This window comes from Squalius cephalus (assembly GCF_949319135.1).
Source record: "Squalius cephalus genome assembly, chromosome: 5".
NCBI classification, from domain to species: domain Eukaryota; kingdom Metazoa; phylum Chordata; class Actinopteri; order Cypriniformes; family Leuciscidae; genus Squalius; species Squalius cephalus.
The window spans coordinates 29,646,123-29,767,450 of NC_137126.1; the positions used below are offsets into that span (position 1 = coordinate 29,646,123).

General features: G+C 36.9%; 2 protein-coding genes across 3 annotated transcripts; one reads left to right on the top strand and one right to left on the bottom strand.

The window, feature by feature from the left end:
- Positions 1 to 3,397: 3,397 nt before the first annotated feature.
- Positions 3,398 to 78,478, top strand: arhgef28a (Rho guanine nucleotide exchange factor (GEF) 28a). 2 transcript variants are annotated; one of them, XM_079870836.1, is made up of 36 exons: positions 3,398 to 3,578; positions 8,962 to 9,008; positions 25,650 to 25,800; positions 26,552 to 27,043; positions 30,767 to 30,950; positions 31,098 to 31,287; positions 33,303 to 33,363; positions 34,562 to 34,608; positions 34,826 to 34,883; positions 41,456 to 41,556; positions 42,142 to 42,431; positions 45,958 to 46,153; positions 46,273 to 46,387; positions 48,476 to 48,562; positions 50,074 to 50,116; positions 50,797 to 50,898; positions 51,413 to 51,536; positions 52,346 to 52,481; positions 52,708 to 52,763; positions 53,024 to 53,084; positions 53,223 to 53,352; positions 53,690 to 53,808; positions 54,181 to 54,321; positions 54,426 to 54,676; positions 59,207 to 59,332; positions 59,442 to 59,559; positions 59,656 to 59,907; positions 60,032 to 60,108; positions 60,724 to 60,902; positions 61,083 to 61,174; positions 61,633 to 61,815; positions 62,501 to 62,742; positions 64,451 to 64,498; positions 66,515 to 67,030; positions 72,722 to 73,040; positions 76,839 to 78,478. In XM_079870836.1, the coding sequence occupies exons 2-36, from the start codon at positions 8,976 to 8,978 to the stop codon at positions 76,994 to 76,996; spliced, it is 5,478 nt and encodes a 1,825-aa protein (XP_079726962.1). In that variant the 5' UTR covers positions 3,398 to 3,578; positions 8,962 to 8,975; the 3' UTR covers positions 76,997 to 78,478. The 2 variants fall into 2 exon arrangements, with proteins under 2 accessions (XP_079726962.1, XP_079726963.1); XM_079870837.1 differs by lacking the exon at positions 48,476 to 48,562.
- A 34,460-nt stretch (positions 78,479 to 112,938) lies between these two features.
- On the bottom strand, positions 112,939 to 115,485 carry LOC307159330 (platelet-activating factor receptor-like). Its single transcript, XM_079872634.1, has 2 exons — positions 115,464 to 115,485; positions 112,939 to 114,057 (listed from the first exon to the last, which is right to left on the bottom strand). The coding sequence occupies exon 2, from the start codon at positions 114,044 to 114,046 to the stop codon at positions 112,985 to 112,987; it is 1,062 nt and encodes a 353-aa protein (XP_079728760.1). The 5' UTR covers positions 114,047 to 114,057; positions 115,464 to 115,485; the 3' UTR covers positions 112,939 to 112,984.
- Positions 115,486 to 121,328: the final 5,843 nt, after the last annotated feature.

The window sequence follows — 121,328 nt, forward strand, 5'->3', positions numbered from 1 at the left end:
AACATCTCTCTGCAGCTTCAGATAATTCCAAATAACTTCTGACTACGGTTAATTATCTAGGCTTAATTAACTGAGATTTGTGAGATGTTTGTCTGTATTTGTAGTATAGTTCTTTCAAACAAAGTTGTTTGAGTAAATAAATGCAAGAATGGGTTATTAAGACATGATTTGTGGAATACAATTTCCCCCTTGCTGCGTTATATATTTCAAACAAATTGTGTTGCTTCATCATTATTTATTAAAAAGATTTCCACCCTTCGTTACTTGTTATATGGGCTAAAAAAGGCTACTAGGCAATGTCTTCTCTTGTCTCAAATGGTTCCACTCAAATGGTTCCAATGGATGCATTGTGTAGTGATGTCCAGAAGGTGGCGATGTAAACTCACATTCTATTCCGTGCCTGCAATCAAAGTCCCCCTGCCTGTAGTAATAAATGTTATCCCTTAAAACTCATCTTTGATCACCAAAATTCCATATTTAAACGTTTTTTTCCTTGAAAAAAATTCTCCATGCCTTAAAATATCTTGAATGTTACTCTAGTCTACACGCTTGCCTCGTTTGAATATGCAAATTAGCCCCGCGTCCACTCACTGGCACCAGCTCAGAGATCCACTCGTTGAGGATCACATGTTGACATGATTCTGTCAACAGGCAACAAAAGTTGCCTGTTGCCTTGGCTTTTGGCTTGCTAAGTTGAGGGCATTTAATATTCAACAGTATTATTGATCTGCCTTACTTCAGGTGAACGAAGCTGCTTTGATATAATCTGTATTGTAAAAAGCTCTATTTAAATAAAGGTGACTTGACTTGACTTGATTGGTTACAAGGTAGTTTGTGACGTCAGAAACACCAGCGATTTCAACAGCAATGGTGTTGACTTATGTATTTGTACATGGTTTGTCTGACAGCATATTAAAAACACCACATAGAAATAAACAACATTATAAGCTTGATTTTCACCACTTTAATAACTGGAGCAATCTGTTTTAAAATAAATCAAAACAATTTTCAGTTGGCCTACAACAAATAGGCTGACATTTTCTATGACAAATTACTTTTTTGTTATTTTATTCTGTCTTTTTGTTTGCCTTGAAAAAAATCAAGGCATTGAATGAGAATCAAATAGCCTAACAATTGTGATTGACACAGAAATCAACCAGTGGTTCAGAGAGAAGCAGAAAAATGAACACGCTTCGGACAGACACAATTGTCCTCCTTTTATTTATTTAAGGCATACACATTTGAAGGCTTTTTAATAAATATTAGGGAGCACCACATTGTCCACCTGTATTTTGACTTATTTATGGTCAAATATTACTCAGTTACAAGTAAAAGTTGTAAAGACCAATTTTTACTTAAAGCTACAATAGGATTTTGTTTTCGCCACTAGGGGTCGCTAACCTCTTACAATAAGAAAGGTGTAGATTGATGACGCAGTGAATAAGCGGAATCATGGAACTTGTCATCATGTCGATGGATCTATAATGTTTATGGGAAATAATGTTTATGGATGAGAGAATACATTCATGTTTTTTAACATGACTGTGGTATGAAGCAGGTCACGATTCCTAATGAGACATATTCAAGTCCCGCGGATATAAAGGAATGAGGACATTTCATTCTACCGAACTACCCGCAAGTGCTGAATTAATACTCAAACTGGTCAGTTTATGTAACAAATTAAAATTGTGAGGTAACACAGCGCTGTTTCACTTGGCCTACACTATCATACTAAACTGCATTTGAGTGAGTTGAAAGTTATAATGTTATTCTATGTGTTAGTTTGTTGGCTGTATGAGACAAGCAGTAAGCTAGATCAACATTAGAATAACATACTGATCATATTCTAACATTTCATCATGTTGAGCTATGTAACATTGATTCGTTTTATGTACATTTGCTCAGCTGTCTGATAAAGTATGCAAGAGCGGCGTCTCTGTCAAGTTGAAGTTAGACGCGGACGTGGAGCTCTCTGCATCTCAAAAACGCCACGCCGATATTGATCCTCGTTTTATTTCTCCTTTTGTCCGAAAGTCTGCTTGCCATGGTCCATAATGTTTGAACGAAACAACAACAGCGTGCCACTAGACGTAACGCAGTTGTCCACGTCTGTCGCCATGGTTACTATGGCAGTACAAGCGGAAACCAGGGATAATGCGGATATTACGTAATTGACAGGCGACAAGTGACGAGGGACAGGCACTATTTAAAATTGTGAATTTCTCTGAATTTACAAATTCTTGGAAACATTTAGGATAATGTAAGAAATATATAACACTGTGCAAGTGGTTTTTGAATATTTTGATAAACAATTCTTACATATTGTACCTTTAATACATTAATTAATGTTAACAAATGAGACATTATTGTAAAGTGTTACTGTATTTCACTATTGCTTCTATTTTCAGGATCATTTAACATCTTCCAGTTTGTCACTGATCGACCACTAGGTGGTATTCTACTTGTAAATAGTTGAAGCACAGACTCTTAACCTCTGCTGGGTTTTTCTGGTAAAATTCTGTCTGTGATCCTTGGACTCAGTCCAGCCTGTTGAAGAACAGACAGGAAGGGTGGGCACACTGATTGACTTCCTCTCCATTTCCTGTTCAATTGCCAGGGGCACTTTAGGTAAACCAATCCTTTGACTTTAGGAGTGACGCTTCTTGACGTGTCTTTTTTTTAATTATTATCAATACTACCAACCAGGAAGAGTAGGTGTTAGATGATTTAGGATTTACATGTGATATCTGTTTCACAAGTGTGTTAACAGGATTTTTGTTATTTAACATAGATCATATCTGGTTTAAACAAGAGGATACTTTCAACTTGGTCTTAAAAACAGCATGTAGGCTAATAGAAGGGAACAATAATAACCTTTATGTTCTTTATCTATTTGATGCATGACACCTTTTTGCTTCACCAATTTTGTGTTTTAAAAGGCATTACAAATGTACATATATCATATGCCATGTAATTGCCAAAACATGTTAATAAGGACAAGGAGCATACTTTTAAAAACATTATTATTAATACTGTTGGCACATTTACTCATGTTTATTCATGAATAATAATGACATACAAAGCCTACTGCGTAAATTTAGTTTGTAGCCTACTATAATTATACAAAATGTGATTGTAACATTGTAACAAAAAATCTTAGGTAAACCAGCCTGAGACAATGTATGGTCCCTAAACACGTGAGTGTCCTACTGTTGCAATTTTCTCGCGGTCCTATTTGAATGTACGAGTCCTACTATGACAAAGGTTTATCTCTTTATACTGACGTTGCTTGGTTACATTTCAGCAGGGTCCAGTCAAGTGTCCTACTTAATATTCATGAGCCAACCCCTCGTCGTAGTAGGATTAGTTAATGTGCTCTTTGGTGGGCAAGGCCATCATCACACACGGCGGGTGTTGAAGAGAGTGAGCACCGGTGTTGGCGCATCCACAACCCCTGTGTCCATTCAAAACATTCGGCACTGTACAAGTGCAAGTCACGCACACGGATGTACCGGCCGTGAAAGCGTTTGAAAGCGTTACCTTGTGCAGTTGAAGAGAATACACTCGTATGGAGTGAGGTAAGAGTTCTCGCATGTCTTGTAACTTAGTTCAGGTGCGGACGCGTTTACATTAAAGCACAGGGAAGTCGTTTCCCCGCGGCTTTAAAAACAGATCTTCTTTTTTTTGCCTTCGAATAGGCTATTTATGTAAACGTTTTGGAGTTGCTGTGAAGTTTTGTCCGGAAAAAGAAGCGCCAGTGAAAGCTGTCATTGTTTGTAGTCAGTTGACTGGGAACTGGAGCGCACTGTAAAATGCTTTCAGTATTAGGCTATATCAACATCTTTGTTTACATCCATTTAACTTGTCACAATAATGTCTGCCATTTCTAATTTCTAGTTTTTAAAGCGGTGGGAAAAGGTGCAATGAATTTTTCACCACAGGTTGTAACTTTAAGTTTTCAATTCAATTGTACTTGTTTTTTAGTGTAGTTTTTTTTAAATGACCATTTTTAGGCAACAGTGTGTTTGCTATTCATATTACTGCAATTAATGACAATAGCAGTAGCAATGACTCTGTTTACATGCACAAAATGTTCTGGTGTTATATTATGATTATTGAAACGTTATGTAAATTATCTGATAGACTGCCTATATACTGATTTAGAAATCTTAATTAGACAACTGGTATATCTGTATGTATTAATAATCGAATAACCACCATAATTAGACTTTAATTTATCTGTTCGTGTCCACACAAAGATGTTTGTGAAAGGTTGTGCTAGCACTTTTTTGAAGCAAGGAGACTCAGTAGTTTTTTAAATAACATTTTACTAAAAAAAATGCAATCTCATAACAGTGGAAACTATTGGGAGATCAAGGGAGGCAGTGGATAACTAACTAGATGGTAACCCATGTTCTGCAAAACATCTTGTGATATTTAAATGCAATATTCATATCCTGTTTTTATTTGGAGCCCTGCAGTGACTCTAACCCAAACCCTACTTAGGCTATATATCTTTCCCTAACCTTTGGCAGCGTTAAATGTGGATTAGTAGGTACAATATACTTACATAAATTGTGACCCCAAGTATTGTGGCCATGTAGCAAGCAGAGCTGTCATCAAAAGTGTTTTAAGCACTTGATTGTACAATGTTGGGGCTGCAGCCATTATTATGTTTACAGAAATCTCCTTGAGGCTAGTGGATGTAGAGCCAAACTGCAGGACGCAGAGAGAAAAGGGGACAAGGGCATTGTGTCCTGGTAATCAGGAGGAGTGATTTTGACTTCCTCCTTCCCCTGTTGTATCCTGCATGAATGACATGGCCTGAGAGAGTCCCAGCCCTCACTTTCAGGCCAGAGAAAGAGAAATAGGAGGGTCTGGCATGAAAGGCACTTTGAAGTGCGCTCCTCATCAGTCTTTGTCTCTCTTCTTTGCTCTGTTGAATACTGAGCAAACAGGGGCAACAAAAGAATGCTTCACGGGCCTACAGGGTAGCTAGCGAATATCCCACAAGACTAATGTTAGTCTAGTCACATTTAGGTTGTTTAATAGAAAATCTCATTTTACATGAATTTTCCCAGTTGAGTTGAGTTAAGCTCAGTCAACAGTGTTTGTGTGGCATAATGTTGATTACCATAAATAATTTCATTTGTAGCCTAATTTTCTTAAAAATTGAGGTTATGGTGTGGCACTTGGACTTCTTGGGATTTTGGGAAGGATTTAAAAGCATAAATGTTAAGCTTGCAGTTTTGTAAATGCACTCACATTAAGGCCGGTTTCACAGACAGGCCTTAGATTAAGCCAGGATTTGGCCATAGTTCAATTAGGGCATTTAAGTAGCTTTTATAAACGTGCCTTGGAAAAAAACAACAAAAACATAACTAGTGTGCATCTTGAGACAAAACAATGGCACATATGTATTTTAAAATATGTCTGTGCAAGATGCTTTCAGTTAAAACAGCTCAAACATGCGTTTTAGTCTAGGACTTGGCTAAAGCCTCATCTGAAACTGGGGGAAATATTCGTAAAACTTATTGATATTTCAAAATAGCTTTTTTTATATTTTCAGTTTAATTTTAGTCTTAAGTTTTATTAAAAAAATGTTTATTAGTTTACAACACTGTTCTGACCTTGAAAAGTCAGATCTAAAATGCATTCACTGATTCATTCATTGGCGCTGGGAACCAAACTTTTAAAAGTTTTTGCGAACGTTTCACTCCATCACCACTTTAGTTAAATTTTGAAACCCTCATATTTTTCTTTGCCACCATTTCGACCTGATAAGGGTTGTAATTGTGATGGATTCAATATTACACAGAGTGATACAGAAGACATCTGGCATGTGTCAGTAGACTGCAGGTGGAATCTGAGCACGTCTGGCTGAAGGCAGCTTGATTTCACCCAGAGAAACTGAAGCAGACAAGGGTCACTCAGGGCACCTCTCTCTCTCTCTCTCTCTCTCTCTCTCTCTCTCTCTCTCTCTCTCTCTCTCTCTCTCTCTCTCTCTCTCTCTCTCTCTCTCTCTCTCTCTCTCTCTCTCTCTCTCTCTCTCTCTCTCTCTCTCTCTCTCTCTCTCTCTCTCTCTCTCTCTCTCTCTCTCTCTCTCTCTCTCTCCCTCTCTCTCCCTCCCTCCCTCCCCTTGTCTCTGTGTCTCTCTCTGTCTTTCTCTTGCTCACTCACTCTGTTTGTGTTTTGTCTCTCTGCTGTCTTTTGCTCTGTCTTGTTCGGTTTGTCTCTTATTTTTTAGAGATAGATAGTTTTGTGAAATCTATTTCTTGGGTGTGTGTGTGTGTGTCTATGTTTGTTTTAAAAGCAGTCTGTTTAGCTAGTACTGTGAAGTCGACCTTTAATTCAGGGTGTGGCAATTATACCATAAAAGCCCTGATAACACTCCAAACCCCTTTAATACCTTCCAGGTAAAACTGAATCTGCCAGTGCATGAGAGAGATCATGATAATACGGTATCATTGTTTTTCCTAATAAAATGAAGAAAAACACATATGAGTAACTAGTAAGCCTCAAAGACCTCATGAAGCATAATTTTACATAGTGGACTCCAGTGCACCTGTTGGATTACTGCTGTTTAGACACAGAAAAGATATTCATTCACGGCAGTGTTTAAGGCCTGACTGGTTGGAATTGTGTAACAGAAGCTCAGTCTCTATCTAATGGTTGATCAGAGTCAATGAGTCTCTGAGCTTCAGACAAAACCATTGGACAACCATCTCTGTTTCTCTCTTGGCCTTATGATTTCCTTATGTACTCATTCATTATTGAACAAATATACGACATACATTTGGGAAATGTCCTCCAGGGATGTTGGTCTCTGTCTAACTATGCAGTATGCATGGTTTCTGTCTCGCAGTGTGTTTGTGTGTGTGTATGCGTTATTGGATCAGTAGGCTGTATTGAGTTACAGGTGACGCCATCGTCCCATGAAAAGTCACCCACTAAGCCAGCGTTTGTGTGACAACAACAAACAGGAATCTTGTTTTTAAATGTCTCACACATACACTTTCCTTTGAGATTCGCACCAAATTATGTGAAGTAGAAAGTAGAAATATTGTGACCTTGACCAAACAAAAACCCTACCATTAACTCCTAAAAATAAAGACTGCTGGTAGAAACTAGTAGGGCTTGGTAGCCTCCCTGATGCTATTAGAGGAACATTGTCATAAACAATCTTATTGTTTAGTTTTTTTTATTTTGAACTTTTACTTTAGAACTACATCTGTGCATAGAAACACATGAGTCCTAAAACCTGGAAAAGAGTATTTTTGAACTTCTAGTTCCATCTTTACAAAGTCACTGGGATTTTTGAATGAGTTTTTAGTTAAATGCTTGAAATAAGGTCTGTTGTTAGCTAGGGGTGGGACAAAATATCGATAGGGCAATATATCCTTGTACTTCTCTGTGTGATACAAGAATTGATTTGCTGGTGCCAAAAATCTATATTTTAATTAATAAAAAAGGCGCTCTAAATAGATTTTCCTGCTCCTAGCGTCTTCGTGGCTTCTCGAGGTGGCGCTCAACACCTGAATGAGGGAAACGTGAACATAAGTTAACTATAAGAAAAATAGGTTTTTAATGGGATGGCGGACAGCAGTGTGAGTAAAATAATAGATGCCCCACATTTAAGTCCAAAGTCTGGACCCACTTCGGCTTTTATACCATTGATGGGACAAACAAAATCGACAAAGAGTACGCGATTCACAAGAACTGCCTGGTAAATGTAAAGTGCACAGGTTATACCACAAACATGCTAAGCCACTTGCAACGGCATCACCCTGATCTCATTGAAAAAGTTTAATTTAATTTACAGACTGAAATTTTTTGTGCTGTTTTCTAACAGTTTGGACTTGAATAAAGAGAGAAAACCTGCACTTAACCTTTTCACAGGCATTTTTTTTTCAAAGTTAGACAAATATCATGATGTATCATTAAAGGATTGTCTCGCAATATATTGATTATCGCAGAATTGCTGTATCGTGATATTATCGGTATCATGAGCCATGTATCGTATCGCATCGTGAGGTACCCATTGATGTTAGCACAAAATCAAAAAATGTTTCACGTCTGCTTTTACAGCCTTGTAGTGTTTATACTTGTGTAACTCAAACTTTGCAAATTATTCTAACTCAGATTTTTAAATGAAGATTGAATGAATTGAATGAAACTGATCTTGAAGTCACTATAGAGATTTTTAAAATATAAAAAAAATTAAAGGGATATTTAATTGAAAAATAAACTCATTCCAAGTTTCATTTTTAACATGTTCACAGCTTACTCAATGGATAAAAGAACAATTTCACCAATTTTAGTTAAAGCACGTTGACGTATCGCCTATCAGCTCAGCTCTCCAACCTGTTGACTGCTAGAGAGAACATGGCAGCAGTGCTCGGGCCGAGAGCGAGCTAGACAGAGAGAGGGCTGCGTTTTGATGGAAGCTGTGTTCTGACATTTGGAGGATCAAAAGATTAAGCCCTCTGTTGTCTGCACAGCCATGTGAACATGTCCCAATTAAAAGGCAAGGTATTTGTTCCCATCCTTCTCTGAGGATTTGGCCTAATTAAAAGAGAAGTCAGGTGACTCAATGAGTCAGCGAAATAAAATCATTGTGATTGTCCTTCTTTTTCATATTTGCTTGATTGTTTATGACTCGCCATAATGGACAGTGCAAGCAATGTCAAATACTCTTCTCTTGGCCTTTTTGTTCCTTGTGTACTTTATTCTCTTTCTCTGTGCCAGTGTTCAGTTAAATGCCACGTTTTGTTTTTGTGATGAATAGATGAACTGGTCTCTTGTGCAGCACTCACATGTGAGGGGCTGTTCTGCTCATATGTGCTTATTTCTACAGCTGTGTTTGGTTTAAGGTGCCGTTTGTGTGTGTGTGTGTGTGTGTGTGTGTGTGTGTGTGTGTGTGTCTTTGCTGCGTATTATACATGTTCTTTCTCCTTTCAGGTGCTGCTGCTATAATGGAGCTCAGCAGGGGAGAGGTGCCACTTTATGTGAGTCTGACAGAACAATTTTCATTTTATTCCATATGTCTTTCTCTCACCCTCTTATTCTCTGTTTTTCCTGATGTCCTGTTTCTTTCTTTTTAACTTAACTCTTTAAACGTTAATTTTACCCTTTCATTCCCTGATTCCTTGTTCTTTCAGGATCTGTCATATTCTTAGTCTGGGTGCCAAATGACAAAACTCATTTGCTAAAGACTTTACCTGTGCCTATGACTGTGCATGATAGATAAACTATTCTGCTCATTGTACTATGGACAGTGTTGCTCATAATCATGTTTGCATTGTGTTTAAAACATCAGAGAGAACAGGAATGAAAGTTTAACAAATTAGGCTATATGGTACAGTTTAGGCTATGTTTTTAGTTGTTCATTACCTTAGTCTTGTGAATGTGCCTTTCTATTTGAAAATAAGTACAGCTGTCATGTCTTAAAGGGATGGTTCACCCAAAAATTAACATTCTGTCATCGATGTTCATTATATCGATTTAAAAAAAAAATAAAAAAAATGTAATATCAGTTTTGATATTCCATCATTTACTCACCCTTACCTCTTTAGTAAATTATGTCAGACTGTTCATTTTTGGGTTAACTATCCCTTTAAATGATACCTTTCCCCTGATTAAAAACTCTGGGTGTCCTCCAGTAGCCTTCGTGGCTGAGACCATGAAATCAAATGGAAGTTTTTTTGCTTTTAGAATAAATATGTTAGCCTTACTGCTATTTATAAGCTAGCGTGTCCAAAACAACAACAACATTGGTTGAAGATATAAGAATTCAAAACTTAAACCAACACTAAGTAGGATTTTTTTTACCTTCAAATAATGTTTCCAAAATCATTTCAGTGGTTCATCAAGTCGTGACAGGGTGAAAGGCACTTATGCCACCGCTTTGCGGTCCTTTGTATATCCACGCTATGTAAGATTGCCAGATCGGGTCGCGTTTTTGTAGTTCTAATGAGACATAAGAAAACTTTGACTTGCTTTATGGCCGGTGCTGGATAAACAGCTAGCGTGCGCGTGCGACAGTAGGATGCGGTAGGCTAAATTATTTACGACAGCGGTAATGGACAATTCCGCTTCCAACCTGTAGGGTGACCGCAGAGGAAAAGTTCCTTGGTGTTGCTTTAATCTCTCACTTCCGCCAATATGGATCAGTGATTTTGATGACATCATGTTGCACTTTAGCTTCTCATCAGATGTTCTGTCCAATCAAATGCTTTCTAGAATCGAAAGCGTCCCGCCCCCCACTTTATAGATACTGAAGCTGCGGCTAAAATCTGTCACTTGTTCACACATTTACTATTTTTTACATGGTGAATGGCACATAGTGCACTATATACTATTTAGGGGATAGGGAACAATTCAGACAGTATAAATATGCTTTCCATTGGGGCGTATGAAGTCTGGTTTCACGTTAGTGTCACGTGAACCGCCAGAGCGCACACACAGTCTGCTCCGGTCCAGAGACATGATAGCACAGAGCGGGTCAAATGCGCGAGTCGACGCAGACCTCAAAACAAAACGGACCCATCTGAATTCTGCACAGAATGCTGTATTTCAAAGCGATATGGAGGATATTAGGAGAAGAAACAGTTAGAGATTAGGAGGAAACTGTGGCTTCATCGAGCTCAACGGCTGTGATAAACTAAACGCTATTGGCTTTTTTTTCAAAGGGGGAGGAGCTCTTTGATATGTCCCGCCCTGTCTTCCTGTTTACTTCAACGCATTGAACAATGCTGCTCGTTTCAAGGCACTTCAGTGGGTCTTTAAGGTTTATTCCCTTCATTAACTTTCTTAGATTATTCCTAAGAAAACATTACACTACTGTAACAGTCTTTTTCAACTAATTATTTACAGCTCCCTCAGCCTGAATTTCCAGTCAAGTTGCTTCAATGACATTTACATTTATGCATTTGGCAACTATACAAAGCCACTTATAGTGCAACCAAGCTGTACGTTTTATCGGTATGTGCATGTTTGGGAATCAAACCCATGACTTCGGCCCATGAAACCATAATCTTTCTTATCTACATGTCTTTTTTTCTATACTACTTTACTGAATCATTTTAGCTGACACATTTATCCAAACTGACTGGAGCAATGCTGCTTTAAAAAGTAAAAACCTTGATCACTTCTTGCAAGGTTTAAACCTCTAGCCTTTTTATTACCAGCCCAAATCATTAGCCCCAAGACTACAGGAAAGCTGTTGTGAATTCTGAAGCTTCATCATTTGCTGGCTCAGCTGTAATCACAGTGTGTGGGGTGAAAGAGGGGCACTATGTGTTAGTTGTGTAAGCTTTTTAAGGTGTGTGTGTGACTGCAATGGGGATAATGTGTTATTGTAAGGGGATATTTTGAGAGTTATAGCAGACTTGCATAGTGTCAACTCTCAAATCCCAGTACGACGCTGCACACAAACAGTCTCATTCACTCGGAACTAAAAGCAATTAGTTTATGTGAGTGTGTGTGTGTGTGTGTGTGTGTGTGTTAAATGCTTTCAGGTGTTTCTGGCCCCCTGTAGCTAAGTGGTACCTAGTGTTTGAGAGAGTGTGGTTTTTTTACTTTCAAAAATATGTGCTCTTTGATCAGCTGGTCATACCGAACAAAGGGGTTATATATGTTTCAGAAGAACTGATTTGACTGTGAGGAGCAGTGTCCTGTATTTACTCAATGTATTCACAGATTGCTTCAGTCAGAGGTCAACCAAACAGATATGGAGTGATGTGATGATATTTTCAACACACAGTTTTATTTGATGTTTGAACTGAAAGCAAAACTTTAGTAGTTGAATTGCTGCTGTTGAGTTTTTATTAACAGATCAGTTACTAAGTCACTCATGCAGCACCGGCCATAGACAGTATAAATTCTTGTTCACATAAAGATGGATGCAACTAAACAACACAAATGTATGTTTAACACCAAAAAATTGTCTAATGTCGAATATTTAATCAAGTGCACTATTGTTCAAAAGTTTGGGGTCAGTAAGATTTTGAAAATGTGTTTTGAAGATTTTGAAAATGTTTTTTGAAGTCTTTTCCACTCTCTAAGGCTCCTTTTATTTGATCATAAATTCAGTAAAAACATTAATATTGTAGAATATTATTATATTAAAATAAATTAAACAATTTAAATATGTTTTCTATTTTAATATATATATATATATATATATATATATATATATATATATATATATATATATATATATATATATATATATAATTATATATATATTATTATATATATATATATATATATATATATATTATTATATATATTATTATATATATTTTTTTTTTATGTAATTTATTCTTGTAATGGAAAGCTGAATTATCAGCAGCCATTACTCCATTCTTCAGTGTCACATGATCCTTCAGAAATTATTTTAATATGATGAAATAGCAATCTTTTGTAACATTATAAATGTTTTTACAGTCAATTTTGATAATAAAAATCTTACCAACTCTAATTTTTGGAACATTTAGCTGTAAATTAAGTAGCTGAATGACTGACTCCACAGGCATCTCCCCACAGAAACGCTTGTGTATATACTTAAAAAATATACTATACTATACTATACACTATACTATACTTCTATACTGTACTTTAAGTAGGAAATAAAAACCTTTTAGGAGTGAAAGGGCCTCCACTTTCTGACTATATTTTAATACTTAAGACTGTGACAGAATTCATAGAGATACATTGTTTCATTGTAAAATCTAGTTTTTCATGTCAAAATTTTTGCCTTTGTAGTCAAAGTCTGTCGTCGTAAAACCTGGTAGAAACTGAGCATTTTCAAGCCATGGATTCATGGCATGAGCAACTGGTTTTTAGAATAAGGTGGTTAACATTACTTCAAGGGTGTGAGTTTACTCTTGAGGAAACTGACAAACATTGTAGTCTATATGGTTTAAAGGTAGGGTAGGTAGGATTTTTATAAAAAAAAACTTTTTTTCAAATTTGTTTAAACTGTCTTTATACAATGTAAGTGCTCTGAAAAAGAGAGTATAAAAATCGAGTGACTGTAGACCTTTTAATCTGCAATAAACACAGCTCATTATTTCCATTCGGGACGAAACAATTGATTGGTTTGGGCGACTGTCACTCACTCTCGCAACCATGGCTACCTCCCCTGTTGATAGATCTGCCCATATGCGCGCGCACCCGTTTGATTTGAGGAGTGCAAGAGGCGCGGAACCTACGAAGAGTAAAATTATGGCAGAGAAAGAGCATTCAAAATTCAAAGCACCTGCATATTCAGTCAGCGAAGGCAAACAAGGCAAAACTACTTCCTCGGACCCTGGTTGCCCGCACTCTTGAACGACCTCCTCTGCTTCGCCCTCGACCCCGGACCTGTCCTCGAACCGACGAAGCGGTACTTGTCTCCAGAGTGTAGTCCTCATTAGAGCAACAATGTTTTCATCATGGAAACTCGCAAAACACCGTATATGTTATGAATCTTACACGAAATTCACCTTCATCACAGTGTAACTGATGGTAATGGAAAAACGTGTATCAATGCAACCTGTTTTTAGCTTTGCCTTATAAATATAGCTCGTTACCTATAAATATAGCTTGTTACCGAATCAAACAAAGTATATTTTAAACTTTACCAGTATCGATATTTTTAGTGATAAAGTTAGGTATTTTATTACATGTGATTCTGACATGATGTCACTGCATGCACTGCACTCCTTCCTCTCCACTCGTCTCAGGTAAATAAATGCGTCTTCCAGCTGAGCCTGAGCGTTTGGCGTCGCGCGTTCATGTGTTTTGGGGGCGTGGCTTTGGAAGGAGCTCAGAAGGGAGGGGGTGGAGTGAATGGAAATAATTAGCTGTGTTTACAACAGTCGTGAGAGGTCTACAGACACTCGATTTTTATACTCTCTTTTTCAGAGTACTTACATTTTAATTATGTATTGGACAGTTTAAACAAATTTGGAATGTTTTTTTTTTAGAAAAATCCTACCTACCCTGCCTTTAACTTCTCTGTTGCGAGTGGGTGTGGACTATTAAATGCAGTCATCATTAACATGTGTGCTCCTTCAGTAGATCTGAGTGTGTTCAGTTTGTGTGTGTGTGTGTGTGTGTGTGTGTGTGTGTGTGTGTGTGTGTGTGCGTGCTAACATGGCCCTTTGTGCCAGGGTGTGTCTGGATATTGTCGGCCCGACCCGAGTCTCACCTGGTGTGTGGAGACAGAGGAATGTTTAACGAGTCACAGTCAAGGAGAGAACGTTTCAAATCACCTGGTAAAGAAAACAACCCAGAGTGTTTTTCCAACCATATTAGAGCTGTAGCAACTTTTCATTGAAACTTTCATTTGACTTTAAATGACGGTACTAGATCTGTGACATCCATTGTTTTGTTTTTTAGAATTCATGATTTACTCACCCTCATGTTGTTCCAAACCCAAAATACACTTGTTCATGTTTGAAACACAAATGAAGATATTTGTAATAAAACCTGAGAGATTTCTGTCCCTCCACTAAAAGTCCATTCATCCAGAAATTTGTAGCTTCAAAAAGTTCTTAAAAGACGTTGTAAATTAAATCCAAATTAATCAAGCGGTTTAATCCAGGTCTTTTGGAGAGATACAGTTGCTTTATAATGAACATATTTAATTGAGACTTTTCACCTATAAACGCTGATAAGCACACATACATCGAGCACATCAAATTTGGTAAACCCAGAATGTTTTTTCCTACTGCATTAGAGCCATAGTAACTTTTCATCTATACTTTGTTTAAATTACATCGCTACAGTAGATCTATAATGTCCATGGTTTATTTTTCGACATACTTTGACACTTAAGTTAGCATGTTTTCATTTTTGCTTTTATTTGATTTTGACTAAAATGTTTTATATAAAATATAAGTAAAAAATATAAGTGTTTACAGCTAAATTACATAAGTTTCATTTAAAAGAAAAGCGTTTCATCTTTTCTTGTCTTAACTATGAATACCATATCCCATCCTACTAGAACACACTAGAGTTGGTTTGTCTAAACTGTTAGAATACAAGGGTTATATAAACGTGTCTTCTTGACTAGTTATGAATGATAAGAAGTACTTATGTTGCGCACAGCAGAGATATGGGTACATGTTTTGTTTCCCAAACATCATTACAGAGATAGTAAAGTCTGGCTCTGTGTGCAGTTTCTTCTGTGAAGTGAGGAGAGCTCTGTTGATGTTTGACTGGAACAAACAGAATTGAGGAAAATGCCTCTGTGTTTATCTGTCAGTATTTTGCCTGATAACACTGTATAAACTGCAGCTAGGGAACCACAGAGTGCTGATAGTATATGATCAAATAGAGGGAGTTTAGGTTAACCATTGCTGGGCATTTCAAACTTGTTTAATCAAATCCTTGTTTAATATCAAAACATGCAAACTCAGAGCGAGGGTTTAAACTTTTATATTGATATCGCGATGAACAGTTTGCATATTTAGGAACATATTGATGTATTCTCCTGTGTTAGCGTAGGTTTGTATATGATCTACCTTACAAATCTGATGGAATGGTGCACATTACGTTCCCAGATGAGATGTTATAAGCCAACCAAACTCACAGCATATGCAGAGACACACTCCACGATATAAGTTCGTGTGGACTGGAGCAGCAATTTACTGTGAACTGAGCCACTCTGAGACACAACCTACACTCATGTAAATAATTAAAGTGCATATATATTAAACCCGCAGCAGGGAATATATTTATTTGATTGAATCGCAGCCTGTGTGAATTCACAATAGCACTATGCTATATAGTATGTTATAGATCTTGCAACCTTAGAAAACGGTCTAATGATGCAGTTTATGGATTCTCAACTCACCACTGCCGGTATTTTGCCGGTTACTAGATGCAGGTAATTTGCAATCTAGGATTTATTTTTTAAATCGAGCACTTGAATTTAATCAATGAATTGTGACAGCCCTAATTAGAATGATTTCTGAAGGATCATGTGACACTGAAGACTGGAGTAAGGATACCAAAAAAAATAAAGCTTTACCAATGAACAATAAATTACATTTTTAAATACATTATACATATTTCAAAATATTACTGTTTTTACTGTATTTATAATCAAATAAATGTGCCCTGGTGAGCATGAGACTTTTTCAAAAAACATTAAAAAAAATCATACCCCAAACTTTTGAATGGTATAGTGTGAAGACAAGTACATTATGTGCACTGGACAATACTGATAGCAGATGCCAGCAGATGGTAGATGTTCAGCCTTTTACATCAGGTGAAGTGTTAAGTCATGTGGGTCATTTGGCTGCTGGAATGACTCCCTCAGTTTTGTCATAAAGCATATAGAACTGCGATGCTTCATTCTTGGACGTCTTTGGAAAACTGTAATCTTGTGAGTCATGTGGAGGCCTTGGGGAACTATTTGGACAATCCTCTCACGTGGCACTTTGAGTTTGGAAAGATTTCTGTGCACTGTGTTCTTCCTATTCCTGTGTACTGCTTTGGATATCAGTTGGAATCGCATGGAAGGCATTTCCTCAATGAACACACGATACTCTGTTCTGGTTAAATACTTACCTACTAAACATGGCTATGAAATTTAGCCAACATCATGTAGATGCATTGAACGGCTCAGATAAAAGCAAAATGATTTTTTTTTTGCTAATGTCGACCTAAATAAACCTGCCCACTTTTGTATAAACCATATGTAAGCAGACGTAATAGGAATTTATACTCCCCACGACTGAGTGCTGAGATCTTAATCATAATGTCATCAATATCAAACAGTTGCTAGCTGACCAAATGGCACTTATCGATCAGCTCTGACTGCGCTAGTGGCAGGCTTTAATTGACTTGTATTTGACAATCTTGTTCTAAAGTGATGGCCACTAAGTCCACTAAGCTTGTTTATCCAGAAATGTTCAGTTGAACACCTGAGATTTGATCCTATTTATCTCTCTATAATATCAAAAATATTATCAGATGTTTGCCTTATCAGATGTTGTAATTTCATATTATTAAATTTGTGAAATCCTTCATGCTATTTTTATCCTCCTTTGGATCCCACAAAGATATTCTAAGATATCACATTCTTTGAGATTCCTTCCCTGTTTTGTTTGGACAGGAACAATATGATCAAAGAAAATCCAACAGGTGATTAACTTAATAAAGACGACATTTCTAGAAATAATTTTTCAGCTCCCTAAGAAGATTATGCTTGGCACAGACTGCATATTTCATAGCTAGTCAGTAAAGCTTGAGCTATTTTGTCAGGTGGCTTGTCTTTTTGAAAGTCAGCTACATCACATATATACTGTATATGGCAGCAGCTATTTGCATTAAGTGAAAATAGCATATTTTGTTAGTGATAGCTGCTATTCACACAGTGTAAATAGAATTTATTGCTAAAGTGAAAATAGCAGCATTTTCTTAGCGATATGCTATCTAAACCAAGTAAAAATAACGAAAGATTCTATTTACACTAAAAATAGCCATATTTTCTTTGCAACAAGTGTAAATAGTAGTTAGATGCTATTTATACTTATAAATAATGGCAGATACTATTGGCACCTCTGTGTTGTTGCACATTAAACGGTATGCAATAACATAGTGTAAATGATTATATTTATTAAAATTATTAAGTGGATGCTGCCTTATTGGGACAATAAAGCCCTCCCTACACCTAACCCTAAGTGATAAACACTTTATTAAACACACGTTAGACACTTTATTTCCACTTTTCGAATATATTTTTTATTTCCACTTTTCGAACATCTTGATTTTCATTGAAAGTAAATGTCTTTCTGATCTGATATGTGATGGGGAAAAGGGAGTAGAGTGAGTTTGGTAAAAGACGGATTCGAAATCTGTTTGATGTGCGTCATCATTTTCTGCCATGCGCCTTACCCCCTACACTATTGCTACTGTTGGCAATCCAGCGTAATCCTTCCGTAATTTTGTCTGGCCCAACTAGACTTTAGTGGGAGGAGTTGGTGTAAATAGCCTCTGCCAGCAAGGTACTTGCACTTAGTGTAAATAGACACTCCATATTGAATGGTTGATGTCAATGACATAAATATTTATGGTTAACATGTAAAGGCAAAATAATGTTGATTTGTCAGTTTAACTTAATGCTGGATGTATTCTAGCGTCAGATTACAGCAGAAAATGTGATCTTAAAATATTGTTTCTGTCAGTACTGATTAGGGGTGTGTGATCTCCCCAAAATGTCATATCACGATCTTATAACAAACAATCACAATCCACGATCTGAATGGTCCCAATTTCCCAATTTTGAGTATTATCGAGAATATCCAGACTGGAACAAGCCTATGGATTTATATTTGCACGAGGTAAAAAACCCCACAGTATTGCATTAAACAATCAGTTGTCAAAATAGTCAGTAAACCCTGCGTTAAACTTTAAAACACTGGTTAGTCTTCACTGTATGAATTAAATGTAGATTGATTCTTATTAAAACTACTAAAGTTGTGATTTTGTCTTTTCTTTTGTTTAAGACCGAATGCATGGATCTAATATAATGACACACATCCGATTTCTTTCCCAACTGTTTATTCACTTAAGACACAACTGACTGTCTTTATGTAAATACTCGCCAAGACGGACATTTTGACACATATATTTGTGTATATTTGACCGTTTGGGTGCGCGCCTGAAACGCTGAGTATACTTTGCTCGTCCGTGTTCCACTCAGTCTCGCAGCGCGCATACAAGAAGCTGAGGGGGATCAGTCTCTTTCTCAGTTTAATGTGCTTTTAATAACTCTTTGAACTCTTAAAGCATGTCCCGCAGTAGACTGCATTTTACAACTGTCATGTGACATGATTTGATTGATCTGGACGTTTTGGAGGGGCAAAAGGACACCGCTTTAAAGGAAAGGAATGGTATGCGGCACAATGATCATTTTATCTGGATTATCATATTTACATTATCGTTGGAAGCCAAAATCGAAACCGTAACTAAAATTTGCTTCATCGCACAGCCCTACTGCTGTTGAATTGTTCTTCAAGTGTGTCAGCACGCATGAAAGACACATAATTTGGTCAGTCAGCACAGCCATTACTGTATTTTAACATTATTACGAGGACATAAGATTGCAATATCTACGATTTGCTTGAAAAGTAGATTGTGGACATTTCAAGATCGATTATGATCATCAGATCGCCCACCCATGTTGATTGATTGAGAGGAACAATCCCTACATAACATCGATCCTGAGTGTTTTTTATCATTTATTTAACATAAAATGTATCCATATCACAATCCATAAAACAAACTGTTAGCAAATAGTAGAGTAGGAGAGGAACTATTTCCTTATCTGCAAATCTTAACACACAGAAAAATGCTGAGACACACAAGCGGTCAGTCACAAACAGCATTCGTCCAGTAGACAGCCCACTATACAAGAGTTCAGAGGTCATAGCATGATAGTTATTTCACATTAAGTAATGACCAATATAAATGTGACATTGAGGATGCTATTTTAACGATCTAAGCTCATGGTCTAAAGCACACGGCGCAAGTTTACTTAGGGCGTGTCCGAATCCACTTTTGCTAGTTTAACGACGGAAAAGTAGTCGGCGCGCAGGCACATGCTAAAAGGATTGTCCCTATTCTCTTAATGAGTAATGGGTGTGTTTTGGGATTTACATGTGTTAAACCAATCAGAGACTCATCTCCCATTCCCTTTAAATGCCAGTTGCGCTCGTGCCATGGCAGACGTATAGCAACGTGCCAACAATGCGCCAGAACACCTCGTTTTCAGACCAGCACACCCATGGGCGCACAAATGGGTGCAAATGCATTTGCTATTTAAAAAATGAGGCGCAGGACGTAAAAATGATAACTGCGTCAGACTGAAACTAGCAAAAAACACTTGCATTGCGCTGGGTGTAAGATTTTGTTTTGTTAAAGCATGTTATACATTAATTTATTATGTGCATTTTATTTCATTCATATAAATTTATATTGAAAGGTTTTAAGACATTTGATCATATTCTGCAAAGGCTGTTGATAAACAAAACAGACATTTTTATAATTTGGAGTTTAGAATGTTAGAATTATGATCGTAAATTGTTTAATGGATGTACATTTATTATGGTGTATAATAATAACCCATCCCTGTGCCATGTAAATAATACAATACAATTATAATATGCTTTACTCATTAAATGTCACATTTATATTTGTCATTATTTAATGTCAGCTTTACTGACTAGCTGTGAAATAGCATAATCTTCTTAGGGAGCTCAAATAGTATTTCTAGAAATGTCCTCTTTATTAGAGATGATCCTGTCTGAACAAAACAGGGAATGAATTATAAGGAGTAATTTCATTTTAAAAGAAAACATGTAATTGACCGAACCTTCAGTAAATAAGTGACCATTAATATGTTCATGTTAGTTTCAAAGCTTTGGCACATAAAAAAATGTGATTTAATTTGTTAGATATAAATGTAGTTTATCAGATTAGATATTGTAATATGCAATGACATCTGAAAAGAATCAACACTGAATAGCAATGCTCACCTAAACATGCATTTGAACATGAATCCTGTTTGAACATGAGAACCCATACACACCCTTCTCAGATGGCAGTGGTTATGTCATTGGTAAGGGAACAAACACCTGCTGTCCATAGAGACCAGCAGTGTATTAGTGAGGTGTTTTTAAACAGGTGCTACAATAACATCCTCTCATCGATCCAAGGAGTGACTGCAGTAATTCAGCTTCTACTCTTTTCCTCATTAATAAGCCAGCATGACAACAAGACTAAACATAGGACAAAATGTGCACTGGCAAACTGCTCTGTTCCATCTGTTGTATACAATATTTGAAATGTAGTCATGAGGTTGAGTAAATATTGTTGATGTCTATCATTTTCTAAATCAGTATTTTGTCTTGTTTTGTCTTGCCAGTAAAAATCTATCTAAACATCCTTAAAGCAAGCATTTTCTTGAAGCAAAATTTGTAAGATGTGTGCGTGTGAGATTTATTTATTTTAGCTTTTTTTTTTTTACTCAAGTGTTGCAATGCGAAGCAGCTGTTTTTGCACTGATGCCAGACTTTTTATTCATTTCTTATCAGTAATCTTATCTCTTTGTTTGACTATTTTAGTTTCCAAATAGTATGATAAAATAATCAAGTGCCTTTCTGTTTTTAGTATTTAATTTACTGGATTTTCAAAAAATGGGAATTATTAAAATAGAAATCATTTGATATAAGATTTCCGCCATAATATTTCCAAGTAGAACTAAAACATGGGTCTGTTAGATTAAGTATTTAAGAGTTTTACTGCTATAAAAAGACAGCAGGATTGTGTTGGGGAGAGAGGAGCGCTTTGAATCTGTGCGGTTGCGAAAAGATAGGAGGAGCAGAGAGATGGAGGGAGAGAATCCCATACTAATCATTCATCCCCTTATGAAGTGCAGTGCCTGAGAAAAGAGGAAAGACCTTAACTTTCCCTCATTCCCACACCAAACCTGCTGTGTATCCCTCCTTTCTCCCTCCATCACTATTTCTGCAGGGCCCCTTAAATGACAGGAAGTGAGGGAGACGTCTGGTGAAGGAAGGCAAACAATCAAAAGGGGGCTTTATGTTGAATGGAGGGAGAAAGAGAAAAGTGCCTTGTCACACACATGCCCACGGCGAGACAGAATTTACTGTTAACCTCCCTCTTTTACTGGGTGTTTCTTTGATCCAGGGTCTGTTCAATGAAATTGAAGCGTGGAATTATGAGTAAATGTCTGTGGGCCGTGTGTGTGTTGGTAAGTGTGTGTGAATGCCTGCATTGATGATGGATGATTGTGCTTTTGGATATGTTATTTTTCGTGTGCTTGTGTTGATATACACAGTTGTTCTGTTTTCTTTCAGGATAACTTTCCATGCTTCTGGTTGTGACTCTTCATTTCTTGCAAGCACACTTGTTCTTTGTTTATTGTAATGTTGATACCATTCTTTATACATGTCAGTAGACAGTATTGCATATGAACATAACGTGTCCATTTCATAGCAATTACAAATATTATCCATTAGAATAGTTATAAATATCATGAATGTTGTATTCATATACAGTATTTTCAAACATATTTAGTCACACATGAACCATTGATCTGTTAAACATTTGGCCTTTAATATTTGTTACCTTGATAATAATTTAAAAGTTAATATAATTTGAATACATTTTCTCCTCAATGAGATCAGTCAAAACATGGGGTTGTATATTTTGATTGGAGGAGGAAAATTGAACTATTTATAGTTGATATTCACTGAAACAATAGAGCCGAGCTCTGTAATAATCTAAATATATGAGCTCATGCTTTTGATAATGAGACTGGCCTCTGATTAATCACCCTAATTACCTTGTCATCACTTATGACTCCCAATATGAAATAAACAAAAATCTGTTTATTCAAAGCCTCATGATTCCCATATTTGAACTTTATTCTAAAAACCAATACCAGTTTATTCCACCAATTAGACTTTGTACACACTTCCTAAAGAATTTTAATTCACAAAAAGCAAATGTTTCATAACCAGGCTCAATACCAGCACAGACGGTTCATTTGTCTCTCATAGAGCCAGTCTGACGGTACTGTTGATCTGCAACAGCTGCATCGGAGACAAAAAAGAAGAATTTACATAAACATTCAGTCTCTGTGTAGACTTCAGATATACTTTAAATGAAGAATTACTGTACACACACACACACGTTGGGTTTTACTGAGACTTTCAGTAGACAATGATTTTTATACTGCACAAACCAATGGTATGCAGTGGTGTTCTGAAATGAGGAGGCAAAGTTCTCACAGTTTGTTTTTTTAAATAAATCAAATGTAAAATGTTGTCCCATAATGAATGAGGCATTTATATAGCGCTTTCATATGTACTACTGCACACCCAAAGCGCTTAATCATATCTGGGGATCTCTCCTCAACCACCACCATGCTTATGCATTATGCTTAATGTTGGCACATTTTCCTGGTTAAATATTACTTTACATTGTATTAACATAGTTTTACATTTTCAAAGAAAGATCACTCAGATTTATAAGCTGTTTTCCTCATGGGGACCAAAAAATGTCTACAAGGATTTCATATTGCCATCTTTGCTGGGACATTTTGTCCCCATAACATAGGGTTTTATCAGGAACCAGGAATATATTTATAGTTGTAGTCAAAATTATTCAACCCCCATTGACTTTGAATAAAACTGCTAATCAGGTTTATTGGCAAAATTTACAGACTTTCAGCTGTTTGCAGTGAACAAATCAAGCAAAAGTAATTGAAATAGCTCAACATAACAAATGTTTCAAGTGGTTTCCCCAAATTCAACTGAAATGCAACTTTTAATGACTTCTGCTGTCTCAAAATTATTCAACCCCCTGAATAGAATCCCTCACAACATCACACATTTGCAAAACAGGTTTTGTCTCAAGTACACCTGATGCAACTAATCAAGGGCTTCATTAGTTCCACCAGGTGTGCTTGAGCTAGAACACATGAAATATCTGAACTGGCTAGGTTTGTTGAGTGTCACGTTTGATTGCATGTTAGAAATATGGCTAAGTCAAAAGAATGGTCCAAAAAGTTAAGAGAATATATCTTATCCCTTCACAAACAAGGAACATGATACAAAAAGATAGCGAAGGCACTAAATGTTCCTAGAGACACTGTTGGAAGCATAATTTGCGTGTTCAAAGTTAAAGGAACAGTGGTTACACTTCCTGGACGGTGCAGAAAAAGGAAGCTATCAACGGCTGCAACCAGATTTCTGAGAAGGGAGGTTCAGAAAAACCCTTGAGTGACTGCAAAAGACCTGCAGCAAGACTTGGTGGCAACAGGCACTGAGGTTTCAGCTTGCACAGTAAGGTGCATACTAAACGCATGCCAGAACTCCAAGATGTACACCACTACTGACCCAAAAGCACAAGAAAAGTCGGCTTCAATTTGCTCAAAATCATATAAATAAGCCACAGAAGTTTTAGGATTATTTTCGGTCGATTGTTTTATGTCTGGAGGAAGAAGAATGAAACAGAATGAGTATTCTTTTCATCTGAAAAGAACACTCTGTCTACAGTTAAGCATGGTGGTGCTCTGTGATGCTCTGGGGCTGCTTTGCATCCACTGGCACTGGAAACCTGCAGCGTGTGGAAGGCAGGATTGATTCATTTTTGTATATCAGGAAATCCTAGGAGAAAACGTAATGCTTTCAGTGAGGAAGCTGAAGCTTGGGCGTCATTGGACCTTTCCAAACAGGACAATGATCACAAGCAAACCATAAATTCCACCAAGGCTTGGTTGCAGAAGAAGTCCTGGAAGATTCTACAGCGACCATCAGTCACCTGACTTGAACCCCATAGAAAATCTCTGGTGGGATTTGAAGAAGGCGGTTGCAACACAGAAAGGCCATTGCACTGGATGAATGGGCTAAGATTCCTCAGAAAATGGTGCCAGAAGCTGGTGTCTGGTTATACATCTTGTTTGCAGCAGGTCATGACAGCAAAAGGGTGTACTAAGTACTAAAGATGCTTGCCATAAATGGGTGAATAATTTTGAGACTGCAGGACCCATTACAATTTGCATTTTCAGTTGAAAATGGGGAAACCACTTGTTTCACTATTTCAATTACTTTTGTTTGACTTGTTAATTGCAAACAGCTGAAAGTGTGTGATTTTTGTCAATAAACCTTATTTGCAATGGGGGTTGAATAATTTTGGTTACAACTGTATACATAAATAATAACTTTATTATGATTTTACAAATGTCCCCCAAATATGATTATGTTGGTACACACGCACACTCACACACTTATCCTAAAAATGCAGTATTTATAAGTAGTATAGTGTTTGTTGTTGTTGTTGTTGTTGTTGTTGTTTTACAAACATGTTCAATTAAATTTTTTTTTGCTTTCACAGTTCACTGTCTACACAAGTTTGAGGGTTTAGGACAGAAAGCTTCTGTAAAATGCCCAAAAAGGAGTGTTTTTGTTTTGTTTTCTATCTGTTAGGATTGAGCACTTGGGAACTTGTCTGGTTTTAAGGCATGCTTTTTTTGCTTTAAATTTACATCATGATTTAGCTATGTCCTTTGCTGTGGTATAACCAAATTTCTATGCAAACAACTTTCAGGAGGAACATAATGTTCAGTGAGCAAACGAAGAAGGCTGGAGATAGTGGAGAACATTTCATATCCTCCTCTTTCACCTAATGCTGCAAAATGAAATATATTGGAAGTGCAGATTGCCCTTATATGGTATCAATCTACAGTGTGCAACATTAACAAGCTAATAAAAAACAACAACAAGAATCTCTCTCTTGCTCACTGAGTGATATTCTCTCAGTCTCAATCTTTTAGTTTCATTTTCATTTTGGCTAACATGACATTTCATTGAATTTTACTGGTATGAAAAATCCACTCCATTTCCAGAGATTTGGCCTTTTAAAATATTTTTTTAACGAATCCATTATGACATGCTGTTGCAACAGAAAATATAATGTGTGGATGTAATTGTCTCTCTCTCTCTCTCTCTCTCTCTCTCTCTCTCTCTCTCTCTCTCTCTCTCTCTCTCTCTCTCTCTCTCTCTCTCTCTCTCTCTCTCTCTCTCTCTCTCTCTCTCTCTCTCTCTCTCTCTCTCTCTCAGGGTCAGGTGGAGGTCTTTGTGAAGTTGCAGGTGTCTCCATGTGTTCAGGAGGAAGCGGACTACTATGTGGTCGTTGTGGGCTCGTCCCTTCACCATGTAACTACAGCTCACAGGGCCGAGGATCACGGCTTACTTAGATTCACTGTGCCTGGTGAGACACTAAATAAATCACAGGGTGTCATACATAAACTTTTTCGTTGAATGTGTAAAGACCTATTCACACCAACAGCGATAACTACAATGGTAACTTATATATTAGTCAACACCAACACACAATAACATTCTGTTTAATCTACGCTTGTGCTGCAGTTTTGTCATCTGCCGCTTTCTAATGCTCACATTCTTTAAAGTCGGGTGGATTCTGATTTTATCATTCATCAGCTGGGACAAAATATTCTGGAAATGATCTCATTCCTCTCTGTCTTAGAATGATTATTAAAACTTTATAGTTATTGTTGTAGTTGATGTCCTTGGGGTGAAAGCCTGTAAGAGGATTTCCTGTTGACATGGAAACCAGGATATCACTGGCATGCTTGTTTGTATATGGTGAGGTGTTAAGAATTTGTTTTCTATGGAATACATTTGTTTCTATGGAAACAAAACTTAAGTTACCTGATGGTTTTAAGTGTCAGTGAAAGTAAAAAGCCAGTGGCTGATTTACAGTTCCAGTGTTGATAGCATCTTCTTTTTGTTTTGCGATGTGACCTGAATCAAGACAGTAACACAAGACAATACTGTGATGTGTAAATATTTAGCCTCTTAGTTTTTAAGAGTACCCAGAAAGGACTTTCCTTTTTCAGTAGCCTGTAACCTTTATTTACTATAATGCACCTCCAGATAAACATGTGTAGTGTAGTGTATGAGTTGTCTCACCTAACCTGTCTCCCCTTTTCTCCATGAAGGTCACAATGTTCCAGAGAAAGTATCTGTGGAGGTCTACTGCTTCACGAGGAACAGCGGAAGTACCATGAGCCCCATCTGCCATTCAGGAGAGCTCTCTCTGGAATACATACAGGATGAGGCACAAGAGGTGGCGAAGCAGCTAATAAACTTTGAACCCTTGACATCCAGCAGCCATCAGGATATCCTAAGGAAATTCTGCCCAGAGAAAAGGATTTCATCTGAGATGAATCATTTAGAACAGCTTGAGACACATTGGATTTGTGATCCAAAGGAATTATTTCCATTGGAAAGCCTAGCAGAGACAGAACAAGGGCACAATGTTTGTGAGCAGCAGATTTTCAGCCAGAGCAAAGCTTCAGGAACACCAGAGTGTGTTCCAGAGCACAGGCACACAGTGGGGCAACACAGTGCTGCTGATGAAAAAATCACACAGGCCTTGGCTAACTTGCACTTTCTGGGATGGGACAGCCTAGCTGGACAGGAGAAGCAAGGTCAGTCACTGTGTCATTCTTATCAGTTTAAGAACTGCTAACCTTTGTTTTATTCCTGACTGCACTAGATTCTGACCCGTATAGTTTTTTGTTACAAATTTCTTTTTTTCAAATTCTTCAAACAAATTAGCTTTCAGAACAAAAGAGCACCCTTAAAGCACCATAATCCAGTCTGTGATTATATCCATGTGATTTGTGTTTTGGAAACATAATCACCTTTCTGAAATGTTTAGAGCCTCTTGTGATCTTAGATATTATGGCCATATTGCCATTTAAGATAATGCTTGAATAGGTTGCATTATCCATTTGTAACTAACAGGTATAGAGCTCTGCACAGTGTTTGTTATGGTTCGTTAGTGGAAGATAGGGTTAAATTCAACAGCCCTTTAGTTACAACTGAGTAACTCTAACTAATAGTGTTTTGTATTCACTTAGAAGCTAGACTCATCAAGATGAGTGGGTTTAAGTTCCTGGGCCAATGCTCACTACCACGAATCTGTGCATAATGTAATGTAATATAGTATAATACAATACAAATACAATATAATATAAATGATCTTGCCATCAGCATGTTTAATGATTAAACTTTTTCCTGTATTGGGGATTTCCAGTTTGAGGAAACTCTATTGCGTCAGAGGAGTTTATCAGGAGGATGAGTGTTAGGAGCATGCTTCTCATGTGACAGACAGCCAATATAAACAAACACTGATATAAACTTAAATGGTGAACAATGATATGACTAATTTTACTGGCCAGATTTCAGAGCACAGTTACAGCAAAGCCATTTCTGTTTGAATGGATTATTTTTCATAAACGTTTTCTGTTTCTTTGTATTAAAAAAAAAAAATTAGTAGGTGTTACATTTTTCATCGATAATCTTTTTGTGTATTCACTTTCTTTGTGTATTTACTTTATGTTTGGCTTTCATTTTGTACATTGCTTTAATAACAGTAGGATAATTCATTCATCTGAGTTAGAAACTTAAAACTCCCTGTAAATAAGATTAAATAATTCTGATTGATCCTCACATGCATGTTGGTATAAAAACTGTTTAAAAAACTGTTCACTGCGGAACATTCGGTAATGAAAATAGCTCCATATTTTTGGATTGTATGTTGATATGTACATTGTTGTGTAAAAAAAAAAAAAATATATATATACCTGTATATTTTATTATATATATATAATAAATAAATAAATATATATATATATATATATATATATATATATATATATATATATATATATATATATATATATATATATATATATTTCTTTTTTTTCTGGAGCTCTGTTGGAGTGAGAATTGATAATATGCCCATTCCATCATGGAACATTAACTAATTTCTTGAACAGTGAGAAGGGATAAAGATTTAAAGAATGTCTGTAGTGCACATGGGGCCCCTTACATAACACTAGTGATTGTTTGTGGTAAATTGCACAGCCGAATTAGCGTTCATTTCATTGCTATGGTGTGTCAGCTTCAATTAAAGACAGCACTCTTTAGCAACATTCTCAGTTGCTACTCTCAGCGAAAGTAAAGTAACAGCAATTTATCTCACAAGCATTATTCCATTTTGAATGTATTAAAACAACCTGGACATTTTCATATTGGATATGAATATGTTTATCTAATCCTTTAAATTGATTGGATCGCATTCCACTGGGATTGTTGTTGGAAGTTTGCTGAGATAAACAGTTTTAGAAAAATTCACTTTGTAGGCTACATTTCACAATGTACAACGAACAAAACAAACATCAACAGCAATTCTTTATCTGTAACAAATAACTGGTCTGGTTTCTGCAACTTCTTGCAAAATATATAAGTATGTACTTGCAGAAATTGTAAACCAAGATCTATCATAGTGAATGTGGAGGGGGGACCTTCGAATATTGTCAAAAAGTTTGAGAACCACTAAGACGACATTAAACCTGTTAAACCTACTGCTTATTTACACAGAGCACAAAGCACAGACATGAACATGTTTTTGCTATGGACATGTTGCTTCATCTCACTGACACTTCTCTTTGAACAGTGGTTCAACTACTATACCGTCAATATGAGCAAAGAATCATAGACATCTGTTCAATCAATTACTGTGTGTGTGTGCTGTGTTTTACAAACACACCAGTCCGGTTTAGAGTCCCCTCTTTAGTTTGTCTGTCAACACCCAGTTACTTGTCCTCAGTTCCACTGAACAAGAACAAAGAAAATAATCCCACACCTTTAAAAGGCTTTATGCTCTTGATTCTTTGTATCGTGAACCTCCTGATTTTCATTCAAATGAAGATTGCGTATTGTGAGTCCATGGTGGAAATCATTCTGAATTTGTGTTTGTTGTGATAACCTGATGAGCAGGTTTTGACTCGGATCTTCACATCTTACTCTTAAATATTTGTCACACATGCTGTAGTTTAAGGGCCGGATTGGATTAAATAAGTGAATTTGTGTATTCTACCCTTCAAATCATCCAACAGGCTGATTGGACTCCTCCATGTATCGTGTTTAGCCCTTGGGCCATGTCTTCCTTAGATATTGCAGAGACCATGTGCAAAGTGCTTGCCATACCACATGTTTATGACCAGATGTGGACCGCACAGAGATTAGCTGTCCGTTTGAACTACAATCGATGTGAGAGTCCACCAGGGTATTATGGTCTATTATTTCTTAGACCAGTGGTTCTCAACCAGGGGTTCGGACTTCGGAGCCCACTAGGGGGCCTCAGGATGACATAAAAGCATTTTAATTAATAAATTATTATTAATTTATTAACATATTCTAACTTTAATCAATATTAATAATACTTAACATTTATTATTTTTATTGAAGAACATATTCTGCAATACAGAACATCATTTATGAAATCACAAAATTAATTAATTATTAATTAATTAATGTTAAATTAACATTTTTAACACAATTATATTAGTTCAATAAAAAAGATTGAAAACAAGCTGCTTTGTCATAATCACTGTAGGACTGCCAGATCTATCATAGTGAATGTGGAGGGGGGACCTTCAAATATTGTCAAAAAGTTTGAGAACCACTAAGACGGCATTAAACCTGTTATCAGGCTACTGCTAATTTACACAGAGCACAAAGCACAGACAGACTTATGTGTGTATCTGAGTGCTAATTCAAATACAGTATTTCAGAATTTTTACACTGATCTGCCAACTGGGTTTCTAATTTATAATAATTGGTACAAAATTGTCCCCAAAATTAGGCTACATTTGACAAAACCTCCATCTGGGAGCATCTAGAGATGCCAGGAATTCATAGGTAAAGTAATGTTTTTTTTTTTTATACTAGAAATGCAAAAGGCATTATTTTAGAACTACTGTAGGTTTAGCATGTAGTAATTAAAATTAGTGTCATACATACAAATAATCCAAATTTGTCTGTGATAATATACTGTGTATTCTTCAATTAAAAACTATATTTATTCAGAATAGCGCATCAAGTCAAAAACGTTAAGAACCACAACTGTACAGGGTTTTGGGATGCAGTCATACTAGTGTAGTGAAAAAGAAATGATACTATACAATGGACTAAATCTGAGTGTAGAATGAAAGAGAATTTGGTCGTGCATCACTGAAAAAAAATGAAATGCGCTCTTTACAAATTGCAGTATCATGCATACACATACTACAACTCCTTTAATGCTTGTTCACCTACATGATTTCCAAGTCTGATCACTTATCGTTCTCTGTCTCTTTCAGTTCTCCTTCCCAGGGAAACGCCTCTACATGTGGCCGTACGTTTGGGGTTCCCACACCTCAGTCACTTCCTCCTCCAGGAGTCTGAAGGTCAGAGGATGGTTTCCATAGCCGACGACGAAGGGGAGAGTCCCCTCACACTGGCTCAGAAGCATGGAGACCCAGTGCTCATCAGCGCTCTAACAGAGTGAGTCACTCCGTCCAGCCTGACACAATATACTATAATTAGATTACATCTTAAAAAGATCCATTAATGTGATGTGTCACCTCAGTCACTGATGCAGTGTACAGTGTGGGCTGAGTTTCATGTGTCCTGTGACTGTGTTATGATCAGTCCCTCGAGTAGCAGTGCATGGAGGCCAGTGTGGATGTGTCAGATATGGACTGACGGCTCTCACCAGCTCCGTATCTGTCCCGTCACCAAATCTATTAGCCTGACTGTCAAACACGGCACACAGATAGATGCACAAAGCAGCATCCAGCTGTTCAGAGAGAAGAGCAGAGAGCCGGATACACTCGCACGGGTGAGTCTGCATTTCCATATGTACACAAATTTCAAGGAAAATCTTTTTTTGCTTCCTGTCTTTTCTTGTAGAGCTATCTAAAGAATGTGGAAAGCTCATGGTTATTGTTTGTAAAAGGAAGAATTTAGACAAACACACAAACAACAGACAGGAACAGATAACTATTTTAACAAATTTTTGAGGATTATTTTCAGGTTATAAAAACTGCTAGGATAAACCTAAACAGTCTCGTTTCAATTTGATTTTCATTATTAATTGTGATCTCTAAAATCCTTGGTCATTTTTTATATCTTAGTTTTATCAAAATGGTTTTCACTAAGTTTAACAGTAAGCATTTCTGATTATTTTCTGCTTTTGCTTTTGAAGAGTTTGTTACCAGTTAAAAGTAAACTGTATTTATTGCGCCATTAAAAAATAAAGTTAAAAAATTATGGCTGTTTTTGAACCATTTCACAAACACTCCCCCCAGTCTGCCAGTCATTCAGATCAAGGGGCCAAGGGTCAGCTGACTAGCATACACTTATTAGCCCCTGCTGGTAGATGCCGTAACTACACCGTCTGGACCCCAAAATCATCTTTCTCTATTGCCCGTTATTCCAAAGAATTCCAAATTGGCTGTCTATTCTGAATAAATAAACTTTATTGAGTATAAGAACAGTTTTCTGTATTTGCTAGCTAACATGTCTTTTTAAAAATGGCGGGTGCCGGTGTTTCGTATGGCATGCATTCGACCAATCAACGTACTCCTATTCCTATTGTGCTGGGTTAGACCCTCCTCTGAAGTAGGAGCTAATTTAGTCCTCATAAAAGGCGTTCCTAAAACTAAAATTGTTCCCAGTTCCTGTAGCATGAACATGCCAAAAAGCTGGTACATCGTCCAATAGTTATGGGAAATATGAAAACGTACCTCCGGTGCAAAAGGCGGTTATTTTAATTGCACTGCAGGTAAAATAATCCCCTGTTAGAAATACACCTCTCAGCTGTCACCCCTCTCTCTACCCTCCATTTTTCATCGGCCGTCTAGAAATAAACTGCTAAGGGCAGGTTACAGGAGAATGATGTGTGAAAGAGTTTTATGATCATATTAATGACTCAAGTCATAACTTTGGAAACTTTTATTGCAGTTTACAGTATCATTTACAGGTGCTTTGAGCAGCAGACTGGTATTTCTCATATAACAACTGCAGGCAAGATCACCAGAGAGATTACAAGTGCTGCAAATCATGTTTCTCTAAACTACGTGTAATTGTACATTGTTTAAAAAGTAAATGTACATTATCGTTCAAAAGGTTTTTTGTTTTTTAAAGAAGAGGCTTAATTTATTTGATCAAAAATAGAGTAATTTTTTTTTCATAAAATAACTGTTTTCTATTATAATATATTTAAAAAAGGTAATTTTTGCCTGCGATGGCAAAACTGAATTTTGAGTATCATAACTCCAGTCTTCAGTGTCACATGATCCTTCAGAAATCATTTTGATATACTGATTTAATGCTCAGGAAACATTCCTTCTTATTATCAATGTTGAAAATAGTTGTGCTGCTTAATTTTTTTTTTTTTTTTTGTGGAAACTGTTATACGTTTTAATTGATTTAAATTAGAAACACTATGCTATTGTAACATTATAAATGTCTTTACTGTCACTTTTGATCAATTTAATACATCGTTTCTGAATAAAAGTATTAATTTCTTTTAAAAAAATCTTACTGACCCCAAACTTTTGAATGATAGTGTACATCCAGTCAAAACGAGATGTTTAAAATGCTTTGTTGCTTTTTTTGGATTTCCATCTAAAACAAGTTCAGATCGTAATTTCATACGTTTATCAACCCATAACAAAATGTGAATTTATGGTCAGACCTGAAGTGTTACAGCTATTTCTTTTACAATCAAGTCTGAATTATTCACAGTGCATTTTAATTAGAAATCCACATTTTCTTCTTGATCCAAACCTTCATTCCACTGATGTCCAACACAAATGTGATTCTGTATCAACCCTGACATGCGTGTTCCAGGTGGTGCGACTGAGCGACTCGTCTGAGGGCAGTGTGCACACCTCTGATGTATGTGATGCAGGTAAGCCAGAGCTCATTTCAATGCATTTTACCCCAATTCACAGACTTTCTGTCTGTCAACATTTTTGCCCTTGTTAGCAATAACGAACTCAATCCAACTATTAAGCTAAAAGGTTACAGTTTAAGATTTCGACTGATATTTGTGGGTTTCTGGAAATGAGATTATAAGCCGTGTGGTGAGAATTCAAACTCCACAGGATCACAGCTGGCCATAATGTTCATATTATTATTTTTCACTTTATTTTACTCCTCCTGTCTTGGGTTTATTTTATGACTAGTTTCTATATTTTGCTCTCTCCAAAGGTCTTATCACGTTTCATCCTGCTGATGTGATAAATTTTCCTCTCTTCTGGCTCTCACCCACCCTCAATCCTCCTTCTGTTATTCCACTTTTTCTTTTCTGTTTGTCTCTTGTTCCTTTCCCTCTTCTTGACCCCAGTTCTCTCTCTCTCTCTCTCTCTCTCTCTCTCTCTCTCTCTCTCTCTCTCTCTCTCTCTCTCTCTCTCTCTCTCTCTCTCTCTCTCTCTCTCTCTCTCTCTCTCTCTCTCTCTCTCTCTCTCTCTCTCTCTCTCTCTCTTACTGTCTGTCACTGTGAGTTAGGTCTGGCAGGGTTGTTGGAGTACACTGGGTGAATTTGGCTCAGTCAGGAGGACATTGTGGTAGAATGTGGGATGAGGAGCACACACACACACACACACACACACACACACACACACACACACACACACACACAGAGCAGTCTTTGTGAGGGACCTCCGGCTGGTTTCCCAAACATGTCCAGTATGAGGAGACACATTCCTCCTGGGTGGGCTGAGAGACAGAGACACTATATGTTTGGGAGGGGTAAGACAGGACAAAACGGGAGAAATAATCTGCCTACAGTTGGACTAATGAAGAAGAAATGGCATGATGTAAATGCTATAAAGAGATGCATATAGAGATTGCCAGCTTGTGTTGACAGCAGGAGCCTCAGCAGGTTTAGTCTCTGTGACCTTTTGACCTTAATGTGAAGACATTTCTTGTCACTGCTCAACATGGTGATGGGTGTCTCAAGGTTTCAAATCGAGAGTCGTGTTTGTGCTTGTTTTTGCTTCTTTAGCTTGGTTGAGATTGTGTCCATTTATGATTTACTCAAGTTTGGCAATTGTGTACACGTGAATATAAATTTTTATGTTGTATTTGTTGTTTCTGCTCCTCAGATCTGAACAGTCCCCTGAGAATTGAGGACCAAACCCTGGTGGATAGTGTGAGTGGAGTTATTTTTGTGTTTGAGTGTGTATAAATCAATTCCTGGAATCAGAACCACAATAATGGATCACTTAGTCTTCTTTAGACCTGCCATATGTGCTGTTGTGGGGGTTTTCTGTTTGCTAATACCCGTGTTCTTATTTTGTCTCTGTTTTCGTTCTTCATAACAGTTGAATTGTTGTGTGCGAGTTTGTTTTTGTTATCGTGTTTTTCAGGTCTTTGAAGAACAGCTTGTTCTCTGCCTAGATGAAGAGGACGAAGATCTAAACTCGGGTACACACATGCATCCATTCATTTACTGATATGTGTTTTATTACAAATAAATGCTGTTATTTTGATCTTTCTATTCATCAAAAATTCTGAAAAATCGTGCATCATGGTTTCCACACAAATATTAAACAGTATATTTTTCAACACTGATAATAAGAAATGTTTCTTGAGCAGCAAATCAGCATATTAGATTGATTTCCGAAAGAGATATAACTAATAATAGTTGACTATGTTTTAATGCATTTTTAATTACATAAATGCAGCATTGTAGCCTGGGAAAACCCAGACAACTTCCGGCAAATTTAGATTTGCTCTGCATGTAGTCTGGCAAAGAGCTCATTCAAGCCCATTTCCAATCCGTCGAAATCGCGGCACCAATCAGAAACGTTGGGGCGGGCTTTACACGATGACGATCGTTCTGATTGGTTTTAGGTCTATCCAATTGCGCCCAGAGGCATTTGAGCGACGTCCGTTGGTGAAGTGCAGCAACTTTTAAATGCATTATTATATTCAAATTGCAAACACATGAGGACAGTCTCCATGAAAGACCCACTGGCAGATGAACGTGCTACTACATTTCTCTCCGAAACGGTAGGAAATTAATTCGATTTAATAGAGGATTTTAACTGTGACAAGATGATTGACAGGGCAGTTTAAGTGACAGGATGCACGCGACAGATCCGTCCGATAAAGATGACGAAGTAGTATGTCCCAAAGCTTGCCTACTTTTTTGCTACACATTCAAAAGTAAATACCTTTTCTTCACAAAAAAGAGTACATACTTTTATGGCGTAGTGTAACTTAGGCGAATTGGGACGCAACATATGGCTTTACACGATGACGATCGCTCTGATTGGTTTTAGGTCTATCAAATTGCGCCCAGAGGCATTTGAGCGACGTCCGTTGGTGACGCCCCTTTGGAAATTAGTTATTAATGAAGCTTTGCCAGACCATAACTCAGTTACTACTGAGAATGGTCTGGTTTTAACCAGGCTAGCAGCATTGGTGAGCATAAGATACTTTTTCAAAAACATAAAAAATTGTACCACCCCCAAACTTGCCACTTGAAACTTGTAAAGTCAGTGTTTTGTTGCACTGGAAACAGTATTATTTAGTATTTCATAACCATTTATGGGCATGGAATCTCATAAGAGAACCCTCCACAGTAGCAGCAACTCAAATAGTGTTTCACACCGAAGATTAGTTACAATTGGTGTTAGCATGTTGCTAAGCTAACAGTGTGATACTCTAATAAACATAAAAAAATATATCAAACACAAATATTGGGTACAATAACTGATTTTAATGTCTTTATTTATAATCAACATCTCATATACCATCTTGGGTTTAATTTCTCACAGCTTGTTGCAATGCATTATGGTGCATTAGAATGCTGCCTTAGACGTTGGCCAAAAGAAGTTACTACAGTATAGCAGGCAGCATAATTAAGTTGCTGAATGTTTGGAACAGCCTTCTGCGGTATCTCGTATCTGTAAGGAGCTCACTAGGTTTTGAACAGAGCATTTAAGAATTTTAAGTGTTCTAATATGGGGAAAGGTGGATGCATGTGTCAATATCAACAAGGAACTGTGATGTTGTCAACTGTCTTTGCTTTATTTTGTGTACGTGCATGCATGAGGAGGATTATTGAATACGTAGAAGTCATGAATTTTCTTATTGGATTGATGTTAACCTGATTCACATCAGGGTTTTGTTTGGCACCATCTGTTTGGCTAAAGAAGTTGAAGAAAGAATGAATGGGAAAGTGTTTAATTTAAGAGGATTCTTTGAGGTTAGAGCAATATCATGTTCATTCAAAACAGACTTCTTGTGTTTTTGATCATACTCTCAGTGTATTACAAGTACAATTACAAAGTAGCAGGCACTGGCAACTGAACATACTCATTTTCCATCTAAATTAAATAGTGCAGGCCTTCTGTTCAGGCTTCATTGATTAGTTTGTCGTTGTTGCTCATGGGGAAAAAGTGCCTTCTGGATTTCAGGTGCTGCTTTTGCTCTTATGGATCTGCTGTCCTTGTTTTAAAATGGCAATCTATTTTTTTTAGTCTTTTAGAGGAACAAAAGGAGATTTATAGCTCAGCAAGGAGGACAGAGGATGGGGCTCTTTTCTTTTGAAACAGCATTGGCCCCTTCATCCGAACCACCCTCTCACACACACATGCACATTCACAGTTTCAACTGTAAAGTGGAGGAAGGAATGTTAACAAGCTTCGATTTTTAAACTTGCACAAAAGCTGACATTTAAAATGATGCTTTAAAATGTAGCCCATCCCACAGAACGCGTTCCTCATCCTAATACAGATGCTCTCACTGATTTCGCCCAGTTACCTTCATGTAGCAAAATGATTCCCAAACAGGCCTATGTGTACCTCAGGGATTACTTTAGTAGGTTATAGGAGTCTTTGGACAGATTTGGATTTTGTTTGGTTAAGCCTAAAAAAAAAAAAGGCTTGTTAATCTTATTTTTTTTCTTTTTAAGGAAAGAAAACTGTGTGTGTGTGAGCCTTGTCAGTTTTTGAGGAAGAAAGTTGTATGACCTGTGGATGATATTTCATACTTGCTGAGATTAGGTGATACAATTATTTAAAATTAATTACAAAATAAATAAATATTAAACATTAAAATGATTAAATATTCCAATCATTAAATTGTAGTATAGGGTCTTACTCATGATAATGGATCTAAGAATATTTATTAATTTATTCAATCATAAAATGCAGTCACATGCACATATGCAACCTATTTTCATCATCTTTTTACTGAACTATTATTCCTCCATTTCTTGTTTTAAACACAAACTCAGTCTCTCACACAGACGGTTAGCCACTAAAAACTCTGGAGGCAGAGGGAGGAGAGAGTTGGGGTTGGAGCCCAGATTTCATGAGAGACTAAAACAGTCACTCTCCACAGAAAAGAGAAGGCCGACTGGAAGCAAACTGTTTTGGAGGGCTCTATTTAAACTGAATAGACAATGCTGCTGTCATAGAAATGAAGGAATAAGAACACGGACGAGAGGATATAAGAAAAAAGGAATTAAGTCTGACATTTTTGTTTACTCACCTTTACCTATCTGGAGATCTTTCTTCTTAAGGAGGATTTTCTAAAGAGCTGCACACAGACATACATAATTATTGAGTTGCAGCGCACTCATTGTATCATGTAGAAATCCAAACTTGTGAAATGAAAGTCTTTGTTGGCTTTTAAGACGTTTGGTGGGTTGAATGAGTCTGCTGTTTGGATTACTGGAACACATGTTCCCGCTGAAGGACGGACACATACAGACACTGAGTGGTTCTCTAGCAGAGACTGAATGTCCACCACATGCAGAGAGAAATACATCTCGAGTCTCGACTCAGGCTCACACACACCTGGCTGTAATACTGCATTTTAAAAGTTCCTGGCTGGTGGTGACGTGGTATTTTAACTAGTAGACATTGGCTTTCATGTGTGGTGTTGAGTATTTTAGTGGGGTTGATTTTGTGAGTTGAATTGAGTCTGTGTCGTGTTGAGTTTGTGCTGCGAAATTAGATGCAATATGTTTGTATACTTGGGATTTGGAGGATTGAGTTTGTTGGATTTGAGGTTGATTTTGGTCTGTGTGGGTTTAGTTTTTTAGGATCAAGTTTTATTTAGCTGTGGATCAGTTTAATTTCAATGTTATATAAATTATAATTTTAATTATTTACAATTATAAGTCTGTTTTTGTTTTAATAACTTTAGTTTTCGGTAGCAATCAGCTCAGCATTTGGAGTGTTGATTTTTCTAGGAAAACAGCGAAAAAGAGAGCTAACGTTACAAGCACAGATTTCCAGGCAAAATGTCAGATGAAAAATTCTGACAAGCTCCCAGAATTGATTAAGGCAATTTACTTGTACAGCTATTAATACATTTAAGAACATGTTCTGGATTAGATTGTGGGCCACTACTCTTGGATTGTTATTGAAATGAATGAATGTGTGTTGCAACTCAGTTTGGCCCATCCTTGTGCAGTTTTTGAGACGATACATGACTCATTCCTGCCTCTAAGTTGCATTAAAAAAGGTTGTTTTGTATCATGAATTTATGAAAAATAATTATGGTGATTTTTGTTTCAAAGTGAAATTGCAGTTTGCTATATTATTTGTTTATAAAGACTTGAGGGGAGGACCGGGACCTCATGGGGTTTTATTAGCGTGTATGGTTAATGATTCCTAAACCTTGGCTGACCTTCCAGATTCCTACAGACACCTTAGTTTGAAAATCCCTCTGTCGTGCTCTCCCAGGTCCAGTTTGAGTCCTGACTCTGCCTGTAACAAAAAAAGTGGGAGTATAGAGTGTCGAGACTAAGCCCACCTTCTCCGACACGCACACAAACACACACAGACTCATCTCCTCAAGGCTTATCTGTGGAATCTGCATTATTTGGAAAGGTTTTCTCAAACTCCTGGGTAACTGCTTGGTGATTTTACTGTTTCGTGTTTCGCAAAACGGGGCAGTTGAGGAAAATTAAAAACATGGACTCTGACTCAGACTCTCCATTTAACTACTCATGGCCATCCTTCCCAAAGATGAGAATCCGGAGACGGACATCAAAAGCAGGTAACTAGAGAGTAAGGGGTGGGGGGGGGTGGTGAGAGAGAGAAAACCGGTCTATACGAATGATGTGTGCAACAAAGACACACATATACAGTGCATGAAGAAAGCACACATACACAACCAGAAGTCTTTGTTTGTCTCTCATGACTTTGAGTTTGTGTGTTTTTCTCTAAGTGATACAATTGTTTTTGGTCTATGGTTGCAGGGCAGCGTTACAGGCTTAATTCAGCCATGAGTCAGAGCTCAAATAGCTGGTACAGCTTCTAACCAGTGAGATGTTTTTGATGGGGCATTACAGTGGTCATTCCACTGGTGTTGGTCTTTCCTTTCCCCTCTCAAAAATATGTATGCTCATCCTGTGTAGTCAAAGGTATTATCCGAAAAGGGTAAAGGAAAAACTTCACTGCCAGTCACATGACAAATTAAGTGAGTCCACAGCATTCATCATTTGAAAGCAAAACTGCTTCATTCAGCTTTTGTAAAACAGGTATTGTTTTAGTTTTATAAATGCAGTAGCAGTACATCTGCTTTTGAGTTGATGGGGATTCAGCACACATGAGAACTGTTACTGTGTTTCCTGCAGATGTGTGATTCACCAAGTAATCTAAATGAGTAATGTGTGTGTGTGTATGAAGAGGAATGAAACCGAGTTGACGTCAGTATCTGGTTTTTCCGTTGTTGTTGGAATGCCTTCACATGCATCCTTCATGACGGGGTGCCCCTGCAAGTTATTGGAATCTCACTTTTGCTTAAACATATTGTACACACAGTTGATTACATGCCAACATATACACATCTTTCCCTTGAAATGTAATCTTGGTGTGTTTGTTTGACAATGTCGGTGGAAGATTTTGGCATTTAAATGGATATACTTGTGTAAGTTTGTGTTTCTGCACATACCTGTAAAGATCATTACGAATGTGCGTGAAAAAAGACTGAATGTCTGTTTCTTCTATTTTCTTCACACACTGCACCACTTTGTCTGCAGTGGGACCACAAATTCTGTGTGTGTGCCCAGAAAATTATTTATTTATTCAGATTTAGGATATTTTGATGGAAATCTCAGTTATTATTTATTTAAGCAAATAGCAGATTTGCTTAAGTAATTGCTCTTTTTTGTGTGTGTTTGAATAAAAGTGGCAGCTAAATGAATAAATGGAAATATAGATGAGGCGGTTTGATAAATGATATACAGTACCATATACTATTAAATATTAAATATACTATATTTGGTCTATTTTAATATATTTTAAAATGTAATGTATTATGGCAATGTAATGTAATGTGTTATGGCAAAGCTGAATTTTCAGCATTATTACTCCAATGTCACATGATCTGATTTGCTGCTCAATAAACTTCTTATTATTGTCAGTGTTGAAAATAGTTGAGCTACATAATATTTTTATTATTATTATTATTTCATGATTATTTGATTTGAATAAAAAGTGCAAAAGAACAGCATTTATGTGAAATAGAAATCTTTTTCAATATTTAAATGTCTTTACTGTCACTTTTGATCAATTCTATGCATCCTTGCTGAATAAAAGTGCTAATTTCTTTTTTTTAAATCTTCAAGACCCCAAACTTCTGAACGGTAGCGTAGGACTGTAATGAGAAATTTAAAGAAATAAAAATGCACAGGGAAAGATAGAGTTAACTGTGCGAAAGGAAAGTAAATGCCTCTTTAAAAAAACGAAACAGAAATTTAACGGCTGTAAAGAGACCGTGCTGTTGTGCTATTTTCTATTTTACTGGTTTCTTCTGCCATCTTGGCATTTCGATATTGTCAAAACACATGTGCACACACAATTTTCCAGAGAACAGAGCAAAGCAGAAGCATGTGAAGTGACAGCTGTTATTTACATTGTTTTTATTTGCTAACTTTTAAATATCATTGACTCTGCATTTCCATCCAGTTGTATTGACACACATGCATCAGTTTGACAGTGTGTTTTTTTTTCTTTTTTTCTTTTTGACAGAGAAGTTGTGTTCATCTCCTGGTTCCTGCCCTCCGTTTCCCCTTCACTCCTCAGGCGCTGCTGCCGTCAGGCTCACGGCCATGCTCAGAGGCTCCACTAAGGTCAGACACCACACATATCATTGCTCCTACAGATCAGATCGTTCAATATGCCAGATCCACAGACACTCCAAATCCCATCTCCTCCCTTCATTTAGTGCCTATATCTTTTGATTGATCTCTGTGAAAGTCTTGCATATTGTAGCCAGAACTGTAGCCACAACTCTTTTACTTCCACAAAATACTATTGATTTGATTTATGAGACATCAGAATTTGCATTTAAATTCTTAGATCCAGTGATAAAAGAACCATGGCTTTGAGTTTGACTATATTAAAGGGATAGTTAATCCAAAAATGAAAATTCTGTCATAATTTTTTTTGCTTACCTGTTTGATTTTATTTCTTCTGTTCAACACAAAAGAAGATATTTTTAAAAAATACAATGAAAGTCATGTGATGTTTTGGAATCTTTTTGACTTTCACTGTATGAGCAAAAAAGAATGTAAGTCGTACAGGTTTTTTTTAATAACGTGAGGGTGAGTAAATTATGACAGAATTTTTTATTTTTGTGTGAGCTACCCTTTGAAATTACTATATTGCCATTGTCCTGTTTCATTAAAATATATTTGTTTTCTCTTCTAATGTAGGACAATGACTTCAATATGAAGTACAATGTTACAGGTGTCACAGATGACAGTTCTGGGACAGATAGTGGCGTGTGGCGAATGTCAGATACAGGGGTCTTATCACCAGGGACAATAGATATGCCTCCAGCTATTAAAGATGATGACGGGCAGAGAGGACGGCATCCCGGCTCTCGTACTTTCTCTCCCACCTCACCAGCGGGACTAATGCTGGATAGACTCATGCGTGCCACACGACCAGCTGAACTGACCTATAACAGTTCAAGCTCACCGACAGAGTCATGTGACCTAAGGTAAGCATACTAACATTGATGTTTTGGTGTGTCCATCAATTAATTCAGGAGGTATTTAAAAATTTGACCCTTTACTCTATACACCATCCTTTAAAATTCTGGTGTCGGTAAGATTTTTTTTATGTTTTTGAAAGAAGAATTCGATGTTTACCAAGACTGCATTTATTTGATCAATAATACAGTAAAAACAGTCTTTTGTAGCTTTAAAAATGTTTTTACTGTCACTTTTGATCAATTCAATGCATCCTTGCTGAATAAAAGTATTAATTCCTTTAAAAAAAAAAGATTGTACCAACCCCAAACTTATAAATGGTTGTTTACATCCTCACTATACTTCTTAGTGGCTTGAAGTAGCCAAATCAGACAGATGCCAGCATGGACAGGTTGCGTAACATGAGACAACAACACAGACTACATTAAAGGCAGGTTCACTTACAGCAAGAATTAACATGATTTGTGCTGACCACGTGTGTTTTGGTCAAGGAATTCTTGGCTGCTAAGAGCATGAACCTGATAGATCTGATAGATTTCAATGTTTGGAAAACATTTTAAGGACATTTTGTTAACTTGTGTACAATAACATACATTTTACTGTTTTGGGTCACCATTTGCTTTCTGGAGCAAAACCTGCTGAGAACTAGGGCTGAGTGATAAAATGATAATTATCACAATATATTATTTTTTTTCGATAAAAGGATTACAAAAGTTAGTTGATAAAATGTTCATGCGGCAAAATCGGAATGAAACACCACTACTCATTTATACTCAAAGAACCATGCCACACACAAACCATTTATCAGCTCGGCTCAAACGGCAGCGCAGCGCGAAGCTATAGAGCTGGTAAGTCCCGCCCATCCGTAAAACCCCAAGTGGACCTCTAGGTTGAAAAATCGTCAATGCAAGTGAATGGGAGAAAATTATTATTTTCTGGTCCCGTTTGAATTGTGCCATGAATGTGAACATATGTTGTCTGTGAATTTTTTATATAATTTTTCATGTTACGAGTTTGACAGTATATGGTATGATTCTTCGGCTAGCAGTTGTGGAAAAGATATAACGAGAAAGACTACATGTCGCCTATGTGACGTCACCCCATAAAGTTGACTTACCCGTGGTTTTCGCCAACCTCAACGATTTTGTCCTCTCCCTGAAAGAAGGCGGTGAAGTGCACCAAAGACACAGCCATGTTTAGCGGGATCCGTGAGCTAGTGTCCGTGTGTGAGTGGTGGTGACGTTTCAAACGCGTCGAAAGCAGCGAAGAGTTGTAGTCCACAAAGTGCTCTCACACAAAGTCTAACCGTATCAAACTTCTACCCGCTAAATTGTAGCATTCTTCACACGAAAAATTATATAAAAAATTCACAGACAACATATGTTCACATTCATGGCACAATTCAAACGGGACCAGAAAATAATTATTTTCTCCCATTCACTTGCATTGACGATTTTTCAACCTAGAGGTCCAGTGGGGTTAGCGGAAGGGGCGGGACTTACCAGCTCTATAGCAGATGCGTTTACTCGCTGATCGGTCTCGATCACGTGCCCACTAAACAGCGCGACCAGTGAGAAGCAATTGAATTCAGTGAAGAACACAAATGTCTCTGTGATTTAAACTAGTTTAAACCAGATGAAACAGCACTGACATTCTCAACAGCAACATCAAACATAAGAAACATTGTGGCATTAACCAGTTAGAAGGCTTTTTAATCTACAAATCACCATCATTTATTATAATTTAATAATTTCACTGTAGTAACACTAACTGCATCATGGTATTGTGGCAGAAATGTGGGATATCAAATTGTATTATATTATTAATGTAGACATGTATTAAAGGATTAATGGAATATAATTACAATATTTTTGTTATTAAGCTACAGCATTTGTATTTATTACTAAATGTAGGCTACTGTTTTTAATACAAATACCATAGAAACCATATAGTTACATTTTACCATGGTAGTGAGGTGCAATATACGTGGTTTTACCTGTGGTTATCATGATCTAGATGTATGATACTATGGAAATTTATTTTAAAACTATTTAGTTTATTACAATTTTTATAGATGTTACTGTTTTTGTTAATGAACATAAATCATCCCAACTCAAGCTACTGCTACTGTCAAATGTGCATTTCTAAGAGACAAAACTGTAATATTATTAATATTGCAGTCTGCACTGCAAACTCTGCTAAAGATACATGCCATCAAAGTCAGGCAACACAAACCTGTGTCATGATTTGAAACAATATCACCCGTTAGAACATGCAGAAACTAATAAACTAATATTTCTATTAAGATTTTAAGGAAAAAATGAATGCTCTTAGCCTGGTTAAAACCAGACCATTCTCAGTAGTAACTGAGTTATGGTCTGGCAAAGCTTCATTAATAACTCATTTCCAAAGGGGCGTCACCAACGGACGTCGCTCAAATGCTTCTGGGCGCAATTGGATAGACCTAAAACCAATCAGAGAGCGATCGTCATCGTGTAAAGCCATATGCTGCGTCCCAATTCGCCTTAAGTTACACTACGCCATAAAAGTATGTACTCTTTTTGTGAAGAAAAGGTATTTACTTTTGAATGTATAGCAAAAAAGTAGGCAAGCTTTGGGACATACGTCATCTTTATCGGACGGATCTGTCGCGTGCATCCTGTCACGTAAACTGCCCTGTCAATCATCTTGTCACAGTTAAAATCCTCTATTAAATCTAATTAATTTCCTACCGTTTCGGAGAGAAATGTAGTAGCACGTTCATCTGCCAGTGGGTCTTTCATGGAGACTGTCCTCATGTGTTTGCAATTTGAATATAATAATGCATTTAAAAGTTGCTGCGCTTCACCAACGGACATCGCTCAATGGGTGCAATTGGATAGACCTAAAACCAATCAGAGCGATCGTCATTGTGTAAAGCCCGCCCCAACTTTTCTGATTGGGTGCCGCGATTTCGACGGATTAGAAATGGCCTTGAATGAGCTCTTTGCCAGACTACAAATCTAAATTTGCCGGAAGTTGTCTGGGTTTTCCCAGGCTAGAATGCTCTACCTCAGATTTGTGAAATGTTCACCTGTTTTACAAGTGTTTGTCATGTTCTGACAATAAAGAGTAGTTTAAAACCACAATTAACTGCCTGGTTTCTACAACTTTCACTCAGGAGCAAAAAAACTACCTTTAAACTTGACTGAAATCATTTTTTGCATTTATTGTGAAAATTATTGATATCAACTGATATGAACATTTTTATTGTGATAGTTTTGGGGCCATATCGCCCAGCTCTATTGCAAACTGACAAGTTACCTGGCCCTGTTTGCATTTGCCAAATAAAGCAGGAATGTAGTTTTTATGTCCAGAATCAATTTGAAAATGTTTCCATTATTCAAAAGCTTTGGGCTTGCCGTGAGATATAAGAGTTGTTGTGAGTATTTGTGCCAAACACAAAATGTATGAATTATTCACAATATGCAAGTAATGCTAGTCTTACTCATAGTGGTTGTTGAGAATTTTTAGAAGTCCAATCCTCTCTCTAAGCCCGAGTCTGGTGGCCTTGGAAATGGACAGCGAGGAGGACGATGATGATGACATTTTAATGAAGAAGCCCCTCCCCCAGCCACAGCCTGAGCTCAAAAACATCCCAGATGAGCAGATTATGTTTAGTCCCATACCTGTTCTTACCTGCATGCGTTCTCACTCCGCCTCATCTGCCTGTAACCCCACTCCTGCAAAGGTACCATTGCTATTTTCCCTTACATACAGTGAGACAGACTATACATGACGATCATGACATTTTTGAGCACTGAGATCAGCTGTGTGCAAACTGAGTGGAAATATTATTTCTTTTCTCAGGATATTGAGCAAGGCATCCGTCTGCGTTCATATTCCTACACCTCCCCTAAAATCAGCCTGCTGCCTCCACGATTCAGTAGGGATGCCCACCCTCCACCCACCAACCTCAACCAGGGTCAGATCCTCTAACATCTCACCTTCCACCTCTCACATTACCTGCATTAGTTCCCATGACATGCATGTATTTTCCAGGGTTAGCCTTTCTTAGGGACAGATGACAGGAAGTCAAGTCAAATATAAAAAGAAAAATCAGGATGCATGGGTAGATTTAGTAGATTTGGTTATACTGAGATATTTCTATCACATATCAAATTTGAAGTCATGAAAGCATCTTTTGTTTCTTCTCTTTGCTGGAAACGACTGAGCATAGTGGTCATAACATCTCTTGTATTTCCTGTCTAGTCTGTTTTAAGCATGATGAGCTTTTAAGGGATGATGGGATTTGTAACTCATTTAAAATATGATTATTTTCTTGGTTTTTATTTTTTATAGCAAGATCGGAAGACTTCTTTATATAGGACTTGTTTGATCCTGCAAGTATAAGCAGTGCATATTTATCTCAGCCCCACAGATTAAAGCATTCACACTTTGCATTGTGGAATAAATCCAAATCCAGCTGGTTTAAGTGGTTTATAGCCACACTTCAGGGTTTGTGTTCTGTTCTGTGTAGATTAATTACCGTTTGGATGTAAATGCCTTCAAAGTAAATTATATTTCATGATGATCAAGTTGGTAATTTTTCGGAATTGCACACACTCCTGATAACCATTTTATAATTTAGTTAAAAGCAATACTCAATGCAGCCATCCAGAAATGACTTTATTTTCTTTAAAGAGCCACAGCCCTGTTATGCTACAAAAGCGCTGCCAGTGTAAAAAAAGAAGAAGAAGCAAAACACAGTGCTATTACAGTCACGCTTCTGCTTCGATTATGCTCTGCCTACATATGCAGTGTGAAACAGGCCTACTTTCTTAATCTGTTTCATATACAGTATTTAGTTATGATCTCCTTGGATTAATTGTTTTATCTCTTTAAAAGGGTGTAACTACAAAATACAGCTTGTGTCTAATGCCCTCAGATGATCTGCATTCATTAACATCCACTGAGTCAGAGATTCTCCCAGTAATTACCAGCTTCTGTAGAAGTTAATGCCCCTGAGTGTCATTTGATATCATCATTGAGCCTGTTGTATTCCATTAATCTAAGACAATTTAGTAGATTATTAATGTTTATAGGAAATTTCTGATTTTTCCTTTCTGAATATGCCTTTCTGGTTATAAAATATGGACACCAAAGTAATAGCTGAATGTACTGTAATAGCATTTACACTTGCTAGAAGCATGTTTGGTAGTCACTAACAAAACTGTAGTGAACAGACACACACTACTAACAAATATACTCAAAACCAAGTTAGATGGCCATACAGCTTTTTTGGACATCAACCCTGCTGGAAAAAAATGATTTAAGATTGTAACTATTTTTGTAGAACATGGTAGCTGGTATAAACGGTTCATAAGCTGGTAAACCATCTTGGATCAGAAATCCATCTACTACCAGCTTCAGATGGTCAGGTTGGTTTTTGGAACATTGTGGTTGGTTGTCCAGCCAATGATGAGCTTGGAACCGCTAGAAACCACCTACCATGTTCCGAAATATTTAGCTGCCAGCTTAAAGGGATAGTTCACCCCAAAAAATGTTTTGCTGGTAATTTACTCATGCTCAGGCCATCAAAGATGTAGGTGACTCTTTTCTTCAGTAGAACAGTAAAGACAGTAAAAGAACAGTAAAGTAGAACAATACGATCTGTCCATGCAAGAAACTGAACATTATTTACAACATTTTTACCTTGGCAAACGGTCCTGAGCGTGAGCTTCCTGTCACATAATGACATATGCACGGGAGTGACTGCATATGTTTTTTTGAATCTCAAAGTGACGGCACCCATTGACTTCCATTATATGAATCACAGAGGACCACTTTTTCAGCTAAAAATCTTCTTTACTGTTCTGCTATAGAAGAAAAGTCACCTACTTCTTGGATAGCCTGAGGGTAAGTAAATTAACAGCAAACAGAGGATGAAATCAACTGTTTTTGGCCGTTTCAGCCATAACATTTCATAACCCTTCCATTCAAAACCAGCACACTATGTATGTGTAGAGTAGTGGCGGGCTGTAGTGAGTGTCATGTCCGCTGTGTCCTGTAGATGGCGCCCTCCCAAGCAGCAGTGGCAGCAGGTCTCTCCTACACGCCCTGTCTCTGTCTAAATCTCTGTCTCTGCTCAACCCTGTTAGTAAGTACAGCCTCGCCTGCTCGCCTTCCAGTTACGCCTGCTTGCCACACGCCACTACTAACAACATAGCACAACACTTCTGCTGCTGAAAGCGCAATGTGTCTTTGTGTGGGAGAAAGAGAACAACTGAAAAAAAAGTGTATATAATGTGTCTGGGTCAGTGTTAAAGGAGAACTCCGGTCAATTTTAACATTGAGCTCATTTTTTTGTAAATTTGGAGTGCTGTCATTACAGAGAACAACGACACAAATCGGTGTTGCCTACACCGTGTTATCCTCTTTTTAAAATTTGCACCCTGTTGACTTCAGTGGGGCAAGTTTTAAACCTGCTTTTTGCCTCTTAACATCCTTGATGTGTCATTACAAGTGCACAGCCATGTGAGTGATTCCTTTAGAGTGAACGCGGGTGAATCTGACTGCAGTAGATGTGAAAGATATGAATAAAAATGATGTTATTTCAGCCAGCGCACATACCTGTATTTTCTTCCTGTTTTCGGTTGAAGTCCACAGTAGTCGATTGTCGAGTTCACGCGCTTTTAGTACGTACGATCATGCGCGTGAACTCGACAATCGACTACTGTGGACTTCAACCGAAAATAGGATGTAAATACAGGTATGTGCGCTGGCTGAAATAACATCATTTTTATTCATATCTTGCACATCTACTGCAGTCAGATTCACCGCGTGTTGACTCTGAAGGAATCACTCACATGGCTAGACGCTTGTAATGACACATCAAGGATATTAAGAGGCTAAAAACAGGTTTAAAACTTGCCCCATTTAAGTCAACAGGGTGCAAATTTTAAAAAGAGGATAACACGGTGTAGGCAACACCGATTTTTGGTGTTGTTCTCTGTACTGACAGCACTCCAAATTTACAAAAAAATGAGCTCAATGTTAAAATTGACCAGAGTTCTCCTTTAATTTATATTATGTACGATAGTATTTATTCATATTTTAATTCGCTTTGATTTTTTTTCAGTTTTCATTTTAGTTTTAGTGATTTTATTATTATTTTTTTGTATTAGTATTCTATTTATCTTTCATTTTTTGTTTTAGTAAATTTAGTGCCTCATCTCATACTCAAACAAAAACTTTTTAAAAGAAAAAAAATTTTTAGTTCATTTTTGTTCGTTTTTTTATCTAATATTTACATTTTATTTTATTTCAACTTTATTTCTTTTACTGAAAATTATAGTTAATGGTTTTAGTTAACAAAAATTACACTGTTCTCTGTGTGTGTGTGTGTGTGTGTGTATGCGTGAGCTTTCCACTGCTTTATTGGCTTTGCTCGCTGGTTGTGGGAGCCTAATGGCAGTGCGTCTGTCTGCCTTCACCCTCAAGGGGTTTCATCATTATTTGATAAGATGTTGCTGGAAAGGAAGGATGATGTCATCAATCTTCAGTTCAGATGAATGTGTTTATAGAATCAGAGGAGAGGAGGAGAGTTCTTAAAGATATAACGTAAATGATAGAGCCAGTATATTTACATCCATATTTTCTTTTCCACAGAACATCGTGCCTGCAGCACATCAGAGCAGCCTCAAGAGAAAAGGTAACGCAGACCTCTAACCACTAGTCATCAGCCCTGATTCCTCTATTAGGTGTTAATAACTAATCAGAGAATAAAACGGTGTTGAGCAGAGCTCTCCAGTGTCCCTGACTACAAGGCTGCCAGGAGACAGAGTGCTTCCTGTTGATTTGAAGGTTGTTGCGCCTGTTTCGAGTTGTTTTTTATTTAAATGAATACAAAAAGATGTATGTAGTTGGTGAGTGAGGTACACTTTCTGCATTAAGAGCCCCTTGTCTGTGGTGTTGGATCTCATATACAATGATCATCCATATCTGTTATCTTATTTCCATGTGGTATTTTAAATTCCCTATGTCTTTCTCACTATTCTTTTTTTACAGCAAATCACAATAGTGCCCTCCAGGAGATGGTCCTCACTGCAGAACACGAAATCCAGGGGGAGGAGTTGGGTCCAGATCCAACTCCTCCCACCTTACATATACCTAAACCTACCCATCTCCACCCCCTGATCCCTAAACCCACCCCTAAACCTACCAATCGCCACCCCTTAGATGTGGATCCAACCCCGCCCCCTGGATCTTGTGGACTGCATTGAGGTGCTACTGCCCTCCAGGGGCAGTATGTGTCTGTGCATACATTAAAATGGAAATGCATGTATCTGCTATGTGTATAAAGACTCAGAGTGCTGTACTGTACCTCTATAGGGAGTTAAGGTTTCGTAGGCGCGCTCAGTCAGCTGATGATGAGACCAGTGCAGAGTTGGCCGACTCCCTCCAACACCTCACGCTCTCCGAATTCCTCAAAGAGTATGTCAATACAGATCCCCCCTAGCTACTAAACACCAAGTGCACTCTTGGCATGATCCTTTTAATAACCTAACCAGAATGCACAATCACCCACTGGCATGAAATCACGTCTAATGCTTCTTAACGTTTGTGAAATGATGCTGTCACTTCACTGTGTCGACACTAAAATATGTAATAACACTCCTTGTTTGTGAACCTAACCGTGGTCCTCGTCTCACAACTCACCTCCCACCAAGCAAAAGATTTCTAATCAGGAATGTGTGAAATGCATAGAATGTCCGCACTGCTCAGGTGGTATGTCTTCTTTTTGGCACAGAGGGTGATGACTAATTATTAATTTTTCTGTTGCCTGGAAAATAATGAATGACTGAGCCTGAAAGAAAGGCATTAATGAAACTACCTAGCTGCAACATCATGGTCTAAAAAGTAAAATCTGTGTTAATATTAAAACACCCACAGTACAGGCATGTGTCTGTGATTTTAATGCACTCCATGTAATTAATGTGTGTTCCAGGATTGAGGAGGAGGAATGGGACAAATATATCATCCCTTCCAAATCAGAGTCAGAAAAATACAAAGTCAGCCGCACTTTCAGCTTCATAAAGAGCCGAATGTATAGTACCCGCAACAAGAGCAAGGTAAACATACATGCATGTCATATATATATATATATATACCTTCGATTCAAAAGTATGTTGTCAGTAAGATTTGAATCTTTGAATAAGAAATGAATACGTTTAATCAGCAAGGATGCATTAAATTGATCAAAAGTGATAGGAAAGATATTTGTAATGTTACAAAAGATTTGTAATAATATTTCACAATATTACTGTTTTACTGTATTTAAACAAACAAAAAACACAAGGACGGTACATTTTTAATATCGTGCATATTTTCATCCTATATATTTACAAATTACAATATGTACAATTTATAATATATAAAAATGTGTGTATAAGCATTAGTCATCTAAAAACATCTCTTGACAAATAATGGTAAAGGTCACAGATAAATCTAAATATTAATCATCAATCAATATTATGAGACTTTTTTTAAACCACTACCATCTTTGTTCAAACTTTTTTCAACAATATTACTTCATACAGTGTCGGTTTTGTTTGTAAACTGAACAATTTCAGCCTGTTTTTTGCACACAATGTTCCTTTATTAGCCATTAAGGAAGGATGAAAAAAAGAGGGGGGCAAAGACTGATTGTTAAGCCCAAAAACAACCATAGGAGTCCCTTTTAATCATTAAACTTTCTTTTGGCTGTAACTGTTTTACCAGCGGCAGACTCTCCCATGGCCTTTTTTGCCATACAAGCATGTCACACTTAAACTAACTTCACAAGCAGAAATAGTGTAGAGATGAGTTTAATGTGCAGTCATCATGGCAGATGGTGATGAGGACTGTGAGTGATCTGATGGCTTTCCCTTGGTTTTTTAAGGGGAAAGGAAAAGAGAGAGAAACCAAAGACAAACAGGTCAATGGACACCAGTTCACAGCAGGATCTGTCCTGGGGTCGACACTTTGTGAGATCTGCAGCAAGCCAGCTTCTGGGAAAGAGGTCTTCCACTGTGCATGTGAGTTCATTTAAGTAGAAACAAATATTTTAAATAATCAAACTGCCATTTTTATTCATCTTAAAATATGTATTGTGCTTCTGGCAACATTGAATCATTCTATCTGTTTTGGAAAATTTCTTGGAAATCTGCCAGTTGATTCAGTAGATGGGTTCCTTTTACATTTGTTAAAGTTTGTTAACTCTTTGTCTTTGTTTGTTAACTCTTATTTGCTCTTTCATCCTAGACTGTGCAGTGAGTGTCCATAAGGGCTGTAAGGACTCATCGACGCCATGCCTGAAGGTGGACTGTGCTTGTGTTTGCACATGTTGTTTTTTTCTCTTGAACTACATGCAAGTCTGATGGATTGCCTAAGTTTAATATTTAAACCATGAGACACATTTGCCTATGTTTGGTCAAACACAAAGTGCAGAGGATCTGTAATGAGCCCCATTATTACAATACAGAATACTGGCAATCAGTGTAACATAAGAGGAAGTAATGTGAAGTTTTAAAAAACGTATATTATTAATTTATAAACGTATATTAACTCTCGTTTACAGAAGCCTCAAGACAAATATTCTGTGATGACAGTAAAAAGCAGGACAGCCTCCCTCCCTCAAAGTGAGTTTTACCAGCTGTTTAAAGCGAAAGCTTATAATATCACCCCCACTATCAATTTATTTAACGCCAAAGTTGTTTTTCATGCATTTACACTTCTGTCTTGGTTTTGCTCTCACCTTTTTTTTCTGTCACATTTAGATTTTATTGTGCGTGAAAGTTCCTCGTCCTCTCAGATACCCACCTCTGCCTCTCTTCCTGTGATGACATCACGAGACTCTACTCCTCTTCCGTGCCCTCTGTCCAGAAGTGTGCCTGCAGTCACAGAAAGGTCCCACACTCTTACTGTGTAGTAATATTCAACCAAAAACTAGCTAAATAAATGAATCGTGAAGGTTAATGACCCATATGCTGCGATGTGCTCAGTCGTAAATATTACAATTTTAAAATATTATTAAAATATTGACATTGTCCAAATATACCTGCAACATTCTAATTTCAGACATAATATGGAAGTGAATTGACTAATTTTACTTTTAGCATTCCATTTCCTTAAATAATCAATGTCTGGATGAGCCAAGACATCATAAGTACCCAAAGTTTGTGTTTGTTGAAATAAGTGAGAGTGTTTAAGGCTCTTTATAGACATTTATGAAATTTTCCATCAGGCTTAGTGAGAGCCCAGAAGCAGATAGTGACTCCCCCCCGTGGCGGAACTACATCCAATCAGAGGAGCTCCTCCAAACAATGGAGTCCTCAACATCCACTGATTCATCTCTCATTGAAGGTAAAACAGCTGGACATTTGATGAAATAACTGGTGAAATATGTCATGTTCCTACTCCAAGCTCAATAGAGTGTTAAGAGACCTTCAAAAATCTCCTATCGACCCCTTCATTTTTATTTTTTTATTCACTCTACCGGTCAGAAGTTTGGAATAAATTTTTTTTTTTTTAAGTAGAATCTTTTGCACACTTAGGCTGCATTTATTTGATCAAAAATACAGTAAGACAGTAATATTGTGAAATATTATTACAATTTAAAAGAACTGTTTTTAATAATTGTTAAAATTTAATGTATTACTGTAATGGCAAAGCTGAATTTTCGGCAGCCATTGATATTCCGTATTGAAAAACCCAATAAAGAAATTAATTCCTCAGACACTGTAGATGCCCCCCTACAGAATGAGCTGGTGATGAATGCTATGGATTTAGAGGCGGAGTCATGGAGCCTAGCAGTGGAACCCCAGTTCTGTAAGATGCAGGAAAAACGCATCGTCAAGAGACAGGATGTCATTTACGGTCAGCTGAAACAGTCTTCCTCATTAAAAACATTTTGTGCAGGCCTGTTCTGTTCATAGCTGTTCATCATTTGAAAGTGTTTTTGTGCTCTTGGTCTTTCTCAGAGTTCATGCAAACCGAGCTCCATCACGTGCAGACGCTCATGGTAATGGCGGAGGTCTTCAGGAGGGGAATGCGGGAGGAAGTCGGGCTGGATGCGGACACCATTGGTCGGATTTTCCCTTGCTTAGATGAACTGCTCCTCCTCCACCGTGACTTTCTGTCAGCAATGAGGGAACTACGGCAAAGCTGCGTCCAGCCAAACAGCAACAAGAACTACCTCATCCACAGTGTGGGTGACATTTTTCTGCAACAGGTATATAAATTGTAATAGTCTTCAATGTATTTGTGTGAGTACACAATTCAAGTTGAAAGTTTAATCGGTAACACTCTACAATTAGGTCCCATTAGTTAATGTTAGTTAACGCATTAAACAACATTTACTAATAATGAGCCAATACATTTCTTTACTGTATTAGTCAATAAAAATATAACTGTTCATTGTTAGTTCATGTTAGCTCTGGACTCCATTCAATGAAATGAACAGATACAACTTTTGATTTTAAAAATGTATTAATAAATGTTAAAATTAATATTAATATTAATTAAGACTAATAAATGCTTTAGAAATGTTTTTTTTATTGATCGTTCATGATAACCAATGTAGTTAACAAGCATTAACAAATTGAGCCTCATTGTAAAGAATACCATTTAATCAGATATTATGACAGAACCGTGACCTAGTGGTTTGCCTATTAGGGGTGGAGTTAAGCCTCCTTGGCACATTCATGAGAGAAGCAGAAATGAACAAATCCTTCTTTTGAGTCAAATATTTTCAGTTGAAATTGTACTACAAGCACACTCCAGACACGTTTTGTGAACTATGACATAACTTGATACAAAAACCAGAATACAAAATATTGTTGGAGAAACTAACTAGCTAGTCACGACTGTTTCCCAAAACCATAGTAACTTTGTTGCACATCCATTGCTTGAACCACGTCGGTCTAACAATAGAACTGCCATTAATTACTTCACGCAGGTGGTGGTAAGTAATAACTTCTAATAATTAATTGGTTTGGGATCAAATTAATGTCAGATTGCTGTAAATAACGAACATGGATTCTGAGGACTACGTCACTATTTTTTGTTGGATAGCTTTGATTCAGTCATGGTACATCATACTCCTGGGTTCACCCAGGGTACTAGTGCATATTCTCACATGTGACGATTTTTTTTCCACGAATGGCTTAACTCTAAAAACATGCAATATGTGTTCTCATTAACAAAAGATATATGTTGCAAGCTGATAGAGATAAGAAATCCAGCAACCACCTGTATCATAATTAATCATTTGATGTATCATTGCCATAATCCTTATACTCTATTGATAAGTGAAAAAGCTGTAGAGACGATAAAGACAAATAAATGAACGCGTCATTAGAGTTATGCAGCTAAACATGGTAACCCCTTTAAAAGCGCTAATGCTTATTTCACTTGAACCTTTTCTCATATCCGTAGCTTAGACAGCGTATCCTCACAGCAATTACACACAATAGACCGCTTGCTTCTGCATAAATACAATTGCTTAAATGCTGCAGCTTATAGTAAAACACGCTACAAGACTGTTAAACATAATTCTTAGGTTGAACTGTTATGATTGCTCATTTAATAAGCAAACCATGCAAAATGCACAGAGATATGGAGTAAAAGAGTGTGCCGTTATCTTAGATGTTGATTTCAGATGCTTTCTGATAGCACACTACAGACTGCTAACAACAAACTACCAGTATTTGAATGTTGACTGTTGAGCTGCAGCTCATTGGCTGCTGATCCAACAGCAACCAATCAGCTGCGCTACATAGGTGTAGATGACGATGCGATTGCTACCAAATGAGTTAAGTACCCTATCACCCAACACCATCTAGAGTTTCATGCCAGAATTTGTTATTTATATTGAATGACAGATATAGATTGTACATATGTACATATATATACAGTGCCCTCCACAATTATTGAACCCCCTGGTAAATATGATCAAAATTGGCTGTAAAAAATAAATCTGCATCGATTATCCTTGTGATCTTTCATTCAAAAAATGTGCAAAATTCTAACCTTTCATTGAAGTAAAAGAATTGAAAGTGGGGGGAAATCACATTATGAAATAAATGTTTTTCTCCAAAACATGTTGGCCACAATTATTGAAACCCCTAGAATTTTTTACGAGTAAAATATCTCTGAAGTATATTCCCATTAATATTTACCTTTTTTAGTACACCAGGGTGACTAGGAACATGAAACTGTCCAGCTATGACTTCGTGTTTCACAGGAGTTTAAATATGAGGAAACACAAAGGCCAAATCCCCTTAATCATCCATCACAATGAGTAAAACCACAGAATACAGTTCTGATGCGTAGCAAAAGATTGTTGAGCATCACAAACTAGAAAGTGGCTGTAAGACAATAGCTAAAGAATTGAAAATCCCCATTTTGACCATCAGGGCAATAATTAAGAAGTTATAACCAACTAAAGATGTTATGAATCTGCCAGGAAAAGGACGTGTGTCTATACTGTCTTAATGCACGGCGAGTATGAAAGTTTGAGTGGCCAAAGACTCTCCAAGGATCACAGATGGAGAATTGCAGAGATTAGTTGAGTCTTAGGGTCAGAAAGCCTAAAAAAAAAATTATCAAACAACCCCTACATCCCCACATGTTGTTTGGGAGGGTTTAAAAAAAAAACCTCCTCACTCATCCAAAAACAAATTCCAGCAATTTTAATTGTCAGACACGACTGGATCTTCAAACAACACAGGGTTCTGTGGTCAGATGAGACTAAAACAGAGCTTTTTGGCAGCAAACACACTAGATGGGTTTGGTGAACACAAGGATAAAAAGTACCCCATGTGTACAATTTAATATACCATTGGATCTTTAATGTTGTGGGCATATTTTTCTGCTGGAGGTCCTGGACTTCTTGTTCAGATACATGGCATTGTGGATTCTATCAAATATCAACAGATAAAAAATCAAAACCTGACGCCTTCTGCTAGAAATCTTATAATATGCCGTGGTTGGATCTTCCATCAGGACAACGATCCAAAACAAACATCAAAATCAAAACAAAAATTTGTTGTGGAGCACAAAATGAAGCTTCTGCCATGACCGTCTCAGTCCCCTGACCTGATGAGTGGGCTGAACTGAAGAGGAGAAGCACAAACATGGATCTGGGAATCTGAAGGATCTGGAGAGATTCTGTGTGGAGGAATGGTCTCTGATCTCTTGTCAGTTATTCTCCAAACTCATCAGGCATTATAGGAGAAGACTCAGAGCTGTTATCTTGGCAAAAGGAGATTGCAAAAAGTATTTAATAAAAGGGTTTCAATAATTGTGGCCAACGTGTTTTGGAGAAAAACATTTATTTCATAATGTGATTTTCCCGCCACTTTCAATTCTTTTACTTCAATGAAAGGTTAGAATTTTGCACATTTTTTGAATGAAAGATCACAAGGATAATCGATGCAGATTTATTTTTTACAGCCAATTTTGATCATATTTACCAGGGGGTTCAATAATTGTGGAGGGCACTGTATATATATATATATATATATATATATATATATATATATATATATATATATATATATATATATATACTACAGGGCCGTTGAATGCTTGAATCTGATTGGTTGTCGAACGTTCTAAGGTGTGCATTATTTTCAGGGAAACGCACAGCTAGTAGTTCCAGGCAGGTCTTGACCGCATTACAGTTCCATATCACTTCGCGTAGTCAACTGTAATAACGGAAAATAGGATACAATTCATAACAAGAAAAAACATTTAGCCGCATGCGCTTGATCTGCAATTTTCAATGTCTAGCTTCACAATCAATGGAACCATGCAGTTTTATTTTAATAAATAAAGTATATTCCTATCTATAATCAATAGAAAATTAATCTGAATATAGGCTAAATAAATGGATAGTCCTGCAGCACGGATTTTTATTGGAGATAATATAACAAATAAATAATTATTGATAGGCCTTACTTGTTAAAAGGCTTTTTTTTTTTTCATTTATTTGGCTAGTCTACTGTCATCTGTCAATAATAGAAAAAAAAGAATGAACGAATTAATTAAAACGAATTGAATTAATAAATAAATAATAATATTGACGCACATGCTTTTCTGTCTCATTATTGCAACATCTCTCTAATAACTGCATAAAGCCGAGCTGAGGACACACTTTAAGGCCGGTTATGAATGTAATTTGATGACTGATCATGCCCAAACGCGTGTTCAGCGCGTTCAGTCTGTGTTCAAAGTCGGTGTTTAAAATCTGCTCCAGTTGATGAAAACAGTCAGAGAATGTGTCAGCTAGTCGTGTGTCCCCAGCATTAGTCTGCTATCAGTGGCTCAAACCTCCGTTACCAACTCTAAAATGACGTTTTGGAATTAGCAACGGAGGCATTGGATTAGATGCGTAAGAAATTAGTCCTACGTACAAGAGCGTTTTAATGACAAAAACTTTACAAACGTCTTGAAATACATAATCTGAACAATGTTTCGAGGTGTGGTAACTGTAGTATAAGCGGAATAATTGACTTCAGGCCGTTGAATTATTAGAAAAATAATGCACACCCGAGGTGTAACGGCCACTCCGCTTTGCGTCGTGACCGCATTACCACCTCGGGTGTGCATTATTTTTCTAATAATTCAACGGCCTGTCGTCAATTATTCCTTATATATATATATATATATATATATATATATATATATATATATATATATATATATAACATAAGAAGTCATGGGAAACATCATAGGTGTGTGTATGTTTTCATCATAGTTCTCCCAGGAGAGTGCAGAGAAGATGAAGCAGGTGTATGGTGAGTTTTGCAGTCATCACACAGAAGCGGTCAGCTACTTCAAAGAGCTTCAGCAGCAGAACAAGAGATTTCAGCTCTTCATCAAAGTAAGATTCAAATGACACAATGACTAAATCAGTCACATATTGATGTATTATGGATGCTTTCGGCAGCACTGAATTTCAGTTAGTCACTCTAATATTTTTGGTTCCACAGCAACAGAGTAGCAACTCATTGGTAAAGAGGCGAGAAATCCCAGAATGCATTTTGTTAGTGACGCAGCGAATAACAAAATACCCTGTCCTCCTGGAGAGAATACTGCAGTACACAGAGGGTATTATTCCTCACCTACACACACACACACACACACACACACAAAATCACAACCAAACATTTGTTTAGACTCAGTTTCTTTTTTTCTTTGTTTCAGAGCACACAGAAGAGCATGCTGACCTGTCTCGTGCGCTAGTCCTGATCCGCGAGCTGATCTCTGCTGTGGACCAGCACGTGAGTCAGTTCGAGCAGAACCAGAAGCTGAGTGAGGTCCTGGGCCGCATGGAGAACAAGTGTACTACCAAACTGAAGAGCGGTTACACCTTCCGCAAGCAAGACATCACCAGCGGCAGGGCTCTGCGGCACCAGGGCTCGCTGCTCTGGAAGACGGCCACAGGAAGACTGAAAGGTGATTGTCAAATGAAACAGTCACATCACGCAGTAGTCATTATGAAAGACATATGAACAGCCATTTGTACTTAATTCTGGCTACGCAGATGAAATATCTGATGACATTATTTGATCATCCACAGATGTTCTGGCGTTTTTGCTGTCTGATTCATTGGTGTTCCTTCAAGAGAAAGATCAGAAATACATCTTTGCCGCTGTGGTTGGTTTCTGAGATTACAATGTGTTTTCATCTCTATAAAGCAAACGCTACTGGTCAGGAGTTTGGGTTTGGTAAAAACTATTTATTTCCATGTTTTTGAAATAAGTAGTATTAAAATAACTGTTTTCTATTTTAATTCATTTTAAATTGTTATTTATGAATTTTCAGCTACCTTTACTCCAGTCTTCAATGTCACATGATCCTTCAGAAATAATTCTAATATGCTGATTTGGTGTCTAAAATGTTGAAAACAGTTGTGCTGCTTAATATTTTTTTGTGGAAACCATGATACGTTTTATTTTTTTAGGATTCTTTGATAAATAGAAAGTTCTAAAGAACATTCATTTGAAATAGAAATATTTTGTAACATTGCACATGTCTTTCTTTACTGTTTCTTTTGATCTATTTAATGCATCTTTGTTGAATAAAAGTATTAATTTCTTTTAAAAAAGATCTTAATGACCCCAAACTTTTGAGCAGTAGTGTAACTATTTGTATTCAGGGAATATATTTGATCATATTCTATATCACACTTCTATTAAGTGTGCATTGAATGACAGTTTGTTTTCGTGTAAAGTTAGATATGTTATCTTACTCACTTGCACTGTTTCTCAGGACCAGAAGCCTCCAGTGATCTCTCTGCAGAAGCTGATCGTGCGGGAGGTGGCCAATGAGGAGAGAGGCATGTTTCTGATCAGCGCATCTTCAGCTGGGCCTGAGATGTATGAAGTGCACGCTGCTTCTAAAGATGAACGCAATGCCTGGATGAGACTCATCAGAGAGGCTGTGGAGAGGTGTGTAGTGATGAGGAGTGCAGTGCTGTTCCCATCACCATAACACCATAAGATGAAACATGTCGTACTTGTGTATATTAATTCTTCTCTACAAGGACAGCTGAGAGGAAAAAAATCTCTCTTCAGCTTTTGTTGTAGTGTGTGATTTGACTAATTTTAAATTGTATTTGTTTTGCTAAGTTGCCCTGAAGAGGAGGATGAGACTACAAGCGAATCAGAAGAGGAAAAGAGAGTTACCGAAGCAAAGATCCAAAAGATTCACAGGCTTCAAGGTGATACAAGCAACCAGCTATGCTGATGAATCCAAAGACGGTTTATAATAGCTGAAATGTTTAACTTATAATACCTAGATATATCTATCCATTAGCATTGCCATTCATCTTAATTTATCTTACATTACTATGGAATTGCAGGAAAATTACATTTTGACAAATGCTTATGGCACCTCAAGAATGCACATAATCCCAAACCCTTGACCTACTGTATACTGTCGGTGTATGCATTGATAAATTCATTCCATGCTTTGAGAGCTCTCCAAAAATGATCTGTTACTGGTAAAACGAATGAAATGAAATGCATCTGATTTTTGAATGTTGCTTGCAAAGAAACAATTATTTCACCAGAATTCAGTTTCTTTCGAATAGCAGTTAATAAGTGGTGTAGTTTCATTTGCGTCAGGTAAAGAACTTTTTTTATTTTTAACATGACAACCGACCACTTTCTTTCACAGAATCTCTGTGCGGCCACGATCACCTCATCTGTGCCAATCTGGAGGAGAAGCTCCACATCTACGCCGAGCTGTCAGTCATGGCAGGACAACGCGAGGCAGGTCCAGATCCAAGGCTGCTGGTACGGCCCAGCACTGAAGACATTCCCCAGGCTGGAGTACTGCTCGGCGCTGCTCTTAAAGAGGGTGGGAGTCTGCTGAGAAACACACATCAATACATACACTACCATTCAAAAGTTGTGAGGTCAGAAAGATTTAAAATAATAATAATTTTTTCAGCAACGATGCATCAAACGTGACAGTAAAGACATTTATGATTTACCAAAAGATTTCGATTTCGAATAAATGCTGTTCTTTTGAACTTGTATCAGAATTTCTACAAAAATTCTGTTTTCAATATTGATTATGATCAGAAATGTTTTTTGAGCATCAAATCAGCATATTAGAATGATATCTGAAGGATCATGTGACACTGACGACTGGAGTAATGATGCTGAAAATTCAGTTTTGCCATCACAGTTTTGACAACAAATTACATTTAATATGAAAGCCTATTAAAATAGAAAACAGTCATTTTCAATTGTAATCACATTTTAAAATATTACTGTATGTTTGATCAAATAAATGCCTTGGTGAGCGTAAGACACTTTCAAAAACAAAATATCTTACCATTTAAAAAATTTAGGGTACATGCACATACTCGCACCCATAGATTTATAGACACAATATGCTTCACTTTTTCAATACTTTTTAACCTTACTTCTTAACAATACAAGTTTTTTTCATGTTATTGAACCACAATACACACAACTGCATGCATAGCAATCTTGACAGTTATTAATATCGGGCTGTCGCACTCTCTGTTTATTAGCGGAGAACCTGAGAGCAGCTCTCTCCTCTCACTGTGCTTCTGCTGCCGTCCTGTCTGGTCCAGAAGAACAGACTCAATCTGAGCCCTGCGGTTCCTCCTCGCCTCAGCCTCCTGACAACCAGAGCCCACTGACGGACACCCACCACAGTGAAGAGGAGGAGGAGGAGTGGAGAGGAGAGGAAGGCTTAAAAACCCAGGTCTTTAATCACAGTGCGGACGCTGATCACAATATTCACCTGAAGGTAAATGTGAACTGGATCCTGCTCGTAAATAGCACTTAAACACATTTAAATGGCCATTATTTGCACAAGAGATTACTACTAGAAAATGGATTGTGGTAGTATAATGTCAAAGCATGATTGATTTACTAATAGAAATATACAAATATGGGTAAGAAATATTTAATATTTTCCAGTATTAGTGATTTAAATTGTGCAGCATAAGAGGTACAGTCACCCTGTTTAAATAATTCACATTCTCCCTCCACTATCACTTCTCAGTCTTTTGTGTTACTAAGTATTAATGAGCTTGAAATAAGAGGAGTCCATTTTACTGCCTCCAGGGTCCCGTTTCATTAAAAATAAAAGCGAAGAATTAGGCTTTCATTTTCTTGGATCTATTTTCTGCTGTCTTGTGGTGCGCTGCACAGTATGTCATGCTGATTAGGTTTTTTTGTGCTGCTGACATGGGCACAAGCTCATGAAAGGAGATATTTAAATATTTACAAGGTATTTACCTTTTATTGTTAAAAAAGCAAGGGATTCTTGTGTTTTACTGGATTTTAAATATTTAACCATTTATTTTGGACACATACAGGACTTAGATTAGGCCAGGATTTGGCCTTAGTTCAATTAGGACATTTAAGTAGCTTTTATAAATGTGCCTTTAAAAATGACTGGTGTGCATCTTGAGACAAAACAATGGAAGTGACATTTTAAGTTGCTTTCAGTAAAAAAAAAAAAAGCAACTCAAACATGTATTTTAGTCTGGGACTAGGCTTAAGCCTTGTCTGTGAAACCGGGGTTGATTTGGGTTTTAAGATTTAGATTGCCATTCATATTTACTTATATTTGTATTCAGTTCAGTTATCATAGATTTTGGCCAAATCTGTCCTGTTGCACATAAGCAATTCCTAGAAAAACATAGTTTTGTGTCCACCAGGTGGTGCTATAAACTTGATATTGACATAGACAGGGCATAAATCTTATTGCCTTAAGAGGGCAGACTTGTTTGTGTTGATTTCAACACAAAAGAGTGTCCTTATTGCAACTCTCTTCCCATTTCTATTTCCACATTACAGTCCACTAACATCCAGATGTGCAGATTGTGCAAAGTGCACAAATAATATTAATTCTCACTCGCAAAAAAATAAATAAATTTTTTTAGCCCAACACAATGTTTAATGAATCTAGGAAACTAACATCTAGGCATAACAAACATTTTAACTCCCATTAAGAAATCACCCTATCACTTTTTGGGAGGTAATCAATAACGATGCCTTAATGTGTCCCCCCACATTACTCATACATCCTTGAGTGAACGCTTTGCCTCACTCATTTATAAACCTACTTGGATGGGAGGCTGTTTTCTTTAACTCAGGTCACCGCCGCGTGTTTCCTGTGCCGTCTGTTGACTTTGTAGATAAAGAACCAATTGGTGTTTGAGTCAACAGATGCTGACGTTTTTTAGTCATCTTTAGAATACAGCTGAAGTAAACACAACTTTTGCAGTTTCGTAAAATGTGCTACAGGAAGCAGATGTCTGCCACAAAAATATAAATGAAATGTATTGCACTGTTGTTTGCAATAGAATGGAACATATTGCTATACTGCTCACATCTATGCTGTTATCTTTCGAGTAGTAGACTCGATGTGTCAGATTAAAAAAAGTCTTAGTTTTGGTTTAGAGTTCTTTACTTTTTCTTGCTGATTGTTTGTTGTCTTAATGCAGGTGAGTCAGAGTGTGCAGAGCTTGACTCAGCTGCTGTACAGTCTACAGGTGAGCTCATGTCACACAACCACATACCAACTGAAAGAATAATTATAGTGGACAGGCCTTACGTCAGACGCACATAAACACGCGATATGACTCCGTTGTAATAGCTCTGTCCAAGCCTTAAGTTTCATCGCCTGAACATGTTTGACCAACTATGTGGCTTTATCTCTTATATAATTCGCTGTGGTTTGGATATATAATAGGATGTGTTGTAATGCAGGTGATGCTGGATGTAGACATAAGTGACACACCTGTGAAAGGCTCTTAAAAGAGATTGTCCTTCTTTTTACAAAACATTGCCATTTCCTAGCTATTTTAGATATCATTGTCAAAGGGATAGATTTGGATGCATTTTTATTGTTTGTTTGTGAGTAGGCAGACATAATAGAGCTGCTCAGTCATGATGTCAATTTGTAGGTTAACCTGGAAGGCTAATACAAAATGGGTTCCCTCTGGAATACCGAATGGGTTTTTAGAATAACTGTGTTTGATTCATGAGTCAAATAAAACTTTGACATTTTGTTCTACAGCATAATGTACACACACAGTCAGACCTCAAATGTGAATTTGTGTGCTTTAAAAACAGTTGATGGCTACACAAGGACTGCAGCTACTACTTTTCAAATGTTAGGGGTCAGTGTTTTTTTTTTTTTAATTAATACTTTTATTCAGCAAATGTGACAGTAAAGACATTATAATTTTACAATACAGCAAATGCTGTTCTTTTAAACTTTCTATTCATCAAAGAATCCTGAAAAATATGTATTAAGAATTCGACAAAACTATTAAGCAGCAATCAGCTTTACCATCACAGGAATAGATTACATTTTAAAATAGGAAACAGTTAAATTTGAATAATCTTTCACAATATTACTGCTTTTACTGTCTTTTTGATTAAGTAAATGCAGCCTTGCTGAGCATAAGATACTTTTGACCCCAATATTACAGTATGTTTACATGATTGACAAATCAGCCAACCGTTTTTCTCTATAAAGGCCAACAGTTAACTATGTAAACACTTAAAACCACAAGAGAGAAAAAAGTTTAGCTTGATTGAAAATGTAACAGTTTTCAAAGTCAGTTTTCTCTGATCATGAATCTGAACCTGAGCATAGACTTACATTTTTAGCCACATGCATTTGAGTTATGGTAGTAATTTGTGTTGTAGAACAAAACGTTAAAGTAATTCTTCAATGTCTTCAAGTATTGTAAACCACAGACCTTATTTTACTCATAAATCGAAAACCGCTGTGCTAAAAACCCATTAGATATACCAGAGGGAACCAGTGTCTAAAAGTGATCATTTTCCTCAGGTTAAGGACTAAAAACAGCTCTATTTAACAAGTCACTAGAGACAACATGAGAGAAGAGTTTAAAAACACATATCTCAGATGCAATTTGTGGATGGGGCTCGTGTAAGTTGATTCATATACATCACCATTCAAAAGTTTGGGCAATGTATGATTTTTTTTTTTTACAAATGTTTTTAAAATAAGTGTCTAATGCTCACCCAGGCTGAATTTATTTGATCAGAAATACAGTATAAACAGTAATATTGACAATTTTAAATAACTGTTTTCTATTTTAATAAATTTTAAAATGTAATTTATTCCTCTTGTGGCAAAGTCTTCAATGTCACATGATCCTTCAGAAATCATTCCTTATTATTACCAATGTTGAAAATAGTTGTGCTGCTTAAAATGTTTGGGAAACAGGGATCATTTTTATTCTATTAATAATTCTATTCTGATAATATTATTTTCCTTAAAAAAAATCTTACTGAACCCAAACTTTTGAATGGTAGTGCACTTGTAGCTTAAAGAGCCAAAAAGAAGGACTTTACCTTTTGATGATGCAGGTCGGATGAATTGAGGGTTGTTGCCTACCTAGTGATGGTTTAGCTGAGACATTACACACTGGTGTTAGCTAATTCTGGAGATAAGAGCCATTTTTAGCAGTGATAAAAGGTATCTCACCGTTGATCTCCTTTACATTAATACTCTCGCTTTTTGTGAATAGGCCGCAGTCACCATCCAAGACAGTTGCTATGAAGTCCAGAGGCTCCTCCTCCTCCTGTTATCAAACACCTCCTCTCACCCACACTCCCGCCCACTGCCCATCGCTCGCAGCAGCCAGGCCCTGCAGGAGCAGGAGCGCCAGCGGGAGGCGGAGCGGCGTCGGGAGGAGCTGGCGGACGTGGCCCGTCTACGGGGCACCCTGGTACGAGAGCGGCAGCAGTGGGACCGAGAGTGCCAGGTGCGGCAGATTCAGCAGTCGGAGCTGGAGACGTCATTGGAGCAGAGGGAGCTGTTGTGCCACCTAGAGGAGCGGAGGCTGCAGAGCGAACGACAGGAACTCCATGAGCAGCTGCAGGAGTACCAGCAAAGCCTGGAGAGGCTGCGAGAAGGTCAGAGGAGTGTAGAAAAGGACAAAGAGAAGCTGGAAACTCAGCGGAGGCTGCTGGAGAGTTTGAAGCATGGCTGCCAGCATAACCTGCCCACCATGGTCATACCACTAGATGGACAGCAGACACAGGTAGGATCAGTGAGTGGATGGGAATGTGTCGGACTCAGTGGTGGTCTGTGTGATGTGTAAATTAAAGTCACCCTGAGCCACCATGAAATCAAAACTGAAAATTCTTACCCTTTATGGAATATTGTAGTGTTTTTTATATAGTGGATTTTACCGATACCTAGGTTGGACCACGCTGGCCAATAGCCGATTAATCAACCGATAGTTTGTAAAATGGATACTGAATGAAAACAAAACATAAAATAGTGCTAAACTTTATTACAAAAATTGAAAAACAGTACTGAACCACGAAAATGTACTGTACTTTTTAAATATAAACAATATTAATATATTAATTACATTTGTTAGTTCATAGTGCAGTAACTTATGTTAAGAGATACAGCTTTAAAATTTTAATTTCAACATTTACTAATAGATATTTACAATGAACAATACTAACCCTTAGTTAATGTTACAAGTGGAATCTTATTGTAGTGTTACCATTAGAAACCAAATCATGAAATCCAATCATGCTGAATGATGACCAGCTTTAAATATCTACACAAAGGCCAGAGCATTGAAATTAAACGCACATGTATATTGTATGTTTACTCTCACACTTTATTTGCTTCTATTTTAGAACACCTTATTATCTAATCAAAATAGCAAAATATGTGTTACAGTGGCGATAAAAAAAGAACTGAAATCTTGTATATGTTTCTGGCTGCAAGCATGAACATATATCAGTTTGCTTTCTCATGTCTCTAGATTTACATATGCAACTTCCCTGCATATCGAATGCAAAAAAAGCAAGCAGCTGGATAAAAACAAATGCAAATAGATGGTAACAATCGTGAAATTAAATATTTGGGTTGGGCTTGTATGCGGTTTTGTCACATTATTTTATAACCGCTTGAAGTACTAATGTTAGCATCCTCTCAGCCTTGACTGGAAACTGCTGTTCTCCAGTCAGCAAATGAATTACTTTATAATGATATGAAAACTTCACGCACCGTATGAGTTTACCTGTAAAAATGCAAGGTGGAATGATAGAAACTTGAGATTTCCCATTAAATTGAACCTGACAGCTCTGAATATCAGTCAATTTTGTAGGCCACAGTGACTTCGGGGTTGGACAAGAACTTAGAAACAAAATACTATTATTCATTTACATATACAATACATATTATTCAAATTAAACAAAAATGTCTTTGTAGCATACCATTAACGGTGATCATGTTTTGACATCTATAGGTTTGAGAAACTGCCTCCAATTATTGCACTTGATTATGATTGCAAATTTTAAATCTTCTTTTGCCTGTTTAACCATGTTTTTGAAAGAAACTTGTTGTCATTCATATTCTGGTTGGTCGATTTGCACATCAGAGAAGACTCGGCACTTTGTCAGATTTCTCTGGCTTTTGTACAATGATTTGAATTGGCTTAGAATACCACATAGGAGAATCTTCTTTAAAACACCTTTATACATTTGTGTTATGCGCATTAATTGAAAGTAGTTTAATTTAGAATAATGTGTGAGGAGACTGCAGCTCTCTTGCTTCCTGTGATGGATTGCCACCAGTGCCACTAAGGCAGCTTTGCTTTAGGGCCATTGTAGTTTCTGCCTGTTTGTTCTATTTGCATGTTCTTCGTATATGTTTGTATGTGTTTGAAATATTCCTAAAAGCTGTAGCTGTGAGCTGTGGGAATGTCATAAAAGCCTTCGTGCACAGCTTGAGTCTGGAGACACAGCTGTCTTCTAAATGCTGACATATTTCTTTGCTCCTCTGCTCTTTCCTCCTTTACTCTGTTGCCAAAACACCCAGGTAGTGATGTCAGAGGATAGCGCTCCCAAATCCTCTCTCATCTGACTTTGAAGATGGAACAAAACTGTCAGTTATGAATTCAAGGCTGAGAAACTATATTTCCTGTTTTTCTTGATCCCATTTGCTTTCTTTTTTGGTCATGTAAAAAAAAGCACAGACCTTCTGTCTGTTCTCTTTCTTTCTTTCTTTCTTTCTTTCTTTCTTTCTTTCTGTTCCTTAAAATTTTCAGCTGTTTTTGCATTCTTCTTTCTCTCTCTGTACCATTAAAAAGTTTGGGGTCAGTAAGATATACGTTTAACTGTTTTTAAAGAAGTCTCATATGCTGACCACAGCTATATTTATTTAATCAAAATATAGTAAAAACATGAATATTGTGAAATATGTTTTACAATTTATTGTTTCTATTTCAAGATATTTTAAAATGTAATTTATCCCTCTGATGGAAAAGCTGAATTTTCATCAGCTTTTACGCCAGTCTTCAATGTCACATGATCAGAAATCCAGTCTTCAGAAATCATTCTTATATGGTGATTTGGTGCAAGAAACATTTCTTCTTATTATCAATGTTTAAAATACTTGCTTAATATTTTTGTGGAAACCATGATGCAGTACACATTTTTTTTAATGAATCTCTGACACATTATTTGTTCTATTTAAGGCGGGCGTACACTGCACGTTCGGACACTCGGGAGGTCCTGAGTCATTGCACGTTACGAGTCAGTTAACCTGATCGCATCATAGCTGCTGGTACACGGCATGACTGTACTGCACGGCGAGCTGGTGGCAATCGCACAAGCTTCTGCGCTGAACACACAGACTGGAGCTTTCAATTCAGCTTTCAGTGAACACACAGACTGGAGCTTTCAATGCTGCTTTGGGTAGAAAAATAAATAAAATAAAAAGACGAGTGTGCAAATGATTTGGTGAAAAACACAGAACAACACAGCCATTCTTTTCAACAAAAACTACTAGACAGTGTATTTGTGTGTGTGTCAGTGTATGCGCATGCTGTAGGGTTGCAGCCACTGGGCTATAATAATATTCATAGACCTAGCCTATGTGACATGGTTGTGCATGATTTGGCAATAGGGGACACCCTATACACTGGTCAAAATCCACTGGACTCCCTGAACTTTTTTAAAACGTGTTTGAAAATTATCGGTATGTTGGGAGGTGCTCATAGTGTGCCCGGCTCGGCTCGTAATTCCTCTCACACAATGCGAGCCGTGACTATACGAGCATCAACAATTTCCACACGATTTTTCCCGAGAGAAAAAAAAATCGCCTGCGAGCTCGTACGACTGCAAAAATCGCAACAAATGTGGCTTTCACACCGAAGGAGCATTTTGGTAGTTTGTGTAACTATTGGTGGAACTACCTGCTTTTTGGCATGTTCGCACCGCACGAACTGGGAACAATTTTAGTTTTAAAAAAGGGATGACTAAATTAGCTCCTACTTCAGAGGAGGGTCTAACCCAGCACAATAGGAACTACCAATGAGGTAAGTCTATGTTAATTGGCCGAATGCATGCCATACGAAACAAGCCGTGTAAACACACAGTTTGCATGTACTCACTCCACGAACATGGAAAACAGTGATGGATGGACCAACGCCAAAATCCAGGCACTTAACCTTTATGCTACGGAGTTACTGACGTTGTTGAATGCTGCGCCTAAACAACGACGCTGTCGTATGACTTTTGCCACTTCAGAGTTCCTACTGGCAGTGCAATTGGGAACATTTAGTTCTCGGGGGACCGCCCTGATGGCTAGTTCCTAGAACTGTTGCGAAAGCCCCTTATGTGTGGGGGTTTTCTCTCTCTTTCTCTTTCTGTTTTTGAGATGAACAGTATTTTGGATGATTGGATTAAACCAACTGACCTGACCTCCCAAACACGCCTTGACAAATAAATAAGACTACGGCAAAAACCCAAACACAACGAATTTTATAAGGTCTAAAGCCAATGTTGCCTTTTCAGGCAGAGTCAAATCAGGTGTGGCAGTCCATTGAGGAGGAAAACATTTCATTCCTCGACCTCTTGTACACAGGGAGGATTCAGTTGTGGTCAAGCGCCTGTTTCTCACACACAGCTAAGCCTCTGATTCATTACCTGCGAAAATGAGAGTAATTCATGGCTCATCAGTCTTAGGCCGTGTGAGGTGGTCTAAGCTTCAACCTCTTGACTGTGCACTAATAAACAAGCTAATGATTAATTATAATTGAAAAGCCCCTACCAAGGCAAAATAATTAAAAACAACTCTTTGTACTTCATTCTGCTGGTCAGGGAAGTGATGTTTCATTTGGGTGTGTGGTTTGTAAAGGACTGTTTAAAAATGATTGGAAAGTGCAAGGGCGAGATGATTAATTCTTGTTAGAATATTTTTTTGTTTTTTCATAATCAATTTCCTAAATGCAGAGGTAGAGGCTGATATGCTGTTTTTTGTTTTGTTTTGTTTTTACAGTTTGGGGTCAGTAATACTTTAATTCAGTAAGGATGCATTAAAATGATCAAAAGTGACAGTAAAGACATTTATAATGTTACAAAAGATTTATATTTCAAATAAATACTTGAAAAAACAACAAGGTTCCCACGAAAATATTAAGCGGCACAACCATTTTGAACCAAATCAGCATATTAGAATGGTTTCCGAAGGGTCATGTGACACTGAAGACTGGAGTTATTATGCAAAAAATTCAGCTTTGCCATCACAGGAATAAATTACATGCTAAAATATATTAAAATAGAATTTTTTTTTTTTTTTTTTTTTTTTTTTTTTTACAATATTTCTGTTTTTACTGTATTTTTGATCAAATAACCCACTTCTATCAAAAGCCTAGAAAAAATAAACATAAAGATGCTTTTTGAAGTCCAGTTGTAAAAGAAAAGAAAAAAACTCCAGCTTTTTGAAGTCTTATGAATACAGCCAGAATATGAGAGGTAAAATCCTTCACAGCCTGTTATTGCTGTTACGTGGATTCCTCCTCAGAATGAAATCTTGACTTAAATAGCTTGTGAGTGTGTATCTTCCACCATCTTAGCTTTGACCTTTTGGGGAATATATTTCTTTAAGACTCTCCTACACGCATGAACTACACACAATAGATCCACTTCAGGTCCAAGTTATTTGTGGTATTATTTGTGGGGGCCGATTAGCATAAAACAGTGATTTTGAGCTTGTGGGCCAATGATTCAGCCTGGCCTTAAATACATATGCAATACACATATTTAACCAACTGAATGAATGAGGAAAAGCTCAGGAAGAGAGGTGAAGAGGTGGATATGATGTCTGATGGCAAAAACATCATCATACTGTAGGCTCTGTTGTCAGTTTTCTGAAGTTAAGCAGCCATTTAGAATGAAGTACACAAAAGAAAACTATGGAAAAAAAGAAAAGGCCTTTGGATGACTGATGATGTAATGTGGACGTAATACAAATTTATATAATTTATGCTAATAAAGGTAAGATGGAAATTAAAACTAAATTTAATATCATGGCTAACCTCTAATTTTTTTCTTTTTCTTTAATGTACCCTGATTACACTACAATTTAATTAAAACATTTAATAAATACACCATATTCTGTAAAGTCCTCTTATGTTAGACACGATTTCTTGCAAGATTTTTTTCTCTTTTTAATTATTTATCTTATATTGTTTTCCACAATCTCACTCATAGAATTAAACCGCTTAAGTATGCTTACTGCTGTCATCATGACTTGTGAAGTTGTGAAGAGGTGTGAAGTTGTGTGTTATTAACATGTGATCCGATCCTGCAAAATTTCACAGAAAGTGAGGTGCAGGAGTATAGACTATAATTGCGTTGTTTCTAGAGTTGTATTGTGTACATGATATAGTGATATGTGAGAGATGTGCATCTTTGTCGTGCAGGACGCTGGTCACCATCAGGACGAGCATGGATCCATTTTTGTGAACGAGGCAGCATTTATGTCTCCCTCTCTAAACAACCGGCACATCCACCTTCAACATCATCCACACCATCATCATCAGACTGTCCGCCTGCACTCAGGATCTATAGGATTCTCAGATTCTCCCAGTGCTCAGAACAGTCTCAATTCACTCCTGGCACGATCCAACCACAGACAGAGCTCTGCTGGAGTGTCCGATGCTCCTGCAGGGCATGAGAGTTGGACCGGAGGAACAATGTACTCGACCCCTCTGAGAAGTCTAACAGAGAGCCCAAATGATGGTAATGTTTTTACTGCAATCACTTGTTACTTAGTTGGGGTGGGCAGTATGTCAAGTCTTATGTCACAGTATGAGTATTTTGTAAGTTATTTTTGCTGAACATTCTCCAGCCCCGTATAAAAATATCTGCATTTCTTGGTATTAAAAAGTAAAAATAGTAATATTATGAAATATTATTGCAATTTGATATAACTGTTTTCTGTTTTAATATATTTTAAAATGTCATTTATTCCTGTGATGGCAAAGTTGGATCATTACATCATTACTCCAGTCTTCAGTGTCACATGATCCTTCAGAAATCATTAGAAACATTTCTTATTATCAATATTGAACACAGTTATGATGCTTAGCATTTATTTGAAATAGAAATCTTTTGTAGCATTATAAATGTATTTACTGGTTTCATTAAATTTAATACATTTTCTGAATAAAAGTAAGTTTCTTTAAAAAAAAAAAAAAAATCTTAATGACCCAAAACTGATCAAATCTGGCTCAATGTAAAAAAGCTTCACATTATGTTTACTTGAGTTAAAAACAAGACTTAAAACAGGGATGCATTATTAATAATTGGATGAATCACATTTAAAGCCATTATAAAATACCTGTTGCAACATTACTTGGCAACCGTAAATAACCTACAGTTACATCATGCCTGCACAAGACATTTGGTGTGACACGTCAAACTGACCACACAGGAAACACCCATCTGCGACTCACTTTAGAGTATGTGCTAGTTTTCTGATTTAAAACCGTGTCACGGATATGCTGCAATATGAATGGTATTGCAGAATATCTAATGATTGACATATTTCTACCATTATATACTTGCCCATTCTGCTAGTTGACAGTTTGGCTTGATTTTCTGCTTTTTTTTTTTTTTTTTTTTTACGTTTGCCGGGACGCAGATGCAAAAGAAAGAACTGATTTCATCACATCTACTTGCGTATCATTATTAAAACTTGTGTTGCAGCAGTGAAGGTCGATTCGCTTTCTTTGTGTTGTTAATCTGTGTTTAATAACAAAGATTCATCCTCACTCTATCACACCCAGGTACAAACACGCACAGATACACATCTGTCTCAGCGATCTGTCTATTTACTGTCGGGATGACAGTGGTGTGTGAATCAAGGGCCGCCAGATACGGGAGACTGATTGGAACATTGATCTAAAAAATCTTTACCGAGTGACCTGTCATCTCACAAGAGCGAGGAGGGGAGAGGGACAGAAACTTATTCATCTGATATTTACTCATGAGCTGTTCGAGTTGTCTGTTTAACATTACGAATCGTCCCTCTCACACACACAAACACATACATTTCATCTCTGTAATGTCTAAAGGTACTTGTTGAACATTTTAACCCTACAGTAAATAACACATCTTATTTACTTGCTTTAAATGTTGTATCCTGTATATTGATTGCCTCATTAACCCTCTCTCATTATTGACAGAGTGTGCACAAGGGTGCATGTTTAGCTAGATTAGGGTCCCACTTCCTAGCTTTATCATCTATAGAGTCTTTTTCAACATTAATATCCATAGTGTATATATACCAAATTTTTTTACCCAGAATCCCCTGCTTTCTACAAGAAAACTATATCAGTGTGTGCGTAATTGCATACTGTCTAAGCAGGTACTACATTTGAATTTTAACTTATTTCATGACCATTAAAACAGAATGTCCAATATAGTATGAATATGGGTATGAATGAAATTCATTAAAAACTGTTGCGTTGCTTCACTACTATTCACAAATCCACTCCCGTAGCCTCATGGGATAGTAAAGTGTCCAGCAAATGCGCAGTTCAGTATCTCGGTGGAAGTAGTAAGCCATCCAGGGACTTTTCACCTACTGTTTTTCGAATACTTTGTATTCTATTGGCCTACTGTTTTTCCACAGTCTATATCGTATGAAAGTATTTGATTTCGGATGCAGCGTTTGTCAGTCTTGACACCATCTGATGAGTGTTGCACTCAGGTCAGTTTGGCTGGTTGACATGGCTCAGTTAGCCTGTGCTGGTAGTAGCATTTTTCTCCATTGATGGGCATTTATTCAGGCAAAATGCAGATTTTTACAAGCTATATATATATACTTTTGAAAGAAATGTATCATTTTATTCAGCAAGGATACATTAAATCATTTTTCAGTGCTGTCCTTTTGAACCTTGTATTCATCAAAAAAAATCCTGAAAAAAACATAACGTATTAAGCAGCACAACCATTTTCAACATTGATAATGTTTCTTCAGCATCAAATCAGCAAATCAGAATGATTTATGAAGGATCATGTGACTGAAGACTGGAGTAATGAAAGCAAAAATTACATCTTAAAATATTTTAAAAAAAATATTTTAAATTGTAATAATATTTCACATAAGATACTTTCAAACATTAAAAATACATGTACTAGACACTATCTGGAGGTTTTGTTGGGGAAACCAAACAAAGACAAAAAAAAAAAAAAGAATCCACTAAAGATCTGAAGCAATTGGAAATGCAGTTTGCCCCTGTTGATATGACACCTCAGGTGAATTACATCTTAAACATCTAGGGTCACAAAAGATTATGTTGATGACGCATGCACAGGCTTAAACTGAAAAAGAAATTTCCTTATAGTCTACCTTCAAAATTGAACATTTGTTACCTGTCCTTCAAATTACCCATTATCTCTCTATATATGAAAGCCTTGATTGAAGTGCCTGTTAAATCAACATGACTATAACACTGCTTTGTTTAACTGTTTATTCAGAGGTCAAGACCACAGCCTTACAATAGTCACTGTTTGACTGGGTCATAGTCCCTGTTGAGAAGCAGGTAATTAAATGTTAGAAGGATTCATCAGTTTCATTCACAACATAACATGAATGTAAATGACATGTGATGGCACTTGAGCTGTACCCCTTGTGTGGGTTAGATTTTTTGAATGCAGCAACAATGAAGGTAATAGTTTGCTCAAAAATGTAAAACTTCCAACCCCTTATCATTTTCTTTGGTGAAACACAAAAGAAGCTTCTGTGCTCCATACAGTCCAATGAAAATAGATGGCCTCAAAATTTGGTCTGTTCCTTACACATAGGAAGACCATCAATGAATACAGTCTTAAATTTCAATCTGTTCCTCACACGAAGACTTACAATATAGCAGTGGTTCCCAACCATGTTCCCGGAGTACCACCAAAACTTCACATTTTGCATGTCCCCTTTATCAAACACACCTGATTCAACTCATCAGCTCATTATTATAGACTCTAAGCAAAGCCATGTGAAGGCAAGCCATGCAACCTTAGCCAGATAAAAGCGCAACACAGCGGTACGCAGGGAAGGAAACGAGGCCGTTTTTAACTTTGCACACTTTCCGCTTTAACTTTGCGCACGAGCAGATCCATTTCTTCGCTAGAGAAGCGTTACATTTTTCCACTTGCAAATTCCACCACGTAAATAGCAATCCGCCATGGCGCGAGCGCAACTGGCTTTTAAAAGGTATGGGAGATGAGACTCTGATTGGTTTATTGCACTTTACGCCCAAAACACACCCATTACTCATTAAGAGAATAGGGACAACCCTCATCAAATGGTCATCTTTTACTTTTGCTCATTTAATAAATCAACAACCCATCGTCTAATCTTCAACATGTTTGCTCTTAAACGTTCATTTTGGATTGGTATATTTTTAGAGTTTACAATGAACAAAAACACTCTTTTATAAGATAGGTCACTGACAATTGCTTGACAGGTATGATTTAGTTTGCTTCAGGTGACTATTGATGACGTAATGACTAATAACATCCGATCTGTCTTCACAGATGTGGGTCAGCTCAGCAATCTCCAAGAATCTTGGTCAGCCGAAGGAACAGGGGTGGGGCTTCCTCAAGCCGACGTCCTGCTTGTCAACCAGCCCTTTGTTACCATGGAGACAGAGAGCAGAGATACTGATGGAGAGGAGAACATTGTGTATCTCTGAAATGAACAAACAAGCTTTAGTTGGTTTTGAAACAAAACATTTGGACTTGGACTTGGATTTGCAATTTGAGATTTGGATCAGGATATGATCCCACTCTTTATTTGTGTGGGTATTTTTATTCTTTCATTCATCTTAGCACACTTTTGGCCTTCTGTGACATTCTCCAGACTTCATAGCACTTACTTTGGTCCGTGTGTGAGATGGGACTTGTCGAGTGGCTGTGTTTTGCTTTATAGCCTGGAGCCTGCAATGACTGAATCAGGTTAGGCAGTTTCTGCACACGTTTACTCGCACATACTGAAGTCCCCTCCCACAATGCTGCACAGTGTAGTTTTCTCCAACTGTTCATGTCAGCTTACATCAGGACACAAAAATACTGACCCTTTCATTCAGTAGATGGACGATGACTTGGTGTATAAAGCATTCTCTGCCTATTATATGAGTCAGGCTTATGTATGCATGCATGTGAGTGTGAGTCTGAGTGTGTGTGTGTGTGTGTGTGTTAGTGTAAGGAATCACATTATCTCCTCTTTCAAATTCAATCTCTCACTTTAGGAAATTGGTTTCACATGTATGGATGGAGGGGAATGTGTAAAATGTGTCCTCTTCTGAAACATTTCAGTTATTTGATGCTCACGAGACATTGCCTATAATGTCACATATGCAGTGAACATCTGAAAAGTCTCATCAGCATTCAGATTACACACTGGCATTCACCTTTATCTCTTGATACTTTAGGACAGTATATTGTCATAGCAGCCTGAAGGCTTTGTTCATGCATTTTGCATGTTGTCAGTTACATTATTCATTGTTTGTTTTATGTGGATCAACATTTTCATCACTTTTTGTTCATACATAGGCTATATTTTTGTAAATAGCATAAATTCAGGCCTGCTGTAATTTCAATCACACTAAAAAAAAAATCCCTATTCAAATTCGAGCCATGATTATTATAAACAAAAAAGACTCCAGACCAGTACTAGGGGTTAATATGTACTTGAGTTAAACTGACAAGAATTCAGTGTGTATTTGCTTTTTTCTAAGGCTTATCACTGATTTAAAAGCAGGTGCTTTGCTGCGCATGAGAACACTTGCTATCCTTTGTTTTGTTTCTTCTAATGCATAGACCCTATTTATTGTTGATATTTTGAAGGAATAATTGTATGTACATAGAGCATGTTTTGTATAATTGTTGTATGTAGACGGGTGTAGTAAATGTTCATACATCAGCTTGTGTATTTTTTCTTGTTTTAAATAATCTTCATCTATTTTTTTTAGCATCCTGAAATCTAATATTTACAATGATGTGTTTATGTACTCAACTGCTAGATTGCTAGATACCAGTTCCAAATAGATATTTTAAATTCTTTGTCGGTACATGTGTCATCTATGCATTTTTGAATGCAGGTCTAAATATGTTAACTTTGATTTCATGTTGACTTAAAAATACATACATAATTAAATTGTAACTTCTCATTATAGTCAAGTTTCCCTTTTAAGTAAGAATGCATTAAGGTACAGAAGACTGTAATTGCAAATGCAGCAAATGCATTTAGCTGAACAAGTAACGTAAATAAAATGAGCGACCCCAAACCGTAACTCTAGAACCAACTGATTAATAATCCACAGAACAGTTTTTCAGTAGACTGTGAAATATTTATCAGTACAAGACAAAACACACGCTGCTGGGCAGAAAAAAAATCATGCAAATGTGTTGGGAGTCCAAAAGTTTGCCTTTAGGTTACAACTTCTAGAATTTCAAAGAACTGTAGGTCTGACCAAAATAAGGAAAAGGCCTCACTGCAGATACGGCTACATTCAATTACTGTGGTTAAAATTGATAATCATATATCAATATATTGTCATATATTGTCATAATCTCTTATGTTTTATATATTTATGGTGACTATAACAAAACCTCTTTTTTTCTGCTTATAGCCCTCCCCCTATTATTTAGGGACCTCTAAATGTTATTTGCACACACTAACAAAGTCAATATATAGTGCTGCTGAGTAATGCTTCCGTCTGTGGGGACAGTAGCCAACCGTACAAAACGCCTCCCCATGGCACCGTAATGACTTTAGGAGCAGTTCCACTGTAAACCTGTCATCCCAGCAAATAAATAACGGCCATTAACTAGCATCCCACCTATGGCCCCTTTCCTGTGCATACTACTCTACATATTACTCTGACGGGTGTGTTAATCTAGAGACACGAGAGGACATAAACATAATGAATATAGAAAATGGCTACCAGGCGGTCTTTGATTTTGGAGGCCTAGAAATGGAACAAAAAATGTATATCTGCTACAAAACACACAGAACGTATTTTTGCATTTGACGTTTTTTCTTTTTTTTTTTTTTGTAAACGTGCTAGACAGACATTTTTGACAATTTTTCTCATCTTTTACAGTGTCTTGCTCATGAGTGCTGCTTAAAACGCACCTCAAGGACCTTTCTGTTTTTTGAGTTTTGTATTTCACTGTTCTGCTTCTTGCATTTTTAAATGCCCCTTTAATTTGATTGTGGTGTTCCAACCGCTTATATTTAAGAGCAATGAAACTTTTCACTGTGTGTATCATTCTGCTTGTCTGTTTATTATGTGCCCTTCAAGTGGATTCAGAAATATCTTTATTAGCGAACAAGCGGAATCGTATTTAAAAGTTGCCAAATTGTGACATTGGAAGAGGTGGGTCAATTTAAAACATGGTGAAAACACTGACCCATAATAAAGATAATATCTATAATGTATATAGGTGAGCAGAAAGTCAGCAGAAAGAATATATAATATAATATAATTAGGGCTGTCAAACGATTAATCGCATCCAAAATAAAAGTTTGTGTTTACATAATTTATGTCTGTGTACGGAGTATAATTATTTTCTATATATAAATACACACACATGCATATATTTAAGAAAATGTGTTATTTATATATAAAATATTTATATATAATATAAATTATATATAATATAAATATATATACACAGTATATACATGCAAATATTTCTTAAATATATACATGCATGTGTGTGTATTTATATATAGAAAATAATTATACACCGTACACACACATGTATTATGTAAAAACAAACTTTTATTTTGGATGCGATTAATCGTTTGACAGCCCTAAATATATTATAATATAATATAATATAATATAATATAATATAATATAATATAATATAATATAATATATAATTAAACAAAGTTAAACAAACACGAGTTATACTTTGTGGGTGTCCTTTTCCGATGTGTTTTCCTCCCAAATATTTGTGTGGGGTTGAGAAAGGGTTTGGAGAAATAGATATACAGTACATATCATTTTATTTTTGTCATGTAACTTTTGGTAACCTGCGTGGGTATCAGTAAATCACACACTGACACACATCTGCACACAAAGCTCCCTTCAGCTACAAAGGAAAGCCGTATCCCTGTTTACTAAACACACAGTAATTACATACGCACATTACTGAGCTTTGATGATGGGCAGAGGCCCGCAGCCATCACGCACAATCAAGTGTTTAGTGCTCGTGGACTCTTTCATTTCTTTCTAATCCCTTCATTTCTCCATTCCCTCTTCCTCAGGGAGTGCCAATGCTGTCTTTCATCACTTGACAGAATAAGACAAGTACTTCCCAATTTGTCCTTCTTTAAGCCGTCACGAACACACACACAAGCACGTATGTTATCACCTCATGAGCTCCAGTAATTAGAGGATTCGGTTTGATTGAAGGCCTGTAACTTTAGTCTGCGTGTGGCTGATAGAGCAACATTTTGAAGCCTTTTGTCCCATGTGAACCATGAAGTGTCCCTGTAATTCTGCTGTGGGTGTCAAAACCCGTCATCGGGTCTTTGTAGTGGCGTGTGAGTGGTGTTATATACAGTAATAAAGTAAAGCTGTGAAAGGTGCTTAGGGAGTGGGTTTTAACATCGGTCAGCGGAGCACTTATGCACACACGCAGATCTTCATCTGCACGGCATGCTGAAGTAGGTATCTTAAAGAGTGTCACTTACGTTAAATCCTCCAATCCCTAAAGCCTCTGAGTCAACAAGACACTTATTCACTGTATCAATTTGAAGGCCTGTATCAGTCAAAACTGTAACAGTGACAGTCCACAAATATTCAGTCAAAGAGAAGCCTCTATTCTGAAGCTGTCAGCACAAATACACACACACACACACACACATTGAGGTGCATGTATTCTCTTCAAAAACATTTCATGTATTAATATAATTCTGAGGGGATGTCAGTCAAAGAAATACCGGGGAATGTCAGAAAGAGATTAGAGAGAGAGAAAGAAAGAGAAACGGGGCAGTGTACCTGTCAGTTAAGAACTTTTAAATGAGTCTTTAGTGTTGAAGGGTGTGTGCAGCACTTTGAAGTCTCTCTGAATTACAGCCTTTCTCTGCAAAAATGTTTAACAGAACATTTACCACACAAATGGAAAACAGACACAGAAACAATAACTATAATTTAAAACCATAATTTGGTTTATTTGACTTAGGAAAGGATTACAATGTGCCAGTGTATATGAAATCCCTTACAAAAATAAGTATGCTTAAAGTTCATTTTATTAAGTGTACTTGAGTAAAGTTCAAGTATATTTTTAAGTATAGCCTACTTATAACAATGCACTAGTACTATACATAAGTGGACTATTTCAATACTACTTGAGACTAAATTGGCTCATTTTAGTGTATAAAAGTTTAATATTAAGCATATCATTCGATCAAGCTTATGTATCATTAAGCTCGGTCAAAAGATGGAGTACAAGTATAGTGTAATTTTAAATATACATATTTCTGAAAAGTAAATGAATGAATAGTCTTTAATGTCACTTTTGATTTAATTTAATTAATTCATGCCTTCATATTTTTTTTTTTACCATTCAAATGCCCTATTTGTATAGATGTTTATATACTTTTAATCTTAAAAGTCCATAAAAAATATAAATGATTACATTTACATGTGTGAATTTCAGTTTCTAAAGTAAAACAGCTGTTACACATTTCCACCAAATAATTCCAACCTTTTTGTCCGTAATAAAGTTTTTTTTAAAGTATTTATGATGGATGGATGTTATGCACACAGTGTCTGTAATTGATACCGTTTGGCCTTTGCGGTTAGTGTGGGTGAATACACTCACATATATTCAACCTTTCAACATGTCACCACCGCGGACAATAACAAACACACGCACACCTGTCGTCACTGTGTGTGTGTTACTAATGGCTCACTACACTCCAACTCAGCTGTTCTTGAGAGAGATAAAAGCACAAAGTAATAATGGCTCTGTGTGATAGTGTGTGTGTTAATCTACAGAAGCAGTGTGACCTCAATAAAGTCGTACAGAGTTGAGAGTGTGGTTGTGTGGGTGGGGGTCCTTCACAAAGTGAGTCTGTGTCAGGGGTAAGTGTGTTTATGTGTGTGTGAGAGAGCTGTGTTGAAAGGATGTTTTAATAATGTCTGTGGTGTGGGTTTGTGTGTGTGTGCATGGACCAGCAGGGCAGCATTATGAAGTCTGCATGATAGAAGATGAAGGTTCATTCTGCAGTTCAGCTGACTACAGTTATTACCATCCCAGTCGACCCACCTGCTCTCTCAGCGGTGAGCTTCTGGAGGCGGCTTTGTTCCCTGAAATTACCCCACTGTGCATGTTTGTGTGCGTCTGCGTGTTGACACCCATCCTATATCACGCCTATTGTGAACAAGTGCCTCGTAAGGATCTGTATGCGACTTGTGCTTTGTCTTATAATAAAAGGTTCTTATTTTATTCAGGAAGTCACAAGAGCAGGACCTAATAGCTGTCCTGATTGGCCTGTCATCAGGACCCATCCCATCTTATTAGACATCACACTCCTCCATCTGTCTTCATTAGGACCAGAACACCTCTCTGCCCTATTTCCTCATAAAGATATCCTCATGCATCCAGAGAAGTAATGATACCACATTTCATACTTTACCATTGTGTCCTTCCTTGCTCTGCAGTGAATGGCACTAGTGTTCTTGTGGATCAGCCTTGAAATGTTATTTCACACACCAAAAACAAAGAAACAAGTGAATGTTAACAAGTGAAACTTACATTCCCAAAGCATGTCTGAATCTCTCTAGCATTATTAGAATACAAACAAGATCAGAGTAGGAGTAAACTGTAAACACCCAAAGATTGTGTCTATCTATGTCTTCACAGATATAGACTCACCAGTCACTTTATTAGGTACATCTTGCTAGTACCGGATTGGACCCCCTTTTGCCTTCAGAACTGCCTTAATTCTTCATGGCATAGATTCAACAAGGCTATGATTACATTCCTCAGAGATTTTGGTTCATATTGACATGACAGCATCACGCAGTTGCTGCAGATTTGTCAGCTGCACATATACAAGTCTCATCCCAAAGGTGCTCTATTGGATTGAGATCTTGTGACTGTGGAGGCCATTTGAGTGTAGTGAACTCATTGTCATGTTCAATAAACCAGTTCGATGATTTGAGCTTTGTGACATGGTGCGTTATCCTGCTGGAAGTGGCCATCAGAAGATGGGTACACTGTGGTCATAAAGGGATGGACGTGGTCAGCAACAATACTCAGGTAGGCTGTGACATTTAAAACAATACTCAATTGGTACTAATGGGCCCACAATGTGCCAAGAAAATATTCCCACCAGCAGCAGCCTGAACCGTTGAAACAAGACAGGATGGATCCATGCTTTCCTGTCGTTTAAGCCAAATTCTGACCCTATCTGAATGTTGCAGCAGAAATCAACACTCATCAGACCAGGCAACATTTTTCCATCTTCTATTGTCCAATTTTGTTTAGCTTCTGCTTGACGTGTTGTGCGTTCAGAGATGTACTTCTGCAAGCCTCGGTTGTAACAAGTAGTTATTTGAGTAACTGTTGCCTTTCTATCAGCAACAGTTTGGGGTCAAGTTTTTTAAAAGATAAATGCATACTTTTATTCAGCAAGGATGCATTAAATTTGATCAAAAGTGACAGCAAAGACATTTATAATATTACAAAAGATCGTAATCGATTGTAATTGTAGCCACCCCCCCCCCCCCATACTACATGACAATAAATGCCCTGTGAAATTATACTAAATAGGCAAATTTTATTTATCATTTCATTATGATTGAATTAGATTGTAGGCTTCATGACAAACATGTATCCGTATGTGTGTATGCAATTAAAAAGCAGAAATACCTCAAAAGATCATTAAGCATTAAAGGGGCTATTATGTAGAATTCAGAAACTCTTTTTTGTAGCAACACAGGTGGCCATTAAATGAACTGCAGCCAGCAACCTATTGCTCATTCTCACACTTGTGTACACATAACGTACAAAAGACTGTACGTGATTCAATGCCCCAATGGCAAAATTCTTTATTTGTCTTCTTCTTAGAAGTAAAACGAATTTGGAAAAACCTTTCCTCTCAACAACAAAATTTTTTGAGAAAATCGTAGAAAGCATCTGATCATAGCGAAGTGGGTATGTTTGCACAAGCTCTGCAATTCACCTTTATCATGTTGGCAAATGAGGCAATTCAAATTCCACTGTTATGAAAGTTTGATTATAAAGTATATTTGAGACTATAGATAGACTATACAGATCTGACTATGTGAGACTAAAAAACTATTCCTACTGCTACAAGTCCATCATCAGTAAACCAACTCATCACTTTTGAACATGTATTTGTGGATACAAACATTCTGTCAGTATTGCCATTAGTCAGTGACTAGCAGCTTTTAAACGAAGTGCCAGTCATTAATGCCCCGCTGTGTGTAACCTCCAAGCAAACGCTTAATATCTCATGAACTCAGTGATCCACAAAGATTGCAGCTGTAATAAAACATTACAGCTCCCCAGCAAACCCACACACCACATCACAGCAGTGTGTAATCCAGGAACTGCAGTTGGATGTCAATAAATTCTCTAGATGTTGAGAATGCTTAATGATGACATGATAATTGTTGCAGACAATTTATATACATTTTACATAAAACTGACTGATTAAATCATTAGCACAGAATCAGATACATCTTAACAGTAATCAAATGTTCAGTGCTATTTGTGTACTGAGAGATGCTCTTTGGACTGTCGTTGGAAAACTCACTCAAAGTGGGATTATTCCATTTTATACAAGAATTCTGGACCTCAAATGACTGAGCAGCGTTACAAGAGTGCTTATAAACAACATCACTTATTGCAAAAGCACTCTGGCTTTTCAACATTTGAATCATTCAGCTTGTCTGTTTGTTCCAAATGTCTGTGTATTGTTGGTGGGGATTTTCAGTGAGTCTTTCTAGAGGTTACATTGTTGCACCAGTAGGTGGAGACAAGTGACGGTCTTTATGAGTGAGTCATTAAATCATTCATTCAAAAAATTCATTCAAAAACACAGATTAAAATTAAACCACCAAAGATTTCAATGTAAGATTTCAGAGATGCCTTTTACATTTTTAAAATCGTATGCATATCTTTGTGCCAACATTTTGTGAATAGGCCTTCACTCAGCAAAATATGTACAGAGCCTTTGTTAATCCATTGGCGATTATGAAGGTGTAAAGAATCTGTTAAAACTGGATAAGTTATGTTCCTGCTCATGCCAACTGAAACACTCTTCCAGAACTCTGAATTCAAGCCCACTGTTGGTCAAGGCTGCAGAATAGTAGACAATCCTCTACAAGGGATGTGTACTTTAGATAACAAACTCAACATGATCAGATATGCAGCCCAGGCTTGATTCAAGATCATGCTGAGCACAGCAGGGCTGGAGGCTTCTTAATGGAAAGTGGTAAATTAAGTCTCCCTGTAAGACACTGAACACATACACAAGCACTGTGATCTAAGATTACATGCATACAAAATAATTTGCATGCTGAAACATCTCTCTGAATGTTTTGCAAGCGGTAACAGTCTTCACATATATATTTTGATTTTAAAATGCCCCTGACAAAAGAGCACACATACGTACTCACAAACGGTTTGTAATGCATGATCTGTATTCTAAGGCTAATAGATTAATACCAAATCAATGCATGAAGGGCATGTAACATAATTCACATTAATTCACATCAGGCCTTGGCTCGACTAATGAACAACCCATGAGGAAACATAAATCAGTTAGGCAGATCAATAGGCCTATGTTATAATACATCCATTTCTCTTTCTCTTATGTTCAAGTTCAGCATGATTAATTGGCATGGTAAATGCCATTGGTACATTTGTATTGCTAAGGCACATATAACTCTGTCTTTTTCTCTTCTATCCTTTTCTCACACACACATAGGTAGGCGAGGAGAGCGTGAGTGAGCGATGCGGAATAGTAAACTCATTGACTCATTGAAATCTCTCATTGATTTCTTTACAACATCCCAAGGCCCAATAACATAGTAGCACGACTCAAATATACATTAGAGCCAAGTGCTTTTGCAAACAATGTCAATTAAATAAATAATATGAAAATAAATAATACAATAAATGTATGAAAATGTAATCACCTGCCTTGTATACCTGCACAATATTGAGTTCCACAAGTCTGAGTACATATACATTCAAGTCTCTTAAACTCACCAGTTATTTGATCAATAATACAGTAAAAACAGTGATATTGTAAAATATGATTACAATTTAAAAGAGCTCTTATCTATTTTATATATATTTTAAAATGTAATTTATTCCTATGATGCCAAAGCTGAATTTTGTGTCACATGATCCTTCAGAAATCATTCCAACATGCTGATTTGGTGCACAGGAAAAAAAAAAAAAAATGATTGAAAATGCTGTATAAACGTAACAAGATTAAGGAGATCATTCACCTGGGCCCTGTCACAGCACCACAACAAGGTCCTTTTTAACAGTTTTATTAAAGGCTCACAAAGTAAAGCAAGGTTTCTTGTAAACAAAGTGTACAACTTAGGAGGGAAACAAAGACTTCAGGAGGGGGCAATGCCAAAATAACAAACAAGAGTTTAGTCTACCTGGGAGTAACATGGACCCTACCCTCTCAAAGTAAAGAACAAATCAACAACAGAAATGTACACTCACTCCCTATCTAGCCACAAACCAGGAGAAAACAGGGGATCACCAAATAAAATGGCACCCACCTCCCTACAGTTCCCCAAATGATAAAGAAAAACAAACAATCAGGAGAATAACGACTTAAGTGGTAAAACAAAAACAAATGAACAAAGTAACTGTACAATAACAAAGTTGAATTGTAGACTGGGGCATCTCACAGTAAAGCAACAGTACTTTAGGGTTAAGCATTCAATAGTGAACAAGCAACTAAGCAACAGTACTTTAGACAAAAAGGGAAAAAATCACTACATTTTCAAAAAGAATCGCTCATTTTTTCCGAAAAGAATCAGTACATTTATTCAAAATGCATTTAAACATTTTATTCAATATGCATTTATATATTTTATTCAAAATGCATAAATACATACAATCAATCAATACAATCACATTTTCAAAAAGAATAGCTACGTTTTCAAAAAGAATCGGGACATTTTCAAAAATAATCGATACTTAGAAAAAGAATATACTTTTTCTAAAAGAATTGCTACTTTTTCTAAAGTTTTTTCTAAAAGTAGCGATTCTTTTTGAAAATGTAGCGATTCTTTTCTAGAAAGTAGTGATTCTTTTTGAAAATGTGGTGATTGTATAGCCTAGAAATCTAGACGCACCCTAGCGGCAGCAAAATGTATTTTGCAGCCAGGGTAGTCTAGCAACTCTCCGTTGACTTTCGGAGCTGTAAAAACCTAAATTGGGTCAGGCCAATCACATCGTGTATAGAGTAGGCGGGGCGGGCTTAACATAATGATGACAGAGTTGCGACGGTTCCTTACTACTTGAAAACAAAGAAGAGTTGCTGCTTCTGGCGAACAGTCTTTCAAATCGGCTTTGGCCGTGACTGGAGGACTTGGAGTTAAGTTTTTCTTTGAAAAAAGAGCAAAGAACGGCACTTAAGTCATTCTTAAAAAAGGAAGATGTGTTTTGCCGGCCAGATTCAAAAGTTGAATCTATCAACTAACGTTAGCTCCGTTGTTGGGAAAACGCTCTGGGGTGCGTTTCCCGAAAGCATCGTTGGCCAACTATGGTCGCAAGTTCCGTCGTTACCAATAGAGTTCAATGGACATTGCGATGAACTTGCGACCATAGTTGGCCAACGATGCTTTCGGGAAACGCACCCCTGGTTGATTGAAGCGCTGTCCTATTGCGTGCAGAGGGAATTTGAAAGACAGCCGTTTATCCCGCCCCTCGGATTGAGCCGTGTCTATGGTGAGTTGCCAGACCTAACATCTTGATGTAGGTCTGGCTTGCCAGGCTAGTGATTGTATTGATTGATTGTATGTATTGATGCATGTTGAATGAAATGTATAAATGCATATTGAATATAATGTATAAATGCATTCTGAATACAATCACCACATTTTCAAAAAGAATAGATACGTTTTCAAAAAGAATTGGCACATTTTCAAAAATAATCGATACTTAAAAGAATAGCTACTTTTTCAAAAAGAATCGCTACATTTTCTAAAAGAATCGCTACTTTCTCAAAAAGAATCACTACATTTTCAAAAATAATTGCTACTTTTTCTAAAAGAATTGCTACTTTTTCTAAAAGAATCAGTATATTTATTCAGAATGCATTTATACATTATATTCAATATGCATTTATACATTTCATTCAACTTGCATCAATACATACAATCAATCAATACAATGACCACATTTTCAAAAAGAATCGCTTCTAGAAAAGAATCGCTACATTTTCTAAAAGAATTGCTACTGTTTCAAAAAGAAATTGCTACCTTTATTCAAAATGCATTTATATATCTATTCAAAATGCATAAATACATACATCAGTACATTTATTCTATACATAAACAATCAATCAATACAATCACCACATTTTCAAAAAGAATCACTACATTTATTCAAAATACATTTATACATTTATTCAAAATGCATCAATACATACAATCAATCAATAACCACATTTTCAAAAAGAATGGCTTTACAAAATGAATCGTTACTTTTTCAAAGAATAATCACTATATTTATTCAAAATACATTTATACATTTTTCAAAATGCATCAATACATACAATTAATCAATACAACCACTACATTTTCAAAAAGAACTGATTCCCCAAGATAAGGCTATACCCCTTCCACTGGCAGCATAGTTCGTACACCACTTACCAGATCAGTCAGATCGTATTCTTGTCTTTTTAGTGTAGATAATAAATTACCTAGAAATAGTGCAAAACATTTCTTACTCATTTTATGTCATAAGTTTCTTTATTTTAGTGGACTCAGACCTTTGGTCCCCAGTGTATTGTTTTACATTTTGCAGATTTATAGAATGTAAAAGAGAGCAAGAATGAAGAAGAGATGCTTTGAATAGGCTACATGTACCATGCCAGCATGATGTTTTACAGCAACACAGGGAGAGAAGAGTAGCCTCAGGCTTCCCTGCTAGCATTCTGAAGTTGTACATTTGGGTAAACTGCTGAGATAGTTACTTCTCAACATCCCTGAGGAGTCACGCAGCATGATCATAAACAGCCACATCACAAAACACTGGAAGAATGATAGACGGAACTGGTGCAGCAGCAACTGAAAATAAACACACTGATCCAAATACAGCATTTGGTCAACGTTATACTGCAAACTTTAAATAAACCAAGGCCTGTCCTTGAATGTATAAATATAAAACTTTAATGTCAACTTGCTCATCAGTGAAGAAATAAAATGCAGTTCCAGTTGAAGTTACAAAATAATTATCATGATAAGCACCACAGCACATTACAGCACAGCACAGCACATTACCTGCAGTCATATGAGAGCGTCAGAAGAAAGATTTATATTATACAAGTTATAGTTATTAACCAAATTTTTATTTGCCTGACTTGTTTATGCAGTCATCAATTTGATAGAAGTCATTTTTAATTACAAATACACATAGGCTTTGACACGTCCGGCGCTGTGTCACGTCAGCTAATTCTGAAACATGTCTTCAGGTCTCGCTGAGGGCAATTTTTAATATAGAAATATCACAGCTGTTTAAAGATCAAAATGAGGGAGGACAGAAAAATGAATTTGATGTTTTTCAAAAGAAGAGATTATTAACAACCTCCTTCAGAAGACAAAGAAATGGAAAGATTTGAAATGTCAGCATGAACTTTGTTAGCATGCCCGCTCATCTGGTCTGATCCAGTGAGGCTGAGCGTCAGATTCTGAACTCTAATTCCAACACTCGGAGTCTAGTGCAAGTATTAATTAAAGCAAGTGGTCACAAAACAGAAGTCTTTGTCAAGTGCCTGCCATCTGTCATGTATGTGCGTGTGTTTTACTGTGGAAAGAGCTCAGATGTGTTGGAAGCTCAATAACATTTCTTTATTGCATGAGTCATTGCTTGTGAAGCAAAAACACTTTAAGAGGGAACTTTGGAAAACCCTCACTCTACACACTTTTATCTGCTGTGTATTATCCTTGTTCTTGAGGGTTTCCTACACACACTTGGCTACCAGGGAGTTTTCTGCCAGCATGGTGCCGAATCCTTTGGCAACACGTCTTGTGTTACAGATCATTAAAATTCTAGTAGGAAATGCTGACAATGAATGCTGAGTTGATTTTACATAATGCTAAGCCATGTGTATCAATGCTGTGTTCGTTAAGAGTCTGTAATTCAAATGAAATGCTAATGAGAAATGTTGCTTTGATCAATACTGTGCTGTTTGCTCACTGACATGTAGGATTTCAAATTACTGATTTGTATTTGAATGACTAAGAATGAATATCTGTACCTAAAAAAAGAGAGTATGAATGAATGAATTTGTGATTGCAGTTCCATAGTATGTGCCTCACCTTAACTTTTAAAAAATATCTTTTTTTTTTTTTTTGGCAATAAACATTTTGCCACAAATACATTTGATTAAGCTTAACTTGTACTGAACTCAGAATATTCACATGCTATCGGAATTATCGTTAATATGAGTTTGCTAGTTGAAAATTGGACATGAACGCCCTCTCAAGTCGTATTTACCACTGGGAAACTCTGGGATCATTTTGACACCCAAGTTCCAGAGTTGGGCGTACCATAAAGTTTAAACATGGCGGAGGGGAGAACGATTGCTGCTGTGACTGGTATTCTTTATTTTTTTTTTTGACAACAGCTACATCGCCTTGACTTCTTGTTAAAATAGTGCATATTTACATATATGAATAATCATTTGAAGCGTATTGTATGTTTTATACACAGAGAAAATAGCCTGCATTTGACCGAAAGCAGAATCATCAGGGCGCTGATAATCTATAGTGCGGTGAATGTTTATATGGTTGTCAATAAATGGGATGCTAAATATCATTTTGGCTTTAATAAGATTTATTTTCCTAATAAATAGGCAAGAATAAACCTGGTGTCCTCCATGTTCCTGTTCTTTCCAACAACAATGCACTTGAATGCGACAAGCTCATTTCCGATAACACGTGAAGGCAGCATTAGTTTATTTAAAAATACATTGCAATATCCAATTCATGCAACCACACTACACGTCGGAGTATTTCCAATCCAATTATTGAAAATAATTCAGTATAATCTTCTTGTATTATTAATTTCTAAATAAATATATTTTAACAAAACTATTTCACTGTTTGTTAATATTTGAAAAACCTTTGTTAGCCAAGTCAATGTCATGTAGTGTGATTTCTCAAAAAATGTAAAAAATTTTTTTAATGAATTATTAATTCATGGTATTTGTAAAACAAAATAATTTTTGCCTTGATAATATATATTTAAAAAATAATAATAATGAGAAAGTTCACAGATGCATTTAATACAATTAATTTTATCCTTTTTTGGGGGGGATTTGTCATTGACTTAAACCTCAAAGGTCTAATTCCATGGGCGAGTGATCGTGAAAACAATTGGTTACCCTACAAAACTCAGTGTAGCATTATGACTATTTTTTCACATCTTTCGTCATTATATGGCTCACGGGTGAAGAGAGCGTATCTGATCAACTCTACTCCCCTCTTGCTATAACGATGTTCCTTCGTCCACCAATCATTACATGCAGCATCACACCTGTCTATTTTGGACCTTTGCATTCATGAAGAAAAGTGAGAAAGAGAGAGAGAGAGAGAGAAAGTGTCCTCTGCAATTAGAGGGGCCTGTGGCGGCCTGACGGTCACCTACACTCACACAACAGCTCTAATGAAGGAGCGCTCTTGTGTATTGTTTTCCGAGGGCATTTTGAGTTCATCATACGCTGTCAGCTTAATATGTCATTTGCACTTGAAAATGAACTATAAATTTAAGTGCAGACTTGTTCCTTTTTAAGGTTTCCCTAACTTCTTTTCTAGAACTTCTTGTCATTGACATACACCATTTCTCTCTCTGTCTCCTCCATCTCTCTCTTCAGGTAGCGGGGGGGCTGAGGGTCCTTTTATGAGCCTATAAATCTCCAGGCGCCATGGGCCAGGCAGCCCAGAGCAGTAGATCACCGCCAGCCTGTCACACACATTCGCTTAATGAGCGAATCTCAGCCCGCAGGGAGCACAGGGTGGCACAGGGCCGTTTAGACAGAGGACTGTCAATCACACACACACACGGGATGGGTGCAATTATGAGTCCCAGCACAAAGTGAGGACTCTGAAGGTTGGATTTAGGTGGTCACACTGGCTTTGACTAGCAATGGATGGTGTGTGCCGATTACAATGGTAATGTTAACCCCGAGATTAGAAGGCAGTTTTTGCCCTGTGTGTTTGGCGACTCTGATATCAACAACTGATATCAGCCAATAGCATGACACTACATTAGTCCTGACAATTCATGCTGTTATACAGTATAAAATCTTTTTTGCATGGACTAACTGATGGTTTTGTGGCGAGGATATAATTGTATGATATACACAATTGACTGTTTTAAAATAATAATATAATTTGATTTTAATTTTCTTGTGTCAACGAACACAGACTTCTCAAAACTGAATTATTGAATAATGACTTCTAGCTATAGTCCTGTTCAATATACCCTGTCTGAGGCCATTTAACTCATCATTTCTACTCTTTTAATTAGTTTTGATAGTTTCAATTTGATTTTATTAATCAGTAATTAAATTCAAACAGGTTGTAAAACGGCAATGAACATTTACTGCAGGATGTAACTTTTATTTTACTTGAAAATTTAGGGCAGCAATTAAAATTACATTTCAATATCAGTGGGTTGAAATTTGTTATAGTGCAAAGAGGTCCATAAAAAAGTGGCATGCTGGCTCAGAAACTACAGGATTTGAAATCTGTTATCTTTGTTCATGACTTTTTGAGCTTTAAATGACTAAACTAATCTCTCTGAAGCTGCACACTTTACGTCATGACAATGAATGATGGCACCACAAGAACAGTCCCAAACCCTTGAGAAGCAACTATCATGAGCTGTGGCATCAGGAAGGGAAATATTCATGCTCTGGTAGTATAATGAAATATTAGTGATATATAGGCCTACTGTACTGTATGTTGCTTGCAAAAAAAAATACACAGCTAATTTTCGATGGCACTTTTTGCGGTCTTAAACCTGAACCCTTTGATTACAACACGCCAATCAGTTGTTATTAAGCTAGTTTCTCAAACTAAAGAAAAAGATGTTTCTCGGCAGAAATAACTGTTCATGACCTTGTGAAACGCCAACACACACTCCCACACGAATAGACATCCTCATTTTTATTCTCAATGTCTCGTTGCCACAAAAGCCTGACCTTTTCTTATTTTTAACATCAGTCCATCTCCTCCCCCCTTTGTGTATTTTCAAGACCATCTCCAATTCATGAGTTAATCTCACATTGTTTTTTGTTGTGGCAGGATAATTCTATCAGTCTTATACATTGTGCGCTCTGCCTTCACCTTCATGCTCCAGTGACTGTTCCATTAGTCAGGGAGGGTGTTGTCTATCTTTCTTCCTCTGAATTTTCCTCACCTCCTTTTGTATTTGAGATTATTTCAAACAGCATTCTCATCCGCATCACACAAAGCTGCATATTTGTTTTTGTTTTGTTTGATATCTTCAGTGGAAGTTTTCCTGCAGTCAGATGTGGAGAGAATACTTGTTATTTAGCCTACTTCATGTTTTACCAATCGGCCAGCCAATGTATCAACATTCATTGAAGATTATATTGAAGAGCCTACTTGTTTCTAACACTGAATTTAACATTTTATGAGATGAGCAGAAGATTTTTTTTTTGTCTGATACACTTTCAGCATAAAATGTTGTTTGCTTCTGTCCGTATGTACCATTCACTTTTCCTTGGACTGAACTGTCTTTAGGCATGCGGGATAAATATAATTCTAATACCAGCAATAGTTACTAGTAACAGCAATAGTTATGTCATTGAGGAAATATATACACAATATTATTTAAATGTTTGTGGACAGTAAGAATAATTTTATGTTTTTGAAAGAACTCTCCATACACACCATTTCTTTGATCTGCATTTCTTTGATCAAAAATACAGTAGTAATATTGTGAAATATTATAGCTTTTTTCTTTTTTTTTTAAACAATTTTATAATTTCTTTCAAAGATCATATATATACATACATACAGTAGAGTAAAATAAAATATTTTTGTATTTTTTTCTGATTTTTTAAATTTTTTACAAACTATATAAAAAGAATACATTATATTTTTATATAAAAAGAGAAAATCTTAAATATATATATATCTTTTATTACTTTTTTTAATTTTCATATTCAAATTAGATTTTGAAGCCCAGATTTTCAAACTTTTGGACCCAATGTAACCGAGACGCTGTGAGCTCACCCCTTTACCCCTGTCTAGTCAGCGAGATAAAATCATAAATTCACTCTTTATGAGATCACATTGCCACAGCTGCTCTACGTCTCACACTTAAAGGTAGGGTAGGCAATGTTGGGGAGGCTCGCAAGCTAGCTTTGAAAGCACATATTACAATATTAATGAACGTACCACCTGACTGCTGCAGATTCATGTTGATAGTGTTGTCATTGAAAGTTTGATGCCATAGAAAGTTTGATTATGTGAAAGCTCCGGGTGGAACATCATGGGTTGCTATCTCGTAATTTCGTTAATTACAACATGGAGTGAAAGCAGCATAAGCCCATTGTTTTGGTTCAGGAGGAACTGTAAAGGTTTCTTTGCGGAGCTCGGTTACTGTCTTTCTACAACTTAACCTTAAGGAACATGCTGATGACGTGTGAGATCTGCGCGAGGTAGGACATCCTATCAATGCATTTGGACCGAATGCAATGATTGGACGAACAATTTTTGGGCCTGGGACATCCATAAAAGATATATATATTTTTGATTGCTATCAGGATGTGAAGAAAGTTTCAACCAGTAAAACAAAAAGAAAAACTTCCCACCCTACCTTTAAAAACATTATATCACTGTCCTGTTGTCTGTGGTGCATATATGATATTCAGTTGTCCTCTTTGCAGAGTATAATCACTTTTACACATCTGGATAGAGAACAGTTAGTATTCTTTAGTGTGTGCGGGTATTCCCTATGTTGTGGGGTTCCATTTTTGGTCCCCATGATGAAAACAGCTTATAAATCATTTTAAATGATGTCTTTTGAAAATGTAAAAAAGTTTTCTGTGATGGTAGGTTTAGGGGTAGGTTAGTGTATGGGGGATAGATACAGTCTGCATAGTATAAAAATCACTGTCTATGGAAAGTCCCCATAAAACATTAGAAACTCAACGCATATGTGCGTGTTTGTGTGTGTGTGTGTGTGTGTGTGTGTGTGTGTGTGTGTGTGTGTGTGTGTGTGTGTGTGTGTGTGTGTGTGAGAGAGAGAGAGAGGAGATGAGTGATGTGAGACAAAAACATTTTCAGAGAATGAGTCAGCTTGGATATATGAGCCTCTGATTTTAAGATAAATCTGTTTTATTTGCTTGGCCCGTTTCTGCTTTTCATTTACACTTTATCGCACCTCTCCACTCACTCCAGTTTACTCACATTTCAGAAGAACCATATCAAAAGACGAGACACATCGGCATAAAATCTGATAGCATTCTGCTTCTCTGTCCTTAGTCAACCTTGACTTTCAGCAGCTACATGTGTGTGTGTGTTTTGTGTGAACCTTATCACTATTCTGTTTTGTCTTATTTTAAGATCTTGCTATCCTGTTAAGTGAATACTTGTGCCACTTTTCTTTTGCTTTTGCTTGATTTCTGTCGTCATATGTGTGTATGTACTAGTATAAGAAATTGCTCAAAGTGTGTGGAAAAATAAGTGCTCTGTCTCTCATTTTTAACCTGGCACATCTGCAGCACATTACAAACTCCAGCGAAAGATCACACGGAAGCAAAGTTTACTCTTCCCGTAATAAACACCTTCTGATGAGATCAGTGAGGGACAAATCTGATAAGTTAAGCCTATTGTCCCTTCTAGGAAAATAAAAAAACTTCATGTTTAGATGAAAGAAACCACTACTCACTTCTTCTCAGCACTGAGCATTTTTATGTACATCTATCAAGATTGAATAAACAAAAATCATATTTGCAATCAATCACATGTTTTCTCTTCAGACCACAATGTGAGCTTAATGTACTAATACTACCCAAATTAATAAATGTTAATTATTTTATACAATTCTAAACACGTTTGAGGTCAATCACTGCCCTGGCCTTTATTAAAGCACCTGCAAACACAATGGTTACTGCAGAGACCATCCTGTCAGCACACTTTCTATTAATAATCATAAGACTACGAGGCCCAACACTACCTTACACATATCTGTCATTGCTGATATTATTAAATGAGTAATAGCCACAAATTAAAATGTCAAGTCTCCTCCATATATGTGTGTGTTGACGCCAGAACTACAATAAAATAGATTTGTATTTTCTTTAACACCTTTGCTTGTTTGCATTGAACTGAATTAAGCTGAATAATGACACTAATTGTCTTCTGTTGAGCTACTTATAGCTGAATTGAATGTCAGATGAATAACAACACTATTGTCTTTAAAGCAGAATTTGAAGTTGTTTTATATCTGAAGTTTGCATCATTGATTGTTATTTTCCTTTCTATTACAGTGAAGCTGCTTTGAAACAATCTGTGTTAAACAAGCATTAGAATTAAAGGTGACTTTTTGACACACACACACACACACACACACACACACACACACACACGGGAGGTATGTTTTCTCAGCGTGTTGTGTTTTAATCAGTGTTCTTGTACTAAACGTAATTAACAGGTACGCAGAGAGAGAAGAGGTTGAAAGGTCAAGATAATAGCGAGCACAGGCTAACAAACACATTCTATCTGTTCCAACAACGGATCCAACACACACACACACACGCACGTTTGATATGTACACGCCTGGTTTTATTCAATAAAAGGAAAGGTGAGAAGCCAAGTTTGCAGTAAATGTCAAGAAACAAGTATGTATGTGAGTGCATGTATGCTGATAGGCAGATTATTAGCAAATGTTTCAGCTCTAATTCAAGACGTTAGCATGTTTTAATAAAGAGTGCAGGGGAACGCTTACCATTCATCCATACTGACAACGCCACAGTTTACATATAGTGTTTAAGGGAAAGACCTTGTTCTCATGGGAAGAAACGCATAACCAAGGCTCTAATAAGATCCAAAATGGCCTCATAAAACACAAAGACACACACACTCGCACACCCTCTTATTCCACCAACTTTAATGTCTCTGGCCCTTCTACAGTGCCCTTGTGGTGTAGTAAAAACATTCTAGAGTTTCCTAAATGTAATGACCTGCTCTGAATCAGGAGCTTTATACAGATCTCCCGGTCAGCTCTGAAGTTTAGAAGCCAGAGGTGTTGACAATGTCTGCTAGGCACTTCATAGCTCCTGGCCTTTCGTGTTTTTCTCTTTCACCTAAAAGAGAATGGAATGAGTACACAATATAAATGTTTTGTGGGATTGTGGGTAGGCCTCTATCTTACATTGGAATCACAACAACACATTTGTGGAGAAAAAAAAACCCACAGAGAACAAAAGAAAACACATTATTGCTGTTCAGGTTCATTCCCAATCACATGTCCTTGTATTACCTGCTGGTGCTAGCATGCCGAGGGTTAGCTAACAGATGAAGTATGTGCCCTTTAGGCTATCAGGACCGGAATGCACCAGCAAGCTGTAACTAAATCACTCAAGAGCCATCCTTGTTTGTGACATAAAAACTATGCAAGTTATGAAGTCGTTAACAGACACGCATTAGATAAAAGGAAACCTGACTTTAAAGAATGCTAGAACCATGCATGATGCTATTTGCACTATTTTAGTTTTGACAGCTTTGATAATGATAATTTATACAATCATTTTCTGACAGCACCATTTTTTCATATGACAGTCATATCTTTCACTTGCTTCATGGGAACAAGATACCATGCTGCAAGTTCCTCGTTCTTGTTAATTAGGAAATAATGTTTCTCAAACCTTTCATTCATCGAAGTTCACTTTCAAGTCAGATTTGACAAGGAAATACCAAAATACAGAAAACTGTGCAGTTTTGTCTCAACATCTTAACCGGGGTCAATGAATTAAATGATTTGGGTAACACTTTACAATAAGATTCAATTTGTTAACATTAGTTAAGGCATTATTATGAACCAACAATGAGCAATACATTCATTTATTAAGCTGATTAAACTGATACTATTATTCATGTTGGTCATTTTAACTCTTATTTATTTTAATGTAAATTCATAATTTGGTAAAGGTGCATTCAGTAGTTTGGTGCTATATTTAAAACGTTGTACACATGTTTTTGTGAAGCGTCATCTGAAAGGTGTACACTCATGGGATGAAGACTGTACTCTTTGTACTATAAAATTATATTTTGTATGTCACAGGGACGTCATCACCCCTATCAATCTGTTTTGCCATGCTGAAATGATATGACCCGCTGTATTACTCAACATTAGAGAAAATCTCCACGCTCATTGGCTGCTGCATTTGTAGATTCGCAGCATAGTGTAGTTTGAACAAAAATTAGATGAAATACACAATTAGATAATAAAATGAAATGGGAGAATTAATCCCTGCATGGCAGAAGAAGCACAAAAGGTCTGAATGCAGAACACACAAAGTTTTAGAGAGGCTTATGCTGATCCATGTTAACAGGTGGCAGTCTAACACCATTGTGGTATCATGAAGAACAGCAATGCTAAAGGCCACACCACACCAAGACGATGGTCGGCATTTGGCCAACTTTGGGCCGTCAATGAGCGTTTGTCAGCTCAGTATTTGTCGGACCCTGTCAACGACTTATTTCCCTATTCGAGCATGTTCAATCGGCAATAAGCAATCTGTGAGACAGATCACTCTGATTGGCTGTTCAGCGAACCAATGCACGAGCTAAAGAACTACTGAGTGCCCCTTAAACTAATGTTAATTTACACAACTTGAAATGTTAAAACATGTAAAACTGAAGATTAATAAATTCAGCAAAAGTTCATAGTTAGATCATGATAATGCATTAGCCAATTGAAAATAGTTATTGCAAAGAGTTACCTTTTTTTTTTTTACTCACAATTATTTGACCACTTAACTGAATGGCTTTTGTAAGTCCATCAAAATTTTGTCGAATTACTTCATTAATGGCGTTTTGTGAAGCACGTGGGTCAAATTGCACCCAGCTGCTGTTGTCATGGTTTCATATTTTCAATCTCTGGTTTATACTGTTTGTCTCTCTAATACCCATGCTGCTGAATGTTAAAAAGACAAAAGGTCCCCACTCAATGAGCACAGGCGCTGCTGTATATTCAAATGAGATGGGCCTTATATCAAACCACCCACACACAAACGTACTGTTTTAAACAAAGTTAGAACAATCCGGTGCATGCGTGGGAGTTGAGCTCAGGGAAACGAGACGCAGAATGTCTGATCTATTATTCTACAAAGAAGTGCACGCACATGGGCTCCATATGAAATATTAATGAAACTCTGCACACATCGATTTTTTTTTACAGGATAATTTTTTTTCTTCCTTCCTCAAATTATTAATGCAATGGTATGCGTGCATGTGCTGATTACAGGCTTTTGAAAGATTATCTCTTTTATAAACTTGTTTAGGATAGCTAAGACTTTGTCTTAAAAAAAAAAAACATTTGATCGATTCTCTTTTATTCAGCACGGCACATGCGATGATTGCAACATACATGTTCGTACTCATTCTCATCAACATGTGCTCAGTTTATCTCGTCTTGCATTAGGCAAACATTACCTAAGTGTGATTTCAGGCACATTTTATCATCTGTTGTTCAATGTCAACTGCTTCATTTTCAACTGCGGAGCAATTTTATGTTGCCAGGTTTCAAGTTGCTATAGCAACACATGACAGGAAACACATGGTACCTGAAAAAGAAAAGCTCCTCTTCACAGGGATTCAGACATTCCTCTTCAATGAAAGGACTGAGATGAGCCTGACTGTAGGTGAGTGATTGTTTACCTTACCTTGTAAATTTGATTTCCCACCAGCAGTTATAAAAATGCCCATAACGACCAGCACAGCACAAGGCATCCCACTGTAATGGGTTTTGGGAAATAGCACTGTAACTTTTATCACTACTGCATACATCCAAGAAGAGAGAATGCAGACAATACAGCGGCACACCCATTATGCTTCTCTCGTTATCTTAAGATGGTACACTAAGTGTACTTTGTAAGCAGTATTTAAGCATACCATGTGTTTTTTGTTGACTATAAAATCAGATACATAAGGCTTTTAAGGCTCATATAGTATGATATATGAGAACATACTCCAGGAGGAACAAAAACACCTCAGATTTTTATATGGCAAAAAAGAAAGATGTAATTCTGATAGCTTGTAATGTAAATCAACAAAAATATTATAATAGTAGGCTATAGCAGACATAAAAAGTTGTCACTGTTTCTCACAATACTGTCTTAGTAAGATTATAATTAAATGCTTAATTTTATGATCACAGCTATGTAGTTTTTATTGTGAGGGGCAAAATTTATAACGCAATGCAATACAATGATGATTGAGAGATGTACAAATGTTCCTCAAAAGCCTAATGTATCATATACTCACATTTTAAGATTGTTCTTAAAATATTATGTGGATAATTAAATAAACTTAAGTTGCTTCAGTCCAGTAAGTATTTATCTTGAAATATTACATTTATATTATTTATAATATATTATTATATAAAATATATTATTTTGTTTACTTTATAAAAATCAATATTCATTTCACAGCAAAAAGACACTTTTAGAATGATACTAAAAGGCCCTTGCTTACTTGTTAAAAAGTTACTATCAGTCATAGGGAAGAAGGTATGTAGGAAAGTGTGTAGGTTTTCAGCAAAGTTTAGTTCATGCTGATAATTTAGAGGGCTTATAAATCTTTGTATCAAATATGATAAAATAGGCTTTATAGTGTTATCCTGTGGTGCTTCATGAGCAAGCTGAAAAAGCAGTGAGCTGCAATGCAACAATCAAAGATGGTTTTTATTTAGGTTTTCCGTGGATAACGTAAGGTACAAAATGCCTGTGGGAGACAGTTAAGATTATTTTTCTATGCATTATGAATTAACCTCCAGGAGACAGATATAATTATTGTATGACATATTGAAAATACATTCTTTTCACGTAAAGCAAGAACACAACAAATAACATGACATGACAACATCATAGAGGATTACTTCAAATCATAATTCCTAGTCCACAGGTAAAGAGGATTCCACTGAGATCAACACTTTTCTTTTATACATGAACTGTCAGCTGTCTAGTAAATCTTTTATGTCTAGCTTGATCTTCACCAGTTTGTCTGGTTTAAAGCCAGTCAAAACAAGTTGATGACAGTTTCATTTAATATAAAGCACATTTGCTCAAGTTGGTCTTCTATTATTACAACCTGTCATGGATTTGTTACTGTCACTGTCAGACTTCTGCTTTTGTATAATGTCATAAAAGGACGGAGGGGGAGGGGGAGGGGTAGGGGGGTAGAAAACTTTAAAAGAAATCGCAACAGTCAAGTGTAGGCTACTTCACACACACACACACACACACACACACACACACACACACACACACACACACACACACACACACACACACACACACACACACTTGCAAGCACGCACACTGTTTCTCTTTCTCTCTCTCTCTCTCTCTCTCTCTCTCTCTCTCTCTCTCTCTCTCTCTCTCTCTCTCTCACACACACACACACACAATGAATGATTTGTGACTCTCTCTCTCTCTCTCTCTCTCTCTCACACACACACACACACACACACTTGCAAGCACGCACACTGTTTCTCTCTCTCTCTCTCTCTCTCTCTCTCTCTCACACACACACACACACACACACACACACACTTGCAAGCACGCACACTGTTTCTCTCTCTCTCTCTCTCTCTCTCTCTCTCTCTCTCTCTCTCTCTCTCTCTCTCTCTCTCTCTCTCTCACACACACACACACACACACACACACATACACACACACACACACACACACACACACACACACACACAGGATGATTTGACAATTGTAGGGGTATGTCAGATATTTTCAATAAGAATCACTGACCTGTGTCTCAGCTGATTTTAGTTGAATATCAATATATAAGACCTGGCAGACCAAGAAAATAAGGGAGGAGTTCAAGAAGTGTCATTTTGGCTTATAGTCAAGAATTTTCTAAAAGCAATGATTTCAGTCAAGCCACAAAGGTCATCCAAGTTTTGTCCTGGTTACCAAGGAAACATGACATCATGGTCAAGAGAAAGAGAGTTGTTCCATTTGTCTCAGGTTGGATTCAGCTACATCATTCATTCAATCAATTTTTTTTTTTTCTTTTCATTATCAATACTTTTTGGTCTTTCACTTTAAGATCTGTTAAAAGAACTGATAAAACTCAACAATGGTAATACACACAATAATAGCATGTGCAGTAATAATGCAGATAAATGTAAACCTTCAACCATATGAACACCTCCCTAAACCGTTTCACATTTTTCGGTTTTCTTAGTGAGTAATCAGATCAAACTTACTCTAAGCAGTTTAAATTAGGTATCAGGATGAACTAACAATGGACAACATAACCTCAAAAGTATGGGTCAGTAATATATCTAATAAAAGAATATATATTTGTCAACATGGATTTAATTGTATTCCTAGGCTATGTATCTACACGTTACTCTTGCACTACTTTTTCTTACCTGGGCTGGGCTTGCTAGTTTGTATTTAACAACAAAAAACAAACACAAATGGGATGTTCATCTAAAGTCAGTAATTTTTTGCTTATTCCTAGGGTTGAATTGGATCATATAAGGTCAGCAGAAAAGACATTGGTTAATAATAAAGTGGAATTAAATACATAAAGTACATTTGTGTTATTTAACATATTTAATTATTGCAGGTTTGTATAATATTCTGTTTGCATTTCACTGTTTTTATTCATGTTGAGGAATACTGAATCTGTTTTTGTGCAAGTGAGTTGAGTAAATGCATGTTCACATTTAGTCTAGAACTACAATAACCATCATGTTCACACAGCACACACAACACCTCTGCACCTTTAACAACTTCTGAGCTGTCAGTCAATAAATGAGGAAAAAAGTAACTTGCATTACTTATTTGAAAAAGTAACTCCGTTATTTTGTTGTCAATTTAAAAGTAATGTTACTTTTACATGAAAAAGTAATCTGATTAGCTTACTGCACCTTTAATTCATGTTTGTAATATAGTACATTCACTAATGTGAATGTATAAGTGAAATGTTCAATTATATGTAGAATGTTTTTTAAACTCGATTAAAGATAAGATAAATGCTGAAAAAGTATTGTTCATATGTTAGCAATAGCTAAAGTTAATGTATAGAACCTTACTCTCAAGTGTTGAACAATCATAAATGGTTAATGCTGTATTTTGTTTTATTTTTGTTAAGTGATTTGTGGCAGTTTATTGGCTCCACACTCTTTGCTGTTGTTTCTGGGTTTAACAGAAGCTTTTAGTCTCCAATGAAATGTCAAAACTGAATTTGTAACTATAGTTGAATGTAATCAAAGCTAATTAAACATTCATCTATCATAGTCATAACTGTAATCTAGACTAATTAACATTCTCCACTGAACTGTAGTGTGTTTTCCCTCCCTTTTTCTTTCTTTGGGATTTCAAACCTGTCGACGTTTCTAGCAGCGTTAAATATCCACAGCAAGTCAGTTCTAACTTAGGTCTTCATAACACCTTCACCAACACCCTGATGTTGTTTTCATGAGCACTCATTCATTAAAATCCTCCCTGACTTCACTCTCTTCAACCAATCATCTCAAGCAATCATGAAGTCCTGCAGGTGGCATGTTTATTTAAAATATAATTTATTTCAACGTGGTCCCATTTTAATCAGGGCCACACAGGGTGAGATGGGGTTACCAGAGCCTTTATGAGTGTGAGAGAGTGTGTGTGTGTGTGTGTGTGTGTGTGTGTGTGTGTGTGTGTGTGTGTTTGAGACCCTCACAGCATGATAGATTACACCTGGACACAAAAACCTGACAGAGCTCAAGGAAATCTGTTTCTCTATGAAAGATGCTTGGAATAGTAATGTGTTTTTAAGAAAACTCAAACAAAAAGACAAACTGATACTGAATGTGAAGAGAATCTTCCACACCAGCAGCAAATCTGTATTATGAGAAAAATGTATAATGAGAAGTGCCATAATATTAGATTTCCATGCTTCACAGTAAACATTCTCTAGCTGAACACACTTCCACTGTGTTTGAGTGCATGGGTGTGTTGTTATTGACACATTTGACACAGCCTCCTCATCGAGGGATGTCCTGGATGAAACAATTCAAAAATATATGTTTTATATCAAAATACAAAACAAAAGTTTTCTTTTAAGTACATTTTATAATTAACTTTATAGAATTAATTAATAAGGCTAAATTTGTTAACATTGTATAATGAACTAATAATTAATAACAATTAAATAAGCATTTATTATTCCATGTTAATGCAATTAAAGTAGTATTGTTCATTGATAATTCTTGTTTGTTAATATTAAATTCAACTTGAAATGCTAAAAAAAAAAGTGTATGTAGGGATGCACCGATATGAAAATTTTGGCCGATACCAATAATTCTTAACATTTGAAAGCCGATAACCGATATATTAACCGATATATAATTTTTGAGAGCCTGATTACAAAAACAAAAGTCTCAACATTAAATCCATGTCCCAAGCACACAATTATAATGATGTTCTCATTATAATTTTACATAGCCTATAGGACACACTTGCGATGCACATGTTGCACTTAACTGTATTTTCCTTTTTTGAAGGGATTCCAATCATATTTCAAGCAATTAAAAACCATCACGGCGAACAGTGTGCATAGATGGTCTGAAGGAAATAATCGATTATTTATCTGTTTTAATTTAACAGACAATTTTTTTCTTATTGGGCCGATAACATTAAAAATGAACATATATCGGCTGATACTGATATGATGGCCGATATATCGTGCATCCCTAGTGTACTGTATATAGAGATTTACAATTAATAAATGCACAAGTACTGTTTATTGTTGTTTCATGTTACATTAACTCATGTTAATAAATTGAAACTTATTGTAAAGTGTTACCAAAACAATAACAAGAACAACAACAGAAGTCTATGGTACGATAAAGGTCACGTCCAGTTTAAACACGGTGTAACAGTGGTCAGTTCAGATTCTGGTGTGCTGACATTTATGTGCATTAGGCTACATAAGCTTTAGTTAGAAGCTACATAAGGCTATATGTTATTAAGGAATTAATACATTATGACACATTTAATTAATAACAATTCATATATTACTTATATTATATATTATAAATCTATTTATCATATAGACTCTTTATTAGTTGCTGACGCAGTAATAATTATTAATTCATGGTTTAGTTCTTCATGAGTCATACATTAACACGATTATCTGTGCATTAGTTAAGCTTGAATTAATGCATATAGTGCACCTGTATTGTAAAGTGTTACTGTTGAAACAACAAAAAAGCCAATCTAACTGACTCCAACATAAGCGTGTGTGTGTGCGTGCGTGCTGCCATAGGTCAATGTGAGTGACTTCACTGATCTGCTTTAAAGCTGTTTTTCAACTCATTAACACACATGGTAAATGCATGCACACGCTGTATACGCCCTTGTGGCTTTGTGTGTTTCACATCTGTTGTGGATGAATGTATAGTATTAAACATGAGCTTCCCTTTTGACAGAAATACCTTTAAAGCTATTCAACGTGTTAAATATGTTCAACGAGACTAACTTTTTGGCCTTGACTAGCAAACTGGTCTGTTTAAACAGTAATGGGTTTCACACACACCTTACAAAGCAGCCCATTCATAAACAATCATCCTCTTCTTGATGTGCGTGAGTGTGTGTACATGTACTCTGCTATACCTGTGTGAAGGACAGTTCTCAGGGGAATGCAACTCGGAAAGTTGTCCCAGACCCTAAGCTGGGCCCACAAAGGCCCTATATAACATAATATATGATATAATATACTCATTGGGCTCAGGGGACAGGAGACCCACCCAACATTTTGTCCTGTGAATATGAGCTAAATATCACACATATTCTGTATAAAAGAATGTAAACTTTATATTTTTGCTGTGATGCTCTATGTTGGTAAATGTAATACTTAAAGCTGCAGTCCGTAGTTTTTCCTCTTTGTCGCCATCTCTGTTCGAAATCTGCAATTGCAGTTATTCGCAGAATTATCGACTTTACGTGGGTTGTGCCTCGGGACGACACAGCGCGGATGAATCCAATGTTTTGAGGAGAATGTACTGCTGTCAATCACCGTGCTGGTGGTGTGGATACTGTCATTCAAACGGGCTGTGTCATTCGGAATCACAGATTCTGATTTTTGGAAGTATGACCAACCAGCCTGGTCTCATTGTTAATACGTAGTATTAATACGTAATTTTCAAAGATAGAAAATGTACGTTTTGTACGTTTGGATAGATGATGACTGAAACGTATGATATGGACGTATCTGCAACAATTAAACGTACCATTATTACATTTTTACAGCTACAAAACGTTAAATATGTACAAATCTTTCATATCATTAAGATATCTGTATAATTTACCTTTTACCGTTTTATAGATAAATGGAAGATCCCTTAACCCTACTCCCAACCTAAACATAACGTTACCCATTTTATACTGAATATAAAAAGGATAAAACGTACAGAGTGTAGGGAAATGGCAATTTTATTAACAATATAGCATTAAAAGATTTTTTTTTAGCAGCTAATCCTACTCCTACCCATAACAACTTCTTAAAACTACATAGGCTACAATTATGAAGAAAAACAACATACGTGTAATCACAATAATTTATTTATTGCGAAAATGTCAAAACCGGTACCAAAAGTCGTTCATATGACGATGTGTTGCAGTCACAGTCCTCTCTTTCAGTATATAATAGTTTTGAATGAGGTACAGAGCAGAATTTAAGTCATTAATCGCTCTGTGTGAAGGCGTGCGCGCTTCTCCATTTCAAATGTAGTAGTTTACCGACTGAAATGCGGCATGTCGCAATCTGTGACGAACATAGACGAACAGGCGAGAGCCAATGAGTGTTTGATATCACTGCCGTAAAACATGTCGTAACGCTTCTTGAGGGCGAAATTTTTGAATTTGAATTTAATTCATCACGAGAGCGGGATTTGACAGTTACGGACTGAGCTACTGTGATAGCCTGTGAAATGGAGATGAAGATCATTCACTGGATAAAGGGCTGAATTTGGATCTCTTTCTTGCAAACGTATGGATTCTAAAGATTTGGATTATATCAAGTATAATAAAATTGATGTCTTTTGTGAATTTATGTTGGGTTTTGGTGTATTATTGTTCTATTGGAGAAAACGCATTTTGTGTCTCACTGTAAATAAACTAAATATTAAAATGGTTAAACGATTAAATAAGGTATTTTTAAGGTTTTAAAGTGTATTCTTGTTTAACTGCATGTAGGCTAATCCTCCGAAACGAGTTTGCAGCAGAAGGCACGAACAGAACGAAATGTTATTAGTCTATTTCTTGAGTAAACTGCATAAATGCGACTGAAAACGTAATTGATAAGACATTTGAATGCAATAGAGTCAAAACATTAATGCCACGATTTTAATATGCATAAATAAGAATACGTACAAATATGTATGTCGGTAGAGTTGTTCATACGTAAATAATTTACGTTTTTGTGCTGTTAATACGTAAACATTTGACGTTTTAATGCTGTAAATACGTCAGTATTATACGTTTCTGTGTGTATAAAACGTAAGTAAATGTACGTATGGTAGAATTACACGTTACGTAAAAATACACACGTATTCTCATGAGATCACGTTGGACCAACATAAGAATTTTCACCGTAAAATGTCATCTGAACAAGTAACAAACATCCACTTTTGTTCTGACCAACTAAGGGAAAAACATTGCAGTAAATCGCGCTGATTAAATCTAACAATCCCTTATCATATCACGCCAAACCGTGGAAATTATACTTTGTTCTCAAATTGTTAATGTTAACAACATCAGCATTGCGTGACTACATTTAATGCCCTCCCGATATTTATCCTTGTTTTCGCATGGGCCCGGTTGCAGTCTCTTTTTTTCTGTAGCCAGTCCGAAGTCTGAAGTCTTTTGCGTTTTACAACGGGTGAATCTCCAGTTGTCACTGGTGATTGTCGTTTGAACCTTTCTGGATCCGCCATCAGATTGATAAGATTAATTATATCAAGTGCTGTGAGAAAAGGCTATAAATCTCCACCTCCAACATCCTCACACGCAATATAGCCTACTAGCCAAGACATCTTTAAGTGTACAGATGTGACGTAATGACGCAAAGACATGCTCGAATTTCCAGCGGAAATCCACCAGTACCACTGGAATTAAAAACATTATTACAAGCTTAACGTTTTGAATCGAGCTAAGGCAAGCAGATAGTTTTAAACACTGGCTGGTTATGTACTTGCTCAAAAATGTATTTTGGATCATTTTTAACACCAAAAAGTTACAGACTGCAGCTTTAAGTGCATGTGTGCACAAAAGTTTGTGTATGTGGATTATAGCTACTTTCCTGTGAGCTTGTTCTTTCCAAGAATGCAAACATAATTGTGTGAGCTGTTTTTTTTTTCATTGGCTCTTTAAATCATGAAAGGGTGTTAAATCTATCCATTAAAATAATCCACCCACTTTTACGCGCTCTCATTTGGTTAAGTCTAAAACCGTCTCCAGCAACCGACCAAAACATGCGAGTAAACACACACACACACACACAATCTGCAAATCGCTCGAGGCGCTTCAGAACGCTGATATTGATCGGGTGCTGCACATCTGGATACTCTTTCCATAAAGTTTTAAACACTGGGGTTGTGAAGAGGTGACTCAGTATAGCTCAGATAATAGCTACAGAGGATACAGTAGCTGCAAAATACATTCACATGCTCCACCAGCTTTAATAATGGATTCCTGTTTGGGTGGGTGTTGTTATGATATCTAATTTTCAGTAGTTGCTTCAGTGCTGTCATATGTTTTCACAGTATCTGAAATATCAATATACAACAAATGTTCTTACACTCTTTACAATATGTTTTGTCTTGTTGGCACAGAATCCCTTGCAACACAACTGTCGCATCAGGGCATTGATTTCTGGAAGAGTTTTGACAGAAAAACACGTCGACACACTTCTCACATACACACTAAATCTGACTAGAATAAAAATTAATCTGCACTGAGACTCTGAATTTCACATGTCCATTTTAAAAATGTGGCAAGCACTTAAAGATAGTTCCTCCAAAAATTCATAATTTTCTCACCCTCATGTCATTCCAAACTGGTATGACTTTCTTTCATATGCATAACGCAAAAAGTCTATGTGATTTTTTTTTCAATGTCCATTCAATGACTTCATTTTATGGAGAAAACAGTTATGTTCTGTCATGATCATCTTCAAAAATCATTTTTATGCGAAATCTCACTTTAATATATGTTTGTTTGCATTTACTCTCTGACCCACATGCGTAATAACACACATTTATCTTTTTGATGATAGGCCGCTTCACTCCATGCACCCTCTGTCATTACAAACACGTCATGCATGCACACAAACACAAATCTCCAAAGAACAGATATGACATTCACACTACCCTGTCAAAACCAGGGCGTATCCCTATGACTATTAACCCTATCATGCTAGTCCTGTGGGTCAGTGATGTATCGCTATGGTCAGAGCAGAATATACCACTCTGGCTTTTGTTGGAACCATCACTATGGCTACAGCATGGTTGTTTGGGGCCATGTGCCATGTATTACATTTCCTTCTCTGACCACAGCCTGTGCACGATAACAGGCACGAACATAATGGCATTAGTCTCTCATTACCTTTCAAATGACAAATGTGCTTAATACTGTACCAATAAAGTAGATGTGTATTTATAGCCTCTGTGAGGAGATTCACATCAGAAAGTGATCAGAAACACAGCTTCCATTTCATAAAATAGGCTTTGTGAATTTAGCAACTGATATAAGCTATATACATCATACATATCAGGAAGGAGTGCAACTCTTACACTCCCAACATCTGCTTTTTTGTTGCCTCAGCAAGAAAAACCTTGGCGTTATCGAACAGCATACAGAATAAAGCTTTAAAGCATCCGTGTGTTTATGTTACTCGCCATGGAGATTACGTTTTTATGAGCCAATCTGCTGCTCAGTAATACGATTCTTCCTTGCCGTCTCTGGAGAGGGTAATTTACGGTTTACGGTGCCCTCAGAAGGGAAAACATAACATAATAAATAACATTATGTAGCTTAAATAACATTAAGTTGCTTAAAGGCACTTCAGTGACATTGAAAGCTAGTGCAATTAAACAACAACTTGGCTTATAACACAAAGTTGTAGAAGAATCGTTCCGTGTAGGTTTGCAGTTTTGCACTATTTTTGCTGAATTGCATTAGCTTTCAGTGTCAAGTTACAAATTGTTTAATATGTTCTGAAAACAGTTGCACTGGCTTGATCTTCATTAAAAGAAGCGTTAACAGGATAGTTCACCCAAAAATGTACATTTTATTGGTTAAATAAACATTATATTTAAAAAAAAAGAGAGACCAAATACATTTTTGTTTTGTATTTTTACACCATGTAATGTTTCATTTATTAAAACCAAGTATAAACTTAAGTTAGTGTTTTTATGTATTTTTGAATTTATTCAAAAATAATAACTAAAAGCAGTAACAATTTATACAATATATATATTATTTTTGAACTAATGTTCAGCTTTTTTTTGTAATAATCAACTTATTTTCAGCAGTCATCAAACTTGTACTGGTCACAGACACAGAAACGAAGATGTAGGCTAATTTCACCAAGCTCACTAAAAACCCCCAAAGGCCATTTTAAGTTTGATTTTGAGTGACATAAGGTAGTGATATCTAAGTGGCTGAGTTGTTTACTTACTTTCTAAAGGGATAGTTCACTCAAAAAAGGAAAATTCTGTCATTAATTACTCACCCTCATGTCATTCCAAATCCAAATGAAGATCTTTTTGATGAAATCTTGATCGCTTTATATAATGAACCGTTTGAATTTAGGCTTTTATTCACAAATAAACATTGATCAGTGAACACAAACAGAAGCTCAACCGAACCTGCTTGATGCACGATAACAAACTTCATGGTTCTCGTTGAAGCTCAAACGTGCTGCGTCACACGAGAACAAACCTCGCATGTCAAGCGAACATGCTTGAGCTTCCGTTTACCACAATGTGTGAGTTGATTAATGTTTATATGTGAATTACTAAATTAAATCTGTATTCATCATAAAGCGATCGAGTCTCCAGGACATTACAGACTAAACTGCTCAATTCATATGGATTAGTTTTACGGTCTCTTTATGAACTTTTTGAAGTGTCAAAGTGGTAGTTGTGTAGCTGTCAATGGAGAGACAACAAGCTCTCAGATTTCATCAAAAAGATCTTCATTTGTGTTCCGAAGATGAACAAAAGTCTTACAGATTTGGAACGACATGAGGGTGAGTAATTAATGACAGAATTAACATTTTTGTGTGAACTATCCCTTAGTCTTCCCATTAATGGCATCATCTTCATTCAGGCCGATTCGAATGTGCATGAAAAAAAGAGGCTGGATTTATCTCACAAACCAATCATAACCAATCATAGCGCGATGGAGGCATTGCCTCTTCTCATGTGACTTTCCCTCATTCATTCTCAATTACCCCCCCCCCCCCCAACATAACCATCATCACATGCATTAGGGTGTCTTTTTTAAGTCAAGGCGAGCCAGCCGCTGTAACTTCACCTGTGGGGGTCGCTGTTGGACATTGTTACTTTATAAAAACAAGAGACTTTTACACTTTTTACACATGATTTTACTTTCATAAAATCATGCATCATACTCTACCTTGTCTGTGGACATCGTTCATTCCAAAGCCAGTGCTGGATAAACAGCGAGCGTGCGTGCGACGGGCGGCTGCGGTGGGCTAAATGATTTACGACAGCGGTAATGAACAATTCCGCTTCCAACCTGTAGGGCGACCACAGAGGAAAAGTTCCTTGGTGTTGCTATAAGAATATTTGAATTATAAATGAATAATTTAAAATGTTTCAAGAAAAGCATGCAGCTGTTTAATAACTGCTGCAAAGGAGACAGTTTCAAGGCCGTGCATAAACCACCTCAATCACACCACATATGAAGAGGACCCAGTAGAACCATTAAAGGCCAGATGAACATTCTGTCATCGTTTAATGATAAATGATAGCAGAATTTTAATTTTGGGGAGAAACCCTTTAAGAATCCAAACAGAACCTAATTTTGAATTGAAATTAAATTCTGCTCAAATATGAACAATTCGAAATAAGACTAACTGATTGAAATGAACATCACATATCAGCATATGTATTCTGCTCTTCAGCAGTGTTCATAATTCGCTTTGATGTCTGCTCTTCAGGGACATTGCTGTGCTTAATGTGTTGCGTGAGCAGTGTTTGTTCTTCTTGACCTTTGTAAAATGACCCTGGATGTATTTGCGGAACTTTGTGGTGGCTAAGCAATACACCAGTGGGTCCACGAGGCAGTTGATCCCCATAAGCATGAGGGTGATCTGGTGAGCATCGTTTAAGCTTTGGCGAGTCTCCATGCTCCAATCATTCAGGTAAAGCACGGACAATGTCCAGGGACCCTGCACCACGTGATGGGGCAGGAAACAGATCACAAAGACGCCCACGACAGCACACAACAACCTCAAAGCTCTGCGCTTGGTACCGCCTGGACGCTTTCCCGTGCTGGCTTGAGGCTGATTGATGGGTTGAGACAGAAGAGCTCGAGCAATCAAGATGTTGGAGACAATCACCATTATGAAAACAAGAAAGAACAAGCCAATAATGATGAAGTGGGTGACGGCCCCTGTATATATAACAGAGGTATTGTTCATATTTTGATAACCCTCGAAACAGCGAGAAATGTTCTCATTCTTAATCTTATTGATCTGGATTCCCGGTTCAATGAGGTAATTAACCGATGCCACAAGAGTGACGACCCAGATGACCACAGAGACAATTGCTCCACGTCTCCAGCAGTCAGAAGAGGCGGCCACCAGTGGCCTGGTAACAGCCCAGCAACGGTTAATGCTGATGGCAGTAAGGAAGAGAATAGAGCAGTACGTGTTAATGAAGAAAAACGTGCCTGTGATACGACAGAGGGCATCTGAGTACTTCCAGTCACCGTTATGCACGTAGTAGCCAATCCAGAATGGTAGAGTGGACACGAACATCAGGTCTGAAACAGTCAGGTTGGTCATGTAAATTCGAATCTCATTCATAGCTTTAGACTCCCGCATATAGTGCAGCACATAAAGAGCATAGCAGTTGGCCAGCAAACCCAAGACAAAAACAACACCATAGAATATAGGAAAGAGAGTGTAGCGAAACTCTGAGTCAATGAATTTGTCTGTCTCAGAGCTGTTATTTCCAGGAGTCGTCATCTTACGTGTATCTAAGAAAAAAACAGAGAGAGAAGACAGCATACAATTCAATTTTGATTCCTTCGAATATCCTTCAAAGTGGTCATCTAAAAAACGATATTGGCCGACAACTTCTCTGGATATCGGGAAAGATCTATTCCCCTCTGTATTTATGATGTTATGGTTCGATTATATTCATCAAACACTTAAGACTTCAGAGTTAATAATGGTAAGCATTGCATTAAAGGTGTGAAGCATGTCATTTTTCCACCACATTGCAACCACATTTCAGACAGGTTTCCCAAACACCTGAACCTGGCCAAACTGATAATACCACCCCAAACTCACACATTGGTTGCGTAATGTTTTGCTATTGTCACGGAACCATAATATGTACATTTTCGTCTTTCAAATTAACTGGAGCACCACATTTTTAGAATGCCGTGTCATCTAAGACTTTTATTTTTATTTTTTAAAAAGCTTATTTTAGGACCTCATGTGTCAAACTCTGCTCCAAACAGCTCCAAAAAATCTGCCTGGAATTTTCTAGTAATCCTGAAGAACTTTATTTGCTGATTCGGGTGTTTAATTAGGGTTGAAGCTAAACTGTGCAGGACAGTGACCCTCAAGGACACCCCTGCTCTAGACATTTTTGTCCACTATCATTAGTCTCATCCTTGTCCAGTGTCTGTTGTTTTTCCAGAAGTTACTTATGACCAGTTTACTCTCTTAAACAAGAGTTGTGGCTCACACAGTATGCATGCAATGCTGATATTACATCACACTGTATGTTTAGCCTAACGTACGTGTAAAACCCAAATTATACTTCAGGCTTTAGAGTTGTCTGCATATTACAGGGATAGGTGAAAATGACACATGTACTTTTATGTATTTTAATGAACTAGAAACATGTGGGCAGGGGCGGATTAAGGTGGTCAGGGGCCCTAGGCTGCTCTTTGTGTGAGGCCCCCCCATACATGGTCCACACGCAACTACGGTGAACTGGCATACACACACATTGAGACAGCCAACACTACAGTGTTTTCTTTACATTCCTTCAAGTGGTTGACCACAACAGTAAGACAATTACCACCACACCACATAAGTAAAATGAAAAATTGAACATTACAAACAAAACACAAATACAAGCAAGCATAAGGCTCAGTGCTTAATCAACAATTTAATTATGATCAAGAAACACTGGCAGTACAACCAAAACTAACATAAACAGAGGTGTAAGTGGAAAGAATCAGATATTATCCTCTGCCACCACAGCCCCAGAACAAATGTAACTATAAACAGCAAAGCAACAAAATACCTTCACATTTCAACCCTCACCACTTGCTGTTGTCTCTCTCAAACTAAATAAGCTAAAACTAAATAAGCTATGTATTAATATTAATAAAAATAAATAAATAAATAAATAAATCATCCTCACCATCAGCATTGGTGTATTCCACCTCTTTAGGTGACGGCTTACAAAAGAAATCTGTCAGCGTTCGTTTCATCTTCTCTCTTATGGAGCCGATCACACCAAACGCGTTTTTCAGGTTCGATCACACAGATCGAGCAGTGCGCTGCGTTTTTTATTTTGCTATGCTAGGCAACCACCGAAACAGCTGTCCTGTCAGTCAAGTAAACGTCAAATCATCCTTTTAAATTTCGCGCGGTAGTCAGCTCCCTGTCACGTGACAACGGAGCGCAGTGAAAGGGAGTGTGGGAGTGATTGACAGCTGATATTAACCAATCTAAAATCTGCTTTAAAGTTAAGAATGTAACTGAAGTTTGATTGGTTATGTAACGTTGGATAGAATGATGGTCAGCCACCGCGTATCGGCGCACATAAGCTACACAATTTGCGAACGTTTTGTAGAGAAATGAAAACAGGGCTGCGTTCAGCCCCGACAAAACGTTGCACAACGTTTTTTTAAACAGAAATGGTGATGCGTTGAACACACTGTTCTGATGATGCAAAAGTTGCAACTATGGCAGCTGAGAAGGCCATTCTTTGTGTTCTTTGCAAGCGGCAACCTCCCCGTCTCTCTTTTGGAACCAACACGGAAGTGAGTTAAACTGCAATTCGTTGACTGGCCGCTTGAGGCTGGTGTCAAAAGTGAGTCAAATCTGTATCTCCCCCATGTTAAAATGCCAAATTTTACAGCAGAAAAAAACGTGTTTACAGCCTGGTGTCTGTATATGGCTTTGGTCTAATACAGCTAATTTTGCCCTTCATGACAACTGTGAGGGGGGTGAATTTTTTTATAACTCATCCGTTTAAATTATATTAAGCCTTAAAATTTCTGCATAATTGTCCACTTTTGAGTGACAGGTGGATTCCCGCTGCAGTGGTCATTAGTCATCATTAGCCGTTTGTCTGCTGTCTGTTAGCCGTCACGTTACCTCAGCTCATTGCCTGACTGTAAAAATAAATCAATCCGGGAGTGACGCGCTGCCAAGATGGCGACGGTCGGCCACGCCCACTTTAGGCTTCAAAAACGGTCTTCAGAAACCTACGGGTGATGTCACGGACACTATGTCCATATTTTTTTACAGTCTATGGTTCTTTGTGAAGAATTTTCGGAGCCTGATGAAGTCGGTATAAATATGTGTTTAATACTACAAAATATGCCCGATGTTACAGTTACTGCACTTGCCGCCCAGAACAAAAGAGAACATCCCAATCGAGTGAAGGGATTGCTGAAACTGAAATGGAAGCACACATCTTACCTAATTCAGACTAAAACATATCTATTTAGCCTCACATACTGACTTTATTTGTAGTTCATACTGTTTTAATATTAATATTAATACGCTGTATTTTCTTTCTCATTTTTAGGAAAAGCACTTAATTACCATTGTTTATTTCTATACCAAATGTCATACACTTACAATGAAGCTAAAAATATAAAATATAGAATATAGAAAAAAAAAGAAAAAGAAAAAGAAAAAAAAAACATTCCTCTTATCAAGGTCTCTAATTCGTACGAATTAGCCAATTTTTTATCATTTGTACGAATTCGTACGAATTGGTCGTGAGATAGTGTTGATCATTCCAGCCAATTTCTGGGCCTTTTTACTTTTCATACATTCCAACGATGGAAAGAAATTACAAATAAAGTCTCTTTTAAATACAGAAAAATAAGGTTTATTGTATCTAGATATAAGTCTTTATGTGTTCTTGATTGGCTTGAAAAAGGTATTTGTTCAGTTCTTCATTTAATGGATGAAGATGGAAGATTGTTAACTTTTAGATACTTTTGTACTAAATATAATTTACAATGTGAACGCAAACAATTTGAGCGTGTCTTAAATGCCATTCCAAAAAGTTTTATACATTTTGTACAAAACACTTCTGTCAACATGCCAGATGGATCTTGTGAACTCCCATTCCTTCTCTTCAATGGTAATGACCTCAGGGTAATGCAATGTAATGAATTTTTTATTAATGTAATGTTGATTCTGGGCCAATTTTTCATTCATAAATGCAAATGTATGAAGACAAAAATCTATTGTTCCATATAGGGATTCTATGTGGAGTTTGTAAGTTTTGTATATAAGTTATATAAGTTCCAATATAACAAAATCTGCCGGTGAAAGGAAGTTAAGATTGGCAGTCTGGAAACAGTAAAATCACATCTCAGTAGAAAATCAATTCCACCCAATTTTCTAAATATACCTCTGGGAATGCAAAACCAGAAACTAGTTTCATTTGTTATAAAATTTTTAAGCCATTTGACCTTCAACATACCATTAAGTCAAATGCTTGTAATCCACCATTTTCATAATCTTGTATGTGCCCTCTTTATATAGTGCACACGTTTTCTCCATATATAATTGAAATTAATTTGATTAATGGTCTTAATAGCTCTATTAGAAATAGAGAGACAAGATGCAGGATAGATACACCAAGAGACACTTTCCATTTTAGTTAAATAAATCCTTCCAAAGATAGACAAATCCCTTTGCATCCATGCATCAAGCCTGCCTTTGCATTCATTCCATCTATTCCAGACATTTTGCTTTTCCATCATGACCTCATCCTTGGACCCCGGAGACGGTCTTTATGTTGAAAGCTGTGCTCTTCCGGTGTGGTGAAGTGATGAGTCCCAGTTTAGGACCCAATTTTTCTTTAGGATTATTAAATGAATTAAAGTTTGATTGATTACATTAAGAATCGCGAGAACAGCTTTAGATCAGGCATACTCTAACGACGAATACATTTTTTTTCCGAAGTGTTGACAACTTAGTGTTAACTAATAATTGTTGCAAACTACCAACAAAATATTAGTGCATTCCTGGAACTGGGCATCGTTACACCACATCCCTATGCATCGGTTTCTGCCAGGACTTTAACGTGCTTTTCCCAAATCACGGAAGTGACCTCGACGTGCGGGTTAGCGGTAGCATAAGCCATCAGGCAAGTGTTATTTAAATAAACTCCTGATGTACTTTCCAATGCCTCGTTTTATGAGTACAGAAACTATTTGTACTACTGTAGAAGTTTGGTACCATTCTGGGCATTATTAGTGGGGTAATTTACGAGATACATCATAGGATCCATTAGCACCTGCACTAAGCCATTCGGCTGATTTCTCTAAAGCTCTAACTTTAATAATGTTCGACCAAGGGAAAAAAGGCTTCTGGGGGGTGTTTGGCTCGAGGTCATGGTGCAAAGGACCCTAGGTTGATTTTACTCCAAACCATCCCTTTAAGATGGGACTCAACACTTCACCACACCCTAAGACCACACCCTATGACCACACCCCATGACCACACCCCACACCGGTCTCGCGAGTCAGCCGGAAGGGGACCCGGTGAGGTCATGTGACCATTATAAAAGGACTGGAGCATTTGCTCAAATGTAATTTGTCTCTTGGTAGGCCGGACAAGTAAGCGCGCGACTGTAGTGTCGTGAACAAGTCAAAACCCTTTATTGCTGGAATGTATATGGTGGATACCTGTGTAAATTTATAAATAGATATCTATATATTTTCTTGTTTTATCATTTTTTTTATTTTTTTTTTTTATCCCTTTGCCGTGGCAGTGTTTTGTTTAGTTTTGTACAGTTTTTATTTTTTTTGCACTTTGTGAATACTGCACACCTGTGGATTACCAAAGACTCACTGTAAATAAACATCACCTTGCACCAGAGTGCACTTTCGAGTTGAGCCATTTTTTTCCTACATCACGGACACTTACCACAAAGCGACTTCTTAAAGGGGACCTATTATGCCCCTTTTCACAAGATGTAAAATAATTCTCTGATGTCCCCAGAGTGTGTATGTGAAGTTTTAGCTCAAAATACCCAACAGAATTTTATTTACAGCACGTTTAAATCATCATTTTTTGGGTCTGTGAAAAATGCACTGTTTTAGTGCTTCTCCTTTAAATGCTAATGAGCTGCTGGTTCACGGGACAGGGGGCGGAGCCTAAGCAGCCGCGATCAGAGCCAGAGTGAGAACAGTAAATATGATAATAATAAAACAGACAGTCACAGTAATGGTGTTCATTTCGACCATAAAAATGCCTACAGAGTCAGAGAATATTCTGTATGGAGTTGGAAAAGGTATAGTTTAGTTTAATTACGATTATAACCTATTTGGCATTGCTTGTACACTATAATGCAAGCCTGCTATAGGACTCCGTCTGACGATCTAATTGTCTGAATGATGACACAAAATATACTGATGAGTTTAATAAAGTTTACTGTATGTCACACAAAAGATGAAGCATCAGTTTTTCTTCAGAAAATCACTGTTAGAGCTGAGTAAACAGTATAAGAAGTGCATAAGTAACTTACATAAATTTCTGTTGAGTTGAGGGAGGATTTTCTTTGAAAACAAAAGGAATCCACCTCATCTTCAGTGGCTAGCAGATTTCAAGAGTAAATAGAGAGAGCTATGTGAATGAATACATCCAGCTACAACACCTTCAACGCTTGGGAGATGCTTCGACGCTTCTCGTGAGTGCATTGCTGCAGCAATGGCTGATGTGTACAACTCGCAGTGAACTCGATCAGGGCGGGTCTAAGTTATAATGGTATGTCAGTCAACACTCGGGGGCGGGGCCTGTGGCTTTAGTGATGTCACTAAAGCCACATTCTGGAAACGGGTCGTTTGGAGAGACTGCTTTTGATTTATGGAGATTAAAAAAAAAGGAGTGAGTGGATTTTTATCACTGTAGGGTGGTTGTGTACACACACTGCCAACACACATTTATGTCCAAACACCATACAAAAGTGAATTTTGCATAATAGGTCCCCTTTAACAAACATGATGCGTAAATGACAAAATTTACATTTTTGTTTGAACTAGTTAACCAATCAATTCCAAGAAGTCGAAACAACAAAAACAGCAGATAATTTGTTTTTGTTTATTTTGTTCAAATCTACAAAAGAAATTCAACACTACCACCGTGTCATTCTTTTTCTCTTTTTAACTGTCATGTTCACACTGAATTTCATTCTCATTCCTTTTTCTCTATTTGTTCGACACCCAGCTTGTGGTGGGTGGTTCTGAACATCTGTGTGTTGGAACAAAACAAGAGGCAATTTCTGGGTGGATGGTGTTTTCCACAGTCATTTTTTGTGAGGTCATCGTAAGACTGCTCGCACCATTAGTTATCTGGAAGAACACATGCAATATCTCTCCACAGTCTATATACATGCTAAAGAAATTCTGGATATAAATCAAATGACAATTTAATGAATTTTTAAGTCATTACTTCTGTGACTAGTAAATGATTCCAAATGCTATATAAATATTAATGATATAAACATTAACATAATAAAATTTTTATTAGTGTATAAATGATGGAACATCAACTCATACAAATTTACACACAGGGCATAACAGGTCATTGCATTGTAAAATGATTCTGTTAATATTGAGCAAGCACAGTCCTATTAAGAATATGGATTTAATTATGGTATTATTCTATAACGAGCCATGGCATCATAAAGATACTGTTAATTATTTCTCCCACTTCTAAAAAACAGAGAAAGATTAGATACAAAATTAGACTGGCTGTATTGACTCAATTCGACCACAGTTCACATATATGTAGTTCCAAGCAAAACATACTGAAAAATGCTTTTGTTAATTTTCCAATGATTGCGTGAGCACAGCAGTTATCACAAACAAAACTCATGGGACATGTGCCGTATCTGAACTTCATTAGCAAGGCGAATGAAACTGATGACTGTTGGCGTTTGTGTATATGACAAAACTGAAGATCATCTGGACAGAGTCAGAAAAAAACAGTTTCTCATCTATCCTTCAAGACATTTGAACCCAAACATTTA

Coding starts and splice junctions, on each gene's coding strand:
- arhgef28a (XM_079870836.1), top strand. CDS start 8,976: ATGGAGCTCAGCAGGGGAGAGGTGCCACTTTAT. Junction 33,364..34,561: donor CTCTGATGTATGTGATGCAG/GTAAGCCAGAGC, acceptor TCTGCTCCTCAG/ATCTGAACAGTCCCCTGAGA. Junction 59,333..59,441: donor GATTTCAGCTCTTCATCAAA/GTAAGATTCAAA, acceptor TTGGTTCCACAG/CAACAGAGTAGCAACTCATT.
- LOC307159330 (XM_079872634.1), bottom strand. CDS start 114,046: ATGACGACTCCTGGAAATAACAGCTCTGAGACAGACAAATTCATTGAC.